Below are 144,179 nucleotides of genomic sequence, written 5' to 3' on the forward strand. Positions count from 1 at the left end.
GTCAGGGTTCTTGCATTATACAGCTAGCGTTCAATTAAAGTTTGAATTTCTTAGAGCTTGAATGGAAGTGGTAATATCAGGACCTCCCATAAGGTAGCTCTCTGTTTTAAAATTATTATCTTACATCTTTTACATGGAATTTAAAATGAGGATCTTAAGAAAAATATCTGAAAGGTGAGAATTGGGGTGATTTTCTTGATAGAGGGTATCTCCGGTAATCGCTAGCGAAAAAGTTGTCACCCTAGGAAAACACTTTTTTGTCTTGCCCGTTTTGCCCAAAAAGTATTTTCTTCTTAGGGTGACAACTTTTTCGCTGGGGATAACCGGTGGTACCCCCTATCAGAAAATCGCCCTATCTCTCGTCGTTCAGAAATTTTTGGGCAAGACCAAAAAAGTGTTTTCCTCTTAGGGTGACAACTTTTCCGCTGGCGATTACCGGAGATATCCCCTATTAAGAAAAATACTTAGACTAGATTTAAGACATTTTAACGATTAAAAGTTTTGGAAACAATTCTTGATATCGGGGTACAAAAATCATGCTTTGATAAAGACACAATGATAAATTTGTACATATGTGTATTTGATAAAAAAAAACTGTTGTAATATATACATTTAATTTAATTTACATTTAATCTTACACAGAGTAGCATAAATTAGATGGAATTCAACTTGAGGTGAAATTATTTCCTTGTTTCCAGTGATCTTGTGGCCTTGCCATGGTGAATATTTTATCATGTCATTAATTGAGTCATGTGGTCTGAAAAATTATGTGGTTGTCATCTTTTCCAAATGGTGAGTTGAATAATACATTTTCCATGTCGATAACAAGAGTCTACCTGTTTGATAAAAAAAACGTTAGTGGTGTAGGGTTATTTTCGGGGGTAGTATTACTGAGGGGATTGGATCAATTTAGTGCGTGATCTCAGAACTAATTCATTTTGCTGATAGAAGATCTACGGTCAATATTTCATTCATGATTTGTTGTCAGTCTCACATGGTCATTGAGTGGTGCTGCTCTCCAATTGGGAGAGATCATTTTCTCATCTCTCTTTGACCAATTGAATCTGTTGCGGGATCCCTTCCTCTTCGCGCACCAAGTCAACCGATGGAACAGAGACCAGTGAAATGTCTGTCCAAGTGGATCACACAGGTCAAGTACAGTTGAAAGACAACTTATCTCTCCACGCGTCGTGAGATCTTTCTTTGTGTGAATAATTTCTCTACGCACCGAATCTACCAGTAAAGAAAAAAAAAGTAATGAAGAAGGGAATTCTGATCGATAAGACCTTCTTAGTGTGCTTATCACTTATATTTACCACCACCTCGCAATCATTGACTCCCCGTGTACCTAGATCCATGAAAGAGAGGTCACTATTTGGAGAAAAAGTCCCATATTTATTTGTCTCTTTCACTGTGAGACAAAAAACGTCTCTTCGTCGATCACACGTTCAGAACACCTTTGTTAGCTCTTTTTCTTCAATGCATTCAACCAGGTGATCTCGCGATCAAATCGACTTTATGCACTCGCACATACAGAAACCTACATACAGTGCTCTCTGTCGCACATTTAAACCACTCGTGAAGCGTCACACCTGTACTCTCCAGGTAAAGACATTCAGTCAGATTTCTTAGTCATTCGAAGGATATTGCGCAGACTGAACGCACTGATCGCGGTGCGATAGCTCTTGCTCTGTTCTTTCGCCCTAAAGATTTGACTTTTAGTCTCAAACGTATTTATCCAAATTTTGGAAAAGAACTTTGTTTAAAACTCTTTCAACGAAATAATTTTCAATTGTGGGTGTTTGCTGAAATTATCTCGGTGATTAATTTAAAGTGATTAATTTCATTAAGAAAAAAATCAAAAATATGGAATTCTATGTGAACAATAATTTTGCATCAGAGGAGAGTGTTGAAGAACAAAATTAAAAGAATAATTTTCTATCAGAGGTGGCTTTATCAAATAATAAATACTCAGTTTTTTGTTATTTTGCTGGAAAATCTGTGCTGAAATTGTGACTTGATTTAGTGATCCTCTAAAGAAGTTGATAAACATTTTTCTGTAAACACTTTATGTGCTGAATACTGAAGAATTCAAAATAGTGCTATTTTAAGGCAATACTGGCCTAAACCAAGGAAATAAACTAAAAGAGAAAAATACTCGAAATTTGTGCTCGAAGGACCAAAAAAGACCAATCCAATTACAATGGAGTCTGATGGGGAGCATGAAAATGGATTTACCACCTACAAGTAGGTTCCTAATAGATTTCTATCCCTTATTTTCTAAATCAGTGATACCCAAGTGAAGAAAAATTCATTTTGCGTGCAACTTCTCCTGTGAAAAATTCATTTTCCGTCGGCAATGTAAATTGTTGGTGATTTCTTGGCCAATTTCTTGTTAAATTAAATATAATGTACATCTTTTTGGTTTGAAAATTAAAAACAACAAAGGTGTTGCTTGTCGGTTTTACCTGAATTGTAATACGTCTGTCTTGTCACGGGTGATGATTTTTTAGCAAAGTGGATGTCGTAAAAAGTCAATTATTTCCCTTTAAAAAAAAAACTTGAGCGTTCCTCTCACTCATCCGTTGATGATCGTCTTGTGGAACACAACTAAATACAAATTACTTATTCAGCACTCTCCTTGTCCAACTTGAGACACTTGGGTCTTAGCTCAAAGAACAAAGTTCTTTTTCTCAAAATATTTAAATGTATTGAAGGAAAGGTTCAAAGTCTGAGTTTGGTTTCTTAGTGTGTTCCATTCGAGTTATACAGGGTGCGGCACACTAAAGTGAATTTTAATATTATTTTGAATGTAAAAATCAATTAATTCACTTTAGGAGATCAAGAAATTTTATAGTGAGGTGATACCCCTTTTGAGCATATCCGTTTTTGCCATTTTCACATTACTCATGCACTTCTGCTGAATAATAAATTTAAAATAATAATAATTTTTCAAGTTTGATCAATAATAAGTTTTTGCATTATTTTAATCTTAAAATGACGAAGACAATTCCAGAATAGGTTACTGACGAATCTTAATTTTTCAAATTTTATTAATTCATTGTGATAAGCTTTGAAATTAAGAGTTCAATGGCCAAATGTTACTTAAAGATTTGGGATGAACCAAATTGTAAACGGCTAATATTTTAGTATTTAACTTTTAGAATAAATATTTTAGAATTTTTAAAATTTTGAGGTGATATTCTGGAATATACAAGAACTTATTAAAATGAAAATAATCTCTTATAAGTGATTGCCATAAGGGACTTAAATTACTTTAGGACGTTCTGAAACCCTAATCTTAAAAAAAATACTCATAATCTTTACAGTAGAATCCTAATAGGACTTCTAATACCAATTCGTATCCTAAAGATATATCTCAGTTAGATCACTAAAAGAAGCAGGGGCATGACATTTCCTATGTTTCTCATATGCTTCTAGCGAGCCGAAAAAAAAATTGAGTTTATTAGCTGTTTTATGTCATTGTAGAATGAATTAGCAAAAAATACTAATATAAAATAAAAACCAATTTAATAACGAAGAGGCAACCGAAAACCCTAAATTGCCAATCTACGTAGTTTTGGAGATATCTTGTGAAATGTGTACGAAAACAAGGAAAAAGATTCACTAAAACTGGTCGCATTTTTCAGAGCTAATGTCACCCCCCCCCCCCCCCCCGAAAAAAAGAATAAAAACAGAAGCTTAACTATATAAAATTTACCCCTATATAAATTTTCTCTATGAATTAGAGGATTATAAAATATAAAAAACAAACATATTTAGTCGGATTGAAAACCAAAAAAAAATCATATATTTAATTTTTAAATAGTTCTTTATTCTAAATTGCGGAATAAATCCCTCATGCTTCAAAGTTTTAGAGTATTCGACAGACATTATAAAATTCCTGTTCTCAAATTTGTGAGAAATTGATAATTTTTTAATCTTTTGTATATAATTTTGTATTACTATTACTAACATTGAAAAACAAGAAATATTAAAATTTGTATAGAGAGTAGTCCCCGGTTCAATCTTATGTCGAGTTATGAATTTTCTTTGTTTCGATCCTGATGAAGATTTAGGATTAAGTTGTCAAACATCCTAATTGATAATTTTTGAAACTATAAACATAAATTCCCTTTGATTCTCTATTCAAAATAAATCAAAATTTTGCTCGACAGTCTTAAAACTTTGAAATTTTTGTAAATCGATCTTATATTTAAAAGTTTTCAAAAAAAAAATAATTTTATTCGTATTAAAATTTAATATATTTTAGATGTAGATTTTATTATTGGTCTTAAAACGGTGCAAATTAATACAATTCAATTTCAATTTATTTTTAAGTCTTTACGTTCTTTAATACTCGGTGAGTCTTTTGCCATCTTAGTGGTAATATCAACCTCTGGAACAAAATGATGGACAAGTTGCTCTAGGATTGTTTGTTTTTCTTAACATTTCTAATTATTTAGCTTTATATTCTTTTTTTAAAACCATTAGAATAAAAAACGGTAATTCAGAATAACTTCTAATTCAGAATTTTGAGATTTTTTCACTGTTCCAGAGGTCAAATTCTTCAAAATATTTAACCAGTCACTACTGGTTACTGGTTACTGTCTATTTCGTTTGTGGATTACCTGGTTAATCAAAAATTTAGCCACGATCAAAATTAATTATCTCGTACAACACTCCATTTTATATTAATCCTAAACACTTTCCCGTCTTTTAAGCAGTCAGACAATATTTTTTTTGTAAAATATATTAACCAGGATACCTTTCAGATCTTAGGATTTGAAAAAATATCAAAATTGAAAATTGAAAAAAATTAATCCGAATTACCACATTTTACCCTAGACTTGTTCTTTCCGTGGTAGTTCCTCCAAGGCCTTACTGATGTGAAATTTGATTTAAAAATATTACTCTTCAATTTATTTATTCTATTTTATTTTCTAAATTTTCTTAAAATTTCTAATATTGTTTATAGAAAATTTATCAACACCACTCTGTACTTGAATACACTAAAAATTTCAACTTTTTGGGGGAGTTTGGTTGTGCAAAGTGACGCTGTAATTGCTTCTTTATTCAAATTGTGTGTTTGCGTCGTGAAGAAATAAAAAGACTTTTAAGACATCAGACATCGAAAAAGAGTGTCGAGGAGAGAATATCAGAGAAATCATTTGGCATGACGTTGGTGTTTCCACGCATAACCTCCCTTCTTTACAAATCCAAAAAAATAAAGAGTTTCATTTTTCACTAATTTCTTGAAATTTTTGCTAAAGCCCCTTATGCTTCTAAAAGAATCTCCCAATTGTGTCAAGGAAATGCAAATCAGCGAAAAAGAGCACAAGCATCAACGAAAAAATGTTAAATTACTCCACTCTGTGTTAAATGTGTAATTGAGTAGAAGTGACTTACAGTGGATTTTTTCTCATATTCCCTTGAGTCTAAAATGGTGGTAAATTATCGTAATAAATCATTATTTCTTATCTACAGCATTCACAGAGTGACGAGCTATGAAAGTGTTGAACGATTTATTAATTTCTTTAATCTTTCTACCACCGCTTCACGCGTGTTTGAAAAGTTAGAAAAGTGCCTCATTTTAATTCAACAAATTTCTTTCCTTTTTAGTTATTTACCATTCACCCTTTTATTTTGATATCACGCCACAAAGAACAGTCCCTTTTCCAGGGAACAAATTTATCCATTTACATTTTGGACGATGTATCCGACGGAAATGTTGATTGCAATCGGAAATGAATGAAATATCACTTCTAAATTTCTTTTTTTCCCTCAGTTGAGCAAAAGGAATACCTTCCTGGCTTACATATGACAATCTTAAGTTTTTGATGGCCTTTTTGCCCTGTATGGTTCCTGTAAATGTTCCACCTAATTAAAATAATGCATTTCATTGATATTTTAATGTGTTTATGATAAATTCATTGCTCTTTTTAGGGTTATAAGCACCTCTTTGTTACCAATTCTTTCTTTAATGTTTGCTGTACGGAAGGGCTTTATGGGATACCCCTTCGGTTATTGTGAATGCCTTTGACTTTTTCGGTTCATTCAGAGATTAACAGGATATGTCTAATTGATTTATAAAAATTCTGCATTACCATATCTGTTAATTACTTTTTGTTAATTAGGGGAAACTGGGGCACCACCGTACACGGGGTAGCACAGAACACTGCGACTTATTAATTAGATATTGAACTTCAAAGGGATACTATATAGGGATACTTGTCCACTTAAGAACTGTGCGTCATATTCGAAGTACTTTAGAAATGAAAATCTCTGTTCGGTGCTACCCCATTTTTGGTGGTGCACAGTTTCCCCTAACCTTTCTTTCAAATAAGTTTTAAAAAATAGGATTTGGTATACATGAACACCACAGGATAAAATTCTATTCAAAAAAATTATAAAGAATAAGCTTTCTGAAATATTTGCCTTTTAAAATTTGAAACAAGTTGAAATATAATTTTACAAAATTTGGGATTAGAAGTGAAAAAAGTAATTTGAAAATATGCATGATGATGTTCTTAAGAAAACATAGAAATAGAACTTAGATTTTTGTGGCTCTTTTTAAACTAAAGTCTATGTAAAACTATCAAAACCAACCAATAAAGGTTCAGCTCACAATTCTTGTAATCAAATTATGGATTAAGAGGGAAAGACATCTCTTGATAAATTTATAATGTTTTGAATGATGATAGAATTTTCCACGACATTTCTTTTGCCTTATCGGAGATCAAATTTTGATAACTGAATCACTAAGTAGAATTATTACGAGATTTTTTTTAAAGATAGAATCAGGGGCGATCGTCGTGATAATCTGTCCATAAAAAATAAAATTACTTAAGTTAATAAAGGAGAAAAATTTAAAGTAATAGTGGGACTCAAACAGTTTAAACATTTGAAAAGTTCAAATTTTGTTTAAGTTTAAATAAATTTGTAAAGCTAATGAATAAGAGAGACCGGAGCAGGATTAGGAAAAAAAATGAGTTTTTCTTTTCTTATAAATTTGGGAAAAACTTAATAAAACTAGGGGGAGGTGGGGCTACTTTGAGATGTGGGGCTAGATTGTTATACGACTACTTCGCCTATTTCTAAATTAAGTTGATCCTTATAATAATTTTGTTTAAATCCACAACTATTTTGTCCATCCAAATTACATCATGTTAAAACCCAGTTTCCATTAGAAATATGAGAAAAAATCGTATAACAATGTAGCCCCACAGCTCAAAGTAGTCCTACCTCCCCCTAGACTGACAAATATTTCAATAGATAGGAAGGGAGTTAATTAGTCTGAAAAAATAGTAGATTGCTCAATATTTTTGAAAAACTATAAGGCAAAAAACAAACGAGCAGTAAAAAATTCAAAATGGGCAGTAAAAAATTAAAAATGAGCAGTAAAATATGTAATTATGATCATTAAAAAACTTAAATCTTAAAAAAAAATGAGTTTAATTTGTATAAATTATTAAATATTTAATATTGTTGCAGATAGAATGGAAAGCCCTTTATTATCGCTTTGCCAAAATTTGGACGATAATATCACTGTTTCAAATTTTGTTGTTACTGCTCAATTTTAACTTTTTACTGCCCATTTATACAATGCCAAACTATAATACCCTACTGTCTAATTCTGTCCAGATATCCCCTACCTGTCATTTTTTGAGACAGGTTTATTAACTAAGGACTTCATACTTAGATAACTTCAAAGCTCAAACCAGTAATATAAGCAGCAATTTGAACAAAAAACGAGTTTACCTATTGCAGTCGTATTTAGGTTTACATACCCTGTATCAATAAAACTTTTTGTAGTTGATTCAACTAAATTGTCCAGTAGAAAAATTGTGTGCCTTTATACACTCTTAGAAAAGTTTAGACGTGATTACTAATGAAAATTAGTTGTTCGGGCGATTATTATCAAATCTACTTAAAATAGTTCTTATATTCTTAAAACATTATACTCATAATAAATTTATTAGTAGTGAGAATATAAGACAATATTTACGTGGATAAGTTGCGGCAATTATTTCATAATGCTTTCATACAATTATATTTGCTTGTGTTAATTAAATGAAATCATTATCCCAACTAATATTGGTCACTAATTCCTTTTAGTTCTCACAACCAATGTAAATAGATGGGCCTATATTTTCATAAAGTTATGACTACTTTTCCAATAGTAAAGAGTGGTTTTTATTTTAGTAATGCGTTGAAGCTCTTTCGAATTTTAAGCAACTAATAAGAAATATGCATCACAATGAATGCTATATAGTAACCACAACTAATATGATATAGTTATTACAGCCAATAAGATGGGTATCAACCCCATTTATTTAGTAATTGGAACTAATATGTTATAGTACCCATTACTATTTTGATTTAGTTGTGATAACTAAATGAAAAGGATACTTTAACTAACTGTGGTCAACTATTTCATTTAGTTACCCAAACTAAATATATAGTTGGGTCTATATTTACTATATTTTATAGTTCTAATAACTGCATATGAGCTTTCATTCATTCATTCATTTTCAACCGCTTATCCCTATTGGGTCGCTTGTACGAACTAATTTTTTCTAAGAGTGTAGGGGGAAGTGGGACACCTTTGAAATGAGGCACCTTTAAAATTGGGCTTTTTTCTCTTTTTCTCTTTATTTTTAATTAAAAATCGTCCCTTTTCTTAATATAATTTAGCTCCATAAACTATAATTGTGAAGCTAAATTACATTATGACAAGCCTTAATTCCTTTTAAAAATGGGAGAAAAATGTCGATTTTTTAAAGTTACTAAAATTCTAAGGTACCCCACTGCCCCCTAGTATTATATTAGACGGAAGTAGAACACGGTTTTGAGCTCCTATTGGTTTGGAAACACAAAAAACTCAAAAGTGTAAAATTTAATCAATAAATGGCCTAACTGCAACAAGTTCATGCATAAAGATTTTTTTATAAACGATGTCTGGTTACAAAAATTGCATATTTTGGTACTTTCTTGCACCCTGAAAAAAGAAATATGATTTTATTTCTAAGATATTGGTTTTAATGCTCAATTTTAGGATAGTACTATTATTATGTTCTTAAAACTAGTGAAATTGCATTTAGAAGTCATTGAATTATATTTTCTAAAGATCTCTAGTTTATTTCCATCACCGTTCTATCTTCGAAAACTGGCAGATTTCGTAAAAACCGACGGACGAATGGTCACGAAATATTTTCCCACATGCAAGAGTTTGATATTATAAATTTAATTAAGTTCTATTTGAGGTGAATTGAATTTATGGATACTGGTGAGGTAGTTATCCAGCTGTTTGGATCGCCAGAAGTACCATAAAATATCAAATTTAATTTAAGCAGTAATTTGTGAAAGAAGGAATATCGAGAAATATATCTAATGCGACCAATTAGGTTGTTAAAGTTAAATATTGTTGAGAAAAGCGTCTTTTGATATTTCATTGGTGCTCTACTCAAGTGTGGGTGTCTCGATCACTCCTCATCTGTACAAATAAACGTGTAGGTTCTCTTATTAATTAAACAACGGAAGCGAAGATTTCCATTGAGTGATTTTGATTTATACAATTTTAATCACAAGCTGTGATCGCAGTAGAAATATCTACCAGTTATAAAAAAATTTATGATTGTCTCAATATAGTGATGTTTGGTATATTTGCACGTATTCGTTCTTAATTTTTATCTTGTGGGCACTAATAGCGTGCATTTCTAAATTAATTGACTTTTCTGGCATTTAGAGATCTTGCCAGTTTTGGTGATCCAGGGTCTCTACTTTATATGAATTTTATACATAATTTTATGTTTAATGAAGCTCTTGATACAACAAATAAAAGTTGATATCGAATCTTAATTTATGACTGAAAGGACTGCTTTTTTGTCCGATATTGCGTATGTTTTTTTTTACGAAATACTTTTATGAGATAGATCTGCCGACACTCTATAAGCAAAAAGATTAAAACTTCATTTGATATTTGTGATGAACCCACAATAAATTCTAAGTCATTCTGTTTGGTGTTGCTGCGCCCAGAAGGAGTGCGAGCTGCTGGAAAAAAATGCCCTGAGAAGTCGGAATAAAAAGGTTGACAGTCGAAGGATAGATGTCAAGGGGCTTTGATGAATTTAAGATAAATCCGCGAGTAGACGAATGAGGCAAAATAAAATGGGTTGCAGACAAAATTCTCCTGGCCCAAAAGACTGATCTCACGGGGTCTATGGTCCGGGGAGAGATTGCGATCTCTCCCGTGTGACAATTAAGTAGCGAGCAAGGGGCATGTCACTGGTACATATAGAACACAAATTTTACAAATATGACAAATATTTTGCGAATATGGCGAATATTTTTCGAATATTTAGAATTTTTTGAATATTTCGCGAATATTGCATTCATTTGGCTATGCTTGTTAAATACGAATATTGAACCCTAATTGAATACCTATTTATGAGCATCTCTCAGAGCGCCTGACACCCGAATTCTCAATAATGGAATAATTTTTCCTGGCAGATACAACCAACGTTAGGACGGCAATGGACGTGGACGTTTGTTACTTATTTTCATTACCATATGCTACCACACTACGCTTTCAACAGATTTGTGTCTCAAAAAGTCAGTTCCTTTGAACTGATCTAAATTTTCTCACAAAATTGATTTGAGCCTAGATCCTTTGCATAATAAAGCAAACTTCTTTAATTCATACTTCTTCAAGAGTCAGTAGAATTAGGGTAAGTGGGCCAAATTTCGGCATAGTTGCATGCGAGCGCCAAAGTCTCAAGTTTGAAATGTAATATCTTTAATAGAAATTGATTTTTTTCATTCCTTCTACTTAAGGAGTGTTGCTTAGAACATTGTAGAAAGTTTATCGTCTTTATTTACTTTAAAATCATTCTTAATACATTTTAAAATGAATAAAAATGTAGACATAGCTTTGGTGCCCTATTTCGGCCACCTTCATTCTCATAGTTCCTTAGCCCTTTGGGAATTCTTCCAATGTCTTTTTCACGTCATTTCGTTTGTCGAAGCTACATTTTTTGTTATTCTTTTGCATTGCATAATCTCTAGAGTATGTAAAAACTAAAAATTCATGGAAATTCGAGAAATAAAAAAGTTGGCCGGAATTGCAAGCAGGCTGGAATTTGGCACACTTATCTTAGTTACAATTGATTTAAAAAAATGATCACGATTTCAATTACTAAATTTTTTTTTTCTAATTAAATATTTTAAAAGATTAAATTAGTGAATTGGTAATACAAATTTTATATTATTGAAGTGCCCCTTGGTAGCGGCGCTTTTTCGTTTCTTAAGACATTTTCTGATTAGGAGAAAATGTCTCACAAGTGCCAAATAATCCTAAAAAGAGGCCTTCGTGAATACCAAGAGTTCCTCTACTGTCAGTAGCACTCAACCACTAGACGCACAACAGCAAGTTCAAAGTTGTAAGCAATATTGCCTGGGAGATTAGAGATCGTACGTGCTGAGATAGCTTTAGTGTATTTTCTTTTGGCGTGATTTCTAGAAATTTTTCACCATTAGGAAATCTCTCGGAAACAGTGCGTTGCTGTGCAAGAAACATTTCATTTGGATGGGATATTGCCATCATTCTGGTTAAACCGCATCACATTTTGAATCATCTCTTGTAGGCCACAAGAGTTTTTGGTCAAATCCTCTGCTTTTATGTCTTTCCGTCTCATGTTGTGAGATCAAAAGTCGCGTATTATCTAGATTTTTTTTCGCAGGGAGCAGAAAAAAAAGAAGCACGATCGCAGGTTAAAACGACACATAAGATAACAATAAAAAAAACTCGTCCCAATTTTTCGGAGATTTTTGTCTGCGTCTCCTTCATGTTAAAACGCGTGCCATTCGTCTGTGCTTTATGGTTGCGCTTAAGATGCTGAAAAGAAGTCTATTGCATCACCTTTATCTCCCTTTTTTCTTCTGGAAATCCAAACACCAATGTAAATGCAATAAAAACGGTAAAAATCCAACATGTTTTGGAGGTAACATTTTAATTTTTTTCGGTGTTGAAATTAATCTCAATATAATTTCAGTCCAATGTTAAACAAGATATTCTCGGCATTTAGTTTGTTGCTACCGACAGAATTTATTGTTGGATGGATATCTAGTAGGGTTTTGAACTTGGAAATCTTTTATTTTATATTATATAGACCGTCGGGGACTTGTCGCCCGTGTTTAAAGAGATAAATTGTATTATTTGGTCTGGAAAATGGGACTGGTATTGGGCTGAAGCAATGTAGAACTTGCATAAAAGCCTAATCACAAATATGCGACCTATACTATTGAAATTATGGACAGTTTTGGATTTGTTTTACAAAATATTAGAATATTTGAATTTTAAAGTAATGGGCTATGCACTGACCTTTTTTTTTTTAATTGTCTTATCTTGTCTGAGAATCTGTAACCGTGAACACTTTGTAATTGTCTATTATTTTTATTGAAATTTTCAGTTTCATAGCGCTTTAATTTCCATATTGTAATAGGGAGACGTAAATACTATAAGGTAAAGTACCCTTACTCGACCGGGTTCCTCTATTCGACCGGTGGGTCAATTTTTGAATATTTGATGGTGAATTTCATCAATTTCTATGAATTTGTCACTGATTCGTATTATTCAAAGAATAATCGACCTATTAATGTTAGATCATACACAAAATATTATAGCAAATATAATTAAATTGAATAAATAAATCTACCGGTCGAATAGAGGAACCGGTCGAATAAAGGGTACTTTACCTTACTTTCACATTAAAAAAAATTTGACTATAGAAATTGCACTGTATTAAACAAATTAACAATCCAAAATTTATTTTTAAGCAGCGAAATATAAGAACAAACTCGAATAAAATCAGTAGAAAATGAATGTACAAACTATTATTTAAAATTTTTGAATAAAAACTTTTTCATTAAAAAATAATTTTCCCCTTAATACTGCGAGAAATCTTTAAGCGTTAGATCTTTAAATTGGCGTTAAAAGTTGTTTCGTAAAAATCTCCGATAAAGTTCTAGGAGAATGCGTCCTACTTTCGGACCACTTTAGCTTCGAACAACTCTGTGTTTTTAATATGATTCTATTGAATTTGACCTATTATAATATCAGATTTTAATAGCTAGTCCAAGGTCTTAAATTTTTTGAAAGAGCCATAGGTCAATTCCATTAAGAACATTGAGAAAATTAATCGTCCGAACGTAGCGTTTTTCCCCTTATAAATTTACAGTGTCAAATTCCCTTGAACGCACTTTCCTCTTTTTTAAGCTTGAAATTAATTTTAATCTCTATATTTGAAGTTTTTACTATTTTTTTAAAATTTTATTACGACAAACGTGCCCTTACTAAATTGTAAATAACAAATCTCTTCAAAATGTTTAATAAGGAAATTATAAAATATTTTTTACAACGTTTACGGAAAGTGCTTGTAATTTGGGACAGGGTGCAATGAGCATCAATTTTTTATTAAAGTACAATATTTTCATTAAAAGTTTAAGTTTTCTTTGATACTTCAATTTCTTTACGAGCAGTCTATCGTCTTTTCTTTATTTTTAAATTTAATCTTACTACGTTTGAAAATGAATAAAAATGTAGACATGAATTTGATTTTAATTTTGGACACCTTTTTTGTAATTTGGACACTTTGCTTGTAATTTTGGACAGCTAATCCGTCTCAATGAGTTGCCCATTTTTTTATTACGAGTACTTAACTTATCAAGTCCTCTCCCTATTTATGAAAAGGAATCGTAGAATGTCCCAAAAAGTCCGGAAATTTTCCATATTATTAATTAAAAATAGTTGACTTCGGCACTATAAGTACCGTAAGTGCGAGTGACTTTGATGCCCTTTTGTTCGTAAGCTTTTTTTTGCTTCTAGAACTTAAGGATGGTCTTTAAAAAGGGGTCAAAGTCACTCGTACTTATACAGGCTTCAGACCCAAGACTTAGCCATATGGCTTAACTATTACAATTTCTTATTAGTCAAGATTACTTTGGAAAATTTAACTTAGAATTGAATTATTAAGGACAAATGATCTATTACATTCAAAAATAGCAATGAAATTGGTTGCCATTTGGGATCTGTGATCTTCGGGAACTAGGCTAAACCTCTAGTTTGAAGACTGCTTTATACGGGCGTCAGACCTAAGGCTTAGCTATATGGCTTAACTTCTCTAATATCGTATCAGTCAAGATTTTTTTTAGAAAATTTTGACTTAGGATTGGATTATAAAAGGCAAATGACCTATTACATTTTGAAAAATCAATAAAATCGGTTGCTGTTTAAGGTTTTGAGACCCTCGGGAACTGGGCTAAACCTCTAGTCTGAAGACGGTCTTGCGGTATGTGCGTATTCACTCATTCCCTTATCGTTCCGGGGCTATTTTAAAAAAAGTTATTTGATAAGAATAAGACTGCATTTTCTTGCAATCTTTATTTAAATTGCTTTCCGAAATTAATATGAATAATTCAATATGCGAAAAATTTATATTTATTAAAAAGTATTACGTAAAAACAAATATATTTCTTAAATGCTAACAAGAACATAAAAAATAACCAGGCTAGTTATAGTAATAGCATAATGAAAAGAACAAAATGGGGAGAAGTGTAGTAAGTATATTCCAGAAATCTTTGATTGGAAAATGTGCCGTTTTTCTGGTCAGCCACGTCCACTAATTACATACAATGGGGCACAAATTGCGTGGCTCTCGGCGTCATAATTCACCGTCGAGTGCTTCACAGTGAACAATATGATTTGTTGGTGTATCACACTAATATGATGTACATCCCATATATACCTCCCCATTGCTGCTATGTCCAAGACAGACCATCCAGCACGCGTCCATTTTCCACTCAATGAGCAAAAAAACGATCTTGTTGTATGAATTTTAAGCACTTTTCACTTCAATTTGTTGCTGTATTTTCTTGCGCTATGATTTACTTGATGATACATGAGTTATCTCACACCGCATGTGTAGAGTGCAAAATGTCCAGGATAGTAATACAATTTAATTTCCAACCACCATGTCATATAATGCTCCACAATCGCGATGATAGTGAACTTCAACCGGAACCATCTTCCAAACCCGGAACGGATCAAGAATATGAAGAGAAGAACAATAAATTCTCTTGTATCACTGTTTTAGCGCATAAATTTGCACTGAAAACAGTTAAGGAGGTTCTCGAGGCCAATTAAATTGTAATTCCCCCAACATTTTCTACATCCTAGGTTGGTATTAAAAAAAAACTAATGTTCTTGATTTATGTCAGCTACTGTTGAAATGATTGATTTTCAGAAATTCTCACAAAAGATGCGTTCACATGGAAAAAAATTATAAAATTGTATATCCCCATGGTTCATTATACATTTTTAAATGTCCATATTTTATCAAAGAATCCCCGACGAAAGATGCGAAAGATGTTAGTTAGAAAATGTGCAGTTTCCTGAGAATTGTCTGCTGTTCTGGATCTGGTTGATTTAGGTTGTTTTCGTGGAAACACTTTGTGGACATCACGATAAGAGACACAAGGTAAAAGAACGCACGTGCCGGCACGTATTATGTGATCTATCTCATCTGTTGATAACGTAGAAACCAACGACACTTCAACAATTTAAGTGTTATATAATTGTAATTCAGTCTATGAATTTGTCCAATTAGAAAACATTTATCTAAGAATTATTGAAGACAATTTAGACTAATATTTCAATTTACAATATGACGAACTTGTAATAGAAAATCATGGTATAGGGGAATGTAGGCATGGTTCGCACACACATAATCTTCAAACGATGCGAATTTTCTCTTTGTCTGCAAAGAGCTGGGTTACTATTTCTCATTTCTCCTCGTGAAGTTAATATTTATCTATGGCTAAGAAATAACGAACCAGCTCTTTGCGAACATAGAGAAAATTTGCATCGTTTGAAAGTTCACTGTGTGCGAACCATGCCTACATTCCCCTAGCACAGAATTATTTTTCATTAGAATATTCTAAATATCATGAAAAAGAACTACCTCTTTTAAAAGCTAGTTTGGAAGCTATCATAAAAAACTAGTCAGACTAAATAAACAGATAATAAATATTTTTTGAGTAGAACTAAAATAAGTAGGTGAGATTGTTAAGAATCTCACCTAAGTGAAATAAAATGTAGTGGGAGGAAACTGAACAATTGTAGTACTAAATAAAATTATCGTAGGGCCCAGATTCCTTTAGATTAGAAGTATGCGAAAAAATTGTACATAAATGTAGCCCAATAGCTCAAAATAGTTCCACCTCCCCCCAAAACCGTAAAAAGTAAATCGTAAAGCAAATACGCGCACTGTGAGAGAAATCCGGAAAAGTTAAAATAACATTCCGGAAATGTTTATTTTACCCTGCAGTATTGTTCCGAAATCGGTGTAAATATTATGCTTTTTAGGTGTATTAGGGGTTAGAGTTACCCTTTTTCATGTTAATTTTACCCTTAAAAAGGTGTAAAATTAACATTAAAGAATGTTGATATATTTTTACACCTAAGAAGTGTTAAATTTATAAGGAAAAAAACTTAATCGAACCCCCGTTTTTTTCTCAGTGCGTCAATAGGCCCTGATGTTCTGGGCAAGAGTTCGCAAGGGTAAGGACGACTTAGTTTTAAAATACTGAAGCATATTGATGTGTAATTCAAGTATATGTGGTTGATATGGTTTATTGGGCGACTTATATACGGTAAACTGACGACGTGATCCAGACCGCTACAGGTCACTGGGAGTACGAAGGCTAAATAACGACAAATCAGTTTAAGACCAGTTAGGCCTTGACTAAACTTCTTAAAACATTCACTGAATATGGCAAGGTAGGTTCCGAATTCTCTGCTGGAGTTTGTTTTAATTTCTGGTTAAAACCTACAATCTCTTATAAAAGTTGGAAGGGTATTGTGTATTTTCGATTACCTTCTTAATTATCGATTACCTTCTTCTTCTTGGTGCTTATTGTCTAAAATGGCTTTATTAATTTATTTTATTTGCCCTATAAGATGTTTGTCGGTCAAAATAGACCTTAGGTCTTCTAAGAGTTGGGCGAGATATACGATGGTTTATACTCATAAGCAACTCATATAGTTTATAAATTTCTAATAATCGAAACCGGTGAGCGTCGGGGAAGAAGGAACAGCTTAAAAAATTTTAGATTTTTCTCAAAGCTTTCGGCTCAGACTCCAAGCCTTCATCAGTGGTCAAATCTTGTATTTTCTCGCTTTGTCATTGAGGCAGGGATTTCACAGGGCATGCGATTCAGGGCACTGCACTTGATTTTAGTAGTATTATTTAAGTAAATGTTGGCTAGTTTTGTGAATGTTCTTCTAAAAATTTCTTTGTAAGACTTTATAAATTTCGTTATGAGATTTTTCTCTTGCAACTTGAATGATTTTATTTTCTTCTCTTAGATATAAAAATTCAGAAAGAACGAATTTGAATATGAAACTTTTTTCAAATTTTGACAGCAGATTGTTGCGCCATCTACATACCACACAAACAAATTTTCTTCCGATTTTGATAGAATAAATTTTTACCTGTTTTATTTAAAATTTTTCTTTCTAGAACTAATATTTGAAAAATAAAATTTTGAAAAAAGACTCTTTTTGCGGATCATTGGGAATACTCAAACAAAATATCTACATTTTGCAATCAATTTGTAAAATATTGACAACCTTTTTTCAAAAAAAAAAAAAAAAAACTTGTGCGTAAATTAAAAGATGTGATTATGTAATGACACATAAAAAATATCTCAATCTTAAAAGAACCGAATTAGAGGGAGTGTCTGTTTAGTCTATGTAGCAGATTTCTTCAGGTATTGAGATAATTTAGTGAGAGGTGACAAGTTTGACAAACGGCACAACGTTTTTTAATTGACAAAGATATTTAATTCAGTTAGAAAATTTCACACAAGGTTGTACTTTTATAAATACAAATCTTTGAATTATTTCGCTTTGTTGTTACGAATTTGTTTTAATACAAATGTTCTCTAAATTTATTCCTTTTTAACCTTTAAAATTAATGATTTATTTGAGCGAAATTGTGTATTTCTAGTCGTAATATAAATTAAAAAAAGGACTGTCTCATAGCGCAGTAGAAATTCATTAGGAAGTATGGTTAATCGGTAATTTTTGTTAAATCTTCTTACCCGATCGACCAATCGGTAATTTCTAATACGGAATATCATTGAACGTATTGGTTTTTCAATTTTGATTTAAAGTAGATTAATACGAAGATGTTAGGATCTTTATATTTTCTTCCATATCTTTAAATCTGAATTAATCAGTGATAAGCTCAGATAAGCTTGTGGTAAGTGAGATTATTTTCACAAAACCTCAGAATAAATTCAATTTGGAATGTCCAAAATTCGACTGTGACTTGAACTCGGGGTTCAAAAATCGCGAAACTTGACCAAATCGATCTAATATAGAAGAATTAATTTATAATGCCTAGTAAAAGTAATGTGTAAAAGATGCTGTATTATTTTATAACATTATTTTACTAGTCCCTTTACCCTTTATGTAATCTTAACTGCTTATCTAAAGAAAAAATATATTAATGTATTGAGATTTTTCGATAAATTGAATACGATTTTTTTCAACAAGCTACTTTTTTTAAAATCTTAATTAATACTTTGTTACATTACAGAATCACTCATTACCAGTCAGAATATTTATGTGCAAGCTTGTGATTGGAATAATAAGATGACAAGAAAAATTACTTGTGTGCTATCAGTTCCATGTCAGTGCATTTAATTAAAATCTGGGAGTGTTTCGTAATTTGCAATGCCACTGTGCAACTGGAATAGATTCTTCTGCCATCGATCGCATCAAATTGAGAAAAAGTGTAGCTTTTTTAATTTTACAACATGTCTCAATTTGAGAAAATTCATGAAATTCATTGAATGAAAAATATTTGAAATTCCCCATATAAGAATTCTCCTTGAACCTGATTTCTATGGTGCATCTAATGATAAAATGCAATGTGTGTAAAGAGCGAAAAATTGATAATGAAAAACCCATTGAGGTTGACTAATTTCTCTTTCAATGAGATGAAATCAAAGTTAATGTCCATAGATGAATAAAATTGCAACAATTGTACAATTTTACACATGTAAATTGAACAATAGTTTGTTTAACACCGTGGTGAACAATGGCAAAAACCAACTTCGTCCCGCGTTGCATTTTCAGGTGGCTGGGGAGTAGATATAGCTAAATAAAATTCCATATTTGAAGTGTCAAATAGCAAAAATACTCACTATGCATGCCGTCAATGAAAATTGTGAGTAATAATTTGCAAACAAAAACCCACCAGCCATTGTCTTGCCCTCCGCCCCATCATCTATCGCGATCTTTTCGCGCATTTCACCACTGCGATTAGCTTCTGTCACAGAAGGGGGATACAAGACGGGAAAATGATTCTATGGCCCAGGTATATAACAAGCTTCTGGTGACTAAAGTATCATATGGTAGTGTACTAGTGCAGCTCTACCGGAATCCTCAGCAAAGGTAGCTGCTGCAGCAGCCACATGTGACTCAACGTAATCAGGCAATGACAAATTGTAATTTCAATACAATAATCAATTGTTTTCCAAGCCAAAAGCACAAACTTAAATTTTCACAGACAAACTGTCGTCGATTTTAGATATTACCTCAATATTAGTGTGTGTCTCTCTTTCTCCCTCTTACTCATCCAATATTTTGCCTAATAAAATGCAAAAGGAATCAGCTGTTTTTACTAACAAGGTGCACTTACACACCATTTTCTGGCATTAGTAATTTTTTTTCCACATACATAGTTCCACATATTCTCATAAACTCTGTATACACCACCACACGACCGGATTCTTCCACTATTGTTTGGATAATTTGATAAACAGAGAGAAAAAATAGTCCATTGTGTCACTGGGAGTTCAATTGTTCACCATATGAACCATCTTACAAACAATTCCGCCCCTACTATACCAACACTACACTAAACGTTTTCATTGATACATATTTCGTTTCATTCATAATATTTTAGGAACATTTTTCGCGAAACCTTTTGAGAACGGAAAAAATGAGAATGTGCCTTTGACATAGGGGAGAACAGGAATAATTAAAAATACATTAACCTTTTGCACTCATGACAATTCACCTGAAAAAGGATGTGTCCATCGCCGTTTTAGTGACTTACTTACGAGGATAAGACTGCAAGTCCTTTTCATAAATTTTCAAATTTAAACTAATATTAAAGTAATAAAAATACTGTGAAAAACAGTTCTTTTAAGCTTACAAATGTAGGGGAAGGTAGGGCTACTTTCAGCTATGGGCTGGATTGTTATGAGTTTTTCGCCTATTTCTAAATGAATCTGATCCTTACAATTATTTTATTTTAATCCACAACTATTTTGTCCATTTTGTCTATCCAAATTACATCACGTTAAAACCCAGTTTCCACTAGAAATATGCGAAAAAATCGTATAAAAATGTTGCCGTACAGTTCAAAGTACACGGTAAAAAATTTCGGCACATATCTGTTCCAAAAATTAGCTCGTCCATGGAAACTATAATTTTTGGCACAATCTTGTTTATTTTACGACACTTAAAAAGATAATCAATATTAGTAACGAATTTGTTTCCAAACGTAGCTCGTCCACGGACACCGAAAATTTTTGGAATAAATTTGTACCTTCTAGGAGAAACAAAAAGATACCCAATATTAGTAACGAATTTGTTCCAAAAAATAGCTCGTCTAGTATAAAATCGTATCCCTCCACACTCAGTCAACCGTCACCAACGAAGCGAAGAGGATGCCAAATCTTTGGCAATTTTCGTGCTACATGGTTTCACTTTTTTAATTCGAGATTCCCTTCTCCTTCTACTGCCAGCACTCGCATATGATTTCGTCATGCACGCGTCTGTATAAAACACTCTTAAGTTGATTTTTATTTGATGTTCCTTATAAACTTTCGCTATCGAAATCCATCTCGACTGAAGTATAGGCCTTAACTGTAAGACGAAATCACTTACTCGAATTTGTTCCCGACAATGGGAACAAAAAGATTCCCTATAAGAGTAAGAATTTTGTTCCAAAAATTACCTCGTCCACTGACATCGAAAATTTTTGGAACAAATATGTTATAGATGTAGGAATAATATTGTTATTAAAAAAAATGTACCAATTTGTTCCTGACAGTGAAAATAAAACAGACGAGTGCAACAAATTCTATTCCAACTTTCAGGAACCAATTTGTATAAAACGAAATCAACTCAAATTTGCAGACATTGCACCGTATCAAAATGGTTCTAAAAGAAAACTCTAACAAAATTCTATTTATATTTCGTAGCAAAATTGTAAAGAAAACTTTTTGGAACAAACAAATATCTTCTCTAGGTACAAATTGATTCCAACAAAATTTGTTCTAAGGAAAACTTGTTCTAATATTTTGTTCAGTGTCAAAAAGTTTTATATATAACAAATAATAAACTCTCAGTAGACAAATTTTACAGGAGAGCGATTTAAATCTGAGATTTTACATGCAGAGTATAGGATTTTTGAGATTTAAAATCTCTATAACTTTGAAAATAATTAACTTTGAAATATAGTAATATTCAAAGGGAAGGTAGAGGGTATAAAGAAGTATCCAAAAAGCGAATAAAACGATTTTTATACAAAAAACGAGTTGTTTGATTTATATTCTGACAAGTCGAAATATATGGTAGTAGCGGTAGTAGTGACATGAGTTTTGGAAAATAACTTGAAAAGCTCATTTCTCGTTTAGATAACAAAAAATGGTCTGCATAAAGTTATAAGGGAATAAATTTCCTATCAAAATATATTAATTGGATATTTTATTTTTTGGAAAATCATCTTTTCGAAAACGGCTCGGAAAGCACATTTCCTTTTGAGTTAGAGGAAAATAACTTCGAAAAAGTTGTAGGGCGGTAAATTTTCTATAAGAATATGCTAAATAGAAATCATTCAGATTCTCTGATAGTATGTGAAAAAATAAAATATCCATTTTGACAAATTTTGCCCCAGCCTCCCCTACTTGGTCAATTTCGAAGAAATACGAAATTGGAATGATAAATGGTTTCGGTCAAAAAATACCTTGCCTTATCGAGATAATGTTCATGTGTTGTCAGAAAGATGGCAAAAATGTGTGGCTGTCGGCCGATGGTTTTAATAAACCAATTTAAGTATTTCTTTAGAAATGTTCCGTCTTTTACTGAACAAAAATAATTCATAAATTAGTTGAGAACCTAGAAGCAAAAAAATAAAAACAAATGAGCAGCTAAATATTAAGGAATATGTCAGCAAAAAAAATAAATGGTCTGCAAAAAAAAATTAAATTTTATCAGTAAAATATTAAATATTAGTCAGGAGGAAACCTAAATCTTCACAAAAACAAGCCAAAATTATTATAATTAATTTTTAAATGGTGGAAGAAACAAAACATTTCTATCTGGCAAATGCACGTGCTGTAAGATAAGCTTTCTTTCTTATTTTTTGGAAGGGAAATTTTATATAACCAATTTTAATTTGTTTAATTAGTAAAAAAAAATAACGCAGTCAAATGTGTATTTACCAAAATAAATTCTTAAATGCATAAACATGCATATTTTCATTTTCATTGGGGTTCACAGGCATATAAAATTACATCATGTGTATGTCTCTATTCTTATATGATATGTCTTCTAACAATATATAAACAAAAGAAAACGACATAATATCGTGATAAACGCTCAATTGTATGAAATCTGTTATATGAGTGACTTCTGAGCTAACAAGACAATTCCCTCTCGCAAAATTCCATCACAATACCTTTCAATTGACACGTGTAAATGCTTCCAGAGTATTTTATATTTGCAAGAAATTTCACACACTCCTGGAGAAGTTGTCGAGCAAATATTTAGGTAAAATAAACAAGAGACCAATATCGTTAAAAAGTAATGGACAAATAACCTCTTATGAATTATGATTAATGATCGTGATTTGACTATTTTTCTTCTCCTTCTTTACTGATGTCTCTTATGTGGTCTGACTAAAGATATCTGGCTGTTATCAATGAAAGAGGTTTATCAGTAGACATGACGTATGCCACTGAAAAATTTCATCAGCTCTATCACCTGATTTTTTTCTCAATGAATTTTTTTTTTTGTAGAAAAATCTCATACTTTCATCGGTAGATATTTGGGATTCCTGAAAATGTTAAGTCCAAGTTGACTTGGCTAGGATGGTACGAAAACTTTTCACGCAACTCGTACATGGGAAGCATGTTGGAAAAATCACTTTTACGTGACCTGACACAATCAGATGTTTTCTTACTTATCCTCATCTTATCACATTTTCCATCTTGTCGGATGTATATTATATGAGTATCTTATCACTATACATACCTCTAGAGCATATATTCAACTTCTGATTATCTTGTCGCGCCGTTGATCAAGGAAACCGTGTGCTAAAACTCTTTTCGTCTATGTATTTGAAGTTATAACAAGTGATAAGGAATTTGGATGATTTCATTAAAATACCTCTAGATTATGTCTCATACAGTTTTTCAATTTGAAATATCGCAAAATAATAAAATTTTTTAAGGGTCAAAGAACCTCTTTCTGGCAGCCACTACGATTTTTATATAACATGTGAATAAGTATTTAACTTGCATTTGGAATTATTATAGTTGTTATTCGATTAACTAACAAAATGCTTTGCTTATTCAGGAGAAGCTTTCAAGCTTCGCACACTTTGTGGCTTCGAACACGTCATATTTTTCCCATATTCTTTTAATGAATCTGACCTTATGACAATTATATTTAATAGCGAGTCAAGTCACATATTCCCTGAAAACATTACGTCACATTTATTAAAGGAATAATGGAAAAAAATATTAAGTGTTCGAAGGCAGACTGTGTGCGAAGCCTGAAAACCTTCCTCTAGGGGAAAGTACTCTCCCTTCGAAATGTTCATGTCTTCAAATAATGTGAATTATCTTTTATTTTTCTATGAAAAGGATTACTAATACAAAAAAGCTCGAGACTCGGAAAGCTCTATAAGCGACCCTTCTGATAGTAATTCTGAAAAATAAAAAATAATAAGGGGTTATTCGGAGAGAAAATCCGTCCGGATGCGGCAATACAACTGGTGGAGTTTTCAACCCGGAATCAAAAACTCAATTCTTCTCCAGAGCTTTCGACACGATCCGTATCTTCTTCAGTGGTCATCATTAAGTTGCTATTGTTTGTCCACAAACTTCAGTTGTCGCCGGATGATTGAAGGTTGTGTGTTGTGTTCATTCGAGATTCTTTGTGAAAGCACCGGGAGCCTCCCACCAAACACAAACTCCCCAAACCCAACGAAAACTCCTCCAGTTGTGTTGCCGTATTCGGATGGAGATTCTCTCCAAATGACCCCACTGTTACATCAACGGCAATTTATTTCTTACAAAAAATAAAGATTTATTGGTAAATGACGGGAAATCATTATTTTAAAAATAATTTTCCTAGTATAAAAATATGAAAAATACTTTAATTCTCAGTCGTAAAGCTTTTTCAATAGGACTTTTAGCAATTAAAGAATTCATATTTTGCAGATTCGAGAGGAAGACATATTCCGCAATTGTACTTAATGTTCTATAATAATTAGTTTCTATACTCGTTTTAAAATGAGAGACTTTATTATTTCAAATTTTAGGAGATTTCTCTAAATATGAAAAAAATAAGTAAAGAGTAGGGGAGACTGGGGCAAAACTTGTCAAAAGACATATTTAATTCTTTCACGAGCTCTGAGAAAACTTAAACGTTTTATAATGAGCATATTCTTATAAGAAATTTACTAATCTACAACATTGCAGAAGACTATTTTCCTCTATCTCGAAAGAAATGTGATTATCGAATCATTTTTTAAAAGTCGATTTTGTGGAGATTCTCAAAATTTCTGGGGCAAATTTTTGTCAGTCTTCGGATAATTTGTGACGTTTTACTCTCGCAAACGTTAAAAATATCAAATAGACATATTTTTATAGGAAATTTATTCCACTACAACTTTGTCGAAGATTATTTTGCTCTATCTTAACGAGAAATGTACTTAAATTGAGCTAATCAGCATTGATATTTTCTGTAAGCTAAATATTCCCAAAATAGGGCTCAAAATTTCATTATTTTTTTTTTATTTTACGTAATCCTTCCTCGAATCCTTTGAAACTTTGTAAGTTTAAAAAGGTTCATAAAGGCTATCTATAATAAAAATTTCAAGCCTCAGTCTCTTTTATTTTAGAAAATAGTGAATATTGCAATTTTCGTTTTGACAAATTTTGCCCCAGTCTCCCCAGTGTATAACAGACTAAGTTTTATAGTAAGTAGATATATTTTTATTTTTTTATTTAGTTTATTTAGTGACATATTTTTCAAATAAGTGAGCATTATTGATTTAGAAAAAATAAAAGATAAAATAACTTTTAAAAACTTCTCAATTTACAATTTCAAAACCGAAAAAATACATTTTTAAATTGATTTAAAGGCTAATGAAATACTCATTTATTTTTCTGAATAAAAATATATTTTTTTTTACTTTTCAAATAAGCGCACTATTTGATGAAACGAAATTTGATCTTTTACTTATTTCAGGGCACGATCATTATTATAAATTTCTATTTATTTTAGAATATGGACTATATGGAGCATATAACAAAGATTAGCTGTGCCTTTTTGGTCTATAAAAAACTAAATTTGATATAGTAATTATTGTGATAAGTACTCTAATTATATAATAAAATTTTTCCATCATCCTTGATTCTTATTGTTCAATTTAAACTAATTTTTGAACAAATTTAGGTCTTCAACTGATTAAAATTTGGAATATAATTCACAAAATGAACTATAGACGCATTTTTATAAAGCCAACGTTTAAGTTTTTATGGACCAACGCCTGAATTTTAAAATAAAGAATGCTTACAATTTTGACATAATTAACGTAAAAATTAAAGTTTTACAATTCTGTGTTAAGAACTACTGATCCAACACCTCTTTCAGTCTTGCTTTGAAATTTTTAGCATTTAAAAGTTTAAAAGCTTCTCTCAACCAACTTTAAAATTTAAGGAGTTTTAAAGGACTTTAATATTTGCATTTCAGCTTTGTCATTGTGAAGAATAATTACAATTTACCTGAAAAGTTTAATAAAATACTTTGATACCTTAAAGTCGAGATCTCTGAGAATGTAAAATCAACATTTCAAGGTCGATCTAAAGATTTATCTCAGAACTGAAGAAAAATTTAATTTATTTGTTATTTCCGATCAATAACAAATAGATAACAGATTTTTCCCAGAAGAACTACCCCGACCTTACGTTTATTTGGACAGCTGAGTACAATATGACTATCACTTGATATTTCCGTTTAAGTTTATCGGCTCTAGAGGTGGTAACTGAAGATTCTCAGATAAAAGAAGTTATGAGTCACTTGTTCTTACTTATGGAGCTCTTCAGTTACATATTCCCCAACTTAAGCCTAATTGTATAGGGCTGTGAGACCCCCCATAAATATTGATAGATTTCAATCGTCTCTTGTGGTTTGCTTCTTTTTTTTTCTTTCTTTTCATCAAAAGTGGAAAGCAAGAAAAGAAATTTCAATCCAATTGATCTCGATACAAATGTAATGTTATTTAGCTTAATTCCTTCACTATATCAACATTCACAAGCACCGATATTAGAGAAGACAATGGAATGGTTTGCCCTCAAAAATGTCTCGGGGTTTTTTTTACCACGCTCTTACTTCATTATAATCACTGGTATATATATATCGCCAGAGCAGATGAATGAGTAATTAATTACATGTGTTAATTTTTAGTTCTTCTCCACTTCTTTTGCCTCTTTATTTTTTTGCACGATTTGGCGACAGTTCAACACACCTATCCCTCCACTTAAGTTGCTGTTCTCTTGCACTTCTTTTCGCCTCGATTTTTTTGGTGCTTTCCTCAATTTCTTGATATAGTGCTCTTCTTCAGATTAAAGAGTTACACATTATTTGACTTTTTGGGCATTCAAAAGAAATTCCTCGATTTTCCCATAATGTCTCACTAGGTGTGCGTGTGAAATGAATTAATTAAAAATTTCTTTTAATGGTCTAATTGGGGGCTACTCATCAAATTTAATTTGATGCATAAGAGAATTTGGACATTTCTTCGTAAACGGTACTGTCACGCTCCTCAAATATAATTAACCATCTGAGATAGGGAGAAGAGATTATCGTACTCATTAAATTCACATAGCAATTGTTTGAGCACCTCATATTTCTTTGGTATTTTTTTCTCATGTTAATTTCCACTATCCGGACATTGACATGCCAATTTTTATCTCTTAATATTCACTACACACAATATGAATTGGGAAATGAAATTGTAATTAAGTGTTTTTTTTTGCGCTATATTGCCACTCTTCCACCTACATCTGCAAAATTATTATTTTTAGCGTGTACGTAATCAACTTCTTTGAGTTCCAATATATTAAGAAATGTGAGATATATTTCCTTGCATAAGAATTCATTTATCCATCATCTCGTACTTACAGCCCTAATTGCTTTGGAAGATAGCATTTCTAATGCTTTTTTTTGCAATCACAATCCATCAATTAAAAATCATTAAAGAAAATTGCGAGGTACTCAATCATCTAATTAAATGAAAATCTATTTCGAACAACTTGCAGTTATGCAATTAAAACCAAGAAAAGTTCACTAGCAAATTATTTTTTTTATTTTCTAATTTCATGATTTATTTATGAAATTTAAAAATTAAATTAGGACATTTAAAGATTGATTATACACAAAAAGAAAACTTTTTTTTAAATTTAATTTTGGAAGAAAATGAAGGATCAAACATTTTTGGATATTGTTTTCGTGTTTTAATATAAATACTGTAAAATTAAAATTAAATCATAATTTTTTTAATAACCAAAAATATTGAATATGCAAGTTTAGCAACGTGTATTTATTCTTTTAAAAAGTAGTTGGATTTTATTTAGGTGAAAGGGTTGTTACATAAAGACAGTTTATATAGAATAATTAATGACAATTCTGAAAAATAAAGATTATTATTTATAGTCTCAAAAACTGTAACGGTTTTTGTAAGATAAGTTCATCAAGCAGTATTATTAATATGATGAAATATTAAGTCATGATTTTTTCTAGAAGATAAACGATAAAAGACAGTAACTTAGGGTTTCGGAGAAGCCCCTGTCCCGAAATCGACCAATCAATCAATCGATCAATAGCTCTTCTCTTCTCTTCTTGGATAAATTTTGTAGTTTAGACTCCCTGATGTTACCTCCAATGATCCTTCTCTCCCATTTGAAGGTTTTTAATTATCATGCAAATATTGAAAATCTTTACAAAATTTCAAATGTATGTATTGGCACAAATTTAAATTCCTTTGAAAATCTTAAAGGTCGTAACAAACTGTTTCCAAGTCGTTATAAACCGATACTTTACGGACAACTTAATCGTATCACAATGAGCACAAAGTGCTATTCGATTTCAATTCAGCTGAAAATGTATTTTCAGCTGGATTCTGCTAACCTTAAAACCTTATTTGCAAACCTTATTTGGTTAGCATTTTTTGTTCGAGAATTGCTGATCGGTCAGCTGATCAACTCAGCAAAAATATGCTGAAAACGCTGCTTTTTCAGCTATATCTGTGCTCGCTGGGATAACGGTATGACTTCTACGATATTTTAAATATTTTACTGTTCGAACTCTAAAGAAAGATCTGTTTATATAATAATATAATCCCTAGGATTTCGAGTTACATATTCTTTACCCTCCAACGCATCGTATTTTTGTAAAATTTTGGAAATCTGAAGTTTAAAAAGTTTGACGTTACACCGTTTGTCTGTCTGTCTGACCATTACCATGTCTAGAAGCAAGTAGGTTAAACTTAGAGACTTGGGATCTTTGGGAGACTCCCCATAAGTCGACCCTGGAACCAGGCCTTAATTTTCCGCGCACCGCTCCCATAACCCTCCAAAACCATGTTTTTTAGGATTGCTCGAAAACGCGTCGTGCGATTTTTCCAATTTTTGAATATGTTTTAGAAATTACACAGACGTACTTCGTTCTTATACGAAAATACTGTTGAATCAACTTTAATAACGGTTTTTTCAAGGTCAAAGTTTTAAAACACTGCGCTCTAGAGAACGTATTTCTCAAGCGAATGGTATCATTTTTGGATTCATGGGAAAGGTCTTGAAATTCCTGACAAGCTTGAACTGATTCCAATTGGTTTTGAACTTGCACATAACCGATAACTATTTTTCAAGGAAATTAATTATATTAATCTTAAGATCTCTTTTGGGAAATGTTTTGAGAGATTTATAAATCGGTTCAAATCGGTTGTGAACTAGTAATCGGTAAGTGATGCGAGAGTATTTTTGGGGTTTAGCCTCTAAATTAAAAGTCCGAGCACTTCGTAAAACCTTGTACGCTTTGCCACCTCTTTAATATATCATAGCGAACCTTTCGAACATTCTTTATTAGTTAGTTAATCGTTAGTTAAACCCTAAACATAACTGCAATGTCTAGTTTTCCAAAAATATAACTTAGAAGCCTAGAGGGTAAACGGTAAAAGATATCAGTAACAGATTTTTAATGGAACCTCCATAAGTTTTATTTCTAGTACATATTTCTAAGGTACCTCTATTGATATTACAATTGCATTATGTATCTGTAACTGTTTGAGTGTGTTAGAAAGATTCATATCTATTTTGACTATTTGCACACGAAATCACGGCAGATAATGCAAATATTTACCCCACATTAATAGAGGTTTTGAAGCCTGTTTGTCATCTGGCTTTGGAACTGCATCACGATGGGCTGTTGTGTCTAATTCCATTTTGAATGTGTGACGAGTCCCGAAAAATTCCTCCTCGTAAATTTGCCCGTCAGAGGAATCCCAAGCATCATAAATTGCGATCATCAATTTTCGAGGAATGAAACTTGAAGTGTATCAACACTTTTAGTCACTGAGCAAGAAAAGTGTGTGCCCCTCTTTTTGTTGAGACCAAAGGTAGAAATATGTTGAATGGGCGGTTGATGAGTTTCTCAGGCATTTAGTACACATTATCAATGTATGAATGTTGGGGCCATGGGTTTGAGGCAGTTAAAAAAAAAGAGAAGAGGAGTGACACATCCTGGCGAGGCCAAGGGAGACGATATTGCTGTTCGCGATCGCGACTAATCGATCACTTGAAATGCAAAACGCGTGGTGCAAATGGCGTCTGTCGGCTAATGCCATCAAACTGCGTGCGTGGCTCCAATCTGCGTGGCGGCTTCACGATTGAATATTTATTTATTGAAAAATATTTCGCACCAAATTTGGTCTTGTTGGCCTTTGCACTGCACCTCTTTACCACATCACTTCACCCCCTTGATGCCCCTATACCTATATTGCACATTTATTTCACCTTCTTCACGTCACTCTCCTTTGCCAATTATTAATGCAGAGAATATATATTCATGATAATGATATTGAAATCAACCAATTGCAAATCCACATTTAACACCTCATTTTTACATTTTTCCACTATATATAGCATATACGTGACATTTCTGTGTGATTTAAGCAAAATGTATCGTCTCCAGACTTACACCGAGAAAAAAATTGACTGGTATTTCTACACTTCAAATTATTTAGACTTGTTCTCAAAATCAAACAAGTAAAAATGAAAATTTATCACTTAGACTTTAACTTTCTAAAATCAGAATTTACAAATTTTATATTACAATTTAACATGAGGGTAGTAACTTTTAAATTACACTTTAATTCCTTTGATAGCAATTAAAAAGATATTTTCACATACAAACCCAAAATCAGTCAATTGTCAGAGGCCTATGAAGATGGCATTCAATGGAATAAAACAAAAAAATTGGAATGTCTATTCAAGGAAATAAATTGATTTATATTGAGAATAATTTTTACTTTTTTGAAAATATTTTTCACACCTCAGTGGATATACTAATCCAAATAATAATTTATAAAATTCCCATTAATGATAATAATATTTAATTAATTAATTAAATAATTATAATCTATTTAATACAATAATTAATTATTGTGAAATATTAATATTCGTATCCAGAAGAGAATATATTCCTAGAAGAATATTCAGATTTTGACATTTTCACGAAAAGGACATAAAGTCGAAATAGACGTACAGCTGAAACACAGAATTATTTAGAAAAAAAAAATATTTTGTAAAATTTTTCGTAAATGTTTGTGAATTCCTATTGGGGACTTACGAAATAATCGTAAGATAAGATAAGATTTTGCCAGGGGTCAGTTCACCATTTCGGATTGCCGATACTACTAGTGCCACTACTAGGGGAAAGCACGTTACCTTCGGACGATGTATGCTTCGCACAAATCATTTTTTTAAATGGGTTATAAATTAATTTGGCCCATTTACATTTTAATAGCTAGTCCAATGCCTCAAATATTCAGAAAAAAACTATGGCTGAAATCTTTAAGGAACAGGCGCCTGGCAAGTTGGCTTTTTTATACGGAGCTATTTGAAGCCAATTCCTAAATTGATCTCGGACTCAGCTCACAGTGCTCCAAGGAAAAAAATTATTTAAACAAAAATTTAGTATATTTATCCCTCCATACGGAAAGGTATCTTATAATACGGAAAAACTTCTCACTTTTTAAATATTTAGCATAACGATCACGAGTGCATAAAAATTCCCATACGCATTTGTATGTGAAAGTAAGAAATTGGCTTCAACTTTGAAGGCCACTCGCCGGGGATTAGTTAAGGAACATAGAGAAAAAGGTTTGCGGAAACTTCGTATTTTACATTTCATATTTTACATGTTCGTATTATACATTTCGTATTGTGGAAACTTTGTATTCTAGTACATTTCGTATTTTACCATTCCGTATTTCACATTTCGTCTTTCATACATTTTGTACAAAAGTGAACATTTCGTCTGCCATATATTTTACACAAGCATATCAACCAATAAAATAATAGAATTGCAGTTTTATGAGGTTAAGGGCGCCATGCGCCTTGGGTCTGACTTTGAAGTCAAACTTCAAGCTCTAATTATCAGTATTGTCTGTTTGGGGCAAAGGAAAACTTTCTGTGTTTTGGAAGTTATCAGTAGCGCCTGTTCAATTTTTGTACAAAATTTGTGAAAAACTAAATGTGAAATACGAAATGGTAAAATGCAAAATATATACTAGAATATGAAGTTTCCGCAATACGAAATGTGCAATACGAACATGTAAAATACGAAATGTAAAATACGAAGTTTCCATATCCCGAGAAAAAAATTGAATTGTCCGAAGCTTGAGTCGTCCGAAGGTAGCGCGTTTTCCCCTATATCACAGTGTGTATTTGGGATCGGTGACAGTGAATATTTGTATCGACTGAAGTATCACTTTTATGTCGAAACTCGATTTCGCACCAGCACCTATTGCTTTTTAGACAGTACATTTTTTTTGCTAATGTGCCACCATTGGCATTACTATTCATTCATTTACTGGACGAATTCAAAGCCGATATGGCATGAGAAATCTTTTTCTTCTGCTGCTCAGCTTTAAACCCGAGACCTCACAGTCATAGGGTCACTACTCTATCCACTGATCCACTTGAGGCTCCGTAAATCGTATATCACATAAACAAGTTCGTAAAAATTTGTACTTTTACAAACATGTACGTAAAATTTTATCATTTGTTCGTAAATTTTTGTTTGTTTGGCAAAAGTCCACGATAAATATTTTTTAATTTTTTTCTACATTTTCTTAAAGGAAATATTTTGCATTTCCATTTTTTCTTCCAATAATATGATAAAGGTCGTCCCAGTTTGTTTGATTGAAAATGTTATAGATTTTTTTTCTTAAATATAAATTCGTATTTTTTTAATTAAAGGAAAGATTTTCCTTTGCCATATTTTGTATCAAGATTTCGAAAGAATAACGATTGTCAATAAGATGAAAAGAGAGTAAATAAACGTAAACATACCTCAACATTTGTTTCAAGTAAAATATTCCATTTTGGTTAGTAATAGAAGTGAAAATTATTATAAATTACTTTAAACAAAATCTTAGATATCTAAATTGTTGGTAATTTCATAATTTTACCTTTTCCAACAATATTTCGGTATTTCCTGATATGTATAATAATTCTGAAATTGCACTGAAAATGATTTATTTAACATTTGAAAATTAATGTTTATTGACCACTTTTACCAATAATATGCTATCGAATCAGCTGCAGCTTGCATAAACTTGGATTCATTCATTTTTGGTTCTGTGTCTATATTTTTTTCCAATTATTGTCGCAAATTTTTATTAAATTTTATTTCAGCAGTTCAACTTTATGTATTCTAAAAATTTAGAAACTTCAAATAAAATTAATTTATTAGATTCTCATATGCATAGGGGAACGTGGTCTACCTTTGAATGTGGCGGCCTTTTATTTATTTTTTCTCTTATTTCCGAAGTTAAAATTCTATTTTGTTAATCGAAGTTAATATAAAATAGTTAGTTGTATTGACTATAATTTAGAGAATAGAGTTTTTGGTTTGGAAAATAAGAGAAAAGTTGAAATATTCAAAGGCTGCCGCATTCAAGGGCAGGCCACTTTACCCTATAATTGACTTTTAATTATTAAATTGATAATTTTCTTATCAGTTTGCAGATATTTTTTTAAAACTTATTATTAATTTGGTAATTTTATTCTATCGTCTTTTTCATGGTGCACCAACTACAGCAATAGCATTTGCGATTTAAAAAGGGAAGTCAATTTTAACTTAGAACATCATGCAGGCTTTTACTAAACAAACGATAAATCATTGAGAGCTACAACTACCATGTAATATCTGACATTATTCTTATCTCATATTCAAAAGAAAATATTTCTAGATATATTATTTGATATATAATTTGAAACTAAAGGCAAAAATCCAATATTTCTGCTGACTTTCTATCTCACTTTCCAAGTAACATCGATCGAGAATGAAAATTTTAAAGTCGTGCTTCTGTGAAAATGTTTTCATTCACAATTGTTCATACCACCCTCTCCCTTCGGAAGTGTGATCATTTTTCAAGTGGTTTGCATGAAGGAAGCTTCGACTTGAACGTTACATCTCCTACTGTGAAATTCATTTGTGTCATTTTCTGTAGCACCAACTCAATCTTGGGTCATTGAGTCACGACAAAATGTTTATCAAACACGATTTATTGCAGAGATATTATAGATGAATGGTAAAATGTCAAAAAACTTGTATTTTGGATATACAAAGTTTAGAGAAATCTGTTTGAAAAGATGCTTAATCACAAAATACAAAACACTTGAGATCTAAAATTAAGATCACAAATTATAAATCTAAATGCTGTTATTTAGGCTTTGGTTTTATTTTTATAAAACAAGGAAAATGAGAAAATGTGACTAAAAGAAAACAAATCTATGAAAATCTTACATACATCATCCGGATTGGATAATAGTTACCAGTCACAATATGTAAAATAGTTTTTCACCGTCTGGGAAACATGAGAGATCACACTTTTCATCACAAAATTATTTCATAAAGGAATTAAATTATTTTATAAAACTATGTAATAAAATAATCTATTTCAGTGCTACATAACCTTGGCCAAGGAAATTATTAAATGTTATAAAATTCTAACTAGGAAAAAAGTACAACATTTTTCCTGCGTAAATTCATAAAAATTCACGAATTTTAAAGCGTTATTAATTTATTTAAATAAAAGCCACCGGATCTTGACAAAGTTTCTTCCTTGAATTGGCCTTGAATTATATTTAAAAAAAAAAACTGTTTTTATCTGCTTTATAATTAACCTATAACCGTATTACGTAGGAGCTGTAACATTGTGATCAGCGTGATTATTTTCATCAGTATTTTAGTAGAAGAAGTGTATCAGGTTTCGTACACACTATGGCTCCGAATATTTCAAAATTTTTGCCATATTCCTATAATGAATTTGACCCATAGCAATATATTTTAATCGCTATCATTTCACACATTTTCCGAAGGAAAATATGTCAGATTCATTAGAAGAATATGATAAAAATATAAAGTATTCGAAGCTAGAGTATGTGCTAGGCCTGAAATCTCCTAAATTTGGCTAGAAAAGAAATCTTCACGGGACGCACGTGCGTAAAATGTCTTGAGCGATACCTATTAGACCGTTGTATACAATTTCTGAATTTTTATTGATTCAATTTTTTCACGATTAAAATGTTTAGTCAATTTCTTTGATATCTAAGCTATAATTTGGTGTGTAATTAAACAAAATTACTCTCCAGTGCAGATATTAACATATATATGCTTTAATGGAATGCAAATAATTATCGATATTCTCTATATATTTCCAATTTAATTGCTTCAACGACTCGATTCCTGAACATAAATGAAATTGTTCTGGATGTTTTAAAAGTATGAAAGATAGGTATTAATGAAAAATATTCCACATGCTATATTTATTTCAGTGTATAATTTATTACACATGGCATGGAAATGTTTTTCATTTAACAGTTAAGATGCTTGGAAAATATTTTATTACTTTTCCTGGATGCAATCTTTCAAGACCAAACCTGTCACTATTTGCATTTTCTTAATTATTTTATTGATTATCTCTTGACGCAGGCGAAATCACGCAAGATGGATTTTTTTTTCATTAGTTTATTTTAGGTATTATAAAGTACTATTAGCTTCCTTATGTACTGAAACGTGGATAAACTCTCTTATCTTGTGTAAAGTAGAAAATGTGATAAGATGATGATTATAACCATGAAGTTTAAATTTATTTTTAAAGCATATTTGTTCTGTTTCTTAAATTAATTTTAGAAATCTTGAATTTAATATGACTGTTTTTTTTTTCTTTTTAGTTCCCCTCAGCATCAGAATTATCATCGATATGAAGAATATGTAAATCACTCAATACATCCTTCATCTGCTGGTTCACCTCTCCCACCTCAAAATAATCCTTCGCCACAGATGTTGTCCATGTCATCCCTGTCGTCAGCCCATGGTATGCTCCCGCCACAGAGTCCGTCTTTGACTCAACAGCAGGGCGCCATGATAATGTCCTCAGGATCACCTCTTATGGCACAATATCCACCATATCAGGATATCCTACCGTCCACAGTTTTGCCACCACCTTCCACGGGTCAAGAGGATGCAACTAGTTGGAGTTATCAGTTGCAAGGTTCAAATTACCAAGGTGACTACTGCACCTCTGGTTACGGTGTCCTTCAGAGACAGTCGTTTGGTACCAAAGTGACAGCCACGGGACCTCTTAAGGGTGCAAAGGAAGCCCGGATTCGACGGCCTATGAATGCCTTTATGGTATGGGCTAAAGTTGAACGGAAGAAGTTAGCAGATGAAAATCCTGATCTCCATAATGCAGATCTCAGCAAAATGTTAGGTAAGAGAATAATTCATTACACGCTATTCTTATCCATTTAAGTCTGTGGCAACCTGCTTTCCGAAAAAATATACTTATTTTACTTGTCCTCCAGTTCATATGATTCTCATCCTAGTCCAAACAAAGCCCCACAGGAATCGATCTGTGCAATTTAATTTTATTTCAAAGAGTAAGGGCTCATATAGACACAGGCTGATCTTAGAGAGTATTTAGCCTATAAACATTAGAGATAGAATCCGGTCAAGTTCGATATAATAAAGGTCGGGGTACAATAGGGTATAATGGGGACGGATGCAACCCACTGTTATAAAAGTCTAGCAGTCTAGTCTAGGAGTATTTAGCCTATAAAAATTGAGAGTAAATATTTATCCTCAACAGTCATACATTAAGAGCTTGGGATCATCGATTTTAGAGGTCCTTTGCATACATTTCTTCTACCCAATCCTTTACTGTCAAATTTTACAAGCCTGGATCAGCCTGAATATATTTGGGTCTTAAGGGTTCAAATAAACTCAGAATGATCCTTGAAGATATTTAGCCAATATAAATTGGTAGGAGAAAGTACTCTCCCTTCGAACGTTCATGCCTTCGAATAACGTGAATTTTCTTTTATTTTTCCTAAGAGACCTACACATAATTATCACGCAATTAACAATAATTGATGATCTAGGTAATTTTTAATAAAAATGTGTAAGTCTTCTAGGAAAAATTAAAGAAAATTCACATTATTCGAAGGCATGAACGTTCGAAGGGAGGGTACTTTCCCCTAGTAAAGATTTGTCCCAAATTACCATACATCCTTTGAGTGAATTTCCTTTACCTAATCCTTGACTGACCAATTTTACAGACTGAATATTCTGAAGAATCGTCCTGAGTCTATTTGAGCCATTTAGGCCCTTCCATTCCAACTCAGTAAAATTTACTAAATTTTACCGCTCCATAATCTTCCCTTTTCGAGAATCAAAGCGATCATCGTGACATTATAGTAATCTTGAAAGAGAAGTAAAAACAAACAAAAAAAAAAGAAAAGTGCTATGTGGCAAGAAAAATTGCTGGGATCTTCTTGATCTTCAAAAACAAATGATCATTGATTATCTCAGAGACATTCTTCCTCCACCCTATTGAATTACCACAATTTCTTCGATGATGATCATTTGCATATTGTGTGATGTCTTGGGCAACAAGTTGTTGCTCTTTCGTGTGATTTCTAAGATGTTGCTTTTTTCGCTTCTCAGCCGCGGATAAATGAAAATCGATTTGACTCACTCTAACCCGAAGAGTTTATTATTAACTCCGCCCACTCCCGCCATTGGTGGATTAACCTCACAAATACATTGATCAATCGATCGTATACATAAGTTCATACATGAGAAGATCGCGAGAGCTTTAATATTGCACTGTGAGAGCTTAGCATAGAGTATGATCTCAATGGTGCAGTATTTTGAATGTTTTTTGAACGATTTTTCTCTCTAGAAATGTTGTAGAACATGTTACATCACTAGCCATTAAGTATTTAAAATGAATTTCATAAAGAAAATTATTCAAATTTCTTGTATCTTATAAGACTTCTTCAGATTTAGTGGCCATTTTGTTGTGTACAACTTCAGCACTACTATATTTAAACTTTTTAGCGGTGTTGATTTTTTTCTTCTTTCAACTTTGCTGTCGATCATCGTGTTGGCAACCACTTGAGTACTGAATATATAGAAAAAAAACATGAAACTTTTTGCCTTCATCTTCTATTAATTATATAGAGTCTATGCTTGTTGGTTGGAGTAAAAAGATCGCGGCTAAAGATCACGATATTAAAAAAAACCAATGGAGTTTTCCATTGGCTTATTCTGAACGCTATATTTTATTTAAAGACAAGTCGCGTTAGTATGTTAAAGATTCAAATTTGTGTACGAAAATTGAAAACTAGATAATTATAGATAACAGCTGACATAATAGTTCGGGTATTCAGTTAAATTTAAAGAATCTAAATATTTCAAAGAAATCTTTGTTAATAAATAATTAGAGTAATGTACTTTCGTAATTACTGAATACAGTGCAAATACTAAAATGTATTATTAATTGGAGTACTATTCCAGTCCTCCGATGAGGTCCATCATGATAAGTCGGCAGGAGCCATATCCCATAAAAACCAGGATAAATTCGTAATTTTATTTAATTTGAAATATCTAAATTTTAATTAATGTCTATCAGATGTTGGACAAAACAGCCGATCATTTTTATTATGAATTTTTAAAACAAACAAAAAAACTAATTAGGATAAAGTGTATAATTTGGAATTAGTGTTACAAGTTGGACAATTCGCTGGTACAAGTTGGACATGGCTTTTTTCTTGATAAATACAGTACAAAGTTTGTTTTTAAGCACAAGGAACCAAATTATAAAACTAAAGCATTAAAAATATACAAATAAAAATGAAGTACTAAATTTATCAAGACGAAAAGCCCTGTCCAAATTGTACCATTGTCCAACTTGTACCACTGTCCAACTTGTACCACTTTACCCTAGTGAGTGAATTCAAAATACAAAATGAGGTTCGTAAAATTCAAACAGTTCTTAACAGAAAGCATTGTCTTTGGATCTAAATAGTCCCGTAAAGACTCAGTTTTCTTTATTGTATCCTTTATGGCGCTGCGATCGCTTTTTCTGCAGGTACATTTTTTACCCCTTCCCTTAAACGATATCTCCGAATGCAAATTAAAGTGAGTTACAATGCTGAAAGGACAATTACTTTATTTTATGGTACATTACAAATATTTTTTAAAAAATCTATAAAATTTCTTATTGTTTTACAAATCACCAGTGTAGTCATAAACATTTAAAATTAAAATATTAGAAATTTGTCACATGCGAAATCTATTGAAAGATTACTTCAGGTTCCTTGACCCTATTCCGAGTACACCAAAGTCTTTGATTACCGGATTAGGGATGTCCAGATGACAGCTGTCAAACAGTCGACAAATATAAAAATCCTTATTTGCATATGTCATTTACACCCAAATCAGTGACTCTAGTGTAATAGGGAAGGAACAAGGAACTGTTTCGAGAACTGGAAGGTATTTTTTAAATATTAATTCTCTAATGCCCGGCGCACAAGAAATTTTGTTATGTAAACATGTTTTTTGAATTTCCTATGACAGTGAATGAAATGTAGATCTAATGATCTCTCTCTCATAGGAAATTTTGAAAAAAAATATTTAAAAGGAAAAGATTCAGTGACAGTGAGTGACATCTAGATCTAGTCATCTCGCTCATTCTCAAAGGCAGTTTCGAACATATATTTACAAAACAAAGGTTATTATTCAAAACGCATAATAACTTTTGTTTTGTAAACATGTTTTCGGAACTGCCCATAAGAATAAGCGAGATGACTAAATTTAGATCTCACTTACACTCACTAAAATGTCAAAAACATGTTTACAAAACAGAAGTTATTCTGCGTTGGGCTTTATGCTCAACACACAATAACTTTTATTTTGTAAACATGTTTTTGACATTTCAATGAGAGCGAGTGAGATCTAGATCTAGTCATCTCCTTCATTCTCATAGACAATTTTAAAAACATGTTTACAAAACAAAAGTTATTGTGCGTTATGCTCAACGCACAATAACCTTTGCTTTGTTAGCATTTTTTGACATTTCAATAAGAACGAATGAAACCGAGATCTAGTCATCTCGCTCTCTCTTATGTGAAATTTTGAAAACATGTTTACAAACAAAATTTATTCTGCGTTGGGCATTAGGCATTATATCCAACGCGCAATAATTTTTGTTTGGAAACATGTTTTCAAAATTTTTATGAGGTAGAGTGAGATGACTAGATCTACATTTCATTCCCTTATTGGTAAGACGCATATTCTAAGATTTATTTGTACGATTTGTACCAGGTTTTAACCTTTAAATTACCAGAATTTTTCTGTCGTTTAAGTCGTTTGAACTGCATTTAGTGAACTTAAGATAACACCCAGTTCCATTTTCATCGTGGATCTGACCCTCATTGGATAGTCAAAATTTTCAAGTATTTTAAAAATTGAAGAAATTCCCTGGATTAACCGATAGTGTTACTATATATATTTTACCTATAGTATATGTATGTGAAGGGGAACGAATTTGCTCAACGAAATTGTCATGGCAATTGATGTGGAACGGAACAGAAATCCACGAAATTTAAATATTGCGAGACTAGCACACAAAGACTTTCGTGAGACGCCTCTAATTTAACTTTGATTGAGACAAATTGACCATTTCGTGGATAGTGTCCATGTTTCCGTTTTTTTTAAACTCCCACTGACCAATGGAGAATTTTCATGAATCTTTTTCACTGATGCTCAAAAAATCTAAAGTGAAACACCCATATTTCCGTTTAATGTCAACAAGATACTCTAATTTCTTGCATACATAAGAAGTCATTTGAGAATTGGGAGAGAGGGAAAAAAGCATTAGAATTAGAAGCAAGTTTTCGTGTTTAGAATGTAAAGGGACGTTAATTTGAGAATGATATTGTAAAATTATCTGAATAAGAAATCGAAAAGAACTTTTCAACGTGGCAAAATTGTTTCTCGATTAGTGCCTTTTTTGCTGCTGGACTGCCTTTTCGTTTCGCTCAGCTGACTGGGAAGGGATTGTCACTTCCGGTGAATTTTTTTTTCATGATCGCACTGAGAGCCTCCAACTAGTATAATATCTACTTATTCATGCTTTGCGCCATGAACAGTTTTCCATACCTTATCGATGTTTTTCTGCACATAATCGTAAAGTTGCGAGACTTTACTACCCAATCTTTTCTAAGACAGCACAAATACACAAAGTCTCGTTTGGTATGTGAGAGGGAGATGAAATGCAAGGAGAAAAAAAATAACAGACCCAATCCGCTATATTTGTGCTCTTGTATTTATGCATAAATTGAAAATATTTATGAGACATTTATAAATTATATTATTGTGTTTTATGGTCGATTACAAATTTCCATATGCAAAAAAAGCACACCACATGGGATTTTCATCGCGACTCACGAGGCGATAGATACCTCTGAACAAGAGAGGATCGAGACATTTTCCCTTGAATTCAGAGCATAATGTAGCATACTGTATTACCTGGTGCTCTTTCCATTTTTATATGTTGTATTCACATGAGATTTTATGAAAATTAATCATAAAAATTCTAAATTTGAACACTCTCAAGTGCCAGAAAAATATTCAATTGAACAAGAAATGACGATAGGCACGCTTCTATCCGGAAGACGTCTCATGTATCGAATACAAATTGCATCGATGGGTTTTTACGAGGAAGTGCTTAGAATACTTAAATAGGCGTGATATCTCAGCTCTAGTATACATCTCTCCTCCTCAGACACATTGAGATAGACACGAAAAAAAAAAGTTCTATTTATACAACTAACGTAAAAACTGGGAGAAGTCTCCATAGTTTTCGGTGTGATCATATCGTGGATAGTGCGGTGAGTGCGTGCGACAAAATTAGTGTATCTGATTAGAGAAAGAGGTATAAATTGACAGTAAATTGGAACAATTAATGCTATATACTAAATGTTCTGCATGGAGAAAATTTGCGGAGGATTGCTTTTGGATTATGTGTGGGCACCAACAGTGGAGAGTTTTGCGTATAATTGCGACTATACGAATAATTATATTACTCAGAGTCACGAACTTTGAATCCGTTACTGACTCTTATTTCTTGAATTTTAATTTCGAGAAAAAAAACTCATGTCCCATTGGCGGAAATCACAATCACACTAAATTGATGATAAAAATTGTTAGAAATTTCTGTGTTTATTAGTGTTTATTTTATAAATACGTTCGGAATTTTACGGTGGAAACATAATAAACATTCAGTTCTAGAAAAGCTATTATAGTAATTCATATCATGATTCATAATATGAAAGAGCCCACAATATTGTCACACCCCCTTATACGAGCTCCAGACTTGAAACTTATGCCTGAGACCTATTAGTGCTTAAGTCATAGTCTCAAAAGATCGGGTTGTAGAACGGACTTCAGACCTAAGGCTTAGGCAGGGGCCTCTCGACATTTCATTTTTCCATACGTTTTTGCATAGAGGCACTGAAGACTATTGGCAAGTTTTTTCCTAAAGAGAATTGACTTATCAGTCTGATATATTTCGAAATCGTGCATTAAAAGCTATCTAAAAATACATATTTCATAATGCTCGCCGAAATAATACAAGAACTACGAGGAAATTTGTTTAGGTCGCGGTGCAATATCTGCAAAATTTTTACAAGGAAAAGTGAAAAATATCTTCACTTTTTATTAGGCTTGATCAGGGGCCCCTGGCTTAGGCATATGGCTTAACTGCTATAATTTCTAATCAATCACATTTTTTTGGGAAAATTTCACTTAAGTTAAAGATAAACGACCTATTCTTCCTATCCACAAGTAGATCTTGAAAAATTCGAAAATCTATTTGAAGATCCAGAAAAGAGACTTTCTTACTTCTTGATAATACCACAAGGTAACTAAGGTACATCCTGTTCGAATTTCGAAGTGCTCAAATGTCAAAATGTGTCGTTCTTCATATTTTTGTGAGGGAAAAACCATACAGCGATGCTTACTGTTCTTGTCCTATTATTTAATCACTCCATAATTACTGAGTAAATCTTGTGCCAGCCTTTTAGTGTGATATTTGATAAATTTTCCCAACCTTGTTCGAAAATTTAGTATGAAGATTCGAAATTGAATTTGAATTCTTCGAACATCAACGATTTTTTGTGCAAATAGAGTTCCATTTACCTTTTATCCAAGACACAATTGGAGAATAAAATTCTACTTGTGTTTGGGCTCATTAGGATCTCAAAAAGCAATAAAATTGCTCGCTATTTAAGATTTTGAGACCATCGGGAACTGGGCTAAACTTCTAGTCCGAAGACCGCATAAGCCTAAGAATTTGAAGCCTTACCTGAGCTTTCATTCAAATGCAGGTTTAATGTTTTGATCGTGGCTTATTGATGACAACGTTCATCTGCAGGGAAACAGTTATTCATAAAGTCGACAATTTCAGAGAGAAAAAGAATTATGTGGTGTTCAGATAATATTTTGTGATGTTTTAAACGAAAAATTGAGGCAAAAAAAGCACTAAACGAGATTTTTCCATCATACTCAAGGTAGAAATAATTATGAGTAATCGATTGAAGTGCGCAATGCAATTGGTTAAGTTCGTTTGTGGCAAGTCAAACAGAACTTGTGGCGTCTATAGCTTAAGTTTAAGTTAGTGGAGCACTCTTCTAGCATACGGCCTAGAATATGTCTCCAGATCAATCCTGGAATGAGGTAGAAATTCTTCTTATCTCCACTCCAGAAAAGATTAGGTCATTTGAGTGTCACTTGATCTGATAGACACTTTTCTCTACATAAATACAATTGATATTGAACAAAAAGTTAGGAAATTTCTTGAGTTAATTTTGTGTATGAACATTTAAAAATGCACTTTTTAGGTTTCCGGCAAACACCGATTGATAGCGTGCCAGATTCCAGTCTTGTCAGAACCTAAGCACTGAGTCCCAATTTACGTCTGAATAGGTTTCTGGCTAATCCTTAGTCACTGTCACTAACAAAGCTATCTGTGATGAACTGGTATTAGTCTGAGGTCTAAAGTCTGTCTTATCCAACCCCCTGGCAAGTTGCCTGAAATTTGAAGCCACTTTCTCATACTTCGATTTAAATTTATATGGGAATTTTTTGCACTCGCTACCGTTACACTAAATAACAAAAAAGTAAGTTTTTCCGTATTGTAAGATACCTTTCCGTTTGGAGGGATAAATATACTACAGTGCTGTCTCTCTATATGCACACTCTCTATATGCACAGCTTTTGTGTCGGTTGCATTCAAAATCAATTTGTTTACATTTTGATAAAGTAATAAAGAAAATTATTTTCTTGGTAACTAATTTTTCTTGTTTTTAATTTTCTTTTTTCTGTCTCATATTATATATAAAATAACACGGGAAATTCTAGAACAATAAAAAATGATAATTTATTAAAAAAAAGAAAAAAACCGTTGGGAATTTAAAAAAAAGTTGTGCATATTCAGAGAGAGAACTGTCAAAAAAGTACCCAAACTGTGCATATAGCGAGACAGCACTGTAAATTTTTGTGTTTAAATAATTTTTTTTCTCAGAGCACTGTCAGCTGAGTCCGAGATCAATTTAGGAATTGGCTTCAAATAGCTCCATATAAAAAGGCCAACTTGCCAAAGGGTTCGCCTTATCTAATTCATTAATAGTACACAGAAAAAAAATATTTGGAAAATTGATTGTAAATGTTTGTGAATTCCTATTGGAGACTTATGAAATGTTCGTAAATCGTATAACCCACAAATAAATTTGTAAAAGTTTGAACTTTTTCCATAAACATTGTTCGTGACATGATCATTTGACAAGCATTTTTCCTACTTTTACAAACATTTGTTCATAAATGGCGAAATCTTCGAAATGTGCTTTATATTTTTAAATAGGCAATAATCAAGAGAAATTGATAGAATTTAGTTAGTTGAATGAGAATTCTCAAATATAATTAAGTAAAACGCCAATTTCATTAATGTAATTTCAGTAAATGGGTCATGGCACTAAGCGGTCTTTCTGTCCTAAGTACAGACAGCTATTACGAATTTATTTAAAATTGAGCCATATCAAAGTTTGTACAAGAAATAGAAATCCCATGAGTCTCCATGCCAACAAAACTAAAATTAAACATTTTTCGCGATAAGCCGGCTACAAAAGCTCGAGGTTCGTTTGATACGTGAGGACGGGGCAGACTCACGGACCTCAATTCGTTCCTGGATTTTTTTTGCAAAATGAAAATGAACTTTTGAAGTAAACTAATCCATTATTTATGCCTATATCTGCATTATTTATTTTATGGATTGGTGCTTTTTCAATTAGTTTAATTAATTATTGAAAAAGCACTAAATCATATCAAATAAAAAAATATTGAGAAAATTTCAATAAATCAGTGGTCATAGAAGTTCTAGGTTTCACAAATATTTAATTCCTAAATTACTGTGCAGTTTTTTTAGAATAAAGATCACCTTTTGTTAAATATGAGTACAATATTTATCATAATTTATCATTTTTCATCCAATAACTTTGATTAATAGTGGCAAATATAATTTTTTGGGTGGTCTTTTACATTGCCACCGCAAATCAATGGTCAATCTATCAATCAATTGAAAGTTCACAATGGTGCAGGTGAGACATAATGACTCGTCTTCTTTGGATCTACTTGTTGTAAGTCATGAAACATGCGCACTTCGCGTTGTAGTCAAATGTTGATGAATTTAAATTTTAAGACTCCTTTCATCCCACTAAATTGGGCACATTTGAACACCTGTGCGTTCAACATTTTGAACCTTCTCAGCAGAGTGTTAAGAAACTGTGACTTGTTGTGATATTGAAGGTGGGGAGCAAAACCTTGTGAGAATTTGTTCTTGTGACCATTTTAAGTGACAAAACCTAAAAAAGAATATTGCTATAGGGGGGTATACAAGTGAATTGAACAGAAACACGAAATTACTTTTAAGAGTGCCTTCCTTTGGAGGTTCGCAGGTTTAAAAAGAAGTAATAAAAAAAATACCCTTGATTAGTTCTGTAACACTTTGAAGGTGTCTTCTGTTCTTATTAAACGTGAAAATGCAGAAAGAAGAATACAACCTTTGGAACTCTGAAAAAAAAATTATAGTGGTGAAGAATAGAAAGAAGAATCTGCGGACACAGAAACGGTATCTTGTGTAAATATGCACAATTAAGAAATCCTTCCAAAGTTCAATGACTGGCTAATAAGTTGTGAAGTATTGTTGCAACTTGTATAAATTAAATAAATTACAATTCTAAAATGTAGATGTATGAGGGGCTGTTACTGTTGTTTGCCGTCATTCCACTGCTCCCGTAAAGTCTCTTTCCATTGTCTTGGGACGATGGTAAGAAGAAAAACAACAGAATGAATTTTCCCACCCGAAAACTCCCACAGTCCAGATTTCGAGATTTTTTTTCTCTCTTATACCTTTACGGCGCCCCAACACGCGGCTCTTGGGCATTATGTACACAGCACAAAATATACATTATTTTCCTTACATTATTGCAACAAGAATAAGCGAAAGAAGTAAAAAAAAAAGAAAAACATCATAAATACATAATAATAAATAAAGCAACGTTATTCTTTTCCTCTATTGCCTGCAATTTTCCACCAATGCAAAATAACGTGGGGGAAATACCAATTTATAAATACTATCACATGGAAAATATTCAAATGCAATTTTCCTGCAATTTCTGCATAAATGTGGATTTTGGGTCAGATGTGAGATCATACGCAGAATACATCTTGTTTGAAAATATTTATAGCCGGAAAAACTAGATTTCAACACTGTGATTTCACAGTTGATATCTTGCAAGAAGTTTTCCAAACAAAATATTTTCAGTATTATGCTTAAAACAAGCAATTGTTATAACAAATAATAAATTATCACGTATATATTCTGAATTGAATAATTAAAAAATGTTTATTCATAAAATAATAAAATTTATTCATAAAACAAAATTATCTTAAATTTAAGTATAAATTTCACTTAAATAGAACATGAACAATATTCATATGGACAGCAGCAGAGAGGATAGCTTTCAGGCTTCGCACACACTGGTGTTAAAAAGTTTAAATTTGACCAATTTTTTTAAGGAACTGTGCGAACTGTGTGACTTAAAGACTACATAGTGTTCTTTTCCTGAAATAAATAGCTCAGATTTAAAGTTTTCGACACCAGAGTATAATAGGAGAAAATACCCTCTCTTCGGACGTTCATGCCTTCGAATAATGTAGGGGAATGTTGGCATGGTTCGCACAGAGTGAACCTTCAAACAACGCAAATTTTCTCTTTCTTTGCAAAGAACTAGTTCGTCATTTCTTAGCCATAAGATAGATCAAAGATAGAAACTAAATGAGAAATGGTAGGTCAGCTCCTTGCAAACAAACAGAAAATTCGCATCGTTTGAAGGTTCACTCTATGCGAACCATGCCTACATTCCCCTAAATTTTCTTTTATTTTTCCTAAGGGACTTACACATTTCTATTAAATATTAGTTAGCCTTATCAATTATGTGATAATTGTGTTTAAATTTCTTAGGAAAAATAAAAGAAATTCACATTATTCGAAGATATGAAGGTTCGAAGGGAGAGTACTTTCCCCTATACGAAGCCTGAAAGTCACCCTCTATTTTTTATTTTTATCAATAAATCGGAAATTACAAACATATTTTTTAGAACATATTTTTTATATACACTAAGAGAAATGCGAAATTATTAAAATAACATTTCGGAAATCTATCGCAAACAAAGCTGGAGTTTGATTCTAGAATAGTGTCTTGGATAAAAGGTAATAGGATTTATATTTGTACAAAAATTTGTTGATATTCGAAGAATTCAATCAGTTTCAATTTTACAAATTATAAATTTTTGAACAAGTTGACAAAAATTTATGAAATATCACACTGAAAGAAACGGATTTAAGTTTTATCAATAATTATGAGAGAACTTATGCCCAACGCACAATAACTTTTGTTTGTATACATGTTTTCAAAGTTTTCCATGAGAATGAGCGAGATGACTAGATCTTATAACAAACGGTAGGGAGGTTTTATCTCAGGCATAAACCACTAGGGAAAATTTCGGAGACTCAATGATAAATCGTACGGTCGGTATGGTCGAACGCTTTTCGAAATTTCCCCGTTTAAACGAGCCCTGAACGTTTTTCAATTATTTATACAGTTCTACACGGTCTATTTAAATATTTTTAATAGATTTTGAAAAAAAATCAATTATTTACTTCTACATTCGTTCAAAATACTGTGTCTTAAACTAAACTTTTACCAAATATTTCTACTCTTACAATGATTTAAATGATTAGAAGATTTTTTTTTAAATATTGTTTGTCGTACTATTTAAGAAAATATGATTTATTTCCCTATTTATTAAAAATAAATCAATTTCCAAATATATATTTGTACTTTTTAATTCAGTTAAAGTGAATAAATGTAGAATTTTTGTTGCATTAAGTGCCTTGATACAACCTAAATGTATTTTTGTGCTTAAAAAAGCTTTAAGCAATATAAGTAGCTCCATTTTCATTGTACAAATAGTGAAATTTTACGATCGGCAGAAAGGTATTTCTTGTGATCAACCACGTGTGGAAAATCTCATTAATTTTCCACATCCACCCAACATTTATGTTTTAACTAATGGCACATAATACTTTTTTTTACATACAATGTTGTCCAGTGAAAAAAAATGCCAAAGCATCTGAAGTGTATTTTTAAGATAGATATTGATGGTCCAAAGAAAGATTGAAATCTCTTGTACTACACTTAATTAACATTTTTTCTCCCTCTGCACTTATTTTTGCCTTCAATAAGTTTCACTAGAAAGAATTTTCCTTGTACGTATGGTGAATTCAAATGAAATACCACGAAGTATAATATTATTAATGAATTAATTTCCTCATGCTAGATTATTGTTGTAAAATGCGTAATTTGCAATGTGAAAGACATGGAAGACCATAAAGAGGGAGCAAAGACAATGGGACAAGACTTCTCACGCCCTTAAAAGACTCTGTACTTGTTTAAAATATGCGTGCGTGCGTGAGTTGGTTTCATTTCTTTTTTTTTTTCTTCTTCTTTAACTGATATCTCTTGTTCATTGATGAGTAAATGTACATAGTTGTTGATATTTTTATGTTGTTTTTCATACTTGTAGTGGAAAATTTGAAAAACGCGATAAAAAAAATTCATTTAGAGTGAAATTACATGGCTTTTCACATTGCTCGAGGGGGAGATTGTTTTGATGTATTGAGGAGAAAATAATGATATTTTGATTAAAAAGCATAAAACATATTACTGCAATATTCTAACATGACATGTACTGTTTATAAATTAGCATCAACGAGTGAGGGAGAAATAATGCAATGAGAGATAGAACATAAAAAACTTTTATTATAATTAAATAATTAACAATTAATTGTCTAGATTGCTCTTAAAATATTTTAATGCGAGTCTATTCTCTTGTTACTGTGCTTAATTATATTTAGAAAATTTTCCCATGACTTGGTAGTTGGTTATTTTTGTGTTGTTGGGTTGCATGTGGTGAGTTTTGTAATTTAATGAATTAAATATTGTTTACGTTTAATATCAAATGAAAAAATACTGTAGCATATGTATTATTACAGCATAACATCAGGAGAAATTTAAAGCCCTAAATCTATTTTAAATTGGTCAATACATATTCACTCTAGCATTCCTGATTTGTTTCTTAAGTCACCTTAAGAACTTTTAATATTTATACTCAAGATTAAAAAGCAATAATTTAATAAATTTAAAAAAATACTTGAGACGTCAAATTTTTATTATACTTCTAAGTAAAACAAATTGGTTTTAGGGCAGAATCACATTGACAATAAAATTCTCGCCGTAGCCTCACCGTATTTCGTTAAATTACGCATTTTCATTGCAATTCTTACGCAAATTTTCCATTACCGTATTACCTTATCTCATACTCGGTGGCACTAGGTGAAAATAATATAAGAAAATTGGAGAAATAAAACGAAAATTCAATAAACGGTGAGCAAAAAAACTGTACGAGTAAAATTTCTCTTACAGTTCTTTTTTTGCTCACCGTTTATCGAATTTTCGTTTTATTTCTTTAATTTTTTTAATATTATTTTCACCTATTGTCACCGAATAAGAGATAAGGTAATATGGTAATCGAGAATTTGCGTAAGAATTGCAATGAAAATGCGTAAATTAACGAAATACGGTGAGCATTTTACTGTCAATGCCCTTACTCTGTCTAAAGTCTTAGTTTAAATTAGGGTGGAGTAAGTACTTTTGGCCACTTTAAGGTTTCATGTGCTTGTAATGTTTATAATATTTATTTAAATAAAATGAAATTTTGTACAAAGATACCTTAAAGCCGTTTCTTCCTAATAATCCAAGAGTATTCCCAAATTTTTTTTGGAGATTTTTGTGATTTTTTTTGGAGATGTTTCAGTACTTTTGGCCACTTTGTAAGCATTTTTGGCCATTGTGTGTAAGCACTTTTTGCCACTTATTTACAAGAGAATTTTAATAAAATAACAGAAGAAATAGCTCTCGAAAATTTTTACAAATACATAGCACAAGTCCTATTCTTATTTAACACCAATTTTATGTGATTATTAGAGTATTTTAAACAACTTTTTGCACATTTTCTGTTTAATGTAAAAATCAGTCAAAAGTCACGATAGTTTTTACTGAAATCCGCGAGGTGCGCCACGTGTAAAATGTATGGGAAAATGAATGGCCAAAAGTACTTACACAGCCGAAAAAAGTAAGCTCTTTTAGCCACATCCGATTTTCATTTAATTTGTTAGAAAATCTTGTTAAGGATGATATCACAATAAAATTTAGTTAATTAAGAAATGGACTTTCATTGAATAACATCAAATATTTTCATCAAAAATATGAAATAATGCAAAACAATTTCTCTTAACATTAACAAGTATCTTAAGAATCCCATGTTTTTTTAGTGATTGTTTACCTTGTCGAGAACTGCTTTCAATAACTTAGAATTAATCGAGTCGATACAAAATCAAATATGGTTTTCTGATTCGTTAGATTAAGAGGTTACGAAATAAGACCCATTTTCCTGTTCTAAATAAATAAACTCATAATTGCCTTACAATGTGATTTTACTTTAGGTGGCCAAAAGTGCTTACATGGCCAAAAGGGCTGACTCTACCCTATATCGTGTTTTATAAAAATAAATTACAAAGTACTTAAAGTTCAGAATAAAAACATAACAATATTTAAAGTCGCATAAGCGAAGATAAATTTGGAGATCCCCCTTTTGGATCTTGCGCACCATCTATTTTATATTTGAAAAATATAGATTATTAGATTTCAAAACTAATAAATAAAGGAATATTTAGATTTTTAAGAATACTCGGATGGTAACTAAAACGTGACATCTTCAGTCTCCGTTCTAAACGTTGCTGGACAATGAGATTATAATATGGCCCATGTGAAAATTATTTTTCTTATCAATCCCTGCTAGATGTCTTATAATATTGAAAATTTAAAGATCCTTTATGACTTAAAATGATAATTTAAAAATAGAATGAAGAAAATACTATTTTATGATTTTTTTTCAAAAGTATGTTTATCGCGTTATATCATGAAATTACAGCAATAAAATAAATTCTTTCTTAATTTAAATTCATACGATTCGGGTTTTATTCTGCACGAATATGGTATACTTTAGAAATCACCGTAAATTGAGTGAAACTAAAAGAGAATAATTAGATGATACAAGATCTCTTTATACTGCCACAATCCACCACATCTCCACTCTAGCAATTAATTACCAAAATACAATTAATTTGGTGTTCAAGTAGAGATTTCATTGCGTGGAATTTGGTGTAGGCAGTTTCTTCTTATGGGGCCCCAGCAAATATTGTGCAAGTCAAAAGAGCGACATTCTCGCCAGTTAACACGCGCAAATACCTTTTCTAACACTGTGAACAGTTAAATCTAATTAGACTTTTAAATTTCCGGGAGTTTCTTGGCATTCTGCTGTGTTGAAGTCTTTGAGGCTCCTCGCGTTGTTGTGAAAGAGGAACATCATGGATATTTCCTCACATGGGGATGACAAGGAGGGTGTTACAGTCAGACAGAGAAAGCGGTCATGAAAAAAAATTGTAGCATGTTGGTGTTATGTTCTGCTTCGGTGGTTCTTCGTGGGAAATTTTAGATAGATGAGAATGAACGCCCTAGGGTGCGGAAGTGCTAGGGGTCAGAGGTGGTAGATTGCTCGATCTTTTTCCGTAAATGAGTTGTCTGTCTTGCATGTGGCTTTTTCCAGCTACTCACATTACTTAGGGTAATGAAATCAATCTCTAAATTAGTTTTTATAAAGTAACTCAATCTTACACCATTTCTATGTTTTATGTCACTAAAGCGGTCTTCAGATTAGAGGCTTGATCCAGTTACTGAAGGACTCTAAATCCTAAATAGTAACCAATTTTATTGCTTTTTCAAAATCTAATAGGTCATTTGATCTTAAAAACCTTAAAAACCAATCTTGAGTTAAATTCATTCAAAAAAATCTTGATTGCTAAGGAATTAGAGTTATCAAGCAATATGGTTAAGCCTTAGGTCTGAAGGCCGTATAAAAGAGAACAGAGAAGAATATGTCTAATATCATAGGAATTAGAATTTCACTAATAAAAGAATTGTGAAAATGTACTAAGACTAATGTCAGTTAAATAAATAGACTACATTGCCATCAGTTTCCCACTAATTCTTCCCTCGGTTTAACTGTAAGTTTGTATAAGGCATAATGTGGCGCCGATAATTATTTGCCTGATTATTCATTAAGCATATTTCTCTCGTTCAGTAGTAGTAACCTTCCCGATTTGAGAGCTCTCTCCGGTTGAGGTTTTTCCTTTACCGATTTGGAGGTATATTAGAGAGAACTTACCTAAAAACCCTTTGGAAGTTCGAACGTTTAAACCGACGAGTTACACAAAAGTGAGGAAGTTCATTCTAAGGACATTTATTTTACTGAAATTGCAATTCAAGTTCTGCCATCCTGAAATTCCACAAAACTACACAAAAAATCATTTTTTGCAATACAATTACGCACTGCTGCTGTTGACGATTGAAGTGTCAAGAATACCGAAATTCGAAATAGCAGAATAAGCAGCGCTAAAGTGGCGGGTATATGAACTTGCACTTTAGGCTTCCGGTAGATTTTCGAATAGGTTTGGCTTGGCTTTGGAGTGGCTTTGTCTCTTCGAAAGGTTATTACTGAACGGATTCTTTCTCTTTATATTATCAAATAAATAAAAAAAAATCAATAAATAAAGTTTAAGTAATGTTTTAGCTAACTTTATTAATAATGCTTTAAAATGAATAAGATTTTTTTTTAAAAAGAAAAGTAATTTTTAAATCAATATATTTATTAAAATATTATTTACTGATCTACCACTGAATATTTATTTTTTAACAAGAAATATCAAAAATCACAATCATAAATCGTATCTTTGGGTATAAGTATGGTTTTTAATAAAAATGTCAGCAATATCTCATTTAAAGTTGAAATTGTTATTATTTGTTAATTTTATTTGAATATAATCCTACTTTGGGTCTTTTCATTTGATTGTGGTTTTCTAATATCCCTGTATTATTAGAAAACCACTTACTTTCGCGACGATGTAACCTCGCGCAAATTCAAACTTAGCTTTTTTAAGTCAAAAAGCTTTGTATTTTAATCAGATATAAGGGAAACCTATCAGCGGTGTAATGTTTACGGAGAAAATGAGGCGTATATAGGTGGAAAAATTTTGTACGTAGCTGAGCAAGTCGAAGCAACCTCGCAAACATCGTCTCTAAATTTTAATTTTTCTCTTGAATAAAATCTAAGAATTTCCAGAGATTTTATAGACCTAATAAGTAAGAAATTCTTTGATATAGTGGTACGATTGATTCAGCTTACGTGGCATTAAGTAAAAATTCGTGAAACTTGAACATGATTTTCCGTACGAAGCTGCATGAGCTTCCCTTAGTGTAAAATTAGATTACTTTAAACATAATATAATTTTGAATTTTGAAAATTGCTCACTGTCATATAGGTAAAGAGAAAAAGAAGACCACGAAAAAAATAGCACTTCGTCGTGGCCTTTTTCTTTTAAGTATCTGAAACGGATAGGAAGGCCATAAATTCAAAATTGGATTCTATTTAAAAATATTTCTTTAAGGTTTAGCGATATGGCTCAACTTTTCTAATCTCTTATCAGGCAAGATATTTGAAAAAAAATTGATTCTATAATAGTCATTGCCAAATATCTATGAGCTTTTGAACTATTGAACTTACTTGATATTCAGGAATTTTCGAGATCTCTGCGAACTGGGTTAAACTTCCGGTCTGAAACTCGTACATGTTACCCCAAGAATTTCTATTGCTAATTCTTTCTTCCTCTCGAAATAGTAATATTTGTGGAAGCGTGCAATGCCTAAATTTGTCATTTTTTCTTGAAATTGATCTTAATTTTGTTTACAGAATTGAGTCTTTTATTCATATCAGGTTTTTAAGTATCTAATATGATCTTCAATCCTAAGGTTTATCTGTCTGACTTAACTGTAATATTTCTTTAGAAGAAAATTCACATAAGATGGTATATTAAAGGCAATTGAACTAAGATATTGAATAATCTGTAACATTTCATATTAATTCGAAATTGGTGACCTTTGAAAAGAATAAATCTGAAATCTAAAGGCCGCTTTAGGCTAAATAGTATGTACTATGGAGATTGTCAGAGGCCCATCAAGCGTAATAAAAAGTGAAGCTATTTTTCACTATTCCTTGTAAAAATTTTGCAGATATTGCACCGCGCCTTAAACAAATTTGCTCGTAGTTCCTGTATTATTTCGGCGAGCATTATGTATTTTTAGATAGCTTTTAATGCACGACTTCGAAATATATCAAACTGATATGTCAATTCTCTTTAGGAAAAAACTTGCCAATAGTCTTCAGTGCCTCTATGGAAAAATGAAATGTCGAGAGGTTCCTCGAGAATGTACTATGGAGCACCAGCTTATGGCATTTAACTGATTTATTTGGCCCTTTAGGGTGGTGTCACCACTTCTCGCCAGTGACCCACTTCTCGCTACCTATAGTTAAATCGAAGAAAAATCATATAATATGAGTAATAAAAAGGATATCAGGAAGAAAAAGCAATGCTGAATATATTTTTTAATAATATTGTCCAAAATAATTGTGTTTGGACCTTTTCAAGTAGGTGGCGAGAAGTGGTTCTTTTTGAATTTTTAATAAAAATATATTTTCTTAAGTAATCCACCGTTAAATTGAGGGACTATTAGTTTGATGTTTCTATAGACAACATATCTAAGTAACTTTGTGTCAATTTAAAGTTACTTTATAATAAAGGTTTAAAAATTATAATTAAATTAATTTCAGTTTTTCCTAAAAGTGGCGATAAGTGGTTACTCCACCCTACATGCATTGATATGCATAGCACTTTTTCTTTACATTTTTAGAAACGTTAATAAGATTAATTCATTATATGCAAGAAGTAATGACATCTCGAGCTTTCTTTATGATGATTTTACTGACTGAAGCATATAAAATTTATTGATCACATAAAATATGTTTTATGTGTTACAGATGTATTAAGAATACCTTAACATTCTCATTGATAAACGTCTTAGTTCTGCAAGAAAATCTTTATACATTAATGTTTCTAAATTGATTTCATTGACAATCACGCGTTTTGGTTCTTAAATTTGTTTTAAATAACAACACAGAGTGAGATAAAATTTTAGAAACATTTAATTTGATTTCTGGCGAGATAACCAAAGATAAATTTGTCGAAATGATAGTGTTCATGATATTTGAGAGGAAATGCATTTGCCTCCACAATTTATATGTTGATCTCTCGATGTGCCTTGCACCTTAAAGATAATTAGCGATTAGCAGAGGAAGATCAACATCTTACCAATTATTTAAAACGTGCGCCCAGACTGTGGGTGTGTCATTAACTCCACATTATTTTCTTTCATATGCAACCAGCGCCTTTTTGCTCTCATCAAAATCGATGTTATTTGTATATTTATTGGTTTTGTGGTAACAAATAACACAATTTGCCAATATGAAGAAGAAGGTTTTTGAAGTATGGAAAAGAGGCGGCGATTGTTGATGGAGATTGAGGTTGACTTTCACAAAGTTACTTTATTCATCTCCTTCATTCCTCACCATCTCAATTCATCAGTCTAAATTATTATGCAAAATACTGAAAAATATTATTAATTAGATGGCAAGGTGAGATTACGAAACTATATGTAGCTCTGCATTTTGGGATTTTAATAGAGCGCGAAGTTCTTTGCAAATTCAATGGATATTTCCACATCTCTCTCGATACTTTTTTTTAACTGTTTAAACTCACATCGCTCAAGGAAACTGGCATCTCTTAAAACCACATTTACAATTTCCGTTTAGAAATATTGGTAAACCACACAAAATTAAAAGTCAATTATTCACATTTAAGAAAATTTTATATATTGCAGGCGTATGTACCATTTTGCACTTGCACAGTTTTGCAAGTTGAAACACAATGCACATATTTGTGGATTTTCTCATTATCAGTGACAATGCGAATGGGCAAAAAGGCTCTAAAACAAAATACATAAACATGAAAATGGCGAAAAAAAAGAGTGAAAAATGTAGTGGAAAAATTGAAAAGTCACGCAATTATTTTTGCCTGAGTACATTGTAAACGGTGTTACTGACCTGTGTGTTAAGATTATTGTTATTACCCTAAGTGCGACAATAAATTTGCAATAAAATGTTGAAAGTCTGTGGTAAAATAGACCCGAGAATAGGAGCGCTGGGACTTCTCAAAGGCATTTCATTCATAAACTGATTCTCTGCTACAGAATGTAGTAATTCATCAAAACAATCAATAGCAACTTGAAAACTCAAAGGGACAACAGATATGTCTTTTACTTTAAACGATTTATGATTCTAAAGTATGCTAACTTACAACAGATCTTATCTATTTGGCTAAGGACTTTTTATCTGTACTGTATAAATGACAGATAACATTTAAATTTATTCAGCAAAAAAATCAAATTTGATTAATTACTCAATTTAGAATTTTCAAAAAATCGCTCAAATCCCTTTCTTTCTCAAACATTTTGCATATGTCTATCCCATTCTTTTGCAGTCAAAATTGGATAGTGTAAATTGAATTTGTTGTGACGTTCAAAGAAAGAATAAGAAGACGGCAAAAGAGAAGGAAAGATTATGCAAAATGTTTGAGAAAGAAAGGGACGTGCATTTCAATTTACCGAAATTTTCCTGAGCAAAAGGCTGAACTGAGAGAAATCCGAAAAATTTAAAATAACATTCCGGAAATGTTTATTTTACCTTTCAGTATTGATCAGAAATCGGTGTAAATATTATGCTTTTTAGGTATATTATGGGTTAAATTTACCCTTTTTCATGTTAATTTTACCCTTAAAAGGTGTAAGATTAACAAATAAAAAATTTTGATATATTTTTACACCTAAAAATAGTTAAAGTTACGAGGAAAAAAGTTATCGCACCCCGTTTTTTTCTCAGTGTGGGACGAAACCATTAAGAACAGTGCAATTATCGTATAAGTTTGGGCAAATAGAAAATTAAGAATTTTTGATTTTATCTGTAACCATCTGACTGGCCCAATTTTTTTATTTGGCTATATGGAGGATAACAGAAATTATCCTCCATATAATTTCATCCCTTTCAAGATTTTGAACTTCAGGATTTTGGCTTTTGGAATTTTAGCTTTCAGGATTTTGGTTGCTTTCGGTTTTGGAGATAATCCATGCGAACATTTCGTCCATAATATACACCTAGAACCGAAAAAATTTTCGACATCGAATTTTCGAAAGTCGAAATTAAACCACTCCGGGAGGACATTTTTCTTAACAGATTTGCTTAAATTTGAAAAGTGATCTGAAAGCAAAACGACAATAAATTTTTGTGAACTCGTGAGTTCGAGGATTCTGCAGAAATACGCTTTGCCACTTATTTAGAAAACGAGACACATCCCGTCACGTATATAGGTATGAATTCGTAGGTGTAGTATCCCTTTATTCAAAATAGACCCTTAAAAACATCACTTAATTTAGCTATTAATACCCTCAAAAAAGCACACTGACTGAGAGAGATCCGAAAAAGTTAAAATAACATTCCGGAAATGTTAATTTTACCCTGCATTATTGATCCGAAATCGGTGTAAATATTACCCTTTTTAGGTGTATTAGGGGTTAAATTAATCCTTTCTCATGTTTATTTTACCCTTAAAAAGATGTAAAATTAACATTAAAAAATGTTGATATATTTTTATACCTAAAAAGTGTTAAAGTTAGGAAAAAAGTTAATCGCACCTCTTTTTTTTTCTCAGTGCATGGTTTGGTTTTTGGGCAGTGATTACTGAAACCAAATACATCATCTCTGCAAATGTGAGAAATAAAGAAAATTTACGGTTTTGTCAAGTTATGCCTAGTGTTTGAATATATCCCAAGATATAAAGTTACCTATTATAATTATCATCCTTAATATTCAGATATTGATTCCCAAGTTTCGTGTCTTACCTATCATTGAACTCTATTGATTTCCTTCAGGCTTCTGCAGTAGATTCTTCGATAATATCTTACGGAGTTAATCTTATATTCAATTATTGCCAAAAATATTTAATCTTATATACATATATGATATATTCTGAATAAAAAATAACAAATATATGTTCTGAGCATGCTAAAAATTACCGCCAGTTTCTCTGGTGTTTCACAAAAAAGTTTAATCGTTTTCGTACCACCTTCTTCTGTTCATGTAGATTTTATTGTGAAGCCTCTTGGATGACATCGCGTCTTGGTTATCTGGGTGTGCCCATAAATTACAATATTTTGACGTGGTCCTCACATCATCCCACTTCCACGGTGTCATTATCAAAATTATTCAACCATTTTTGACTCTGTGGAAGTATTTGGGGTCATTATTTGCATAAGAAATTTAATAAAAGAAATTTCCTAGAAATTCTTTTCATACTCAAATGATTTTTGTAAAATATGCATTTTAGCAGCAATACATCTTCAATTCAGACACGGCGGTACAAAATAGGAAGATATATACCAAAATCTCCCTTCACGAATATGATCTCTATAAGTGTTAAATTTTAATTGAAAAGCCTCCATAGGTATTTCGATGATGAATAAAACTTTTATGAATGAATATGTTGAGAACAGGTTAATTTTATTTATACGATGCAGAGAGATAGAGATGGTATCTCAAGAAAATTCATCGTATTTGACTTTTTTTTTTACATTCAACAGATTAATGTCGTGGTTACACCTTCCAAAGTGACTCAAGATTATTTGAGAGTCACACAAAATGATGAAGATTGATTGATTCTTTTTTTTTGCATCTACTCCCCATAAAACATTATAACATATTTTTACCTTCTTTACCAATAGAAAAATATTATGTTCTAAAATTGTCTAGTCGTCAAGTCAAAGCGTTTCGCCATAAATACAATTATAAACGCATGTGAAGGTGGTGCAATAAAACATTGGCCACATAAAATGCATGTTGAGGTTAATGTTCTTACATAGCGAGCCAATGATCTCATACGAGAACAGTGATAAGAACAGGAGCAGCTAGTTTGGGTTCGTCTCAATATCTTGGCGGTACAATTTCTGAACACAATCTCGCACTTATGGTAGCAAGTGATAATCTAATCTCCCAAAAGTTTCTTCTCTGACCACAAGTTCTAACAAAAAAAAAACATCCTCATGAAGAATCACTCAAGAGATATTTTGCTCCCACAGAAGTGGTCTTACAAAAATAAAAAAATACTCGAGATAGTGACTCGCCTTAAAAGAGAAGCACATAACATGTACAAAAATTGCTTTATCGACATCGAAAAATCTCAACTCTATTTTTTCCCCAAGAACCTATTAATCATTTTGTCGTTTTTGTTAATACATAATCTCTAAATTCTCTCTCATTCACAATTTCAGATTCACAATCAATTTTGTCTTTACCTCAAAAGATATCATACATTTGGAACATTTTATTGCTTGTTATATTCACACAAATTGTCAATACAAATTTCTATTTGGTAATATTTCATCTTATAAATTGTCTTCTGTGAACAGCAATAAATGTTAGAAATTTCTCTAATACAATGTATCAAAATTGAATTTGGCTCCATGTTATCCAAGCAATTTGCCCTTTTTCGTATTATAACAAATTTCACAATTGAAATTCAAGACATATTGTCATAGAGTAAATGCTGTATTATCGAGGTTATAGCATTTCATGTTATTTTCATTCAAAAACCTCAATCAATTAGTCGATTACCGCTAAATACCAATGAAATTTGTATGTCTCGAGAGTTGAGACACTTCATAAGACGACGAGATAAGAAAACCTCTCACAAAATTGCGGAATGGGCACTTTATCAGTGTCTGAAGATCGAAATACAAGAACTCAAAATGCACTCACACCTAAGCATTGTAGTCTTAAGGGTTTACATATGATATTCATGAACAGAATAATGATCAGCTGAATATACTTCAGAATATGATATTTAGAAAATGTTTGGGAATTTGCGGCTTGACTGGACTTGAAAGTTTATATTCCAAACCGTTAGAGGGGGGAAGTGGGGTACCTTTGAAATTGGGATTTTTTACTTATTTCTAAATAAAATTGAGCCCTATCTTGATATAATTTAGCTGCACAAACAGATTGAGAAGCTAAATTAAATTTTGATATGGCTTAATTATCTCTTAAATATAAGAGTAAAATGTCAATTTCAAAGGTGCCCCACTTTCAAAGGTGCCCCACTTTCAAAGGTGTCCCACTTCACCCTAGAAATATTTGACTTAATAAACGATTTTTATTTACCACAAAATTTGACAGACACCCGGGCATAAGTAAGAATCTTTCACGAGTGTAGCGTGAGTGACAATTCGACAGATCGGCGCCGGATAGTTACCGTGATCGTTTGATCGCACCGATCAGACACCGTGGTCGGCTAATCATCACTCGAGTGTACCGTGCATAAGAGACTTGTTTGACCCTAGAAAATTTTCGTGTGAGTTTCTGTTATAAATTTAACCCATTCCTTACCATGGTATTATACATCATACGCAAATTGACTGATTTTAGATGATTTATTTCTGGGCAATTGATATTCGAATTTCTGTCGGGAATGGATTTTTAGTAACTTTAGTTCTTCAATTACTTGGGAAAAATGGTCCGACAGAGATGAAAATACATTTTGTTATTGTTTTCTTGCTTCGCGGAAGGTCATGCAAAATTTTTGCTCAAAATGGCGGAAGGAAAATTCTACATCCCGTCGAATTTGTTAAAATTGGCCTTCCTCCTCTTTCCTGATTTGAATTCTAGTTGCCAACTTGTTTTATTGGATAGTTACACTATCTAAATCAATACAGTTTGTAATCAATTAAGACACAGAATTTAAATTCAGCGACCGTTAAGACGTGTGTTTGACAGGGGTTCCCTGCGCCCCCATAATAGATAAAAAAAAATTCTTTTCAAAAAGTTCATCTATTAATCTGTAGGAAACTAATCCCAAAATATGAACATTCTATCTCAAGAATTACTGGTACATTGACTGAATGGGTTAATTGGGGATCTATAATATCATTCCCTAAATATTTTGTTACATCAATTTTAACTATAGTCAAGTGTGCTAATCCGGGCGCTTCGCTATCTGGATGGTTTATGACTAGTCCACTTAAAATAAGACTTTTATTTTTATTTTCGTAATATAGTCACTACAGTAACATAATACAGTACGACTGCGATAGAGTCAACCCCTAAAAATTTTGAACACCGTGAAAAATTATGTAAAATTCCAGATTTAATGCTAAACTTTTAAGCAAATTTTGTTAAGTAATAATCAGAGACAAATTTTAACGAGTGAAATAGTAACTACAACAATTGATAACTTGAAATATTGCAGGTATATAAGAACCAAATGTGTTGACTCTATTGGAGTCGTACTGTATAACTACTCAAGTTTGAGAAAAAGCAAAAATAATATTTTTATCCATTAAATAAGTGAATGTAATCGACACATTTCAATCTTGTACCAGCTGGGTTCTTCACTAAAAAATTCTAGCAGTGATATTTTCGCTAATGAGAGCTGGTTGATAGAAAACATTTATTGTTTTTTTCCTTGTGAAAAAGTATTTTAAATCCAAAGGTTTAATTAAAAGTGAATCAGCGAAAAGGCGACCCAGTTAGCGCATGCTGACTTATTTCAGTATTCTCATTATTTAATAAATTTTCTTTAATATTTTTGATAATTTTCTTTATATTATGTTTCTGAATGAAACAGTGAATAATCCTATGGATTTAGAAGTAGTAAAAAAGAATTTCATTAGTCAAAAACAAGCGTTTAAGTAGAACTCTTTGGAAAACGATCCAATTACCCCACCTTACTAAAGTGCGTACCATTACCATTAGGTCACTTTACAGAACTCAAAATTTTTTTCTGTATTCGTTTTATTTAAATTTTTCTGCAAAATTCTTTGAATTGAATTAATTGACAATAGATTATTGTAATTTTTTGACACTGCAACTGCTCTCCCATATTTCCATTGAAAAAATGCTGATTTTTATGGTTTTGCAGTGTATCAAAACCATAAGGTCACTTGTCAATAATCACATTTTCTTCTATATATATTTTTTTATTTAATTTTTTTCACAAAATACTTTGATTGGATCCTATTTATTGGATAATTTTTTGACAGTGAAACACCTTTCTTAAATTTGAATTGAGAAAATATCAATTTTATATGTTTTTGATCGTAAAACTACGATAATGTCAATAAATTCTTTTGTAATGTTTTTATTCGAGATAATTTTTATGCAAATCTTTAAAATTAGTGATGCCAACGTTTTTCTGAAGTATTTCAAGAATGTGATTAGGCATACTATCGATTAAATTTTCGATGAACTTATCATCAGGCTTGTTCCAGGTATCCAAAATTGCAGATTTTAACTCCAAAACGTAAGTGAATTGGCAAATATCGGCGAAAATATGGCAAACAAGAATCCCCCAAATATTTTCAATTGGATTGAAGTAAAAAGTTCAAGAGGTCAGGTGGTTACGCCAAGATTTTAATATTCTGAGCTCGGATCCAAAATAAAAGTTTTGCGCTCATATGGATTCGAGCATTATCCTGCTGGAATATGAACATCTTAGCGCCGGTTTACTGAAATAAAAGATAGCAGACCATCTCTGTGATCTTCAATATAATCCTGGCTTTTCGAATAATGCTTTTGATTAAAAAAAGTAAATTATTGCACACAGGAAACTTCTTCGTGTGCTTGCATGAAACTGCCCCTTATGCACTTTCGAGACTCAAATCAAAATTGTCAGAACCATGTTAGAATTCATTCAACGCTAAATGCCTTATAATAGTCATAAAACCACTGATAAAATAATACAATTATTTTACTTCGATAGATAAGTGCAACGGTTCAGAAATTGGTGAAAATCAAACATTACAAAGTTTCATTTTGATGCAGTTTTATAAAATCAATTACAGAACTTAAACGAGAAGCGTCACGAAATTAATTATTTTTATGAACATGGGTTTCAGTTATCGCTTCAGTAACATGAAGGTTTTATTTCATTCCTTTCAAAGAGATAAGAAGAATATGCAAAAATTGAAACTGCCCCACCATCCCCTAAGTTTTAAGTTACATGTTTCCATTATTTAAGTTAGGATATTAAACCAATTCAGAATTTACCTAATGATCTATGAAGTTCAATGTCCTTTTGTCTGGAAGATATCCATTGTCCACTATTATTTGACTGAACTGGACAGAGGTATTTTTTACGGAAGTTGATACTGATACATTTAATGTGGGTGGCAGTAAGTGAGATAAATGCTCTATGTGCAATATTGAGAAGTGAATCTTAAGTGCCAATTTGCGAGCTTCTATCAAAGAAGCACGTGAGTAGAAGGAAAACCTATCTTAACGTGTTTGCAGGAAAGATTACAAATGAGACAACAATTGAATGTTGTTTATTTATGCACTTTATTTATTATTGTTTTGTCGGCGCCTTTTTCTCATTTCTAGTCCCATGAATTGTACATATGGTGGGCTGTTCTTTTTTTTCCACTCTTTTTTCACGATTCTATGTATTTTGTGGTGTAAGCGCCATCGAGTTTCCCAGTGAATAAAAATGTTGCTAAAACATTCGTGCAAAAACACGTGGTGTCAATTTCATTGAAATATCCCAAATAGATCAAATAGCTAAACGAAGTATTTCTACTACATTGCGATTGATTGTATATAGTTAACATGAGTTTGTCATTGTGACATGAATGAAAATAAATTAATTTCTGTAGTCACCTCTCGACCTGCAATGTACCAGCCCCTCAAATTTGTTACATTACAACAATAAAGTGAGGATCAATGATTTTCTTTTGCTCTTCTGCCCAATTTCATTCCTAAGGTGCGTCTCTTAGTTAGTTTCTTCACCTTCTTCTCCACCTTCTTCAATAAATACAAGTCTTTTTCTTTTCCCTCTTTTTTTTTTAATCTCGATGAATCACCAAAATCACGTTTGTTTGATTTTACGTCCATTTTTTTTGGTGATTTCTTTGTACCTCATCCCTCTCATAGCACCGCAAAAGATGGTACATTTAACTTTATTATTCAGAAAAAAATTACCATTTATCTTGAATAATTCATGGGTGAGATAAAGAAATAAGAACGAATATTGTATTTGCTGAGCTTCAATTTTTGACTTGATTAGTGTTCATATATGGATACTGATATCAAAGTTTTATTTTTTTTCAATTTTCTTCCATTCACTTATAAAGAAATATGTTAAAGTAATTATTTGCACTTACATATTCACCATCGACTATCACGTTGATCTTCACCTTGGCATGCTGATTGGGGAGATTTAAAACAACAGGAAATATTTATTTGTAACTATTTTTTTTCTCAATTTATATCTACTCCAATCGCACCTTACAAGTAAAATTCCAATCGCGCAATGATGACTCCACTGCTTGGCGGGATTTTTTCAATCTTTTTCTAGCATGCGGTCAGCAATCACGAAAAGTGAGTAAAGGCGTAAAATCCATCAATTAATATGCAGATAATAGCACCAGTTGGAATTTTTTGGGGAAAACTTCTTCAGTTGATGTTAAGTACCACGTGACTTTTGGATCAAAGGGGATAGCGGTGATTTTCTTCTTCAACTCACGACTTTCTGCGGCTTTTTTCGGTCTTCTCGGTACTGCTTTGTCGTGTCACTCGCACCACTATCGAATAATTAATTATCTTTGACAAGGAGGTGGGCCAAACAAATCAAAACACCCGAAAGTTATCCTTATCTCACAATATTTGTCTACTTATTGCTAGACCTCCAAAGAGAAACATGGAAAAAAAAATAAAGAATTGAAACAATTGTAGTTGCAAGTGGCGAAACAGTTTAAGATATCGAATTGAAGACTTTGTTCGACCCCTCACAAAATCAATTCATCTCGTATTAATTTTCCTGATCTTCCTCCTCTCCTAATTAAATAAGAATTATAGGGTATTGTTCTGAACACATATTCTACTCTCTTTGCTTGATATGACAAAGGAAGATGGGAAAATTTAGCAAAGGTATAGTTTCATTTTCCGTTATTTTCCCACACTTTGAGAAATATTTCTTATTTCTAAATCAGTCATACGTCATACTTGAACATATAGAGTAAAATGGTACAAGTTGGACAACGATATAATTTGGACAGGGCTTTTTGTCCTGATAAATTGAGTACTTCATTTTTATTTGTATATTTTTAATGCTTTAGTTTTATAATTTGGTTCCTTGTGCATCTAAACAAATTTTGTACTGTATTTATCAAGAAAAAAGCCATGTCCAACTTGTACCGGCGAATTGTCCAACTTGTAACACTAATTCCAAATTATATCACTTTACCCTACTTATTAAAATTAAAAATATATATATTTTTAATAATAATAATATTTTTTAAGATCTTGAAAATATTTTTAATAATCTAAGAGTTATTTTTTGTAGAAGTAACAAGAGGGATTAGGTGTTCTAATAAGAATATTGAAGCAGAGAGTAGATAGATAGATAGATATTTTATTCATCGACGCTTTAAAAGCGCAAAACATTACAGTGACTTACTTTCCCTCTCCTGCGTCCACTGCCGTCTTAGCGTTGGTGAAAAACCTCCAGAGGAGAAGGTGGAAATTCTCCTTTACAGGTTGTATAAAGAATTTAAAGAATAAAAGCATAATAGCCTCAATGCCATGTCCAAGATAAAGATCAAACAAATTTCAAAGATTTCAAGATTTTACAATTCCAAGAACCACTAGGGTGGAATAACCGGCTATCGCCATGTTTAGGAAAAAATTAAATTCATTTAATCATAACTTTTGAATCCTTGTTACAAGATAAGTCAAATTTGACACAGAGTTACTTAGATGTATTGGCTCTAGATTCGTGAAAACAATAGTCCTAGAATATAACGCTGGACTACTTAAAAAACTGATTTTTATTAATAATGCAAAAATAACCATTTCTTTGCCACTTTTTACCACTTTTCGCCAGTTTTGTAAAATTTGTAACCACTTCTCGCCACCCACTTGAAAAGAACCACACTCGGTTATTTTAGGCAATGCTATGAAAAGAATACATTCACCATTTCTCTTTCCTTGTGATCACTTTATTATTACTCTCTTTAAAAGATTTTTCTTCACTTTTATTTGAGAAATCAAATTATGGGGCTTTTGCAGAAAGTAATCAATGCAGATTTGACAACTGAGAATGTACGAAGTGAAGTTAGCGTCGCCTATTGAAAAGATATGGCGACAGGTGGTAAAATCAATTCCAGAATATTACCACTTCTCGCCATGCCTCATTTTTATACAAAAATAATATAAAATGAAATATTAATTGACTAAATGCAAATTTTATGTATTCCACAAGTGCAATTAAATATTTAATAGACAAATTATTTACACAAATAGGTATTTTTGGCCTGATGAAAATTTGACGACACTTAGTACATTTGGTAAGAGATGTTGGATTCGATGCACTTGCTTAAAATATTGCTCTAAAAAGTGATCAAAATCGTGAATCCAAAACGAATAATTATTATTTTTCGATTCTATGCGTAGAAGCAGAAACAATACAAAAAAATTGCGACTCATTTATTTCATAAATTGCGAAAAATAGCGATTTCAATATAAGTGGCGAGAAGTGGGGCACTGGCGAGAACTGGTGATTCCACCCTATTTTAAAACATTTTAAAACGTTATATTTCTTGTTTTCTTGAAATTCTATTATTATTATTTTTTTAATTTTTGTGGAAATTTGGGCAAATTCTTCAGGGAAATATAAATTTTTGTCAGATGTGACTTTTCTTGTTCAGAAAATTTTAAAATACTTATTTCTTCTTAGGTAAGGCATTCTAAGCTTCATAAATGCATCGTATCAAAATATAAAATATTGATCTTTTAAATATTCGCAGCTTCAAAATTTTGATATTGTTCTCGGCGTTGGATTAAAGCGAAACCTCACAGAATTGTACCATTTTTAAATTAACATGAAAGACGGTTTCATGCAGGTTTATAGGGCTTTATTTATAGGGCAGTTAATTCTAATGGTTAAGAACAGTACTCACCGATCAGACATAGTAGATCGGATCGGTAAAAGTAAAGACCATCCTTAAGTTCTACAAGTAAAGAAAAGATTACGAACAGGAGGGTGTCAAAGTCATCTGCAGTTACGGTACCCAATCACTTCTCATCGTCACTGAGAGAAATCCGAAAAAGTTAAAATAACATTCCGGAAATGTTAATTTTACCCTGCAATATTGATCCGAAATCGGTGTAAATATTACCCTTTTCAGGTGTATTAGGGGTCAAATTAACCCTTTTTCATGTTAATTTTACCCTTAAAAAGTTTTAAAATTAACATTAAAAAATGTTGATATATTTTTACACCTAAAAAGTGTTAAAGTTACGAGGAAAAAAAAGTTAATCGCACCCCCTTTTTCTCTCAATGATTTTATAAATTACTGAAAAAAATTACATGAAAGTCATTAATTTTTTTCGAATTAGTTATTTAAAATTTATTTTATAGAATTCTTAATGCCTATAAACTTTTATTTGAAAAATTCATCAAGATATAATTAAAGCTCTTTAATACATGGGGAAACTGTACTAAATTTCAGCATGTTAGCATAAAAGTCTTAAGTTTCAAATTCAATGTTTTTAATACAGATTGATTTTTCAATACATTATTTTTTAGTAATATTATACGGAACTTTATAGACAGTTTATCGTTTTTATTTTCTTTAAAAATATTCTCAATAAATTTAAAAATTAATAAAGATATAGCATTGGGAAATATTTCTACCACCCTGATTCTTGTAGTTTTTTTGCACTTCTCTGAAAGTGTACTGAAATAACAGTCAGTATAATCGTTCATATCTCTTTAAAAATCGTTTTAAAGTTTTGTCCCAAAATCGGAGGTTTAACCCTATATGCTCAAAATTTAAAATTTTTACATTTTTTTTTAAATTCTACATTTCATTCTACTAAGCTGATATTAACAGAAAATGCAGAAAATATTAATGCGTTTAACTTGTGACTTATGATGAAATTTACTCAACATTTTAACCTATTTGATTACAAAATTTAGCTAGGAGGAAGTAGGGCACCTTTGAATATAGAGCAGGTTTGAACTTAAGATTTTTCTCCTAGGTTTAAGTGGAACAAAGCCATATCATAATGTAATTTAGCTTCTCAATCTGTTTGTGTAGCTAAATTATATCATGATAAGACTCAATTTTATTTAAAAATAAGTTGAAAAATTCCAATTTCAAAGCTGCCCATATTCAAAGGTACCCTATACTTCCTTCTAAGTTAGGCTAAATTGCAAAGAAATGCTGTAGTGCTACTAGCGTGTTAATGAATCACAAAAAAATTCCTTGATTCATCAAATTGTGAATCTCTCTTTTTCTCTTGATAAAATTACCGTGAAAATCATTATTTATGATGTCAGTGTGACTGTGAGTTATATCGAAGATGCAAAAATTTTATAAATAAGTGGCAAAATCAGTCTGGCAGTTATATTTTCATGGCAATTTTTTGGACAGCATCTTGCACGATATGAAGAAGCTTCTCGCAAATTGCCAATCCAGAGGCACCAGGTTGAATGTGGCACGCGCCATCAATTCCCTCGCGATGATCATCAACACAGCTTTGGCACAATGGAAGGAGTCTCTGTTGCCAAGAAATTAGACTTGAATGGCACTTTTTTTTGTGCTTCTTGTGACAGTTTCACCATTGAGATAAACTTCTCTCATCCACTTCATCATCTCAGTCGAATGGCATTTTTGGCTGGAGCAAAAATGATAAAAAGTCATGCCTTTTGATCATGAATATTAGGTGAGATTCTTAACAATCTCACCTACTATAATCCTAACAAAATTTCATGTCGTCCGATCGCGCTCAAACTTGGCCAAAATGTGTTTCGCCACTTCCTGATCACGAATATATGGGGGGCTAAGTTACGTTCCCGGCCGGCCGTCCGGCCGCTCTTTGGAGCTTAATAGCTCCTAAACTAAAAAAGATATCGACTTGCGGTTTTCGGCAAAGGTTAAATATCGTATGAAAATTGCAACATGGTGCATTGACCCCCCACCCCCCACCCCTCCTTCCGCCATTTTGAAGACCCCCCTTTTTTTGTTTTCTCAATAGCTCCGCCCCTATGGCATCGAGCGGGCTCAAATTTTAGTATGTTATAGCTGGGCCTTAGAGCTTTCCATCAATACCAAACTTAAGGTCCCCCGACCCCCCTGACCCGAGCTATAAGGGTCCAAAAAAATTTTCTTAAAATGGCCATAACTCCGGTTCTAATTGTCAGAATTTAAAAAATGAGGGCTTTTTGGAAAGCTCTCGTGAAATGCCACTTCCCCTTCTAACATCGCAAGTTCATAAAACCACCGCTAGGGGCGCTATTATTAAAAAGAAAATTTTTAAATCTTAAAAGTTAAATAACTCAAAAATTCCTTATGCAATCGGGCTGAAATTTTAGTATGTTGTAGCCGTTGATTATACCTATCAAACAAAAAAAACCTTAAGTCGATCCATAACCCCTGACCCGAGCTATAAGGGGTCAAAGTTCGAACATTGACCGGCCTCTATCTCCGGTTCTAATTAACATATCGACATAAATTTTACCTTTTTGGTTTCGTCTCGATGAGCACTTTCAGATGGAAGTTCAAAAAGTCACCACAGGTGGCGCTGTGATAGCGTCAAAATTCATCGAAATTCAAAGTCACTTTTCTCAAAAACGGCATTGTGCAAGTTAATGAAATTTTAGTATGTTGTAGTCCAGTCTAGGACGTTTCCAAAATGGTGCGTATGCGCGCTGTGGTTTCAATAGAACCGGAAATATGAGGGGTCAAAGTTCACGAAATTCAAAAAATCATATCTCTGGTTCTATGTGACCGATTTTGATGAATGAGGGCTTAAACGAAAGATCTCACCAAATACTACAACTTTCTAGAACATTTGAACTTCGTGGGACCAACACCAGGGGCGCCACAGTCAAAAAACGAATTTCAATATCACATAACCTCAATTATCTCGACTGTCGCTGAACCGATTTTGATGATTGCTTCGACATAATTGTAGAGGACATTTGTCTCTACATTTCGTCCATACATCATTTTCCGCTCAGACTACGCTATCACTCTGATTTTGCCGTTTAAGTGTGAAAAAATTGATTTTTCCCATAATAACGCTTTGAAATCACTCAGATGCCAATTTGACTGCCTCTACTCCACCAAGACACTTAAAATAGGGTTTTAAATGGAAAATCCCACAGAATACAACAATTCTTTGATATAGTTGAAGTTCAACAAATGACTACTTGGGGAACTCTGGATGAAAAAACGAGTTAAGAAACAAAAAACCTCGCTTATCTTGGATTCTGAGTAATCGATGAGATCATGTTCTATGGAAAAATTATAGAGAACATTCTGGTCTACATTTCACCCATATAACACTTTTCTGTCAGTTCATCCAAATCCTTGATATTTTGGTTTAAATACAAAATTTGTATAATTTCACGAATTTTATTCAAGATAACTGAATGGCGTCTCCCTACTTCAGCATCAAATCGAATTTGCATGCACTCCGAGTTAGCTCACGTTAAGAATCTCACCTACATAAGCCGGTTAGGATTATCTGTCCCTTTTCTTTCCTGCACCTTTTCCTACATAATATACCTTGCTACAAAAATTGTCCACGAGCTTGTGCCTGTAATCAATAATATTCTCTCCCCGGTGTTGTGCGATGTCTTTGTGCATTGCATATGACGCAGTCCCCAAGCACCTCATTAGTAATGCGAATAATCGAGAATAAAAGTCCAACAACGAGGATGACCCTTAACCGGTTGTTGGTGAGCCAGCCACTTTCAGCACATTTGATTTTATTTATAACAATCGTCAGCTACGGGCTGCAGGCTTAATTTGACGTGATATATGCCCAAAAGTGGATATTCAGTAACTCTGATTGAATACACCTGGATTTAGCACAATATCTTTAATATTTATGATTTGATAATTGGACAACATACACGAATTATAAAATGATTTTTTTTCAGAGTCTTTGTCGGTTGGAAATATGGACTTTAAGTTCCAATTTGGACAGGATTTTCTCTAAAGATTGCAAATCGATATGTATAACCGTTTGGGCCAAAGTACTAACTTGAGAAAAATCGAGCACTCACCCAATCGATCAAACCTCTTTATCTATGACTTGGTTATCAAAATGATATTGTTTGAACAAACTCGAGTGCTAAGAGAAGACAGATATTGTTATCGATCGTTATGGAATTTCCTATGTTTTGTAGATTGACTTTAACGACCTTGACAGATAGTCTTTCAAATAGTCATAATATTTTATACATAAAACGAAAGAACAAAAGAAAGGGCCACTTTAGCAAGAAAAATAATGTTAACAAAATATATGGAACGGTCCTCGATTAGTGAAATTATTTTTCAAATTGAATAAGTTTGTGAAATGCTTACAGGACTTTCAGAACATCTAGAATATGTACGATTTGAGTATCTAGTTTAGGTTAAGTGTAAAGCCTTACTGATTTTTTCAATTTTTTAAGAATCTTAAATTTTCTGAGGCTTATTTTTAGATAATTTAGGAAAATTGCAAAATATATTAAATAAAAAAAAATTTAAAAGTTATTCTAATCGGAGAGAACAATTGTTGTCTTGATTGTTGTCTTTTTATCCGATACAGGAGGTTTGCTTAACGTTTTCCATTTTTTTTTGTTTTCTTATAAATTTTCTTAATGTGACTTGCCAAAAACCTAAAAAATTACAAAAAAATGATAAGGCTTTGATAAATCAATGTGATTCAGCCTTGAAGATTTCAATATGGATTATGACCTGTGTTTGGATTTATTCTCTTCTTACTTTACAATTTTTTTCTACTATGTACACAGTAAGATATTTTAAACTAGAGAGATTCAAGATCAAATGATTTTGAGTATTCCATCTCATATGTAGTACAATGAGCTCGACCATAAGTATATAGTAAAGTCTGTTAAAATTCGATCAATTTTCAAATTCTTTTAGAGACTTAATGAAATTGCTGTATTAATTTTAGCATATTTTGCCATCGATTTTGAAAAACCAAAATTTCATAAATAAATATGGCATTTTTCTAGATAATTCTGAATTGAATTTCTTGAGATTTTGGCATTGGAACCATATAGTATTTTCAGAGAATATTTTGGAGATAGTGATATTCATTTTAACACATTTTGGAATTGATTTTAGATCATTTACATCTTTAGATTTAGATCATTTTGGTTTTGATTAAAAAAAATAGTTTAGCGAAAAATAGCATTTAATTTAGAGAACTATAGTAGAGCAACTTTTAGAGATTTTTGCATTAATTTTAGTATATTTTTGAATTGATTTTAGATAATTTTGGCATCGATTTAGCCCTTTAAGGACGATTGGAACACCGGTGTCCCATAAAGAAAATAATTTTCCCTGACCAACCAAAGTAAAGATATTTATTTCTTATGTCTGTACATAATTGCAAAGTAGAAGGTTGAAGGAATCTAGAATATTTTTTGCAAATCTGCTATGTAGTAAATATTTAAGCTCAAAAATGGCGAATTTTTAAATTCTCAAATTCATAATTTGATCTTATTTATTTTTTATACTTTCAATTTTTTTAAGCAAAACCCTTTTGGCAATAAAAACTACAATACTCATACGTAATATTTTTCATTAAAGCGAAAAATATTATTCATTGGTATTGTCAGAAAAATTACTTAAATTTTTGGGCTATTTTTGTCCCTATCGTTCATAGAAGCACAAAATACACCGAATCAGACTCTGTTGGACTTTCTAAGGTTAGATTTAAGACTTATCATTGATTATGTTTCTCAGTTTAATTTTCATTGTTTAATTTCAGTGCGTAAAAAGTGTCTCGTCGTTAAAGGGTTAAGATAATTTTGATAATTTTTATAGATTTTTATTCACTCCGTGTGCTAGTACTATGTGAGATTCTTTTCAATGAATTCATATTCACTGTTTCTATACCAAATATATTATAATTGTATTTATTTTCTTTATTTTTTAATATTCATTAAAAGTATTATATAAAAATGTTAAGATTTTAAAACGATTACGAGTTACTTTTATAGCTAGATTATTATTCTGACCATAAATCATTATAATGATTTAATTACAAATTCTACCTTTAATAAGAATTTCTCCATGAATAATGCCTAATATGAAATTATTAGAGTTAAATCACGTGATTAAACTTTAGAACTGAAACACTCTTCATATATGATCATCTCCTTTTATCAATTATTAAGCAGTTTGAAAGAATTATATAAATCTACTTAGGGGAAAGCGCGCTACCGTCGCACGTTTTATGCTTCGCACAAATCACTTTTTTCAATGTGTTATAAATGAATTTGGCGCATTATAATATAATATTTTAATAGATAGTAAAATGCCTTAAATTTTCAGAAAAGAGGTATGAGTGAAATCCATAAGGAACATAGAGAAAAAATTGAATTGTCCGAGGCTTGAGTCGTCCGAAGGCAGCGCGCTTTCTCCTATTCTATTTTGTTCCTAACTAAGAAAAACAGGAAAAGGATTTCTTATTTAAAGGACTTTAAGATCCAAGACTATCTTATAAGTAACACGAATTTATCAAACTGAAATTGATGGTATGGCAAAAAAAATGATCTTTCATTTGCATAAAAGCACTGAACATACTTATATAATCTAATTTCAAGATCTCTGCCATTAAAGGCCATAATCTGTTTCCCACATATAATTCATCCTTTAATGATAGACCCATAATTCACAGTTGTCTGCAAAAGAAATGTAAATTTAAATCATTTGTCGCCTGTAGAATGAACGCGATTTCTATTTTGTTGACTTTGGGACAGGTCGCTTCCTTACCTTTCTTGACCTCTTGACGCGATTTGTTTGTTTTTCATTTAATACCAAGACAGTCCTCTTTCCATAATATGTAAATCAATTTTTTAAGCTATTCGAATATGGTCGGGGAATAATTCTTTTATTGTTCTACTGCTATTTGCAGGAAAGAAATGGAGATCACTTACACCACAAGATCGACGGCCATATGTGGAGGAGGCTGAGAGGTTGCGTGTTATTCACATGGCAGAACATCCCAACTATAAATATCGCCCTCGTCGACGGAAACATACAAAGGCCCGAAGTGGTCCGACTGGAAATCAGCAGAATACCAATTCTGGATCAAATGTCACATCCCAAGCCACGCACAATGGGGCGACAGGTGGTGGGAGTTCTACAGGTTCTGGTGGTGTCTCCGGTGCTGATATCTATGATGGTGATTCCAATAGAATCAGTCCGTACACTGGGAGTCAGTATGGATTGTACTATAGCAATAGCAATGCTCTGCATACTCCAGAATCCAGTCCTACGCAGAGTCCAGAACCTCGAGGTGGTCGATCTAAGTGTAGTGATATTAAAATTGAAGATGTAGCATCTCTGCCAACACCTGAAATGAGTCCTCTGGAACTGGAGAAGGAAGCATATGGAACGGATAAGAAGAATCATGGCTATGTTGACTACAGCCAGGGTCAGGTTAAGGGTGAAAAAGTGCCACCATCTGCATTTGGCACCTATGAAAATGACGCGGATATGGTCAAGCGAGAGTTCATGGGTGCAACGTCCTATGAAATGTCAGACAAATCCAAGTACGAATTTACACCACCAGATAAGAAGTACCAATACGATACGGGAAGCTCGGGTATGGTTGAGAAGAGAACTAGTTCATACTTAGGATCCACTAGTGCATCAGCTACGACAATTGTCGCTGGAAAGGGCATGTATGTGACTTGTACGAATCGTGGACTTCTGGATCAGGGTCATGTGGTTAGGGGAACGTACTATCCACCGTTGGCAACATCGCAGGATCATCAGAATTTGGGAACACCGACTGCAACGACATCTACAGCTGTTCTCAACTATGCCAATCACGTGGCTGGTCAGCAGAAGCAGCCTAATCATCAAAATCACAATGGGCACAATGGACTTACGCCAGGCAGTGCAATAGATGCTTACTATCAAACTTCCACTCTACCAGCATCTTACTCCTATCCCTCCGCTTACAAAGAATACTACCACTCTCATCCACTGCTGCCCCCAATACTGTCAGAGGATCCTGATGGGCGTAAGGAATTTGACAAATACCTCCCATCCATAGATAGCAATCACAACAGCTACAGTGACTATGAATATCATCATGGCAGTCCAACTTCTTTCCCACCAGCATCTGCAGCATCAACATCTGGTCCCATGGCAACCTCACCTGCAAGCTCTCAGCTCCACCTCCATCAAGACTACTATCATCATCAGCAGTTCCACGGATCACCGCTGGCAGCGCCAACGACAGTTTCCGGAAACACCGGTGGGACAGCTAGTGGCGCCACCGTGGCCAAAGTTGACGCTATGATCGGTGGAAGTCTACCACCTGGGTATACAACATTGGTAAATGTTGGAGCATCTGGAGAACAGATTCCTATAACAGATGACTTTAGCAACATTCTTGCAGGTGTCCGCAAAACTTGCTACAGCAACTGACTTTCGAAAAGGTAATTAAAGAAAGATAATTTGTCTAGATTTTGAAACCAAAATCAAGGTCAAAAATATTTTAAAATTTTAATATTCAGAAGTCAACAGAATTAGGCATAGGGTAAGTGTGCCAAATTTCGGCATAGTTGCATACAAGCGCCAAAGTCTCAAGTTTGAAATGTAATATCTTTAATAGAAATTGACTTTTTTCATTCCTTGTACATTAGGAGTGTTCCTTAGAACCTTGTAGATAGTTTATCGTTTTTATTTACTTTAAAATTGTTCTTAATACATTTTAAAATTAATAAAAATGTAGACATAGCTTTGGTGCCCTATTTCGGCCACCTTCATTCTCATAGTTCCTTGCCCTTCGGGAATTGTTCCAATATCTTTTTCACGTCATCTCGTTTGTCAAAGCTACATTTTTTGTTATTCTTTTGCATTGTATAATCTCTAGAGTATATAAAAACTAAAAATTCATGGAAATTCGAGGAACAAAAAATGTGGCCGGAATTGCAAGCTGGCCGGAATTTTGCACACTTACCCTACGAAGTTTTTGTATTGTAGATACCCAGGAACTTCCATTTCATTAGAAATGTGCTCTGATTTCTCGACTTTCTAAAACATCCTAAAATCCTAAAATAAGTATGATCATGATCTTGGAATAGGAATTCATTGTAATATAAAAAATAAATAAATCAAAATTTTTTTTCGAAATGATTTAGTTATTTGAATTTTCACGGATATTATGGTGCTATTCCAATGAAAAATTAAGATTTTTTTTAGTACTTTACGGTTCGTAAATTACTGACTACGTAAAGTAACAACTGTTTGGTGGTTTGAGAACACGACTGGGACTGGAGAAAATAGTTGTGACGGGAATCAGCAGAAAAAAAATGTTGATAATACAGAAGCAATTGAGAACAGATTTTTTTCCCTTCAGAGAAAGGGAGAATCTTTTGGTGCTATTCCAATGAAAAAGTGACCATGTTTTTTTAGCACATTACTGTTCACAAGTACTAAAAAAAACCATGTCTGTTCTCATACGTCATTTCAAGGCAAATAATGAGTAGAGAATATTAATGCTGCTCGCCAACTTTTCACCACTGAGAATTCACGGGAAAACCTGCGAAAACCCGCGGTTGAGGCTAAAGTTGCCAACTCCCGGCCATCCAACTACATCACGCCACCAAGCAAACATGACAGATTTCTCCACACTGACTTAATGTCAGATGGCATTGTGATCGGGTGAAAGCTTGCTCGGAGGGAATATTCGAATTCGGATTTCGGTTGAACTTTTCTTTTGTGTCAGTTCCTGTCATGACTTTTTTGTGATTTTGAAACACGACGAGGACTGGGGAAAATATGAAGTTTTTGTGTAAGGAGAAGAACCTTACATCTTGTCAATCATGATAAAGATAATGTTGAAAGTACTATGAAAGTGAGAACATTAAATTAATATTGTCGATTTCCCAACCGAAATCTGAATTCGAATATTCCCGCCGAGCAAACTTTCACCCGATCACAATGCCATCTGACATTAATTGAAATAACATGTGGGAACAGTCATGGTCTTTTTAGTAATTGAGAACAGTAATGTGCTAAAAAACATGCTAATTTTTTCATTGGAATAGCACCATTTCTCCTGAACATTTTTTAGCACATAACTGTTCTCAAATCTTCTACATAATCGACTTTTCTTCGTGTTGGTTCCTATTACGACTGTTTGGTGCTTTTGAAACAGAACAAAGAGTGGAGAAAACAGCCGAGAAAGGACAGGAATCAATGCAAAGAAAAATCGATATTGCAGAAGCATTTGAGAACAGTTCTGTGCTAAAAAAAATCAAGAGAAGAATTCTCCATTTTCATTTTTCATTAAAATAGCACAATTACCCAGGAATCCTAGGACACCTCTATCTTTTCCAAACTTCGTCTAAATTCAGTTAAATTGTATAAAATTATATATATTGTATTATATTTAACATGACTTAGCGTCTGTTTCTTTTCTTCTCTGAACGACATTTCGTAACTCTTCTCAGATCACAATCTTGTATCAAAATTCAAAAACATATTCAATAGAAATGAGAAGGATGAATAGATAGAAACTTGCCAATTCTTTTAGTAAATAATTTAGTAGAGAATTTTACTACACATCGTAGATACTATGTAGATTATTCTAATACTCAAGACCCTGATCTCTATGATCAATATCCACTATGAGTTTTTTGCTTTAGAATCTTTCCCATTTTGTTCTCTTTGAGAAGTTTTACCGGAAATTTTATTTAAAAAAATAAATATTACTCTTAATGTAAATATTTTATATCATCTACAAAGCAGGCAAAGTGCAGATTAATTTGAATAAACTAGTTAAAAAAAGAGATGTACGAATGAGGAAATTAAAAAAAGATGATGCAGTGCTTCCAAGGTTAAACAAAAGTTTGAGAAATTTGTTAGAAAAATAAAAAAAGAGAAAAATTGTATATTTACCTGCACTTGTTAACTAAGGAACAAAGTGAAATCTTTATTTCCGTATGTAGGATTCTTTTTGTATTTATTTTATAATATATTTTTTAATTGAACTGTAAATAATTTTTTTGAGTTTAAAAGAAAAATTAGTGAACACAGATAAATACTTACTGAAAATAAACAAAAAATACTTATTTTAAATAATATTTACTGAATAGAACCAAAGGTTTCCCTCGACTTTTCCCCTATAAATCTATTTTTTTTTAAACATTTTATAGGGTTTTAGTTTTTTTTCAATTTTTTTTTTTAGTTATTTGTATTTAGTAATATTTTTCACATGTCTAAATAGTAACATACATCAAAAGTGACGATAGGTACTTAATGTTTTTTTTTATAGATTCTTTTTATTATAAGCGAAAATGTTTAAAAATAATTTGAAGTGAATGTTTCATTGTGAAATTTTTTTAAATGTTACTTTTTATGTAAAGTTTTCTTACAAGAGACAGTTCTTTGTAAATCAGTTACGGAAGCAGTTTTATAATTATATTAGAAAATGACGAAATAAAATCGTAATGATGTAAAATAGAAAATAAATGAAAAATATTCAGTACAATAAAATGATTTATAAATCAAACCTTAAAAATGCTTTTTTATTTTTGATTTTTTTTCTCTGAATTATTTCGGGAATTTCCCTATCATCTGGAGAAATTTTGGAAAGGAAAAAGAAGCTTATTTATAGAAAATACCATCCAAGATAACGGTAAGATTGCGTTTGTGATACAGTCAAGGCAGGGGAGTCAATCTCATTACGGGCAGTCTTTAAATGATTTCTAAAAGAAGAATTTTTTCCCATTCAATTAATATTGTAAGGTACTACCACAAGTGTTACAGTGTGATAGCCACTGAGTGAGAGAAGTGTTATAAATATTCATGAAATGAATTGCATGAATAAACTCTTTTAGTTGCAATTACAAACTCTGCAATATCAACAACTTTCAGAAGTGTTGATGGAATTGATGTGTAAAAATCATTTTAAATTTGTGGTGACTGTTCCATTTTTCTGCATGAAATGACGTCCTCTGCATTGTTTCAACAAAATCTTTAAAATAACAAAAGATTAATTAAGAACTTTGACATATTTTTTTATTATTTTTTTTATCAAAAAAAATATCACTGCTCTACTGAACTCATTGCGGAGCAACTACGACAATTTGTTCAATGACGAAAGACAATGTTGTAGGTGTACACGAGACACCTAATTATGGGGTCCTCCAGAAGAGAGAATCATTTGGCAGTTGCTGTAAGAATTACCAAGGAAGATGTATAGTGCAATAACATGAAGAAACTACAACAACTAGAAAAAAAGAGTTTGATTTAAAATCTTGAGACTGTTAATTTCTTCACCGGAAACACGATAAAATCTCCCATACAAACTCTCGGTCAAAATGTGAATAAATAAAATGCTTTTATTTTCGTATTATGAAGTCCACAAAATGAGACGAAAAACCACACTTATAAGAGCCTCTTACACAAATGATGTCAGTTAGTCCCCAGAAAAATTACCTTTAATTCCGCTATTTTGTAATAACTTTCCTTGCAAGTCAAACTCATGAAAATTCAGAGGATTATTTTGTATATCTTACGTGATTTATTTTTGAGTAATTTCGTTGAAATCTCAAAAGCAAATTTGTTGACAAGGGCTTTACGTAAGGGTAAATAATATGAGCATCAGACTTAAGACTTAATCATATGGCTGATATGGCTCAACTGCTGTAATTTCTCAATAAGAAATATTTTTGAGAAACATTTTTACTTAGTTTTATATAATTATAGCAATTGACTTAATATATATTAAAAAAATATTGAAACTGCTTTTTGTTTAGAAAATCTAGATCTTCAGAAATTGGGATAAACATCTTGTCTGAAGACTTTTTACGTTCTCGGTTTATGTTTGTTGTTCTAACCCTGAGATAATCAATTCACTCCTTAAGGCCCAGAATACAGAGTACCATGCTCCCGTTACCTCGATCAAACCAAGGCTGACTCCCCTGTCCACGAATATACTCCTTGCAGTTCCATACTCGCGGGGGGAAACGACTGACAACCTTTAAATGATGACTGTAGAAATTTTAATAGAAGAACCGTTTTATACATATCATATACGTACACTGAGAAAAAAGGGGCTCCGATTAACTCTTTTTCGTCGTAACTTTAACGCTTTTTTGGTGTAAAAATATATCAACATTTTTTAATGTTAATTTTACACCTTTTTAAGGGTAAAATTAACATGAAAATGGGTAACTTTAACCCCTAATGCACCTAAAAAGCATAATATTTACACCGATTTCGGATCAATACTGAAGGGGAAAATAAACATTTCCAGAATGTTATTTTAACTTTTTCGGATTTCTTCTAGTGTATGTATTCAATTAGGATTTTACAATTTCTAATCCAAGGTAAGTCTTCAAAATTAATAAAATCCTTTTTACTTAGATTTCTCAAGTCAAACATTCTGCATTCAAGAATACAAAAAGTACAATGATGCCTTCAATAGATACAGCGAAATAGAAACAATAGTGTCTCAGCTGCACGAATTTTTTATTAGATAAGAGTTTTCTTAAAGTTTTAACTTAAAATTAAAGGCAAATGATCAATAGCGCTTTTAAAAATCGTTTGAGTTGTTTCTTTAGTTAGACTTTGAAACACATCAAAACTGAATTAAACATCTAGTCTTAAATCTGTGTAAGGTCATATGACGGATTTGGTTTTCATTGATATAATAAATAGTTTAATATTTTAACGAGTAATATAAGTGGAGCGAGTCAACTAGCATTAACCCTTTAAGGACGAGAGGGTCGAAAATCGGGAGTTAGAAAAAATCAATTTTTCTGACTTTTTAGAGCAATACACAACTTTAGATGACCGTAGCACATATTTCACTTTTGGGTCACCAGTGGCCCAATCGTCCTTAAAGGATTAACTCATTCGAGTGGATTCAAAATGTATGTCCCTGTAACTGATAGGCCATATTTTAGAGCTAAAATATTACTGAATTTCCCTTTAATTATGAAACAAAAAGAGTTTAGAGATCTAAATTAATATATTCTTTTACGACAAAAAAGGTTTAAAAGCTGACCCTGCTTATTACGAGATTAGAACAGGTTTTTCAATATTTCACTGTTTAAAAGTCCCTCGAGATCAGCTTTTAAATTAAAGAAAACTTGAATAATTTTGACAGAACTATTTCAGTTCAGAGTTGTTTTTTGTGAGAGTTTTTCCTACACAAACGTAGGGAATTTTCTTCAATATGGACTTAATTTCTCTAATGTGTAGAAGCCATTAGAGCCAATTAGAGCGAAGAATTTTTAAAAATATTAAACGAAATTTAAGAGAAAGATTAAAAATAAAAAGTAGGAAAAATATTATTAAAGAAAGATTAAAAAATATAATAAAGTTGTTAATAAATTATTTAATTTCCATTGAATATTGTGTTCATTCACGTTAACAGTGATTTGCTTAATAGACTTGGAGTGAAAAATACCTTGTAAATTACGTTTTTCGTGTGAAAAATGGTCAATTTTGTCAGAGGTTCTCCAGCAGCATGATACTTCTTATTTATACCTAAAGAAGCAAAGGAGCATCACCCATACCACCCCTATGAACAAGATGCAGTACAAGAAGTCTTACAGAATAGTTCCGAAAAGGTAAGGGAATTACATGAATCTGCGTATACTTGAAATGCCAAAATTAACTTAATTTATTTATAATGAATTGTGTGGAAATTTTTCGGGTTTCTTAGCACATCCTTCAGTTCATTCTAATAAACAGGAAAAGGATTTGGTAAGTTGGGTTATTAAAATAGAGTAGTTTGGTGTGGGAATCCATTATGAAATATCGACTATCCAAAATTACAAGCAAAGTGTCATGAATTACAAACAAGGTGCCCATAACTACAGTCAAAATAATATCTATTCTTTTATTTATTATTAAACGTATTTAGATCCATTTTTAAGAAAACAAAGACGATAAACCAATTTTCAAGTTTTCAAACAACAATCCTGAAAGGGTAGTATCAAAAAAACTTTAATTTGTACTAAAAATATTATACTTTAAACTTAGGACATTGGTGATTATGCAGTCTATTCCAAATTAGACGCATTTCCCTTACAAGACAAAAAGTGGTATAAAACGTACTATTATTCGAACGTATTATTTAAACGTATTATTTAAACGTATTATTCGAACGTTCATGCCTTCGAATAATGTGATTTTTTTTTTCATTTTTCCTTAAGAAATTTAGGGGAATGTTGGCATGATTCGCACAGAGTGAACCTTCATACAACGCAAATTTTCTCTTTGTGTGCAAAAAGATAGTTCGTCATTTCTTAGCCATAAGATAGATCATTATTAAGCTCATGAAACGAGATGAGAAATGGTAGGTCAGTTCTCTACAAACAAAGAGAAAATTCGCATCGTTTGAAGGTTCACTCTGTGCGAACCATGCCTACATTCTCCTACACATTTCTATTAAATATTAGTTAGCTTCTCATCAATTATTGATAATTACGTGATAATTGTATGTAAGTCTCTTAAAAAAAATAAAAGAAATTCACATTATTCGAATACACAATTATCACATAATTATCAATAATTGATGATAAGCTAACAAATATTTAATAAGAATTTGCAAATCTTTTAGAAAAATAAAAGAAAATTCATATTATTCGAAGGCATGAACGTTCGAAGGGAGAGTACTCTCCCCTACCAAAAAATATACGTTCTTATATAAAATTTTCTTAAAAATCCAAATTTTAAGTACGAATTTTACTTATTTTGAAACAAAATATATTTTACTGTTTAATTTTAATTGAATCTAATAATAAGAGTATACTTTTCCATAGTAAAGTTAGTTATTTTATAAGAAGTATCCAATCAAATTACTCTACCATTTCGTATTAGAATAGTCTTTCGAAATTAATAATCATGTTTCTCCTCTCAATTTCAACCGAAATTGTGGAATGATTTTTTTAAGGATGAAAGACTTTTTCGTTAATGAAAATTAAGCAATCAGTGGTTTGTTTTAATCGTTTGTTCCACATGTTGTTCATTATGGATAGTTTTCAGCATTATTTGATATGCTACAGCCGATTTTGCAAGAATCAATTATGTTTGATGGACATGAAAAAGTTCGTATGACTGCAATATCTTAAATAAAGCTTCCAAAAAGCTTGAGAATTGACCTCCTTTCGCATCAAGACATCCAGTGAATTACCACATTCAAATTAAACTGAAAAGAGTAAGCGTTTTGGACTATTAAACGTTGTAATTGTCGATTTTATGGTCACGCATGGGCGATCGAAGTTTGAGAGATGTTTATCACTATTAAAAGAAAGAACTCAAAAAAGGTCTTTACTAATTTCCTATTTCTAATATATAGGAAATTCATTTTGTGTTTTGCTTGGGGGAGTTTTAAACTCTTTTTTTATGTTCTTCTTTTGAGTTCTGTTTTTTTCTTTCTTTTGACTGAAAAACCATTCTTTTTCGCCCAATTTTGCGCGGCACTTGAGAGCAAAACAAGGTGGTTAGAGTACCTTGTATAAACTTGAAATAAATGATACTATGGAAGCAGTCTCAGAGTTGTTTTATAGTGATTTTTTTTCGCGCCAAGAACTTTAATTGATGACACCTACAATTAGTCTTTTAGTGTTTCAGTTGAGTAACTTGTCGGAGTTTTTTTTCGCATAATGTCCCTTCCTGGCAATTAAACACGTAGTATAGAAGATCTTTGCGGCAAAACTTAGATGACACTTTGAGGAAGATCTTGAATAAATCCAGCATATATTTATTGCTCCAATGTAATGTTGTTTTGCAATGAAATCAGATGAATTTATGCTCATGGAAATGAGACATCATTTAAAATTCAAATTCATGCTATTGCATTAAGTTTGTAAGAATTTATGAGAATCTTGTTCCGATTATCGCGCTAGAAAAGGTGTCTCCTTTTGATATTTTCTATGGATTTCTTTTCTATTTTCAGTGAGGAAAAAATGTTCTCCCAAGAAAGATAGGGTAAATATTTTCAATCTTCCGATCAGCATCATCCTTAAGAAATATGTATTTTCGCATATAGATGTGCAATTGCGAAGGTAATAAATTGTTCCTCAAATATTTCTCAAGATTTGCAGTATTGTGTGTGTGCAGTTGCAAGATGCTATATAGCAGCAACACCTTTTTTTGCGTGCAATTTTGCACTCAATTTCACACAGGAACAAATAAAATACTGAAATTGCAGCAAAAAAGCCAAGCCATACTTTCGATTTTTCATGCAGATTAAATTGCAAATAAATGACTTGTGAATTAGGAACATTATCTCTGTTTTTTTTTACGAAATTCCTTCCGTTTCTCCCAACAGCCACATTCTTGCAAAAGTCTCAAAAGTTGAAAAATTTATTTAAATACACTATACAAGTATCCAATTGTTAAAATTTTACCCCAATTCTCACGATATAAATTTATGTATATAATCACATTAAATGACTTGATATACACTGGAATCACGGCAGTTCTGTATTATTTTTTTCTTCTTATTTTACTTATTCATCAACTGGATGAACTCCAATTTGAGTCCAGTTTCGTGTGTTCATTTGAGATTTAGTGGAGGTGACTCTAATTAAATAAATTTTCATCTCTTTGCCTCCCAAAAGAGACTTTCCGCAGGAAATAGCGTTAAAATTAATTTCATTAATGCAGATGTAGAGCACATTTTGTGGGATGAATTGGATGAAAGATGAGAGACATTCCCAAGTAACATTTCTTCACAAAACTGGAAAATTAACGTAAAGACAAGTTACCAATAAGTAAAATTACTTAGGTTGGTGGTAACACTGTTAAATTTCATGCCTTATTATAAATAAAGTTTGTTTTAAATTATAGCATAAGGGGAGGCTTTCAGGCTTCGCACACACTTTGCCTTCGAACACTTCATTAATGAATCTGACGTATTTTTTAGGAATTGTTTTCATTAAAGGAGTATAGAAAAATATGAAGTTCTCGAAGCCAGAGTGTGTGCGAACCCTAAGAGCTTTCCTCTAGTTCTCATTTTCTAAAAAGTTCTGAAAAGCTTGCATAAAACTCACAGACTGTGACATTGCTTGAGAAACATAAATAAAAATTCCAATGACTATTTTTACTATTTTCTTAATTTTTAATACCTTTTCTCTTTGCTTATTTTACAGAAATTATTATGCTCACTAAAAACTCAAAAAAAAAAACAATTTTTCTAGAATTTACTGACAATAATATTCTAACATATTAAAAATAACACCGTTTTCCCTCGCAAACGGCATTTTCAAGCTTTTAGTCAAAGAAAATCACCGAATATCATTTGAAATACTATTAACGTTTTTATTATCTCGTCGTTTTCTATTTGGCAAATAAAGGGGATCCTGTAATTATATGCACTTCGGGTTTACGTACGTGACAGGTTGCACACACAATTATGCATTTTTGCCTAATATTGGAAACTAATTTTAAACAATTTTTGAAATACCCTCAAGTGCTTGCAAGTATTTTTATGCGGTAAATTTGAAGATAAGAAACTATTCTTATGAAAAATGAAAAGTTACAGAAGAAAATAGGTATGAAAATCAGCGCCAAAAATTGTTGAATTATTACGCGTTCTTGTAACTTATTCGAGGGTTATCTTCAGCGTTTATACAAATTTTCTGGTTGCATAAAGCCATTTCACGCAGTTTTTTCGATCTCGAAAATATACATCAGGGACCCCCTGTATTGCACACATTCAAAACAAATATTTTTAATCTAGAGACTACGGTTATAGACCTTATACACTTAATGGACAGATTGCAAAAATTTTAAGTTCTTACATAAAACAGATTTCGAAAATTCATAAAAATGTTAATTACATTGTAAACTAATAATTTTATAATTTTTCGAAATCTTTGCAGTCTGCCCATAAGTGTATAACTTCCATCAGTGATGACTTCAACCTAATACGAGCTTCAGACCTAAGGCTTAGCCATATGGCTTAACTGCTCCAATTTCTTATCAATCACAATTTTTTGGAAAAATTTAACTAAGGATTGGATTATTAAAGAAAAATTACCTATTAGGTAGTCAATAAGCAATAAAATTGCTCACAGTTTTTGAGACCTTCTGGTCTTCAGTCTGAAGACCGCATAAGTCATTGTCGCATTGAATGCATTTGGATAAGTTAACTGGAGGTCGGATCGCCGACCTAAAATATAAGTGACTTTTCTTAAATTTTTCCTTAATTTTTACTAATTAACTTTTGTAAAATATTATATATTGCATAAGTAAATGTAATGCATGTTAGTAAAGATACCTGAAAAAATCGACAAATAATTTTTTAAAAGTCATTTTATATTAGAACAACAATCCAATCTATCCAACTAAAAAGATCGTTAAATATTCAAGAAAAAAAACTATATATGGTAGACCAGGGTAGAATTAGTCACCAAATGAAATTTTTGATTGCAAGTAATTTGTACAAAAAATATTTGTATGAGGCTGATAAATATTTCAATGAATAGTAAGGGAAGTAATATTTAGAATAAAGAGTCGTTTCATCAACATCCCTTCGAAGGCAAACTATAAGATACCACTATGTAATACCATATGTGGCTAATTTTGCCCTGGTCTCCCCTAACGTGAGAAGAGGTATTGCCGTCGTTTGATTTCGTAACCTAGTCACCAAAGCTAAAGATATTTGTTTCCTTATTGCACAATAGTAATTAACACATTTAATTATTAAACTTTAAAAACAGAAAAACACGATTTACTCTTTTTTGCATGTAGTTTGCCCGAGTTATGTCTGGTGTAGAAATTTTTGCGCATAATATCCCTCCAAAGTATACCTGGGCGTGGTTCTTAAGCAGTAAAAAATCTTAGTTCCGAATAAATTTTCACAAATTTGTTTCGTGTTTATGATGTAAGACATTAACTTTGCAAGTATTACGTGCAAAGTCACAAAATAGTAACTGTGACCTTATGAAAGCAATAACGCAACAACATATTTTGCTGCTTGGGATTCTCTTAGGAGAATTTACAATTTATTTGCACTATCTTACACAACATCATAAAATTGTTACATATGGTCCTTAACATAATTGAATTATACAATAAAAGATGTATAATTGTCTCCATCATCATTTCAGGTGCAAATTGTGATGTCCTCGAGGGGCATGAAAAACATTTTATATTCACTTTTCCCCCCAATTTTCCTCCGCCAATTCACTGTTATTGATGGTTAAGTAGTTGATGGCAAAACTATCTCATTAAAAAGTCATAAAAATCAGTGTTTTTATGCCCTCATATGCTCAATCTCCTAACGGGTGCTCCAGGATGTGGGGAACGTTTGAATCTAACTTATACAAGCACATATATACATAAATTGAGGTTCAACAGCTGTATGCCATCAAAATTGCTCATGAGCATCTAAAATTGTAATTCAACTTTCCGCATGTTATTCTTAATAATAATAAAAAGTCATAATTACACAGTTTCGTGGGAATTTGGTGTAGAAGAGTTGTCTGCCTACATTATTTACTTTTTTGCTCTATACACATATAGAAAAAATGTAGGTATCTAGAAGAGGGAAAACCTCCATAAGTAATCATGTAACATGTCCAATTTGCAATTACACACACTTTTGCATGATGACATGAAGTAAGGAAAAAAAATATCGTGCAGTATTAAAGGGAGCAACACTGATTGCGACAATTATCAATTGTAATTGACTTCTAATGTTATTTAAAAATCATGCAACTCTGTATAAGAAAAGATGAACATTTCCCATAACTTTATACAGAAACCGTTGATTGAACGTTTGATGAAGCATAATAGAGCTGTCACCTTAGAATCACTTTAAATATTATGAGAGAGAAGAGGGCATTAATAAAAATTAATTTATTTTATTTCATATCAAAAATAATTGTTTTCCAAAAGTTAATCATTTTTCATCGGTCAGAAGTTTGTTGACACTTTGGAAAAGTAAAAAAAAAATGAATTTGATATGTGCTACGACGTAGGGGCCTGTATCCCTTCAGCTAGCAACTTATTCTGAATTTTTCGGAGCAGGCATCACAGGATAACTATCACAGTTACTTACAATACTATCAATCCTTTGAGTTGAAAGCCCGAGTCTACCGTTAGCGCTTTTTAAATGTACTCGTATCTCATCATTTTAACAATTTTCCATTCTGTAGCGATTTAGAAAGGTAGGGTAAGTGTGCCAAATTTCGGCATAGTTGAATGCAAGCGCCAAGGTCTCTAGTTTTAAATGCAATATTATTAATACAAATTGAACATTTTTATTACTTCTTTTTAAGGAGTATTGCTTGGAACTTTGTAGACGGTTTATCGTTTTTATTTACTCTAAAATCATTCTTAATACATTTTAAAATAAATAAAAATGTTGACATTGCTTTGGTGTCTTATTTCGGCCACCTTCATTCTCATAGCTCCTTGCCCATCGGGAATTCTTCAAATTAATGTCTTTTTACATCATCTTGTTTGTGGAATCTGCATTTTTTGTTATTCTTTTGCATAGTATAATCTCTAGAGTATGTAAAAATCAAAAATTCATAAAAATTCGAGGAACAAAAAATATGGCCGGAATTACAAGCTCGCCGGAATTAGGCACACTTACCCTACCACTAAAAAAAAATTCCAAGATACAATCAAATAATACAAATTCATCCTGAAATATTTACAATTGTTATTAAAAATATTATATTTTGAAAGTGTAGGACAACCTCCAATAAAACTGATCGAATAAAAATCCAAAACCAATTTTACATATTTGAATATCCTAGTGACTGTAAATAAAACATAATAAACGAAAAAATATTGAACAATTTATTTTCATAAAGAAAAATATTTAAAACTTGTTTAATTTACATGTAAATCGCCATTCTATTTTTTCTAAAAATATCACTCTTGTACGATTGATTGCAAAATAATGGTGAAACGACAGTTTTGCTCCAACCTGATCGTTTATTTCCAGTGTCCAATCATAATTCGTTAGTGAATATTCACATGATCAGCACAGATTTAACGTGAAAGACAGATTGAGAATTAATTTAGAATGATTGAAGAAATAAGATAAATCAGATTGTGCGGCACCTTTGTGAGTCACTAAAAGTTCGCCAATTGGTAAATCTGCAAGCGACTTCTTATGTAAGTCAAATTCAAATTAATTAGACACCATTTTTGGTACCTCTTTATCACACTGTGTGGAGGTGTTTAACATTGTGAATAATTTGCTGTATAATGTATTGGGTGGCATAAGGTTGCATGGCATAAGAGATAGAGAATGGGGGAGATCAACAATGAAATTTGATACTTTTGCATTGATTATGGAAGCAAGTAGCATTCATGAGAGTCGTCGGCTCTATTTCGGAGTCATGTGGCTTATTCTTCGCAATGGAATATCTCTCTTCATCCTCGGGTAATTGTTTCATGTAATTGCTTAGAGTCATAGATCACGATTTAAGGAAATAATACACATGAGGTTGATCTCTAATTCGACTTTTATAAGCTCACGTATCAAGTTAGATTTATTTCAATGCAAATTTCCAATCACTTGTTCCTATGCACGAATTTTGAGATTAAGATTTTACTTTTCGATGTATCGTCTTGGTACAGTGAAATGTCTATTACGCCAATGAATATTCTGCTAAAAACTTAGTCCAAAATAAACTGAATAGAACAGATAAAGTCGATAAAATTTTTTTGTTGATTAAAACTTCTCAATGTGCGTAATAATCTTTCCAATGTTGTGCAAATTTAATAAGTCTGATGGGTTTGATTATATGCAACAAATTCGAAAAGAAAATTTCAAAATATTTTTAATACAAGTAGAAGTTCAGCAAGTCCAAAGGGTAACTTAATTAAGCTTAAACTTAGCTTATTTAAGTGGTGATCCTTAGGGGAAGTATGAGTAGATTAAAATAAAATTGCCATACAGCTTGATTAGCTTGGCAATCTTGCTCTCTCTTTTTGACTAGCCTAGCCCCAATGAAATGTAAAACATTTTATAAAATAGGAACATACAACCAGAGAAGGGACATTTCGATCCTTTAGTTTTGGAGGTTAGAATGAACGCTGAGACCGAGGAGGACGCATGAGGGTGGGCGTGGTAGAGATCAAGAATGATATGAAAATAAATAAATTTAATTAAGCAATTAGAGGGGCTGCAATTCCCAATTCTTAGAAAAAATTATGGATTCCCCGAGTTTCACGTACTTTCTCTGGAAATGAATGTCCTATGGTCCCTAAAAAATGTAATGTCCTAGACAGACTTACGGCTGAAGCAGAGAGACGGCTTAGTGGAGAATTATGATAAAGTAGTTCAAACATTATTGTAAATATAATTGTGTTAAGCCATCTCTCGGCTAATCCTCAAGTCTGTCGAGGCCCTAAGGGTTCCTCAGGTTCTCCCTGAGTTCTCCAAAATATTGTATGGCTTTTCGAGTCTCCTGCAGATTCCCCGAACAATTGAATAGGTTCTCCGAGTTCCTTGAAAAGATGTACGGGTTCTCCGTGGATTAATTGAAAAAATGTTAAGATTTCCAGGAAATTCTCCTTTGAATTTCAGGGTTGCACGTGGGTTTCATTACCAGTTTGGTTCAAGTTCCCTGTACTAAGTTACCCCTTGAACAAGTCCAAGCTATAATTTTTCTAAAATTCGCGCTTTATGATAAAGGGGAGACTGGGGCAAAAAGTCACAAAACAGATATTTTATTTTTTTTACAAGCTACTCGAGCGCTTCAAAAATTTCTAATTAGCGCAGTTTTATAGGAAATTTACCGCTCTACAACTTTGTGAAAGTAATTTTTCTCTATTTTGTAAGGAAATACGTTTGTCGAGCCAATTTCTAAAAGGTAATTTTGTGACTAATCTCAAAAATGCTGGAGCAAATAGTACCAGACATTGGGTAAAATCATATTTTAATTCGCTTCATTACAGGCTTCCGCAAATTTGAAAAAATACCTAGAGGACATATTTTCTTAGAAAATTTATTTATCTACACCTTTGTAAAACACCGTTTTCTCTGCGAGAAATGTGAGAAAACGAGGAAAACGATTTTCAAGCTATTTTAGAAAAAACACACAAAAGACTGCAAATCGTTTGACCAATGCAAACAACAAGCGGCGAGACATGATAATGACGTTTCTTTTCGCCGTGAGACATCAGAAATTGCTTCGCTTTTTGTTACTTTTTGCTATATAGGGTGGAATCACCAGTTCTCGCCAGTGCCCCACTTCTCGCCACTTACATTGAAATCGCTATTTTTCGTAATTTATGAAATAAATGAGTCGCAATTTTTTTGTATTGTTTCTGCTTCTACGCATAGAATCGAAAAATAATAATTATTCGTTTTGGATTCACGATTTTGATCACTTTTTAGAGCAATATTTTAAGCAAGTGCATCGAATCCAACACCTCTTACTAAATGTACTAAGTGTCGTCAAATTTTCATCAGGCCAAAAATACCTATTTGGGTAAATAAGTTGTCTATTGAATATTTAATTGCACTTGTGGAATACATAAAATTTGTATTTAGTCAATTAATATTTCATTTTATATTATTTTTGTATAAAAATGAGTCATGGCGAGAAGTGGTAATATTCTGGAATTGATTTTACCACCTGTCGCCATATCTTTTCAATAGGCGACGCTAACTTCACTTCGTACATTCTCAGTTGTCAAATCTGCATTGTTTACTTTCTGCAAAAGCCCCATAATTTGATTTCTCAAATAAAAGTGAAGCAAAATCATTTAAAGAGAGTAATAATAAAGTGATCACAAGGAAAGAGAAATGGTGAATGTATTCTTTTCATAGCATTGCCTAAAATAACCGAGTGTGGTTCTTTTCAAGTGAGTGGCGAGAAGTGGTTACAAATTTTACAAAACTGGCGAAAAGTGGTAAAAAGTGGCGACGAAATGGTTATTTTTGCATTATTAATAAAAATCAGTTTTTTAAGTAGTCCAGCGTTATGTTCTAGGATTATTGTTTTCACGTATCTAGAGCCAATACATCTAAGTAACTTTGTGTCAAATTTGACTTATCTTGTAACAAGGATTCAAAAGTTATGATTAAATGAATTTAATTTTTTCCTAAACATGGCGATAGCCGGTTATTCCACCCTACCTTTTGTTACTTTTTACCCCAAGTGGCCATTTTTAATAAAAGGATTAAGATTAAGATTTGACTGGAGAAAAGAACTTTTGTGAAATTCTAAAATAGATTCAAAAAATCCAAATTATTTAGAAAATATTTACTAGTGCATCAATTTTGGAAAATAAGTATAGGTAATAATTGTTATCTTCTGCAAGGAAAATATTTCAAAAATAGGGCTAAAAATTTCGATATTTTTTATTTTTTAAATTCCTTGTTCGAATTCTAAGAAACATACGGCATTGGAAAAAGTCTATAGAGACTATCTATAGAAAAAAATTTTTGCCGCTATTTCTTTTTACCATGGAAGATATTGAATTTTGAATTTTTCGATTTGTGACTTCTTGCCCCAGTCTCCCCTACACATAAAATTTTAAAAATTGCAGCTTTGGCACTGAGTAAGGTCCCTTAATTCAGACGCAACATTTAGTCACTTGGATCAATTTTAATTCATTATATGATACAATATATTCTTCGAGAAATTTAAGTAAAGAAAATATAAAAGGGAGAAAGGATCCTTTAGATCCCTAAAATGAGTACTTCAATTTATTCTTTAAATATTGTTAGAAACTTTCGAGAACGAAAATAGTAGATTTAAGCTAAAATCAATTTTATAGAATTAGTATTCTATGTCTTTATAAAATCGCGAAAGATATACACAGATTTCCCAAACAAATCCTTAAGTTTTAATTAGAAAAATGTATGGGAAACCCAATTGTCGATGATGAGATATACGATCAAAAGAGCAAAAGTGCTTGAAATTTTTCAAGGTGTGTGTAAGAGGCCAGAATATATTCATTTGATGTTTATATCGAGCGGGGGCGGATTTGGGAGGTCTTCCATGGACATTTATTTTGATAAATGTTGATAAGACACGCCTCATTGCAAATCCATATCCTAAAGGGATTTTGCAACTAAGTGCATATTTGATATTTGAATTGCCGAAAAAAAGAAGATGCAAACGAATGGATTGAGGAAGATTCAGAGAATATACAGTTTTATCGCTTTGGCCAAGAAAGTGCCAGGGAAGTTGAAATCTTTCACACAGAAGGGGTACATGCAAGAAAAAAAAAAGGAATTGAGGTACACTGTGATATCATGTAGAATTCGTGTAAAGCATTGAAAATTCATAAATGTTATGTTTATATGCTACCAATAAGAATATTTCGAAGAAGGGAATGACCATAGGAATCACCCAGAGTCTTGTGGGCATTTTCTTTAACTCCGTTCGCTCTCTCTCTGTACTGGCGAATATTGTTTATATTGGAAGGCAAAAAGGGAGTGATGCAAGAGAGTCAAATGCCGCAACGATATCATAAGGCGATTTATCGGACCGCCGCCGCCTATCGGTTCCTCAAATCTCAAGCGGCATAAATAAATAAATAATAATAAAATTTGAAATTTAAATACCATGTGCAAGAACTCCAATGTTTTGGAATTAATAATTTCACATAAATGTGTGTGAGACGCCGCCATTCGAAGGTGCACAGAAACGCGCCCCAATGAGTTATGGGCTATTTGTGCGCCTCACCCCGCGGCGGGCGGAGGCGCTCTCAAGACTCTCACCTCCAAGGAGGTGGCGAGCCCCTCCGTGGCCAATAATTGTCGGATTTCACACCTTGAAATGCATCAATACAGTGATTTATTGCATTGACACGGGCCCAAAAAAAAACAAGGTAAGGCGTAGTTTTTTGGAGAGTATCATACTCGGTATCCTGATGATCCCACACAAAAGTATTAGTAAATGTCGTATATCGTTGACGCTAATAATTCCTTCTAATGTTGTTCGTTCATATTGTCTAATTATATCTTGAATAATTCTAAGCTAAATATTTACTTTGAAAAAAAAATATAATTCTAAATAAAATAAATAAATATTTTAAAAAAATCCCTACAAAATAATTTTAAGGATCTTATCACAATTTAAATGAAAATAAAAGAAAAACTGTAAATGAAAATATTGATATTATTATTTACTTTAATTACAAAATGAGTAGAAAAACTATTAGGGGAGACCGGGGCAAAATTAGCCGCGTATAGTATTAGATAGTGGTATCTTATAGTTTGCCTTCCAAGGAATATTGATGAAGCCACTCTTTATTCTTAATATATATTTCCCTTACTATTCATTGAGATATTTATCAACCTTATACAAACATTTTTTGTACACTGAGAAAAATCCGAAAAAGTCATAATAACATTCCGGAAATGTTAATTTTAGCCTGCAGTATTGATCCGAAATCGGTGTAAATATTACTCCTTTTCAGGTGTATTAGGGGTTAAAATTACTCTTACTCATGTTAGTTTTACGCTTAAAAAGGTGTAAAATTAACATTAAAAAATGTTGATATAATTTTACAACCAAAAAGTGTTAAAGTTATGACGGAAAAAAGTTAATCGCAGCCTCTTTTTTTCTCAGTGTACAAATTATACGCAATCAAAAATTTCATTTGGTGGCTAATCTACCCCGGACTCCCCTATGGGATCAAAATTTGATTGATAGATCTACTAAAAAATTCGTAACGAAATTTTCTTCTGCTAATTTTTCTAATATTATTTGGCGGGATCCAAAGAGAATTTTAGCTGAGATTAATTAAAAACACACCTAACACCTTTTACTCTTATTCTTAAGATATAATTTGAAAGCTTCTTAAATATGAGAAAAATACGCGAGCGTAAAATGCTTCTAATTGGAAGCAAATGAATCCAAATAGAGACAAGGGAAAGTTTCTAATTGGAGACAAACAGTGTAAGTGAAACCACGACGAAAGGTTTCTAAACCTTGTTGAGTTGCTCCTCAGTGTAGGATTTGTTCTTATTCCTGGTCTTTTAACCTTTTCCATCTATAAAACAATAAGAAAATCTCTCCAAAAAAAAATCATATTTCCAGGGTTTCCTATTGAAACATTTGCAGACAATAACAATAACATAATAACATAATCTTTAACAATAAAGATTAGCACTTAATTTAACTAAAATTATCCAAAAATATGACATATAAATATTAAACAAAACGAATAAACAACAGTCATCTAATTGTGTTTTTCATTGGAAAACAAGGTCGATCGATAAAAAAATTCGATGGTGAAAAGATACATTTTTAATTTTTCTGAGATATTACCAAATTAAAATTTGTGAATATTAATGGATTTTCCCTTTACTTGGAACAAAATTAACTAAATAATGAAACAGAGGTATAGAAAATATATAAATATAATAATTTAGTACTGTTTTATCATTAAAACACTGACGTTTCCATTTGGAGTAGCGAAAAATTTCCATTTGGAGCAGGTTTTGAATTAGCTTAATTTTGCATAGGTCACTCACAATAATCCAATCCTAAATTAAATTTTTTCAAAGAATCTTGATTGATAAAAACTACAGAATTAAGTAAATGTTTGGCTTAAATTAGAATCGATATCATTATCATATTCTACACTTTGACCCAGAGGGAGACCTATATACGTTACCTATTCACCTGAAGGGTTATAGCGGTTATGACTCAAAATTTGCGTATGCTTGCAAGTTATACTTAAATTTAACAATATTGGATCATATATCACCTAAATATCCGAATACGGGTTCTGTTATGAACCGATACACCTGATACACATTGTAGATAAAAGAAAACTTTTTATTAGACGAACTAAGATTTTTCAAACTAAATTTTCATTTTATGTACAGTATCATATTTGTTTCGTAAAATCATAAATTTTCAGAGAGTTTAATCACTCAATGCTACGAGTATTCTGGTTAACACTCTTATGCAAAAGCAGCTTATCCTTTGCCAGATAAAGCAAATGAAACCAAAAATGTCAGAGGCCGTACGAAAGGGTAACGATAATTGGAAAATTGTCTTTAGACATTGCGGCATAATTGAATTTTCCACATTGGGATGCATCTGAGTCAGTAGAGAGAGATGAGATGGAGCAAAATGGATATGGGGGAAAATCACGAGGCAGAAAAGAGTGAAAGATCGTGGCCTTCGGAATAATGCTGGTAGCGATTGGAATCTCAGTGTGTGTGTCTTTCAATTAGTGTTTTCTGCTGTTCAACACACAACGATCGCAATTATATACAAAAATTCTCCCGAAGATCGAGAATATCCTCTTTTTTTTATTAAATCTTCCTACATGCATACGCTTTGTATCCGAGCGACATAGACTTTCAGATGTTTTTTTTTCTTTTTTTTCAGCTCTTATCTGGCGTTCCAGTATCAGTCTGCAAAGCCGGAATATTTGAGGATATACATAAAATGTGATTTAATTGCAAGAATAAGTACATTGGAAGATCGCTGTCACGGTGGTGACACCAATCAAAATTTGTTGCTTCTGCCGATGGTCAGCAATTATTCTCCTTCTTCTGCGAGGTCCATCTCATGAGTGAGAGACACCCAAGGATGAATAGAGCTGGAGGTGAGATCCCTCGATTTCTTTGCAGTCAATAATATCATGTGCTTGTGTCGGATGTTGGCAATTGTTGTATAGTCGAAAGAAGTCTTTTTGATCAGGCGGTTTCGATGTGGAAAAGCTCTGGCTTGGAGATTCGTTTGTCGCGCCGGTCTTCCATGGTCTTTTCCTTCTGTAATGTTTGTATGGTGTCCAACGTCGTCGTCGTCGAGCTGCCGGATCGGCGTAGAATGCCTCTCCCCTTCTCACTCACACTTACAACATTGGGATTTCACAATATTTAAATGCCAATAAATAAGGACCTAGTCTAAGATATATTAAATGGTGAACACATTTCACAGTCACATGAGACTGTAACTCCACTTTGGGGTACATAAGGGTAACACGGGACAATTCTAAGTGCTTTTCGGCGATTCAGTAACATGCTATCTGGCTTGTCAAAGCTACTGACACGAATGTTGTTGGCTTTCTTCTTTGCTCATGCGCCTTATTCCATCTCATATGCTTACTCACTCTACTCTTCGGCAATGTACCACTGCAAAATAAGCACTTGTACCGGGTAACCTGATATTGATGTCCCTTATTTTTTCCAAAACAAAAAGTATTATATTTACAAAAGACATACATGTGATATATGTTTTTAGGAATAAGATTAGACGGATCAGACCTATTGTAAATACGGTAGAAACCGTAGATGCGAGTGACTTTACACTCAGGGGATGACTATGCAACCCTTGCTTCTCAGAAGCTTCTCTTTAAGTCAACAAGTAGAGATTTTCTTTTACTGATCCGTTATCCGATAGATGATAAGGTAATGTGCCCTAAAGTCGACCGGTGCCTTTACTCGACCAGTGGTCAATTTTTGAATGTTGTATGGTCAATTTCTATGAAATTGTCAGTGACTCGTATTATGGAACCATTAGACCTATTAATGTTAGATCGTACGCTAAATATTATAGCAAATATAAATAACTCTTCCGGTCGACTTGAAAACACTTTACTAGGATCGAGAAAGACATTCCTTAAGTGTTAGAATTAAAGAAAAGCTTATGAAAAACAAATGATCGGTCATACATCCTGTGCTTTTATGACGTCTGATGGATGCACATTTTACACAAAATAAGCAAGTGTACATTCTTGTAATGGTGTAATGATTCGTGCCCAACGTGGGAATGGTCATGGCGGTCATAACCATCTACAAGTTACAACCTATGGTAAAATGTCCTTTCATAAAGTTTATGGCCTATACCAGAGGTGTGCAAGAACCCTTGAAACCGAATAAACGTCAAAATAAGTTTGTTCTGGTAGTGTTTTGAAGATCGACGTAGGGGAAGGTTTTGCACCTTCGCAATGTTGCAGCTTCGTAAAAGTTGATTTTTTTCCAAGTTACTAAATGAATTTCATCCATGGGCATATAATCTAAAAGCTAGTCCTACATCTCAAATTTCCTGACAAGCTTGGAAGCCTAGGACCTCTTTCCCGGGTCCAAAAGGCAAAAATAAAAAATGGGCCTAAAATCGTAATTCTGATGTGTAATATTTTATGCATTTTTTCACACTGCAGGTGTCTTTTAGAAAAAGCAACTATTCCAAGTTATAGAAGGTTTATTAGGGTTAATATTTACCGTGAAAATCTTTTGCTTGAAGGAGGTCGTTTTTGTGGGTGGAGAAAAATTCATAAAAATTACCACCCTTGCAGCTCAGGAAAAATGAATTTTGCAGCTTCGTAAAAACATCTGTCAAAGTAAGTGACCACCGAATTTGAGAATACCTCACTGTTTTGGGTCACACTGTGCATGCCGCTCGGGATATTTGACTCATCAGAGATTCCACTGAATAAATTCACAAGAAAATTTTGGGATATTAAATAATTTTCACTAAAATCTCGAAAGAAAACACGCACTTCCCCATCAAAATGAGACTTCATCAGATGTTTTTTTTTCAGTTCTGTCAAATCAAACATTAAGCATGAATCTGCTTATGGTAGGTGTGATTCTTTCATTGCCCATGTGATGCGTTTTGAGAATTTTTTATCCAATTTTCCTTGTTTTCAAGCGGAATTTTTCACATTTTACTTTAAATTAATCACTGGTAATTCTAAGAATCACTGATGTTCAAAAAATGTTCTGTAAGACAGATTCGAAGTATTAGAGAAAAACAAGGATTACAATAGGTGTGATTACTACTTTCTGATTTGTGCAGTGAAGAAACTAGACTGCTTATAATAGATGTGATTCTTTAATTGCCACTTCGGTGTATTTTGAGTATTTCTCAATCAATTTTCCTTGTTTTAAAGTAGAACTCCCCACATTTCACTTTAAATTGGTGGCTGGTTATTTTTGAAATCAGTTACGTCCTAAATATGTTCTGTAAGACCCATTGTAGGTATTAGAGAAAATCTGAGGATTACATTTGGTGTGATTATGAGAGAATCATACCTAACCAAGCTCTTAACTGACTGTCAGAATGCAGGGAAAAAATGGGTTTCCGATTGCAAAAAACATGTGTTAAAAAAATAGCTTAAAATTGATTTTTAATGCGTGATACCTCCTACAAATGGAGAAAACAAGTAGATGAAAGTTCCATCTAAGTAGTGATGCCCAAATTTTTGTGTCCGGTGTAATATTTTCGAGAAAAATGAGGCCTACAGAGGTGGGAAAAGTGGTACGAAGCTGAGTTAACCAGGGCACCTTCGTAAAAAACGCCACTATATTTTCATTTTCCTGTAGAGGAAAATCCAAGGACTCCCAGGAATTTTGTGAGGCAGAATTATGAACCCAATAAGTAAGAGATTTTTTTGATATAGTGATATAATTGATTCGGTGTGTGTGGCATTCAGTAAAAAATCTTAAATCTTGGACTCCTTTTTAGGCATCTACACATTGGGAGCAATTTTCGTCAAAAATTGCGTTTTTGACAGAAATTTGACGTTTCTCTCTACAACGCTGCAGAGAATTTCCTTCAAAAAAGCTATTTTTGACAAAAATTTCTCCCAATGTGTAGAGGCCATAATACGAACCTTCAAAACCTTTCCCTACATGTTTCATTTGACGTTAATTCGGTTTCAACGTTTTTTGCACGCCTCTGGCCTATACATTTTAGGAAGACCAGCGTGATGAAAGTTGTATAGTGAATGATCCAAGACATAGTCTCAGATTACTCAGAGAATTTGGGATAAGAAGTTAATCTGGAGTAAGGGCCCAGATTTATATATTTATATGTGCATGAAATAAGGGACATATTTAGTGGAACATACTGTGAACTGCATTGGAAGCGCTCTTAAACCTGACCATTCCTCCACTTGGCTGTTTACTCGGGGGCTCACCTCGTCTTCTTCCTCGAAGTCTGGTGAGCTTCCATGGGTGCTGCTGGCTCGCTTTTCACAACAAAATCACCGTTTGCGCTTCACATTTGTCGTTTTTTGCCGCTAACAATAAATTGTGGACACAGTCTTATCGGAATCGCGCATGCGTCTTCCACTTTACTCCTTTTTTATATTTTATTTCTCCAATATGCATACCCTCGCCCCTCTAGAAGACGCTGCCATGTGTGTGTCGCCCTGTTGGGCCGCGTCTGCCCAGAGAATCCAGCACACACCACATGAGACGATGAGACAGGAACACAAAAATCTCTGTACACTGAACATTTTCTTTTATGGATATCGTCGCTTCTCCTTTTCGCGGTCAATTTTAATCTCATTTCTGTTCATGCTACATTTGAACTTCGCTCTTGCCATGTGTCGGATTCTCCTCGTTTTTATTCTTTTTCACCTTCAATATAGTAAATCGAAATGCAAAGGAGAAAATTCCTTCCTTCTCTGCCTATTCTCTTAAAGCTTTGCCATCCGCAATGTACACAAGACATATTTTCCATGGAAATAATTTTATTGCTGATTTCTCAACTCCAACTTTAATGACTTTTTTTTCACCACTTCCATACCAAGATAAATGTGGGAAAAATTCTTGAAAAGTCTTCGTATATATGAGCAATTAAGTTATACTTCCTCTTTTGCACAGCCAAATGTCTTTCCTATAAAAAGCACGATTAAAAATCACACCCACAGCGATGAAGATAAAAATGCAGAGTACGATATTTTTTTTTCTTCGAATTTCCCAAATTGAAAATAAAAAGTTCCGCGATAAAATATTTATTGATCGTATGCTTTGAGCCATACCTAAGATATGGATCTAAATCCATTCCTTCGTCGCGTTCACTTTCCACGTTACTGCTTCTTATCATGCACTTTTAATCTTCCTTATACGGTGGTATTCACTTCTTTCACTCCCGATGTAACGCTTTATATACATAGCAGACTGTGATACCGAATATGAAATTAGAAGTAAGCTATTCACACATTTCCAATATTTAGTTTAAATTTATTTTAATGGTGACAAATGCATGAAAAAGCTTATCGATTGATTTGTTTCTACATTAATTTGCGTAATATACAAAGAATTGATCAATATGTGTGAAAGTCTGCAAAATTGCAAAAGCTGTGGTACAGAAGAATTATTGCATGATTATATTCAGTGTATTTATTTTATCAAAATTAAATTAATTACAAGGCGGAGCATTCTCTTAATTTTTTTTATACAAAACAGCGGTATACATTTTTCTCAGGTGAATTTTTAGTTTGGATATAAAACCAAATGAAATCATTTTGAAACTTTTACCAAATGAAAAAGCATTTAATGTTATGTTTTTGGCACAAGCAATCAGCAATTACCTAAAGCTTGTCTAAAAAAAGTATAAAATTTTCAATTTTCTATATATTTCTGAAAAAAGAATTCACTGTATTTGTGATTATTATTTTTTGTTATATTCAGTTTCGTAGGATCTCAGGCCTAGGAATAAGAAGAAAATATACCTACCATTTGTCTATTAAAATTCTCCATTCTTTATTTAATCATCCTTGAATAAATTACGATAAATGAATTTTCTGATATAACTACTAGAGGGGCCTGGGGCAAACTTTGCCAAAACGGATATTTTATTTTTTCACAAGTTATCAGTGAATCTGAATGATTTCTATTTAACATATTCTTATACGAAATTTACCATTCTACAATTTTGTCGAAGTTATATTCCGCTAACTCATAAAATGCGGTTTCCGAGCTATTTTCCAAAAGATGATTTTATGGAAATTCTCAAAACAGCTGGGACAAATTTTGTCCGACGTGGGTTATTTTTTGTCATTTTCTTTCGTTTTGTTACGGGTTCTCGTGTATCAAATGTCGGAATTATTCGTTTTTTTGCCAAATTATTGCTTCATGCCTTCTGACAAATTTTACCTCGAGTGTTCATTTTTAATAAAACTAATTCTGGAGAAAAATCAGTTTATAAAATTTATAAACGAAAAACAGATTCCTGTTCAGGATATCCAAATCAATACGGAAAATAAGTTAATGAAAATTGATATCTCCTGAAAGGCAAATATTTTAAAAACAAAGCGCAAAATTTCAATAATTTTTATTTTCTATATTCCTTTCTCAAATTCCTTAAAACCTTTGACGTTTATTGGGGTTCATGAAGGCAATCTATGATAAAAATTTAAAGCCTCGGTCTCTTTTTTCTTGGAAGATATCGAATTTTAAAATTTTAGAATTAACAAATTTGCCCCAGTCTCCTCTATATTTATTTTTAACTGTTTTTTTTTTTGAAATCTACCCTTACCTCTTATAAAAGCTTCATATATAGTAGACTCTCGCCCAATTGGCTCTTTTTCAATCGGACGCAGAATTTTGTTGCAATTTTCACTTTGATTTTAAAGCTAATTTGTTCAAATTCGCTGTAATTCCCCTTGTTTTGTCGTGATTCTTTATAATTGACCACTTTTTATGGAATTTGCAATGACTTTGATGCCCGAATCTCTCGATAATTTGAATGACATTTTGCCCCATATGCTCGATTGAGTGAAAGTCTAGGGTATAAGCATTCATATGTACATATCTAATTTCTAAAAACAAAACAACAATTTTAGAATAGATTTTCCACCTTTTCTCATCAGGAATTCATTTTTAAAATTAAGAAAATAACTATAATAGAAATGTTAAAAAGTATGCTCTCGAATATTTTTTAAATAATCCAGAAAATTATTCAATTGTATATATAACACGTATGGCTATGAACCAAATTTTCTGCCGTTTTCTTTACGAGACCGGTATTGGTAAGCCGGCAGCAGTCGTAGCCAAATTTATAATTAGAAATAAAAAAAAAAGTTATAAACAAATCAACCAAGACGTACTGCATTTGTAAAATATCAATAAATTAAGAGATTTCTTTAAAAAATGAATGAATTGTGTTATCAATCTCATGTGATATGATAAAGAAAGCTCAATTCGAATTGTCAGGTTTAGAATTCACTTGTGAGAAAGCCACAAAAATTACAGACTTCCCTATAGATTTCTCCCGAATGTAAAGTAAAAGGTAAAAATTCCATAGACATACAACATACTAAAATTTTAATCTAGGTTAATTTGATCTCAAAACCTCCAACTCAGTTAGCAGTAATTTTTTTTTAGAAAAATTTACAATGATCGTCCTATATCCTAATGAGTAGAATTGGTTAAAAGAAGACACATGATTCTAAAAACACCTAAAAAAGTTTGCAATTTTAGACGAACATTGAGAGAAACCTGAAAAAGTTAAAATAACATTCCGGAAATGATAATTTTACCCTGCAGTATTGATCCAAAACTGGTGTAAATATTATCCTTTTCAGGTGTATTAGGGGTTAAAGTTACCCTTTTCATGTTAATTTTACCCTTAAAAAGGTGTAAAATTAACATTAAAAAATGTTGATATATTTTTACACCTAAAAAGTGTCAAAGTTATGAGGAAAAAAAGTTAATCGCACTCCCGTTTTTTCTCAGTGAATTTCTAAAATTTTGAAAATAAAACTGTAGAAAATCACTCGATTCTGAGATTACTTAAGCTTAAAGATTGAAGGATTTTGTTTACTTTTAGGCCTTCTGGTATACGTCAAAGACATTTTTTCCATATTAAAGGGAATCCGACTTTCTCCAAAGTTCATCCTTTTAGTACAGTTCTTCTTCAGTTGAATGAAGGGTCGAGGTCGAGAGCTCTCACTGAGAAAAAAAGAGGGTGGGATTAACTTTTTTTCCTCATAACTTTAACACTTTTTAGATGTAAAAATATATCAACATTTTTTAATGTTAATTTTACACCTTTTTAAGAGTGAAATTAACATGAAAAAATGTAGCTTTAACCCCCAATACACCTTAAAAGGGTAATATTTACACCGATTTCGGATTCACTACTGCACGGTAAAATAAAATTTCCGGAATGTTATTTCAACTTTTTCGGATTTCTCTCAGTGCTGAAGAACATCAAAATTTTTCACAAAATTGAAAAATAAATAGCCTATGACGAATACCGGAAGGCCTCAAATTGAACAGAACAAATATTTTTTAGTTTATTTGATATTAGCACTAGAAATGCTAATGCTATATGTCTGACATATCGACCGCTCAGAATAAGAAACGAATAACTCGAAGTAGGCAAATTTTACAGAAGAGCGATTTGAAGCTGACATGACATTTTACATGCAGATTATAGGATTTTTGAGATTTAAAATCTATATAACTTTAAAAATAAAATAATTATTTTTCAAGTATAATATTCACAGGAAAGGTAGAGGGATAAAGAAATATTCAAAAAGCGAATAAAAGGTATTTTTTCCAAAAAATCGAGTTGTTCGACTTATATTCTGAGTGGTCGATATAAATCCTGAGAAATTACTTTTTCTTTTTCCTGACGGTTGCTCATTAACGCTAAGACGGCGGTGGACACTAAAAACTACACAGTCTCTCAAGAAAACGAAATTGTACATCAAAAGCATCGTTAAGTTTTCTGTAAGATGACCGTAAGAGTGATACTCATCGATGTTACCATCTTAAACAATTCTCACATATTAGCTGCAACTACGATATATTCTTCCTCAATTTTCCGTGGATGGAAAAATCGATCAGAGTAATGAAACAATTTACTGAATGCAATAAATATTTTTGCAATTAGCCTCAATTAATGTTTGATATAATGTTTCAATTTCTTACATTTGAAGCATAATTGATTTGTCTTTGAAGTTCTCTATGAAATGTCCAATAAAATAGTAAATTTTTCCAATCTCACACGAGCACATTGAATTAACGACATTTGCTGATATTTTTTTTGTTGTATTGACAGAGCTACATTGAATCTTGAATAGAAAAAAAGATGGGAAAAGGAGGTATTTATGATATTTTTTGTACAACTATACATAATGCCTCTGATATAGTATTTGTATGGTTTGTCAATTGCATCAATGGCGGGTGATTTATGTTTATGAGAGAAGCCACCAACAGAAAAAATACCATCTTTGGCTGTTCAATGTCTCTCACTCTTTATAATTTTCCAAGTTGAAGAGACAAAACAAGATCTATAAATTTATACTTGCCGGGTTTATATATTTTAACTGTTTATAAGGAAATACGCGATTATTTGATTTATTTATCCCCCCTTTTAGCTCAACATCCCAAAAAATATCGTTGAATTTAGTACCACCTGCACGTGAACCTCACCTTAGGACTGTTGGCTTTTTCTATGGACTTGGTGCTTTATTTTTTCGTGTCCAAAGCCAATATATTGTTGACCTGTGAAATTCTATGGCATTTCTCATTATCTATTTATGGGATTTAGCAAAAGTAATGTGTGATAGCTTTAAATAATACAAAGTATCAGAGGAAATCTCTACCCAACTCACCCAACTTACTAGTCACAAATCAGTGCGCGATTTGTAAATAATAATAACACGGTTATAATTTTGTTACTGTGCATATTTGGTCGGTGTGAGGATGGTTGTTCCCATTGATCATTGCGGAGTCAGTGGCTTGCAATGCTTGCAATTGAACATTTGATAGCCAATTATCACATGGTGCATTGCATTGACCATGAGTCCCAATTGTTGACTGCCGCCCAATTAAACTATCGTCAATTGTGTGTGTTGTGCGCGCGTGAAAGGGCCCCCTCTTTTGGAGACGAAGGGATGATACACTGAGAGAGACTCTTGGAATGGATACAGAAGTTAGCAATCGGACAGTGCATGCCTCTACCTCCTCAGCGGTGATCTCTTGTAGTTCAGAAGAAGATGAAAAAGTGCAGGAGATCTCTAGAGGCTGTGTCTCTTCTGGTGTCTTCGGGTACTCTCTTATGGGTCTGCTCGCGATCAAGTTCACTCGATTGCACAATTTATGGCATTTGCCACAGTCACAGCAGCCACAAACCCAGAGAATGACTCTTCCAAACGGCAAAAGAACCGTGTGTCTTTTCCACTTCTTTGGGACCCCAAGGGGTGGTTAAGTAGGTATCTCAGTGAACTATGAGCGGCAATATCACAAGATCTCGCTATACAGAGACATCTCACGGGAGATCAAGAGGTAATAATACAGGTTGACCCATTTGAACTACAATTGACTTCAGATCCCAAAAAATCTTATCTCATGGTTCATTTTATCGTTAAAACGCACTGAGAAACATTCAGGGGATTCAGGGTAACGTTGTCCTAGACACACTTACCATTTAAGCCGAGAGATGGCCTAACCTAACTTAATTATAACCAAAGTAATGTTCAGAATTTCATCAATTTCTGTCTAATCTGTAACTCGGCATAAACTGAGAAATCGCATAGTTAGTGGGAAACTGATAGGAATTATTTAGTCAAATAATCATTTTGAAGTCATAAGTGTGCCTTGGCAGGGCATAAGTTATAGTGTTACATGGATTGTATCATATTTATACACTGAGAAAAATGGAGGTGCGATTAACTTTTTTTCCTCATAACTTTAACACCTTTTAGGTGTAAAAATATATCAACATTTTTTAATGTTAATTTTACACCTTTTTAAGGGTAAAATTAAGATGAAAAAGGGTAACTTTAACCCCTAATACATCTAAAAAGGGTAATATTTACACCGATTTCGGATAAATACTGCAGGGTAAAATTAACATTTCCGGAATGTTATTTTAACTTTTTCGGATTTCTCTCAGTATACGTTTGGTAAGTAGCTATTCTACAGCTACTTAAAATTAAGACATTGCATGAAATTAAGTAGGGTACTCAATGGGTCAAGTGGTAGAGCATTCTATGATGCAAATGTCCCGGGTTCGAATCACTTTCAGGTCACTGAAATTTTTTCTGGCGTTAAAGGTGTTCAAATTGCATCCAGTAAGCTGCACTGAACTTTATTATACAAAGATTTGGATTGACAACCCCGTCCCTGCATAAGGAAAAATAATATGCATGTTCCGAACTCCTCTTGCGGGTCCTTATAGTCTCTCTATGTAATGTGCTAGCATTTTATTATATCATTATTTTATCAGTACTTATTAAGTGCTTAATAAGTACTTAAAATCTTAATCGGAATTTATAGTTTTGTTAACCAAAATTAAATCCAATTTTGATAACGTAATTGCACTGTTTGCTTGGAAAAGGAAAGGTCGTCCAACTTCTAAAACTGGACGAATATTTTCTTTTTCGTGCCTATAAGAGCATAGTTCGATACAAGGCTACCGAAAACCTTGCGAAACGTTTTGGTAGCGGCCGGAAGAAACTGCAATATCGCTAACAATGTGAGAAAAAATAAATGTGAGAGGGAGTGGACATTCCAAAAAACTCAGAAGCTTCTTTGCTGATCAGATGCAATCCCCTCAATTTCCCTATATGGGTTCGAATTGAGTAACCTACGGACCTTTATCGCCCTACTCAGAGCCATTATCCATGTCACATGAAATCATATATAGAAAATTTAATATTCATTTTCAAATTAAAAAAAAAACATGGTTTTGCAAAGGTGTTACAAAGGTGTTGAAAAATTGAAATCACACGATTTTTGCATAAAAAACGCCATATTGCAAATTCGAGTGTACCAAGATTCACACAATTAATCACCCCTTGGGGACTCCCTTCCGAATCCAAACCCAAACAGATCTCCTCAGTTATAGCATATGCGCGGCAATTTTAACACAGAAAAGAGCCCTCTTCCTTTTACCATCCTCTTCAGCAGCTCTATGGATATCCCCTTCTGATGTATCATGCTCTCCCCCCTTCATTCCTCCATAATCTCGTATACATATGATTAAAAAGACTTAAATCTTCCTTTACACATGCCATAGGAGACTCTGCTAAGAGATAATGCAGTAAATTCCAACAGATCGCACAAATGTGACCACAAACATTTTATATTTTATATTCTGTCTCTCCCTTTTTGCCACCCTCTTGATGGGGAACCATAGGAAAGATCGACACACCGGAATACTTTGCATCGTACACATATTTTCTTCTTAACGCACATTTTCACCTCTTTCTGGGCTGATCATCTTCCTATATCCATACTTCAATACTCCCATATACATAATTTTTATTCGCTCAGCATATGATATTGGTTTATTGGGTTTATTATGAGTATTTTGTTTTAATTAAACAATTTGAAACGCATAAAAACACCCTGGATAGTGGATCCATGTTTTTTGTCCTGAATAGACTCATAACCCTGAGGATTACCTAAAAATCATAATCAAGATAATTAATAAACTATAATTTCTTCAATTTAAGACTAGGCCATAGATCAGTTTGTGTCTTTACGTGTTGGGAAAAATTTTGATTATTTTCCTACAACGCACGTAGGCTACACTGAGAGAAATCCGAAAGAGTTAAAATAACATTCCGGAAATGTTTATTTTACCCTGCAGTATTGATCCGAAATCGGTGTAAATCTTATGCTTTTTAGATGTATTAGGGGTTAAAGTTATCCTTTTCCATGTTAATTTTACCCTAAAAAGGTGTAAAATTAACATTAAAAAATTGTTGATATATTTTTTACACCTATAAGGTGTTAAAGTTATGAGGAAAAAAAGTTAATCGCACCCCCGTTTTTTTCTCAGTGTAGAATATTCTAATTCAGAACCTGCTTCAAAATGGGTTTTATTATTAAAAACTTACCTATTTATTTAGAATGCAAAGAATCACTACTATTTAGCTATTAAATTGTAAAATCATTTACCAAAACTTACTTAAGAGGTAATTTACATAATATCCAAATAAAAATAAGTTATTATTATATTGCGACTGTCTTATCATTACCGATCTGCCTAGGAAAACGGTACAGAATAGCGTGTAGATGAACCCTGCAATTTCATAGTTATTATTTTATTAAATTACTTAATTTAATACCCTAGACACACTCACGATTTAAGTCGAGAGACTGCTTAACGTAATTATAATCAAAATAATGATCAGGTTATATTTCCATCAGTTTATTACTAATCCATCTGTCTAATTAAGCCGAGAAACGGATTAGTTAGTGAGAAATTGATATGGGAATTTAGTCAAAAATAATTACGTTAAGACCTCTCTCGATTTAAGTCGTAAGTCTGTCTAAGGCATAGGGGAAAGTACTCTCCCTTCGAACGTTCATGTCTTCGAATAATGTGAATTTTCTTTTGTTTTTCCTAAAAAAAAAACTTACACATTTCTATTTAATATTTAGTTAGCTCTTCGTCAATTATTGAAAATTACAAAACAAATATATTTAAGTCTCTTCGGAAAATAAAAGAAAATTCACATTATTCGAAGGCATAAACGTTCGAAGGGATAGTACTTTCTCCTAAAGTCATTAAGCATCTACTTTAAAATATCAACGGAGGTCTTAACAAATACTTAAATTGCTCTATATTAATCTTTTGATAAAGATTTAGTTATTTCTGTTTGTCGCATTTCCATTTAGTCATTGGATTTATAAGGTAAAATTGATTTGAAATTGCGAAGTAGATTGCTCTCGAACTCTTTTCTGTGAAATAAATTAAAATAAAATGTTTCGAATGAAATATAAGATCAAATTTATATCAATCTACAGAAATCGCAAAAAACTAGTAAAGAAAACTTATGTAGCAGAAAATATAGAATTTATCGAAGTATAAATCCATCCGCCTTATATCTGCCTTGTATCAAACTAGGGTCAATTTATTCAACATAACTAATAAAATGCAAGTAAGATAGCGTTTTTCTCTATTTCACTTTTTTTCTATAAAGAAAAATCTTCAAATTTCATATCCTAATAGTTACTGTAGTTCTTAAAGTGTCAATAAGGTTTTCATTTCACCCTACTAGGGTATGATACAGGGGTAATTTCAAATCATGTCTAATTTTGAATTTTGAGAAGTACTCTCGAATATAAAGTCTTCTACTTCTTTGTGGTATTCTTTTGTCTTTGACCATCTGAAACACTAAGAAAATCTGAAAATTTCAAAAGAGTCTAAATTATCCTATATTACCCTATAAGCCGAACGAATTAATATCCTGACTTAGAATCTTCTGTAACTCTTGGATATATTTATTTTCAATGGAGTTTTTTTTTTAAATTACTCCTTCTATATATTAATTTTTTTTTGGATATTGTTAAGAATGTACGTTCATTTCCTCAATATAAAGTATATTTAAATTTCAAGTCCATTATTACATATTAAACAAAAATCCCTGGGACGATATATTTCTTCCCTTATCAGTGTAATGTGATTGTTTAAATTTCAAGTTCAAACCTTAAATGATATCGGTGAACCAAATCACGAATGTGCTACATTTCACAGATTTTATTTAAAATTCCTTGGCAACTTTAACACAATGAGATGTTAAGATGAGATACCAACAAGATCTCTCAGAGATTGGGTGATATCAGACTCCCTTTGGCTACTGTTTTGCAAATAGTCCGAGCGATGAGCTGCAGTTAAAAAAAAAAAGAAATTGCTGTCTGGAAGAATTCACAAAAAAGGTAAAGATTAAGGGAAGAGATCTTTGATGAATCGGGAATTTCGCGCTCATTGTTGTATATTTTATTAGGGTTTATCTGATTCCATGTCCCATAGTAATCTTCGCCAGAATTCTCTTTAATTTCTCGCTTTGCTGACACTTCCACAATGTTATTAGTCTCCTCTTAAAGATCTTTAGTTTTCTTTCCCATTGTTTTTTTTTCTAATGGGGTAGTGTCAAATTTCTAGGGTGTCGATTTATGTACTTTAGTGGTATTTTCAGAAGTTTTTGTCAAAAGAAAACTTTAACATTTATTAATTGTGATGTCAATTTGTCATGAATCTTTTAATGTTTTGTGTCTTATTTTGTGCAGAAGACTCAATTAAAAAATATATAATATTAAGAAAAAAAAAGAATTCAAAATATGTACTTTTTAACTAATAATATTTGAGAGACACAACGTCCTCGAGATCGTCTAAGATCATCTTGACGATGTCTTCGAATTATATAGTATACACATATTATATATATTTCTTCAACATGGTAAATGGTATTTTGCATTGCAAGAGCAACCAATAGTGGTCCAATGGTTTCACGATGTCACTGTCGATACACAGAGATTAAGAACAGTTTCCCGAGTAAGTCTCACTGAGAGAGTCATGGAAATAGCCAAAGGCTCCAACTTAATACTCAGCGGGACATTTTTGTTGTCTCCACATCGAGACTCCTTTCCTTTTTATCCTCAATCCAAAACACTACCTGTTCTTAAGGTAAGGGATGGGAAGAGCAGAGAGAAAGTTTACTCTTGGCTTTGTCTGGGCTTTTCTTATCAAGCAAAGCAAAAATAAGTGCATGGGAAAGATCAGCCAAGTGGAAAGCGGTAGCTCTTGCGAATGTATTTTCTTATCTCCCGCCCCAGGAGACCGCTATACACCGGTAGTTTTCGGCAGAAGAGACAGATTTAAGGTGTGAAAGGCCCGAAGTGCTTCTACAATCAAATCAGTGAATATAAAAATTAAAGAGAGGATAAGCGGTCTTTAGAATAAAGGTATAACCCCAGTCGCGGATGTCTCATAATGTTTAAACCGAAAACATTAGATTGAATCTCTAAAACTTATCAAAATAATTATAGGAGTATTTTTTATGAAAAGTTATTCAAAATGTGAATAATGTAATGAGTTAATTTTAATTTCAATTTTAGAATATGATAATGGAAATTAAATAGTTTAAACTAAGTTCCGCCTCCACCACTTTTGTACTGCTTTCGACCAGTATCACAATAGGTTATGTAAGCAAATTATAGTTCTTACTCTGGCTGCTACGTTTCTCTGAAACTCTCCAGTGGGGGAGAGTGGGGCAGTTTCACGGACCTGAAGTTTTTTTCAAGGCTAATTTCGACCACTCAGAATATAAGTCAAACAACTCGATCTTTTGCAAAAATCGTTTTATTCGTTTTTTGGATACTTCTTTGTATTCCTACCTTCCCTGTGAATATTATTACTTGACAGATTATTTGCAAAGTTATAAAGATTTTAAATCTCAAAAATCCTATACTATGCATGTAAAATCTCAGCTTCAAATCGCTCTCCTGTAAAATTTGCCTACTGAGAGTATTTGTATCCTATTCTGAGCGGTCGATTTGCTAAATATTGTGTGCTAAACTAATGTGTATCTTTCTCATTAGGGAGAAGTACACTGAGAAAAAAAGGGGATGCGATTAACTTTTTAGGTGTAAAAATATATCAATATTTTCTAATGTTAATTTTACACCTTTTTAAGTGTAAAATTAACATCAAAAAGGGTAACTTTAATCCACAATACACCTAAAAAGCATAATATTTACACCGCTTTCGGATCAATACTGAAGGGTAAAATAACATTTCCGGAATGTCATTTTAACTTTTTCGGATTTCTCTCAGTGTAGAGCACCTTTGAATTGGAGAACCTTTAAACTAAAGCTATTTTTCCTATTTTTAAATAAAATTGAGTGTTATCATGAAATAATTTAGCTGCACAGATTGAGATGCTAAATTGCATTATGATATGGCTCCATATGACTCAGTTCCATTTAAGCATATAGGAGAAAAAAAAACTCAATTTTAAAGCTACTCCAGGTGCCCCATCTTCCCCTAAATCAAAATAAAATCATTTAATTTAATTCTTGATTTCTCAAAATCTTTTATTCAATAAATAATACAATGGTTAAATAGTTCAAATTTCGAATGTTTACTTTTATTCATAATTTCTAAGATAATATAGGACACATCTTGAATACCTTAATTAGTTTTTCCAAAATAAAACTTGCATAATCTTTTGGAGGAAAATAAAAAAATTCTCTTTCACCTTATCAAAGGTTTTACAACTCTGCTACAGAACTCAAAACATGTATTTTTCTCTTTTTCCCTGCCTGATAAATCTAGTGGCGGTTCTTTTGCATCAACGACAGAAATTGTAGTTTTTTGCTTCTGCTTCTCCATGGGCTTTTCTTCTGATGCCACAATTTTGCCTCTTTTTGCACCAATCGTTTTTCACATCGTGATTTCTGATTTATGGGCCTAGCAAATACTATTCTCTCGTTTTTACGAATCTGCGTATATAGCGAAAATTGTGTGGACTGAAGGACGAAAGAAGAAAAGGAAACCCAAACTGCATGAGCCAGTATGAGTATGATAATGATGATAGTGAACAAAGCGCGGGAAATGTTTTCACTTCACTCATGAGCCACTAGATGGTGCATGTGCCGATAGGTTGCACTGGTAACACTACGTAGTAAATAAAAATTTTGTTCTCTGCCTCCCAGCTGTTGAATTGATATTCCACCACACTAAAGTTTTTATAAAAGGCACTAAAATACACTGTTAAAAATTGATATTTAGGTTTGTTTGATAAAATTAAATGCTTAAATTTTATAGACAAAAAATCCAAAAATACAATGTCGTATTTGTTAAGCTTTAGGTTAAATAACTGAAGCTTTAATAAGATAAAGTACTAGAAATACTAAATATAGAATATTTGTATTTTAGAATTAATGTTTTACGGAAATCTTTGGAAAGACAGAAATCATCTGTTAAGGTGGCTCGGCGAGTCTTTAACGATTACTTAATTTGTATTCTTTTTATTAATTGTAAACGAGAGTTAGAATCAGGAAAAAGAATAACGATAAGTATTACCAAAATCAAAGCCATATCAAACTTTTCGAGTGTCACTTATTACAAAAACTTTGTATGACTTTCCACAAAGTCAGAGATGAGCAACAAAGTGTATTTCTACCTCTGTCGAGCTATTTTTCCAACGTTTTTAAATAACAAAAGGTAATAATAATCCTTTTTTTGGCTAACTATGTAATTAATGTAATATAGGGTCATAGGAACACCTATTTGATATGGAATCCCTATTGACAATTTTATTAAAATATTGAAATTTATTTATCGTAACTAATAAAATTCAAGTAGGATTAGTAGTCCCTTTTCCTATGAAGAGAAATGTTCAAATTCCATATATTAATTGTTATTGAAAGTGTGTCAACAGGTGATCATTTCACCTTAATATGCGATAGATAGAAATGAATTAATTATCCTCATGACGAAATATTTTACTGTGGTTGCAAATTCAAAAATCTTTTTCGTGTCTATGACCAGAAAATCTGAAGGTCAATAAAATATATCCATTTCCAAATTTCAAATGCTTCACATTGTGAAATTAAAGTATTACAATATCGACTGCTCAGAATGTAAAACGAATAAGTCGCGAATGGCCAACTTTACACGAGATTCAAGCTGAGATTTTATTTGCTTTGAGATTTGGAACTTCTATAACTTTCTTTGGGAATAATTAACTTTTGGTATTTACCGGGAAGGTACAGCAAAGGGGATCAAGGAGTACCCGAAAAGCTAAAAAAACGAATTTTACAAAAAATATCGAGTTAATCGACTAAAATATTCTGACAAGCTGATATAATTTTAATCTTTGAAACTATCGAAGAATTACTAAATCAGTGTTTAAATTGACCACACACAGTTTAATCTAGATGAAATCTCTGAAATCGTGAAAAAAACAATTTATGTAGGGTAAGCGTGCCAAATTCCGGCCAGCTTGTAATTTCGGCCACATTTTTTCTTCTTCGAATATCCATGAATTTTTATGTTTTGCATATTCTAGCCAGAGAATATACAATGCAAAAAATAACAAAAAAATGTCGCTTCGACGAGCACGATGATCTGAAAAAGACATTGAAAGAATTCCAGGAGGGCACGGAACTATGAGAATGAAGGTAGCCGAAATAGCACACTAATGTTATGTCTACATTTTTATTCCCTTTAAAAATTATTAAGAATAAATTTAGAAAAAATAAAGACGATAAACTGTCTACAAGGTTCCAAGAAACACTCCTTATTAAAAAGAAACAAAAAAATCAATTTCTATTAAAAATAATACATTTCAAACTTGAGACTTTGGCGGTTGCATGCAACTATGCCGAAATTTGGCACACTTGCCCTAATTGTAAAAAAAAACAGTTCAATTTCTAACACCAAAACCATTTAAAGGTTTTGGTTTCAACTTTGATAGCATGAACTTCAAGAGATTTTTAATTTTTTTTTTAATTCTGTGAAGGCCAGGTGAAAATCTTTTACCGTTCTTCCTAAAAATTAAAAAATAAATAAATAAATAAGATGATTAAGAGAGACTTTATGTGTATTACATTATGTATTTTGTATCATATCCAAGTTTACAGTGTAATAACATTTTATTTGAAATATGACAAAGTTTCAGTAAGTCAAATTTCTGATTGGTAGAGATTGTTCCTTTCTTCTAAAAAAGAACGATGCAAATTAGTGTTGATTTTGGACTACATTCTTAATTTGAATAGTGTTATCATCCACAGAGTAAAATATTAATCCATTTAACAGAATGGAGATGGCAGAAAGGTAAGTGAAACATTGGGAAATTGCGCATTATGTTTCACAAGAAATGTCAACGTTATCACGATTTCTTTTTTCTGTTTATTGTTTTTTTTTTGTATGTGTTATTCTTTCTCTAAATTTATTACTCTCCTCCAATTGCACCCGAATTGAAGCAAATGATTTAATGAAATTTCTTGCAGAACTGAGGAAAGCCCATCCGGAAGCAGCTGGTGGGGCTCCTTTATTGACACAGCGAAATCCAAGGTATGTCACCATCTTTGCTCTAAATTATGTTTTGAGTACTTAGTAATAATCTATGAATTATTTTACAGAGTGCATCTGTTTTGGAGGCTGTAAAAAAGGATCTGGATGAACTATCGACAGCTGTTCGCACTGAAGCATCCAATGCTGGTGCAGCAATTGCTGGAACACTGAAGGTATAATCAATTATTCCATTGAGTGCTGCTTTCTCACGTTTTCTCACTTTTATGTGAAAATTCTTTTAAATAACGGAAAATGTATCGCAGTTCAATTTCAAGATGATTTCAACGAAATGAATAACATTCCTAAATATTTGATAAAATTCTTTTTCCCTACAATATTTTTCAAAGATATAGATACATATAGTAATAATTTTATGAATTTAATTTAACTAAATTCCATTACAGCTCGACGAACCTGATTCTACAGCCAACACAGTGAAGAAAAGTTTGAGTTCATTCTTGGGTAAGTTGAACGAAAAACGAAAATGTGTTTATTTTTCATTTGTTTTTATTGGCAGCCTAATGAGCTTTCTTTTTGTTGTACTGTGGGAATAGGGATGGTGGACTCGGTATTCCGAGGCTTAAGGTGCTAACAATTTCGATTGCTTAATCTAAGGGCCTCGACAGACCTGAGGATTACCCGAGAGACGGCCTTGCGTAATTTTATTCGAAATAATGATTAAACTATATTTCCATAATTTTCCACTAAGTCGTCTCTCGGCTTAAGTCTTAAGTGTGTCTAGGGCATAAGGCACGAAAACGATCATGGAAACGCTGTCCATGTATCTTGAGAATCAAGGAGATAAACTCCCTCCGGGTGCGTCAGGGGTGGTTATCCTTTCAGAACAGGAAAACACAAATATTTTTGCCAAAGCTTTCGACGCTACAACGCGCCTTCATCAGTGGCTAAAAAGCTGTCAATGTATTTAAATATGGCTCCTGTATTTAAATGTGTATTTAAATATGAGGCCGGTCTTGAGCATTCGATTATTTGACATTCGGTGCACATGACCAATCCAGCTCAGTTGATTCGCCCGGATGAAGACTGCAATGTCGGACTGTCCATAGAATTGCTCCTGTTCGTGGTTCATCTTAAGTGGTTCATCCTAGAGGTAGCGGGAAATTGACCAACATAACCTCTGTTGTTTGGTCGAAAACCCACCACCGTGGGATGTACCAAGTACCAATACGACCCAGCAACGAAAGTTCGCGGTTGGTACCACAGTACAAGAATACCTGAACAACTACCAGTCACCTTATGGGAATTTAACATAGCGTGACCCTTTGTGACTACTAGTCAATGCACATTCAGTGGCGCTGGAGCGGTGGCCACCGCTCTGAACTAGAAGAAGTTTATCATGGTGGCCACCGCGCTGCGAACAAATTAGGAGGCCGCCACCGTCATAGCCTATATTCAACCGCGAATCATTTTCGTTGCTGGGGAGGCCAATACACTGTTATGGTTGTTAGATCAAGCTCTAATATACTGTTGCGGATTTGACCAGAGACCACGACGACAGGGAGGAAAAACAAAGGCCAGGAGATAAACTCAACAACACTTTATTTACTTCTCACTGACAGAAATTAATTCACGGGAATCTCGTGCAGCCAAAAAGCGCATAGAGGAGGGAATTCGCGCTCTAGAGTGGAGAGCCAATTGGGCAAGCAGGATAGCTGCAGCAACTCTCTCGCTTACTCAAACGCGGATGATATACCCAAGCTCAAACTTAACCATGAAAGTACAAGTACTCGACTTACTTTATTTTGAGTATAAGTTGCTCACATGAATTATAGAGGTAACTGCAAAATTCAATAAGGCACGGTACTCAACCCCTAAAGAGCGCCGTGCAGCATCCCCTAGGCAGGGCATGCCTTAAAGCAGGTTTGCAGCAATACTAAAAGTTGACCCGTTCCATGGGCTCCATACCTTAGACCTTAGAGTGATTGATTTGTTACAGTGGGGTACAGTAAAATACGGATGACTTTGTCCTGCGGGAATGAATTTTTCAGACTGCTGTTCGTAAGCTTTTATTTGTTCCAATTTTCAAGAATGGTCTTTACTGATCTAAAATGGTAGATAAGTGTGGTGAAGTTTATCTTTAAGTATTCGAATTAAAGAAAACCTTAGGAACAGTATCTACGGTTATTGTTAATCCTATCGGAATATTTTGTTACAATGTAATCATGTTATATTGCTTTTGTATTCCGTGATGGAAAAATCTCCTAAGACCATGAGCAGACCGCCCAGGAGCGCCTTCTCCGTGATGTGGATGCTTCTTCCACGCTCCCAGAATTTTTTGGGCAAAGGCGGTGCTTTATTACGTTGTATCACAGTGAAAATTTTTCTTCACTTCTCCTAAATCCAAATAAGTCGCAGGCCCTCATAATTTCCAAAAGATCATTAAACTTTCCTTCATTTCCCCTTTTCCTACATGGAGAAATTATTCCGTATGCAGATCAGGTGAAAAACCTTGGTATAGTTTTTAACAAAACTTTATCTTGGTCTGATCATGCAACCTCAATTTGTCGAAAAATTAACTACTCTTTGTACACCCTCCGACGCTACCGGGACATCACACCTTATGACACACGCCTGCTCCTCTCACGAGCGCTACTTCAACCCATTTTCTCATATGGAGCTAAGCTCTTTTTTTAGCAGATGGTGAGACGATGCATCGTTTGACAGTAGCCTGTGTAAGGTATATCTACGCTCTAGGCCCCCGTGATCACATTAGTCCGCATAGGAACGTTTTTCTAGGATGCAACCTACTATCCTTCCTTCAAATGCGTGCCCTTGTCTTTCTTAATCGTCTCGTCTCGACTGGAACTCCGGAATACTTGGCCTCTCTCTTGACGAGGGGGGGTTCGGCCAGGGTTCAGGGATTCATTGTGCCTAAAGCAGAGCGGGAAACCTTTTACCGCACTCTTTTTGTTAAAGGAGTAGCTTTGTACAACGCACTTCCCCGTGAGGCTCGTGACTCTCGCTTGGGAATTCAAAGGCATTTCCAGGCTGGGTTTCTCTAATATTTTTGCTTTCTTCATCATCTCTTCCTCAAATTTAATATTGACACATTTTTTCCTCACATTCTTTTTTTTTCTTTTATTTTTCCCTGCCACGCAATTGTAAGAGGATTGTAGCCTATTTCGTGGTTTTTCAATAAACTTAAACTTAAACTTAAAATGTCTTCTTCTGACATGTAGTTGCTTGCACCGGGCGAAACTCAAACTCACAACTCACAACTTTGAGAGTCGAGTCAGAGAGCTGATCCGCCCAAAACCCAACTGTCTTGCCTATTACGCCACTGAGATCCCCGCATCTACGGTATTCCAACGAGTATTAACTTTTTTTTCCTCATAACTTTAACACTTTTTAGGTGTCAACATTTTTTATGTTAATTTTACACTTTTTAAGGGTAAAATTAACATGAAAAAGGGTAACTTTAACCGCAATACACCTAAAAAGGGTAATATTTACACCGATTTCGGATCAATACTCCAGGGTAAAATTAACATTTCAGGAATGTTATTTTAACTTTTTCGTATTTCTCTCAGTGTAGGTATGCGGGTGATTTTGCATTCAATCAGAGGGTGACTTTGCATCCTTGCTTTTTGTGAGCTTTTCTTTAACTCTAGCACTTAAGTATGATCTTTAGAACATTCTCAAGTGCAATTGTACTGGACCATCCTTTAGTCATAAAATTAAAGCAAAGCTTGCGAATTGTGGAAGAGGCTGCAGTGTCACCCGTATCCGTGGTAACTCATAACCAATTAGAGTGGCTCGAATTCGTAATAATGATAATGGTGGCACAACGTTACATGGAGGAACTAGGCTTTCTCGAAAACGAGATTTTCGGTACATCTATTATTTTTTCAAGGATGGGACTGTCGTCTTATGCTCAGTAGAATTAAGACCAGTGAAGCTCCTTGGATGAAATTCAAACATGTTTAACGCCAGAAAAATTCTTGGTGACCTAGAATGTGTGCCCGACCACTTGACTTGGGTGCTCGGGTCTCTGATTCCCTAAAATGTACATAAGCTCCCCAAGCTTCCCGTTAGTTCCCTGAAAGGATGTATGGGTTATGCGTTATTAGTTCCCCGAATTCCTCGTGGTTTTCCTGGCCAGGTTGATTCGAATTCCTGGACATAAGTTACCTGCGGTGTCACAAGAAACGATAAAATGTTTAGATTTCGCTCTCTGTAAGGAAAGAATACTTACATGCTTCACAAGTACTAAGTGAAGTGCTAATCGACAAATAATAAAACACAGCAATTATTGTCGTTAAAAAGCTCTGCTGATAAATCAGTTGTAATAAATTGCTTATCCAGAACGCCTCAGGCTACTTAAAGATATGAAAATTATTTTAGATAACGTACACTTTGCAATGGGAAATTTTTCTTTTTTTAAAGGTCAAGTCTCTGAAGTCCTAATTCCCAGTATTGAAGATGATGAAACTGAAGCTGTATTGATAACTAACAACGGCACCGTGACACTCACAGGATTCCAGAAGCATTTAGCAGAATTGCAAGCCAATGAGGACACATATGTGACTGAACCGAGTGATGATCTGGTAGAGAAGTACCAGAGATGGCTTCAAGTTGTGGAACAAGATCAATTTACAGAACAGCGATTGGCAAAGCATTTGACTAGTAGTCAAATTCTTAACGAAAAGTATCTTTCCTTAGTGCCTGACAGTGTACCACATATGGAATTTTGGAAGCGATATCTCTTCCGACGAGCTCTCCTTGAAGATGCCCTGGCCAATGCCGAGAAGGCCGAGCGACGTGCAAAACAAGAACAGACCACTGAAGATACTGTCTCACCCGATATCACGGTTATTCAAACGGAACAACCGAAGAAGTCGTCAGAAATTGACCAAATTCCTGGTAAACCGTAAATAGAGATAATTTAGATTTTTCAGGATCAATTGTAAAGTATTTAAATGTAATTGCAGAAAACAAGCCATCTCCTGAATCTGGTATTGTGCTCAAGGAGGACCTCAAATGGGAAAATGAAGAATTTGAATGTGATGTTGAGTTGTCTGAAGAAGAGCAAGCTCGTCTCTTGGCAGAATACGAGGCTGAAATACAAGAACGCGAAAAAAGGAAGTCCCTGATCGAAGGAAAGTCTAAGTCCCAAAATAATAAAAATGAAAATAAATCAAAAACTCCTGCAGCGAAAACATCCACGACACCGGCCAAAGGACAAAAGGTAACACCTCAGAAGACGACATCTCAGAAAGCAACGGTGTCACCAAAGACTTCAGGTAACAAGAAAGCGGGTACGCCAGAGAATAAGAAACAGCCACAGAAAGCTACCACGGATACCACCAGTAGTTCTTCAGATAAGGCAAATGATAAATTGAATGTGGAGAAAAATCACTTTCCCAAGGAGGACGCTTCTTCGAATTCAGACGAGAGTTGGGAAAAGGAGTTTGACTTGGAGGAGCAGTAGAGATAGTAGACAATTCTATTCCGCTCATCTTATAAAAAAAAGATACAATTTGTTTTAACTAACAACTTCTCATTCTATTGTTTTCGTAAAAATTATTAGCCCTCTTTGCCTGAAGAAGCCTACTGAGTGCGAATATGGGAATGATCACGTTGAGATGTGCGAGTATAAACCTTTAATCTGAAAAGTTATATTGCATCCCTTAATATACACAAATACCTATACATTATTATAAAACGAAATCTTTTTATTGAACTTTTAGGTTAATAACTAACACCTTATGTTATAAACTGAACACACTGCAAGTGTGATATGTAACAATATTATTAAAATAAATTTTACAATGAATGAAAGCTTTTTCCTTCAATGTAATAATTTGCAGCGGTCCTGATAGCTTCCGTTTTAAGGTCAATGCAAATATGTCGCCCATCGGAGGCTGGGTCGGTCTCGTTTCTTCAAAGCATAGTCTGCCCCTAAAGACTTTCCAGACTGGGTCGTCCTCATCCTTACGAACCAGATGACCGGCCCACCGGAGTCTATTGAGGCGTATTTGCCTGACGACAGTTACCTTTCGGTAGCGATCATACACCTCATGATTGTATAGACTCCGGAATCATCCCTCCTCACGGGGCAAAAAAAAACCGTCGTAGAATTCTCTTCTCTAATTCGGCTAATTTTTATTATTAGGAGAATGTTGGCATGGTTCGCACAGAGTGAAACTTCAAACAACGCAAATTTTCTCTTTGTGTGCAAAGAGCTATATCTCGTCATTTTTTAGCCATAAGATAGGTCTTCATTAAGCTCATGAAACGTGATGAGAAATGGTAAGTTAGCTTTTTGCAAACAAAGAGAAAATTAAAGGTTCACGCTGTGCGAACCATACCTACATTCCCCTATATATTTTAAAGGCGAAAAAAACACAACTTCAATACAGTCGAGCCATATGGCTTAACCTTAACTGCTCTAACTTCTTATCAAGCAATATTTTCGAGAATTTTAACATACTCGTAAGTTTAGATAGTAACTGATCCTTAAGATTTTGAAAGATTGCTGAAATTACTTTTTACTTAGGATGCAATCGGGTCATTCGGGAATTGGACTAAACGTGTAGTCTGAGACCCGTATCAACATTTAAAATTAAAATTAAATCTAATACAAAATCTCATTGAAGGGATTACGATGGATCACGAAGACAAAGGCATAGCATATATAATATTTATAATAAAAATATCCTAATCACTTCATTACCGATTCATAACCGATCAGTTTTTTCAGTGTGGAATCAGTTTGAGGTTGTCAGGAATTCCAAAACCTTTCCAACAAGCTCAAATATGACACCATCCGGTTGAGAAATACGCTCTCTAGAGCCTTTTTAATTTTCAACCTTGATATACCTATGATTCAACGTTTTTTTCACTTAAGGACGAAATGAAAAATATCGCACTACGCGTTTTCTAGCAATCCCAAGAATAACGTGGTTTGGTGGAGGAAAATGAAGACACATTGGGTTATATTAATGGTTCCAGGATGGATTTATTGGAGGTCTTCCGAAGGTCCCAAGTCTCATCTCTATCCATTTGGGCCTTAGGTGTGGTAATAGACGGACAAACAGTATGACTTTATTTCTCAGTAATCGTCTGAATCACGAAGATGTTGAGAAAAGTGGTTCCGAGGGTGTGGATGGTATAAATTTTAGGAGGGGGTGAAAAAATTTAAAAAAAATAAATATACTACTTTCTCTGTGGAGTTCGAGCATTAAAAATTTAAAAATTCAGCCATTTGTGCCTGATTTTCAGAGAGATCTTTAAAAATAAAACTTAGGGGAAACTGGGGCACCACCAAACACAGGGTAGCACCAAACACTGCGATTTTTCATCAGATTTTTGACTTCTGAGGACAAGACCTATGGAAATTTATAGGCATTTTAGGGATGCTTGTCCACTGAAGAAATGCTCCAGATAGACCAAGTCAAGGGGTAGATAACTGTGCAGCTCACGGTTCACTCGAGTGCTGATCTATCGATATCTTGCCAGTCTGCCGCAAGAAAGTTTACAAGATTAGTGTTTCCAGTATAGTACATTAAAATGTACCACTGGATTTATCTGCAGGAAATTTATGATGTTGGACAAGTTTAAATGAACGCTATACTTCATAAGAGCCAACTGACACTAAAATCCGCCGATTTTTCGCTAAAATTGTGCCGATCTGCCGATGTTTGCGAATGAACATGGCGCATTCAACATGACGATCTGTCGATTTCTAGACAAAAAGTGCCTATCTATCGATTTCTTAGCAAAATTATGCCAATCAGATCGGTACAATTTTGCCAATTGCCGCTCACGATTCACTCTGTGAGAGCCACTTATTCATCCCTTGGACCAAGTAATTTAGAAATAAAAATTAGTGTTTGATGGTACCCCGTGTTTGGTGGTGCCCTAGTTTTCCCTACTTTCCATTAGTCACGATTACTCAGAATAGATTCAACACAAATCAAAAGAACAAAATGTATTGTGATATGAATTAAAGTCGTACTTCAACGAAATATTTTTGAAAAAAGTAAATAAAATTTGTATTATGGAAGGAATTTCATACAAAAAAATCATTTTTTTTGTGTATATTACCCCTCATTTTGTTTAATAAATTAGATTGTTCTTAAGGAAACAAAAAATATGTTTCAAAAATTGGTTATGGAAATACTCTTGTAAGGGGCATCTCAAAATTACTTCAAAAATACGACTTTTAACGGCATTTCCTCAGAATTAAATGTAAGGAAGCTTTTAGTAAGGTGACAGGATAAGGCAGGTGTTTTGGTCAGATTAAAGAGGCGTTCAGCTCTCAGTTTTAATTGTATTATTCTATCTCGAACGTTTGTTAATAATTCTAAAATATATTCAACCAACTTTAGTTCTGTAATTCGAAAGTCTATGAGACCTCCTTCCACAAGAGACAACAGAAGGTAAAGATAAATGACGAAGATACAACTTTTATCTAATATTTTTTCATGAGGATAAAATTGTAAATCAAAAAGAAAATCAAACTCAGGTGTTGAGCTAATGAACACGTTAGAGTATCTGCACTTTGACCTCCAAATGAGATGTGATTAAGGATTGAAGGGTAATAACAGGAATTTGCATCGCGTGCTAGGGATGATGATGGATAAATGAGCACAAGTGTGGCGTGTTCTTTGCGCATATTCGTAGAGGAATTCCCATGCGTGAAAGTTCTACAATGGAAGTGGAAAATTCGTCCAAAGGCTCCGACATCGTCCTGTGGAGCTTTTCTCAGTCGTGTGTGAGAATTTAGTTTTGCAGCACCTTTTCCTTTTTCAAAGTATCATTTTATCACCAAAAAAAAGGAGAAATTATACATAGAAAGTGTTGGGATTCTTGTGAGCAATTTCTAAATTGGAGAATTTCATCTTTTCTTTTCGGAATTATCACGAATACTTTTTCTCTGGAATATTGTGACCCATTTCTTTTTTTTTGTCCAATGTGATACAAAATCAGATATATTCTATTGGGAAAATCAATGGTGAAATTTTGTGATTTTACAGCATTCCTTCAACATTTATTCATATCCACAAGAACCTAATTTATTCCTATGTATAAATAATATTTGGAAAGAAAATTTCCATTAAGTAAAATCAATAGAAAAGGAGTGAACATTTTAGTTTTATTTTTATTTTCTTGTAAGACTAATCAAAGTCTTTCAGTGTAAATTTATTTGAATCACCTTGACTAAGGACTTGTTCTTCATTGTTTTCAAAAAGTGTTTTAGAAATTATCAGATTTTCCTTAAAAATGGTTGCTGTAGCAATAAAAGTTTAGTAGTGATAAAATAAAAGAAAATTCTTCCACACACACTCGAGATTAATTCTAAGGGCAGTTAATATAGTGTGAAAAAAATTGTATAAAAAGAATGTTGAAAGTGTAAATTCCATTCCTGTCTTCCGTGTTACATAAGGATATTTGACATCATCCCCAAGAGTGATATAGCATCTCAATGGCGAATATCTAACCTTTCATGTGAAAAAATGTGATAATGTCTTTTACGTAAAATCACGAAAAAGTCTTCCATTATTCGACCATTACCCTCTGAGGTAATATAACTCAACAAGAAAAGTTCAGGACCATCCTTTTGGACTGGTTGAAGCGACGAAAGCACAAGCTTTTTTTCTGGTACCGAAAGCAAGCACCAAAAATCAATAAGGATGTCGTTCCTTAATCAATTGCGCTCCGTACCACTTCCGCCATTGAAGAATGTCCTTAACGTGGCGATGCAGACGGCGCGCCAAACGATGCCGGATGCTGGAAAGAGAGCAGACTACCAGGAGCCATCTCAAGGAGGAATCCACGGAGGAGCCCCTCCGCCCATTCCAGCACGACCACAGAGTGTTCGTTTTGCAGATAGTGAAGGTAAAAAGCTGCTTTAATTGTGACGGGTGTAGAGTATGAAAAGGATTTTGCCAATTGTTTAATATTTGACTGTTGCACATCACCGCATGCAAGGGCCAATCATGCGAAAAAATCATGGCACTGTCTAAGAATTGTTTATTTAAACTTTAGAACATTTAAAAAGGTGCCACATAAAGCTTTGAAAAGGTTCCGCGAAAATCAATAAATCTGGAAAAAGGTTCTTTCTCGATTTGAAAAGTTTTTACAGAACCTATAACCTATCTTCTTTTATAAGTAAAATATTTAAATAAATTACTTCTTGCCATCATATAACAGGCAGGCTTAAAATTGCAATAAAATGCAAAAAGTATCCATAATATTGTTTTAAGAACTCAGGTTAAATATTTAGAAAAAAGAATACGTAGGGTACAAAAAATAATTCCACTAATCTGAAACAAGAATATGTTTACTGAAAACTAAACATGATTAGTCAGTAGATTAGTAGATTAGCTACAGTAAAAATAATTTTGGTCTTTTCAAAATTTTAAATTATTTATAAAATTTTCAATGTAGTGAGTTAACGCAAAATTTAGCAGAAATCATTAAATCCAAACTAAATTGCCATCAAGAATGGTTCTTATCTTTTCAATTTTTCCTTTTCCGATTTCACGATTTAAAAAAATTATTACTTTGAATTTTAAATTTGATTTTTATCAAAATACTGCCCGCGCTGCAAATAAAGAAAATAACTTGCAACAAAATAAAATGAATTATTTGTCTTAACGATCTCATGATGAATGTGACGGGAGGAAAGAATGGAAGAGACATATACAAAACGATTGAGTAAGAAAAAATGTGAATTTCGATTTCACGAAATTGTCCTTATCTAAAAGCTGTGTCATAGGCATCACTATTAGTGAAATAATCATGCAAATTTTGACAAACGTAAAGTAAAGAGTTTTACCTGAAATAATCTTAGATGTTAATTATATAAATTAGACTTATTTTTATAAATGATTTAGGTATTTAACTAAAAATTCGATCGAACTAAATTAAATTTGTTATGATGTTTAAAAGAAGAAGAATAGTACGGAAGAATGAGATAAATATATTCATATTACTATACAAAACATTTGAGGAAAAAAGAAATCTGAATTTTGATTTCATGAAATTTTTCTGAGTTTAAATGTGTGCCATTGCCGCCATTGCCATAAAGTTTAAAATTAATTACTAGAAAGAAAGAGAAATGGATTTAGACTTCGTGAAATTTCGTGCATTTAGACCAGATCTGTGCTCGTTAAAAGTCATGTAATATCGGAAATTTTGTGTTGATAATTTTAATGGCAATTAATTACAGATAGCCATACTGGTAACACTAATCATTCACGGTGCCATGATAAATATTTTGCGCCAAAAAGACATAAACAGACATAAAAATTCATATAGAAAGACATTGTCTTCTTGATATCTTTGTCGGAAAGACGGATAGCTGTTCACTACACACCCTTTGACTTGAATCTTGCAGAAATACAAAGAAATTAAATGCAAATATCACTTCAAATGGAAAGTTCTTAAATCCCGCGCAATTCAACTGTGAGAGAGAGATAGAGACACAAATAACTCACTTGACAAACGTCTGACGACACTGTGGTTGCAAAAAATCTGAAATGTGACAAAATATTTTCTTCTTTATTTTATCCTTATTAGCAAGTCGTGTCCCTTCTTGTAATATGTACTTTTGCATTCCTTATTAACCAAAATAGTGTTGTACAAAAGGGTTTTTCTCATACCTATCCTGAATTTTGGGACAGCTAAAAAGAATATGAGTCTTCCAGCTCAAAATTTCATCGCAATGTTTTTGTTGTAATATCGACAATTATTCACAATTAATCCAAATAACTGTATTCAACTAAATTATTAAATGGATTTTCTTGTGAAAATGACTTAACTCTAAGGAATTAAACAATTTTCACATTAAAAAACCTCTCATTTTCTCTACGTGAATTTTCGCGGCATTTGGAAGAATACCAACAGGCACCACCAAATTCATTTCGGCTTTTCTTTTAGCTCAGGCCTGATTTAGACTAAAAGATGTGTCGGAGGCTTAACTCTTTAAGGACAAGTGGGACAATGGTGTCCCAAAAACAAAACCGATTTTTTTTAACTATAGAAAGTTATTTTGCCTTATAGTCAGAAAAAAATGGTTCTTGTTTTTGGGATACCGGTGTCCCACTCGTCCTTAAAGGGTTAAGCAATTTCTTTTTTTTAATTGAAAACTAGAATTAACTCATTGTACAGAAATAGAATTAAAAAAAAAGAATAAAATTTTAATTTATCGAATATTAATCACTATATAATGAGAAATTGAATAAATCACAGTTACTAGTAATACTATATGTATATGTAAACAATGCTAGTTCACAAGAGGGTAACCGAAGATCCGAATTGTCCGAATTCATTATCTCTAAATATTTGGTTTATTAATCGCAAACGGACAAACGCATTTGGTTAAACAGTCTTTAACTAATATAAATAGTTTTGCATGTAAAACCAATCTGCCGAACAGGATTTTTTATAAGTAATCTTAAAATTATTTTATTCTTATCCTCTCTATTACGATAAAGTATAAAGTGGATCCTTTAACTGGTTATTACAGTCGCATAGCATAGCGCTTGGTTTTTAACTATTTGGTTACCAAAAGAACAAGAAACGTATTATTTTCATTAAAAGATATACTTCAATGGAGGAAAAGTACAACATAATATCTGAATGGGTCCCGGTCAAAATTCCGAAAGTCAAAATCCCGAAAGCCAAAATCCCTAAAACGAAAATCCAGAATTCTTAGAATGAAATTCTTCTTCTTCGTATTGGAAAATTATTCTACACATTCTAGTCATTATCCTACATATAATTTTATTCGTTTTCAGAATTTTGAACATTTCGGATTTTGGCTTTCGCAAATTAATGCAAAATTGAAAGGAACCAACCCATTTCATATTGTTCTTATAAAAAGAAAATTCAATAAATGCATTTTCAATCAAGGTGCCAGGTATAACGCTACTAAAATACTCAGTTGTAATTGAACATTTCTCTTCATATAATTGGTAACGTATTGATATGCAGAGAACTTAATCTTAATAAATTTGAAAAACAATTCGGCACCAAAATACTCAAAATTGAATTCCATTGGTACGTAGGGTAAGTGTGCCAAATTCCGGCCAGCTTGCAATTTCGGCCACCTTTTTTTTTCCTCGAATTTCCATGAACTTTTAGATTTTACGTACTCTAGAGATTATACAATGCAAAATAATAACAAAAAATGTCGCTTCGACAAACGAGATGACGTGAAAAAGATATTGGAAGAATTCCCGAAGGGCAAGGAACTATGAGAATGAAGGTGGCCGAAATAGGGCACCAAAGCTATGTATATATTTTTATTCATTTTAAAATGTATTAAGAATGATTATAGAGTAAATAAAGACGGTAAACTCTTTACAAGGTTCCAAGCAACACTCCTTAAAAAAATCAATTTGAATTTAAAATATTACATTTCAAACTTGAGACTTTGACGTTTGCATGCAACTATGCCGAAATTTGGCACACACGCTAATGCTTATTTCAAATTAAACGATTTAATTTGATGATTTTAGGTGTTGGGGAGACACATGAATTAAATCCTTTTGGAAATCCTCGAGACTTCGTCCAGAATGGTAGTGGTGAAGGTGGTGGTGGTGGCTACAATCCATTTACTCAGACAGCCGACACTTCCTTCACCGGTGACTACGAAGGAGGCTACCAGCAGGAAGGCGGTTTTGGTCGGCAGGGCAGTATTGGTGGATCGTCAGAGAGTTCATTCGCATGCGAAGGCGAAGGACGTTCTGATGTGAAGATTAACGAATTCCAGGCCGCTTGGAATGTTACAAACGCCATCCAAGGCATGTTCATTGTGTCGCTTCCCTTTGCTGTCCTCAGGGGTGGATACTGGGCCATAATAGCAATGATAGGCGTTGCACATATTTGTTGCTACACGGGAAAGGTTTCCTTAAACAAGTTACTTTGGCCTTTAATTATGTAGCCCCTAACACTTTGTATCTTCTTTCAGATTCTCGTTCAATGCCTGTATGAGCCTGATCCGCAAACCGGTGAACCTGTTCGAGTCCGGGACAGTTATGTAGGAATTGCTAAGGTGTGCTTCGGACCAAAGTACGGTGCAAGAGCAGTAAATCTAGCCCAGATTATAGAATTACTAATGACTTGCATTCTATATGTGGTTGTATGTGGTGATCTAATGGCGGGTTCATTTCCCGAGGGTGCTCTCGATTCTCGCTCATGGATGATGCTTGTGGGGATATTCCTGTTACCACTTGGCTTTCTAAAATCTCTCCATATGGTATCATTGCTAAGTTTTTGGTGCACAATGTCTCATCTCGTGATCAATGCCATTATCTTGGGGTACTGCCTCCTCGAAATATCTGATTGGGGCTGGAGCAAGGTCAAATGGAGTATTGACATGGAAAATTTTCCAATATCACTCGGTGTCATTGTCTTTTCATACACATCTCAGATCTTTCTGCCCACCCTAGAGGGTAACATGATCGATAGGTCCAAATTCAACTGGATGCTCGATTGGTCTCACATTGCAGCAGCAGCCTTCAAGTCCATCTTTGGCTACATCTGCTTCCTGACCTTTCAGAACGATACCCAGCAAGTCATAACGAACAACCTTCATTCAGCTGGATTCAAAGGGCTGGTAAATTTCTTCCTGGTCATCAAGGCCGTTCTCAGCTATCCCCTACCCTACTATGCTGCATGTGAACTCCTCGAGCGCAATTTCTTTCGTGGAAAGCCCAAGACACCATTTCCCACAATTTGGGCTCTCGATGGAGAACTGAAGGTCTGGGGCCTAGCATTTCGTGTGGGTGTCGTGACGGTTACCATCCTCATGGCATGTTTCATTCCTCATTTTCAAATACTAATGGGCTTCATTGGCAGCTTCACTGGAACTATGTTGAGCTTCATTTGGCCATGCTACTTCCACCTGAAACTCAAGGGTCACCTGATGGACCAGCGTGCTATCGCCTATGACTATTTCATTATCTTCCTAGGCGTCCTCTTTACTGTAATTGGCATTTACGATTCGGGCAATGCCCTAATTGAAGCATTCGAAATTGGTCTACCCTTCTAAGTCATCCTCCAATGGGCGAGAACATACCAAATCTCACCGAATCCATATCAATTTCTTAAACATATTTACAACAAGAACCTAATCCATGTCTTCCACTTGTTGGTAATATATTTCTTTTTTTTTTATATTTATGGTAATAGTCCATGGCTTTAGCTTACCTCAGTTGAATAATTTTAATATCTCAAGTCCTATTTCTAACATGAAATTTCTTAGATTAGGGCAATATCTTATAAAAGAAAATAAATCAGAAAGCAAAAATTTAATTTTCGAAATTTAGAAATCAATAAATTAAATAGTAGAATTAATTATTCATTGATCAAATGATAATGACAATAAAGTTACAACATAAGAAATATTATATACAAAATATTGCGTGAGAAAAAAAATAATCAAAGTCTTCCAAAAACCGTGCAAAAGATGTTCAATTATATATATACAACAAAAAAAAAAGATTGAAAGAGAAAATATATAAAATAGTAGGTATTACTAATGTTATGTTATTGATTACATAAAGAAAATGTATAATATTGATGCTGAACAAATTATTGTAAAACAGTTTCCTTCAATTTAAGATTAATTGTTAAAGAAAAGTGAAAAAAAATAAACAGAAAAAATGTGAAAATATTGATGAAAGTAGCTAGTGATTGTTTATGATGTAAGCAAAATTATGGCATTAGAATTAAATTATTTCAGTCAAAAGGAATTACTTCATTCCAATTGGTTGATAACAAGGTTGATAATGGCAATTAAATACCAATTTTAAGCGATCGCAGATGAAAAACGAAAGAAAATATTGTTAGAAAATATAAAATGTGACATTTTTGAATTGATAATTGCTCAATTATCGTTATAATGGTCATTTTAATTGAAAACAATATCACTTTTTTTGCTTAGTTTTTTAAGAAAGAATTTTCGTGATATTTCAATGAGAAAATCAAGAAGTGAAAGAAAATATTGTCTTCCAATGTAAGTATATGTATTTAGAAAAAAAAAAGAATTGAACAACAGGAATTGTAATTCATTACTAATTCAAAGAAAAAAAATAATAATTCAAAAATATGTATCTGTATAAAACAAAATGGTAACTTTTATTGGTATTTGGTGTAAAATGTATCATGGATACATTTGAAAAGACAATACTGCAAGTACTAACAAACAAAGAATTATATATGATCTGTGTCTAAAAATACAAATAAAATTATAGAAGTGCCAAAAAAAATATTTTTACTTCTTACTTAATCCACTAATTGAAAAAAATTTGAAGGTTGCTAACAATTAAGATATTTAAGGTAAAGTAGGGAAAGCGTACCAAATTCCGGTCAGCTTGCAATTTCGGCCACGTTTTTTGTTTCTCGAATTTCCATGAATTTTAATTTTTGTATACTCTGCAAAAAAATAACAAAAAATGTAGCTTCGACGAACAAGATGATCTGAAAAAGACATTGGAAGAATTCCGGAAAGGCAAGGAAATATGAGAATGAAAGTGGCCGGAATACTTTAAATTGTAATAAGAATGATTTTAGAGAGAATGAAGACGATAAACTGTCTAAAACGTTCCAAGCAACACTCCTTATAAAAAAGTAATCAAAATATTCAATTTGTATTAAACATATTACATTTCAAACTTGAGACCTTGGCGCTTGGCCCTTTCATGCAACTATGCCGAAATTTGGCATTCTTGCCCTATAATTATTAATTAAAATATTTTGAAATTTTATCAGTATTAAGTAGTAAATTTATCAGTATCGGCTGTAGGGGCAAAGGGAAATTTTCTGTGTTAAGTTCTGCCCTTTGGGGAAAAGGGAAATTTCCTAAGTTTTGGGAAATTATTAGTTCTGCCCTTTGAAGATAAGAGAGATTTTCTATGTTTTCAAAAATTATTAGTTCTGCCTTTGGGGAAAAGGGAAATTTCCTAAGTTTTGGGAAATTATTAGTTCTGCCCTTTGAAGATAAGAGAGATTTTCTATGTTTTCAAAAATTATTAGTTCTGCCTTTGGGGAAAAGGGAAATTTTCTATGTTTTGGAGTATTTTTAGTTCTGCCCTTGGGGCAAAGGGAAATTTTCGTGTTTTGGGAAATGATTAGTTCTGTCCTTTGGGGCAAAGGGAAATTTTCTATGTTTTGTAAATTTATGAATTTCACTCTTTGGGGCAAAGGAAAATTTGAGAAGTTATCAGTGTCGTTTATTGGGGCAAAGGAAAATATTTGAAGTTTTCGGAAATTATTCGGGAAATTTTCTATGTTTTTAGAAATTTTATTAGTTTCACCCTGTACTATGGGGCAAAAGCAATTTTCCTGGGAAAAGGGAAATTTTTCGAAAGTTATACAGTAGACTCTCTCAAATTCGGGCATTTGAGACCGAAATATCACCCGAATTAGGGACAAATTCGGGAAACAAACTTTTTAAATTGCAACGATTTTTTTGTTCATCTTCATGCACATATTAAGTTTACATGCTCATTTCATGAAAATCCCTTAATAATGCAAAATCACATCAAAACGAAGACAAACTATGGTAAATTTAAGGATATTTACTTCATTCGATAATCATAATCGAACTTGAAAAATGTCAACAAACTTTTTTCGAATTTAACTGCCGCCCGAATTAAAAAGTACCCCGATCTTAAAAGAGCCGAATTAGCGAGAGTCTACTGTAAAATATACTTGTACCGCTTGTACCATTTGTATCATTTTTGGTTTTTTACTTACTTTTTTTTTGAGTTTTTTTACTTACCACAATTGATTTCAATACTTACCATTGTTTTACTTATTATTTTTGATTTTTTTACTTACCATTTTTGATTTCTTTACTTGCCAATTTGATTTTTTTACTTACCTATTTTGATTTTTTACTTACCATTTTGGATTTTCTTACTTACCAAGTTTCTGTTTTTAACTTACCAATTTTGATTTTTTACTCACCAAACTTACAATTTTACTTACCATTCCAACTTTTTACTCACCGAACTTAATTTTTTACTTACCAAAATTGATCTTTTTACTTACCAATTTTGATGTTTTACTTACAAAGTGAATTTTTTACTTACCGTTTTTACCAAAATACTTACCAAAACTGTTTTAGCCTTCCATGTTCCCGGAGATTTTGGGTAGATGCGGTACATATTTATTACGTTATATTACAGTGAAAATGTCGTTTTCTGGACATTCAGATCTTTGCATCGGACGGGACTCGAACTCACAAGTCACAACAGTGTAAGTCAAGCCGGGGATCGATCCGTCCAAGAGTCAACGGTCTTGCCTATTGCGCCACTGATATTGCGCCACGTGCTGGGGGTCATATGCAGGGGTCGTTTGCAGAGGATTGTGTGTAGGGGTCGTGTTCAGAGAGTCACGTGGAGAGGGTTTATAAAAAAAAGTGTTCATGCGTAGATAATCGTGTGTGAATCACGTGAACAGGGTTGCGTGAAAGAATTCACGTGAAGTGGATCGTACGCAGTGGCCGCAATAGGGGGTCACGTGCAAGCCGTGCAAGGGTCGTATGCTGAGCAACTTATGCTGGGGGTTTTCTAGAGGAATACACGTGCCAGGTAGTAGTGTTCATTCAATCAATCGCAGAGGGTCCTGTGAAGAGGTTCGTGTACAGGGGGTCATATGCACGGGATCGTGTGCCAGGGGGTCGTGTACAAGAGGTCGGGTACAGTTGCTCGCGAGTAGGGGGTCAAGTACAGGGGTCGTATGCAGGGGAACATATGTAGGTGGACATGTGATAGGGTCTGTGTACAGGGTGTCGAATGCTGAGGGTCGTGTAGTCGTGTACAAGGGGTCCTGTGCAAGACTCATGTAGAGAATCGTGTAGAGAAGTTCGTATATACAGGGGTCTGGAGGATCTGAGGTTGACATTGCTCAAATATTCTAGCTATTTCGGTTCGTCAGGTATTTTTTTAGCAGAACTTATAGGAGATATATCGTGCTTATCACGCAAAATTTGACCGTTATATTCAAAATTGAACTGTTCTCATAACAGTGCTTTTAGCGCTATTATAGAGCGATCTGTAAACTAAAAAGCAACACTGGAATTTACCCCTCCATCTTGTGACAGTTCCAGTGAATTTTTGACGTTCTATTTGTGTGTTGTGCGGAAAAGTGTGTGAAAAATTGTGAAAATTCTACCACAAAATCTAGTGTTTATCCTCCAATTATTTCTCCAATGCACATAGAAATATCTGGTGAGTGATGTTATGATAAATTTTGCACAAAATTATCTATATTTTAGCGATAAATCGCTTATTAATTTCCGTGTGACATTTTCACTTGAGTCTCAATCTCAATGGTATCTCTGGAAGGATGGAAAAAATGTTTTTTGTCCATATTTACACTTCAAACATCAATAATTTGAGGTGTGAACAGAATACTTAAATTACGTAAATCTCTGCGAATGGTTGCAGTGTTTTGGTAAATAAATCGTGTCTATAAATATACGGTGTTATAGAATGACAACGTCATCGCCCACGCATTGTCTCTATAACTCCTTCAGCTCAAATTCCGCCACTGAAAAACAATTTTTCCTGGAAATTTTCCGGCTCCACTGATTTCGATGGGGTTCCCCGAAGGCATTAGCAAATATGCCTTTTAAACAGAAATCCCACAAACCCGGTTCATATATTGCATAATCACTGGTTTGGTGTCCTCTTAAGACAGGAGGGATGAGAAAATGCGTACGCCGAATTTCAGAGGAAATGACTTTCTCTAGCAGTTTCCGCTCTTTCGATGAGCACTTGGCACAGAAGTTTTGGGCGCGACTTTTCCACATCCTTTCTATAATTCGTACTTTGTGCCAACTTTACAGTCCTTTTGCCTACCCAATTTTCCTACTATCTCTCTCTCTCTCTCTCTCTCTATCCCGCGAAAAACCATACAAATATTCTCAAAACTTTGCCAAAGCCGAGGAAATTTAGAAAATGCTCTAAAAGTCTGTTTTTACAATTGCATGCTTTTTTGATAATAAAAAGATAAATCCAAACTGTTTCGTATCAACAATATCGTGATACAATTCAGTGATTTCAATACACGCTATCAAAATGTCAAATAAAACGCTGTAGAAGCAATTGTTCATTATTATAGATTTTAATCAATAATGTTCGACTTCTTTGAACTTCATGATACTTTACGTATCAATTATTTCTGTACCTTATAGACAACACACAAATAACTTCGTTTTGAGAACATGCATGAGTGTCACTGACTGAGAGAAATCCGAAAAAGTTAAAATAACATTCCTGACATGTTTATTTTATCCTGCAATATTGATCCGAAATCGGTGTAAATATTACCCTTTTTAGGTGTATTAGGGGTTAAAGTTACCCTTTTTAATATTAATTTTACCCTTAAAAAGATGTAAAATTAACATTAAAAATGTTGATATATTTTTACACCTAAAAAGTGTTAAAGTTATTAGGAAAAAATGTTAATCGCACCCTCATTTTTTTCTCTCAGTGGAGGAATTTGGTGAACAATTAAACAAGCAGAAGATTTAAAAATGACATTATTCAAGATGATGGCATGTAATGAATGGTATCATAAATTATCTATATTTTGATATAAAATTCTCATAATGTGTAGAAACAATTGGTATCTACATTATGAAAGAAATTTACGGTAAAATATTCAAAATACAAAAATATACCATTTTGAAGTAAATTCCTTGACAAAATTTTGAGGTTTCACATACGGCACTGCAGGTAGTTTCTTTCCAAAAAATCAATTTTTTATTGAAAATTGCTGCCAATGTGTAGAGGCCCTAAAGTAAGTCGAAGACGATTTGCTTCAAAAAGCCGTATTTTGAAATAAGTTTTTCATAATAATGTGTAGAAACCTTAACACTAAACGTACCGACCGTTTGTAGTCGTATTTAGATCAAGTGACAATCCGCGGTTGGGTAGGATATTCAACAAATTTGTCTTTGAAAAGAGCAAAAAATTAAAATTTAAACACTCAAAAATATATTACATGCATATTTTAAGAAATTCATAAAGTTTGATAGCGACATTGTGTACCGTTCAAATATGTGTTAATTTTAAACCGGTCAATTTGACCGGGTCTTGGTAGGTTTAGTATGTTAATAGCATCTATAGACACTATAAGTTTTCGTCAATACTTGGAATATTTTCTTTCGTGTGTGTAGGGAGAAGTGTTAAAATAAAATTTCTTCCAATAATGCTGAATATGGACATAAATTTCTGCAGTGTGTAGAGACCAAAAATTCAAAGTTTTAAGTTTTAATAATAATATTATTTCTTGAACTGATTATAAAATTTAGAAGTTTAAGAATTTCCTCTCACATTTTTGTGAAACAGGGAGAAGACTCTTCTGAGTAAGGTCCTTTTACTCTTAATCTGCTTCTATGTGCACCTGTCGTCAAAATTGAAAAAGCATAATTTTGCACTCCTTGAAATGAAAGCGTTGTAACAGAAAATGTTTATTTTGTTTTTAAAGTAATATTGAAACAAATGGAGGTATAGATATAGAAAAAATAATAATACGTTAAACAGAGATTTAATTACGTTTGATCTTAAATCTCGTCCCTTTGAAATGCACTTTGCGTGAATGGATAAAAAGATTTTTTTAGAGATGGATCCTCAAAAAAACTGTTACGTTGTTTACGGTGAACTTTTCATGAAGCGTTATATATGGGCTTCAGACCTAAGACTTAGCCATATGGCTTAACTGCTCTAATTCCTTATCAATCAAGATTTTTTGAAAGAATTGAACTTAGGCTTGCATTATTAAAGATAAGTGACCTATAGGGTTCAGGAAGTGGGCTAAACCTCTAGTCTGAAGACAGCTTTATGCGAAGGGCCTATGACTAAAATTCACAGTAATTTTAAGAAAATTAAAAATATTGCACAATCATGGTGAATTATTACAAAATATGAATAATGATTGCTTTCGTTTGCAATTCATATCTTCTTCTTTGAAGAAATGCACAGAAAATCTGTGAAATAACAATTGGCACAATAAAGCACTTTTTATGTGAATAGTAATAAAACGAGCATGAATTTTATTTGTCGAGAGGTAACTCAGGTAATTTCCACATATACAATGAGAATGCAGTAAATATGGTGATAATAATGCACGGAAAAATGCATGCTAAAAATTCTAATCAGCACATAGTGTGGTAATATAATTCTTAGTAAAGTGATGGTTGGAATAAGCAGCTGAACGAAGAGAAAGAGTTTTCTAAATTGTCGTGGGAAATTGAATGTTTGCATGAACTTCCAACATAACTAAACACACGTTCAGACGCAGATAATAAAAGAGAAATTAACTTTCAAAGGAGGAAGCACAACGATAAAATGCATTATTTTCATTAATTCTTTATCAGGTGCCTCATTGTTTACAGTGGTGAATAATTAATTAGAGTCAACTTGAGAATGGTAATTTTTTTCTACAAGTTTTCAAGTGATTTATTCAACAAGATATGTATGTATAATTTTTATGATCTAAAGTGAAAATGTATGTTATATGCGGAAGTTCAATAACCGAATGCATAAGAGGAAATTATTATTCTTTATTCGCTTCTACTTTATACGAAATATTCCCCTTTCCGTGTCATCATTGTGGTAGGTCGTGACACTCTCAACACCGAAGAACAACTTATCAATTTTATATTTGAGTTCAGTTATTTGTTAAAAATATGCATTGAATTCTTCAGATAATGTTTCGAATGTTTTCGTCAAAATATTTGCACAATTGAATATTTGTGACGAAATACACCATACAGTATACTGATAAAGTTCTAAATAAATATTTGCTTGGCGCCTGAATTAATCAGCTACTGCGAATTGATATTTCTCCTCGCCTATCACTATTCGCAATTCCATAAATTGGTTGATACATACAGCACATACATGTACGAATAATATAAAATTATTTAAGAATCTAAATCCGAGTTACTTAACTACGATATATTTGTGCAGGTTTAGAATAATTATTTTGCTGTATACGCTGTATAAGATTACTATTGACCGTTGTAGTTCCGCAGCTAAGTTTCAACCGTTTATAATCAACGAGGGCGAACATCTACAAATACGACAAATAGGGAAAAGTACTCTCCCTTCGAACGTTCATGCCTTCGAATAATGTGAATTTCTGTTACGTTTCCTAAGAGATTTCCATATGATTGTCACATAATTATCAATAATTGATGACAAGCTAATAATAGTTAATAGAAATGTGTAAGTCTCTTAGGAAAAATAAAAGAAAATTAACATTATTCGAAGACATGAACGTTCAAAGGGAGAGTACTTTCCCCTACTATACTCAACGATTATACATCGATTATTTACACACTATTTTATCTTAGAAGGATATTAGTGTATTTAAGATTCTATGAGACAAAAGTCCAATTTAAAGTTAAAGACTCACTAAGACACAAAATAAAGTAAAATAATTTTAAAAGAAAAATTAAATGATTGTCACTTTTTAATTACTATTATAACCTTCAATTTATAAAATGACCTTCGTTTACCCTTTATAATTGGAATAAATCTTACTAGGCATAGTGTACCAAAAATTTTAAATTATTCAAATCCCGGACACATATTTTTCTAAAGCAATTTTAAGCATATTCTAAAGCAATAGATAAGAATATACCTAAAGATTTCAATGTAACTCTGACGAGTTGATATGCATAAAGAAACTGAATAAAGCGCTGCGTTTTTAAAATTTGTAAAGCAGGTTATTGTTACTAGATAACCATTTGAGGAGTGAAAAAAGGTTTTTAATTTATATTGGGTAAGTGTGCCAAATTCCGGCCAGCTTGCAATTTCGGCCACCTTTCTCGTTCCTCGAATTTCTATGAATTTTTAGTTTTTACATACTCTAGAGATTGTACAATGCAAAAAAAATAACAAAAAATGTAGTTTCGACAAACTAGATGACGTGAAAATGGCATTGGAAGAATTCCTGAAGGGCAAGGAACTATGAGAATGAAGGTGGCCGAAATAGGGCACCAATGCTATGTCTACATTTTTATTCATTTTAATATGTATTAAGAATGATTTTTGAGTAAATAAGACGATAAACTGTCTACAAGGTTCTAAGCAACACTCCTTAAGTAGAAGAAATAAAACAATCAATTTATATAAAAGATATTACATTTGAAACTTGAGACTTTCGCGCTTGCATGCAACTATGCCGAAATTTGGCACACTTACCCTTGGTCTTTAAATTTATGTTTTTCGTACACTTTAAAATATTAATAAAAAAAGAATAAAATAAAAATCTAACGGAAAGTTTGCATGTAAAAGGCGAAATTGAAAAACATAGTCTAAAAGTGAGTAATAAGATTGAATTCGGTGCAAGCCAAAATCCCGAAAGGATCGAAATCCCGAAAGTATCAAAATCCCGAAAGACAAAATTCCAAATGGTCAAAATTATATGGTGTGAAGACCTTAGAAGATACTGGAATAGTTTCCCAAAACATAGAAAAATTGTGCAATCGTAGAAGTAGTTTATGATACTATTTAGATTTCGGAATTTTGGAGTTTAGTTTATGGAAAAGATTAACCCGAAGTTTTAAGACTATAGGAGTATTTAATTAAGTTAAAACTCAAATTTCAAAATAATCAACTTTAAAACAAACTTCCCCAATGTTATACGGCTTCAAACCTAAGGCTTAGCTATATGGCTTGACTTCTCGATTTTTTTATCAGTCAATAAGATTTTTTGGTTAATTTGGACTTAGGATTAGATATTAAAGACATATGATCCATTTGATTGTAAATTAGTTTGCTATTTAAAATTCATAAACTTCATAAACTGAGATAAACTTTTAGCCTGAAGACCGCTTTCCGACTGAGGCAATACATGCACTATCTGAAATTTTCATCCACAAATTCATTACTTCCTTTAAGATTGTAAATTATATATGTGAAAGTGCTGCTTCGAGAGCGCACTTCTAGTATGAAATCACAAATTACATGAAAACTTAGTCTTCAAAAAGTTCTTTGAATACACCATATATTACGCTGATGAGAACAAACACGTGAGGAAAAATATATAAATAATCTTTCAATATATTCTACATCATTTATATAATGTAATACTATTTAATATCTTGATGCTGTAATGTTTATAGTTAAAAGCTTACAATTTGGAGCACATAGAGGGTAACTGTAGTTAATTTCGGAATAGTTGCATCAAATTGTCAAAATTTTAAGTTTGAAATGAATACATATTTTTTAATAGAAATTGATTTTTTGTTATTTCTTTTTAAGGAGTGTTGCTCAGAACCTTGTAGATAGTTTATCGTCTTTATTTTATAATCTCTAGAGTAAAAACTAAAAAATCATGGAAAATTGTGGAAGAAAAAAGTGGCCGAAATTGCAGGCTGGCCGAAATTTGGTACATATTACCCTAGCTGTGATTTCCAATTACATTGATAGTATGATTTGAAATCTTCAAATATAACATAAGTAGTAAATTATGCTTTAAGGCTTATCTACAAAATTGTTCCCATTACTAATAAATGAGCCAATGATATCAGGATCAATTTAGTTCATGTCTTCTATACTATAAAAAAATCAAATAAAATATTATTTTAGTTACCATTCTGAGTTGATACAAACCACAATGATTTTCTATGTGAATGGAAGTTGGTAAATTACACCAATTATCCTATCATGTTTCAAGATTGTTGTGCAAGAATCTCATTTAATGGCTGTGTTTGTGAACTTGAAAGATATTTTACACTCTCATGCTGTTCAATTTTCTCTCTTTAAACTCATCGTAGATGTAGTTAGTAGAAAATTACATGATGGTAACCACGATAAGTTGTGCATGCAGAGAAAATTTGAGACAAGTTTAAAAATAAAATTGAATATTGCCTTATGCTTTTTTATACCAAGTACATGCTTCATTTTTGAATCAAATACAAAACTTCTGAAGCTTGTAAAATTGTGTCGTTAAGTATGGTGTTGAAGAGAATGAGAAGAAGTCAATTGGCCAATAACTTGCTGATTATTGTTAAATGAGTAGGAGGAGTGAAAATTATAAAGTGAGGAAACAAGGTAATGTGTCTGGTTAGTGTCTGGTTTTCTCAGTGGTTAAAAATAAAATCGCAATTCGAAATGTTGGGATATTCATAAAATATCCTCAGTATTTCTCTCCTTTAATTGCATTTTATTATACTCTTACGCCTCGAGAAGGGGTCAATTTTCTAAATTGCTATCAACTTTTATCATTCTATTTTTTTGCAATCACTCAATATAACTTTTATTAATGTGAATAGCTTCTCTATTATCCTCACCACTCTTTTGTTAGCTTCCAATGAAATTGTCAGAAGGGAGAAAGAAAAGTTCACATAGTGGGTGCAGTATTTTATCATTAAGTGGTATTAGTTGAATGTTTCTTTATTGCAAAAATTGCATTGTTGGAAATATGTTTGCTTTCCTATTCCAAGATATTGTTCTTAGAAGAAAAGAGGTGCACAGTATTTAACAAAAGGAAATGTCTCTATTGTCATCATAAAACTGTGAAATTTTCCAACTAATATAGAAAACATTATATATAAATTGTCTTTGAAATTCTATGTGAAAGTTCTTTAAAAATAAAATAAAAAGTTTCTGATGAAGAATTGTCTATTTTTTTAAATTTTATTGAAAATACAATGAAGATTAAAATTTATACTTGCAATTGCAACAATTATGAGGGGAAAAGACACTGAAATTTTACTGTCACAAGAAGTCAACTAATATTTACTAAATACAAACAAAAAAGTAAAAGTCTTGTGTACAGGTTGTTATATTCACCCATTGTTCTCCAACAAATTACTACAATGTTTTGTTTGATTTGGTATTGATGTGATAACATTTATACATTATGTATCTTATGTATCAATTGGAATGAATCTTCATTGTTTAACAATTGATTGAAGTAGAAGTTTCAATCAAATTTTCTAGAAAGCCAAATTATCTAAATATCATATAATTAATTGTTTTGATGAAACAAAAGGCTAGAATAATTGTTCGGTAATATTTTTTTCATCTTACTTTCTTATACATCTTCAGAGGTCGTAAATTTGCAATAAGTTTGCCAGTAAGAACCTCCGTCATCTATAAAAGGAAATCACATTTAAAGCATGGATGCGTAAAAATTAGTAATATTTCGTATGCCTTAATCTAATTTGTTATTACTTCCCGTATTTGATCAAGAAACCATTTTAAAACAAGTGGCAAAAAGTTCTGAAATATGAAAAAAATCCATGGAAAACAACTTAGTTTATAAATAAATAGGGTAAGTGTGCCAAATTTCAGCATAGTTGCAAATAAGTACCGAAGTCCTAAGTTTGAAATGCAATATTTTTAATACATATTGATATTTCTTGGTACTTCCTTTTCGGGAGGTTTGTATGGAACCTTGAAAACTAGTTTATCATCTTTGTTTTCTTTAAATCAGTTCCTAAAATATTGAAAAATAAATAAAAATATAGACATTGCTTTGGGTAGTATTCCGGCCACTTTGAGTGTAATACCGGCCACCTTGTTTGTGACCACCTTCCAAAGGTCTATTTCACTTCATCTTTTTCATAGAGGCGATGCTTTTTTTCTATGGACATTGTAGAACTCAGAAATTAAAAAAATAAGAAATTTAGGAAAGCAAAAGATGTTGCCGGAATAGGCAACATTACCTCACCGGAGAGACGCTCACAAAGTATCTACTTTTTTACGCAAAGTACAGGATTTAGCTGGGAAATTTTACCCGAAATTTAAAGAATGATTCACTATTAACTTAAACAGAAATAATCATTAAAATACTTCAATAAAAAAAACATCGGAAGAAAAACCCTCTGTACTTCACCACAAATCACAA

At 32.7% G+C, this 144,179-nt stretch overlaps 4 protein-coding genes across 10 annotated transcripts in view; all 4 read left to right on the plus strand.

Moving 5' to 3' along the window:
* Nucleotides 1–1,631: 1,631 nt before the first annotated feature.
* On the plus strand, nt 1,632–79,369 carry LOC129802760 (putative transcription factor SOX-15). Its single transcript, XM_055848829.1, has 3 exons — nt 1,632–2,247; nt 35,896–36,434; nt 74,744–79,369. The coding sequence occupies exons 1-3, from the start codon at nt 2,204–2,206 to the stop codon at nt 76,267–76,269; spliced, it is 2,109 nt and encodes a 702-aa protein (XP_055704804.1). The 5' UTR covers nt 1,632–2,203; the 3' UTR covers nt 76,270–79,369.
* A 36,520-nt stretch (nt 79,370–115,889) lies between these two features.
* LOC129802761 (BSD domain-containing protein 1-A-like) lies at nt 115,890–122,118 on the plus strand. Its single transcript, XM_055848831.1, has 6 exons — nt 115,890–116,081; nt 116,258–116,321; nt 116,390–116,494; nt 116,726–116,783; nt 120,729–121,205; nt 121,274–122,118. Exons 1-6 carry the CDS (start codon nt 116,065–116,067, stop codon nt 121,771–121,773), a joined length of 1,221 nt encoding a protein of 406 aa, XP_055704806.1. The 5' UTR covers nt 115,890–116,064; the 3' UTR covers nt 121,774–122,118.
* Nucleotides 122,119–124,998: 2,880 nt separating this feature from the next.
* Nucleotides 124,999–131,716, plus strand: LOC129802762 (vesicular inhibitory amino acid transporter). Of its 7 annotated transcripts, none has more exons than XM_055848836.1 (4): nt 124,999–125,158; nt 125,324–126,185; nt 129,815–130,200; nt 130,267–131,716. In XM_055848836.1, exons 2-4 carry the CDS (start codon nt 125,981–125,983, stop codon nt 131,347–131,349), a joined length of 1,674 nt encoding a protein of 557 aa, XP_055704811.1. In that variant the 5' UTR covers nt 124,999–125,158; nt 125,324–125,980; the 3' UTR covers nt 131,350–131,716. The 7 variants fall into 7 exon arrangements, with proteins under 7 accessions (XP_055704811.1, XP_055704812.1, XP_055704813.1 ...); XM_055848837.1 differs by having other exon boundaries at nt 125,409–126,185; XM_055848838.1 differs by having other exon boundaries at nt 124,999–125,100; nt 125,464–126,185.
* A 3,687-nt stretch (nt 131,717–135,403) lies between these two features.
* LOC129802763 (focal adhesion kinase 1) overlaps nt 135,404–144,179 on the plus strand; it is a 67,119-nt gene continuing 58,343 nt past the window's right edge. Inside the window, exon 1 of the mRNA XM_055848839.1 lies at nt 135,404–135,535. The gene's annotated coding sequence lies outside the window, so the exon portion shown is untranslated. The remainder of the gene's footprint in view (nt 135,536–144,179) is intronic.

Source organism: Phlebotomus papatasi, chromosome 2, assembly GCF_024763615.1.
Source record: "Phlebotomus papatasi isolate M1 chromosome 2, Ppap_2.1, whole genome shotgun sequence".
Classification (NCBI taxonomy): Eukaryota; Metazoa; Arthropoda; class Insecta; order Diptera; family Psychodidae; genus Phlebotomus; species Phlebotomus papatasi.

Excerpts from the sequence above, each read along its gene's own strand:
- LOC129802760 (XM_055848829.1), top strand. The coding sequence starts at position 2,204 with ATGGAGTCTGATGGGGAGCATGAAAATGGATTTACCACCTACAA. Across the intron at positions 2,248-35,895 it reads AATGGATTTACCACCTACAA|TTCCCCTCAGCATCAGAATT; the intron begins GTAGGTTCCTAA and ends TTTTCTTTTTAG. Across the intron at positions 36,435-74,743 it reads AGATCTCAGCAAAATGTTAG|GAAAGAAATGGAGATCACTT; the intron begins GTAAGAGAATAA and ends TGCTATTTGCAG.
- LOC129802761 (XM_055848831.1), top strand. Across the intron at positions 116,322-116,389 it reads TTGACACAGCGAAATCCAAG|AGTGCATCTGTTTTGGAGGC; the intron begins GTATGTCACCAT and ends ATTATTTTACAG. Across the intron at positions 121,206-121,273 it reads AGAAATTGACCAAATTCCTG|AAAACAAGCCATCTCCTGAA; the intron begins GTAAACCGTAAA and ends ATGTAATTGCAG.
- LOC129802762 (XM_055848836.1), top strand. The coding sequence starts at position 125,981 with ATGTCGTTCCTTAATCAATTGCGCTCCGTACCACTTCCGCCATTGAAG. Across the intron at positions 126,186-129,814 it reads TCGTTTTGCAGATAGTGAAG|GTGTTGGGGAGACACATGAA; the intron begins GTAAAAAGCTGC and ends TGATGATTTTAG. Across the intron at positions 130,201-130,266 it reads TTTGTTGCTACACGGGAAAG|ATTCTCGTTCAATGCCTGTA; the intron begins GTTTCCTTAAAC and ends ATCTTCTTTCAG.